This window comes from Tasmannia lanceolata, unplaced genomic scaffold, assembly GCF_043159265.1.
Source record: "Tasmannia lanceolata isolate RefF3 unplaced genomic scaffold, GAP_Taslan_0.1 ptg000016l, whole genome shotgun sequence".
Taxonomy (NCBI): Eukaryota; Viridiplantae; Streptophyta; class Magnoliopsida; order Canellales; family Winteraceae; genus Tasmannia; species Tasmannia lanceolata.
In genome coordinates, this window is record NW_027518693.1 from 13,957,122 (window position 1) to 14,089,603 (window position 132,482).

General features: G+C 39.2%; 12 protein-coding genes across 18 annotated transcripts; 8 read left to right on the top strand and 4 right to left on the bottom strand.

Annotated features, from left to right (window-relative positions):
• The first annotated feature begins 1,650 nt into the window (after positions 1–1,650).
• LOC143848374 (Pentatricopeptide repeat (PPR) superfamily protein) lies at positions 1,651–4,048 on the top strand. The gene has a single exon (XM_077357305.1). The coding sequence runs from the start codon at positions 1,689–1,691 to the stop codon at positions 3,756–3,758; it is 2,070 nt and encodes a 689-aa protein (XP_077213420.1). The 5' UTR covers positions 1,651–1,688; the 3' UTR covers positions 3,759–4,048.
• Positions 4,049–10,693: 6,645 nt separating this feature from the next.
• On the top strand, positions 10,694–21,352 carry LOC143847815 (uncharacterized). Its single transcript, XM_077356588.1, has 4 exons — positions 10,694–11,127; positions 11,537–11,606; positions 11,709–11,803; positions 21,161–21,352. Exons 1-3 carry the CDS (start codon positions 10,795–10,797, stop codon positions 11,759–11,761), a joined length of 456 nt encoding a protein of 151 aa, XP_077212703.1. The 5' UTR covers positions 10,694–10,794; the 3' UTR covers positions 11,762–11,803; positions 21,161–21,352.
• A 165-nt stretch (positions 21,353–21,517) lies between these two features.
• On the bottom strand, positions 21,518–24,347 carry LOC143847814 (putative 38.1 kDa protein). Its single transcript, XM_077356587.1, has 9 exons — positions 24,004–24,347; positions 23,473–23,528; positions 23,256–23,370; positions 23,058–23,165; positions 22,772–22,959; positions 22,500–22,559; positions 22,238–22,397; positions 22,093–22,161; positions 21,518–22,002 (listed from the first exon to the last, which is right to left on the bottom strand). Exons 1-9 carry the CDS (start codon positions 24,301–24,303, stop codon positions 21,904–21,906), a joined length of 1,155 nt encoding a protein of 384 aa, XP_077212702.1. The 5' UTR covers positions 24,304–24,347; the 3' UTR covers positions 21,518–21,903.
• A 7,417-nt stretch (positions 24,348–31,764) lies between these two features.
• Positions 31,765–52,793, top strand: LOC143848777 (solute carrier family 40 member 2-like). 4 transcript variants are annotated; one of them, XM_077357829.1, is made up of 9 exons: positions 31,765–32,052; positions 34,338–34,488; positions 35,198–35,394; positions 38,841–39,320; positions 48,092–48,263; positions 48,596–48,733; positions 50,560–50,670; positions 52,027–52,190; positions 52,550–52,793. In XM_077357829.1, the coding sequence occupies exons 1-8, from the start codon at positions 31,940–31,942 to the stop codon at positions 52,153–52,155; spliced, it is 1,491 nt and encodes a 496-aa protein (XP_077213944.1). In that variant the 5' UTR covers positions 31,765–31,939; the 3' UTR covers positions 52,156–52,190; positions 52,550–52,793. The 4 variants fall into 4 exon arrangements, 3 of the variants coding, with proteins under 3 accessions (XP_077213944.1, XP_077213945.1, XP_077213946.1); XR_013235471.1 differs by lacking the exon at positions 52,550–52,793 and having other exon boundaries at positions 50,560–50,786; positions 51,766–52,169; XM_077357830.1 differs by lacking the exons at positions 31,765–32,052; positions 34,338–34,488; positions 35,198–35,394 and adding an exon at positions 36,558–37,218.
• Positions 52,794–55,027: 2,234 nt separating this feature from the next.
• Positions 55,028–57,529, top strand: LOC143847911 (uncharacterized). The gene is made up of 3 exons (XM_077356697.1): positions 55,028–55,341; positions 55,440–55,544; positions 56,824–57,529. The coding sequence occupies exons 1-3, from the start codon at positions 55,028–55,030 to the stop codon at positions 57,527–57,529; spliced, it is 1,125 nt and encodes a 374-aa protein (XP_077212812.1).
• Positions 57,530–63,308: 5,779 nt separating this feature from the next.
• Positions 63,309–71,240, top strand: LOC143848561 (RNI-like superfamily protein). The gene is made up of 8 exons (XM_077357517.1): positions 63,309–64,190; positions 65,980–66,105; positions 66,857–66,961; positions 67,053–67,446; positions 67,520–67,649; positions 68,452–68,746; positions 68,843–69,094; positions 70,991–71,240. The coding sequence occupies exons 1-8, from the start codon at positions 63,552–63,554 to the stop codon at positions 71,039–71,041; spliced, it is 1,992 nt and encodes a 663-aa protein (XP_077213632.1). The 5' UTR covers positions 63,309–63,551; the 3' UTR covers positions 71,042–71,240.
• Positions 71,241–73,042: 1,802 nt separating this feature from the next.
• LOC143848562 (WRKY transcription factor WRKY24-like) lies at positions 73,043–76,761 on the top strand. 2 transcript variants are annotated; one of them, XM_077357518.1, is made up of 5 exons: positions 73,043–73,472; positions 73,871–74,044; positions 74,270–74,895; positions 75,012–75,173; positions 75,734–76,761. In XM_077357518.1, exons 1-5 carry the CDS (start codon positions 73,131–73,133, stop codon positions 76,197–76,199), a joined length of 1,770 nt encoding a protein of 589 aa, XP_077213633.1. In that variant the 5' UTR covers positions 73,043–73,130; the 3' UTR covers positions 76,200–76,761. The 2 variants fall into 2 exon arrangements, with proteins under 2 accessions (XP_077213633.1, XP_077213634.1); XM_077357519.1 differs by having other exon boundaries at positions 74,273–74,895.
• A 175-nt stretch (positions 76,762–76,936) lies between these two features.
• Positions 76,937–78,345, bottom strand: LOC143848563 (protein EARLY RESPONSIVE TO DEHYDRATION 15-like). Its single transcript, XM_077357520.1, has 2 exons — positions 78,024–78,345; positions 76,937–77,263 (listed from the first exon to the last, which is right to left on the bottom strand). The coding sequence occupies exons 1-2, from the start codon at positions 78,268–78,270 to the stop codon at positions 77,106–77,108; spliced, it is 405 nt and encodes a 134-aa protein (XP_077213635.1). The 5' UTR covers positions 78,271–78,345; the 3' UTR covers positions 76,937–77,105.
• Positions 78,346–82,584: 4,239 nt separating this feature from the next.
• Positions 82,585–83,765, bottom strand: LOC143849127 (protein EARLY RESPONSIVE TO DEHYDRATION 15-like). The gene is made up of 2 exons (XM_077358175.1): positions 83,447–83,765; positions 82,585–82,984 (listed from the first exon to the last, which is right to left on the bottom strand). The coding sequence occupies exons 1-2, from the start codon at positions 83,691–83,693 to the stop codon at positions 82,836–82,838; spliced, it is 396 nt and encodes a 131-aa protein (XP_077214290.1). The 5' UTR covers positions 83,694–83,765; the 3' UTR covers positions 82,585–82,835.
• Positions 83,766–89,748: 5,983 nt separating this feature from the next.
• Positions 89,749–91,563, bottom strand: LOC143848634 (CASP-like protein 4B1). Of its 2 annotated transcripts, none has more exons than XM_077357624.1 (3): positions 91,131–91,560; positions 90,837–90,972; positions 89,749–90,231 (listed from the first exon to the last, which is right to left on the bottom strand). In XM_077357624.1, the coding sequence occupies exons 1-3, from the start codon at positions 91,394–91,396 to the stop codon at positions 90,040–90,042; spliced, it is 594 nt and encodes a 197-aa protein (XP_077213739.1). In that variant the 5' UTR covers positions 91,397–91,560; the 3' UTR covers positions 89,749–90,039. The 2 variants fall into 2 exon arrangements, with proteins under 2 accessions (XP_077213739.1, XP_077213740.1); XM_077357625.1 differs by having other exon boundaries at positions 90,020–90,194; positions 91,131–91,563.
• Positions 91,564–99,267: 7,704 nt separating this feature from the next.
• Positions 99,268–105,305, top strand: LOC143848409 (uncharacterized). Its single transcript, XM_077357353.1, has 2 exons — positions 99,268–101,114; positions 104,899–105,305. Exon 1 carries the CDS (start codon positions 99,572–99,574, stop codon positions 101,087–101,089), a length of 1,518 nt encoding a protein of 505 aa, XP_077213468.1. The 5' UTR covers positions 99,268–99,571; the 3' UTR covers positions 101,090–101,114; positions 104,899–105,305.
• Positions 105,306–108,006: 2,701 nt separating this feature from the next.
• Positions 108,007–112,308, top strand: LOC143848408 (cation/H(+) antiporter 15-like). Of its 2 annotated transcripts, none has more exons than XM_077357351.1 (4): positions 108,007–108,313; positions 108,511–109,506; positions 110,416–110,814; positions 111,071–112,308. In XM_077357351.1, the coding sequence occupies exons 1-4, from the start codon at positions 108,077–108,079 to the stop codon at positions 111,815–111,817; spliced, it is 2,379 nt and encodes a 792-aa protein (XP_077213466.1). In that variant the 5' UTR covers positions 108,007–108,076; the 3' UTR covers positions 111,818–112,308. The 2 variants fall into 2 exon arrangements, with proteins under 2 accessions (XP_077213466.1, XP_077213467.1); XM_077357352.1 differs by having other exon boundaries at positions 108,007–108,229.
• Positions 112,309–132,482: the final 20,174 nt, after the last annotated feature.

Genomic DNA, 132,482 nt, shown 5'->3' on the forward strand with positions numbered 1-132,482 from the left:
ACAGAGTGGAGTGCCCACTACTACATAGTGGGTCCCACCTTTGATTGATTGAAATTGTTCGTTGATTGATTGGTGTGATTTTTGGGCCAAAAGAGATCCAAACCAATGCATATCAAAAACCCAGATTAAAATATGAGGAATGCTAGACTGAAGGGAGCCCTTGCAAAAATGAGACGAGAGGATTCTCCCATTGGCTGCACATCACAAAAGTGCATTCAATGGTAGCTGACTTTTTTAGAGTGACGTGCAGGCAATGGGGGAGCCCTTTCATCTAATTTTTGCAAGGGCTCCCTTCAGTCTAGCATTCCTCTTAAAATATTTACCTTTTAGCAGTGTATAAACCAATTTATTTCTATCGTTTCCCCTACTTATTTGATCGAAAGTTCCCAAGCCTATTTAAGTAATCTATGAAATGCCTTTGGTATCCTATACTTTTATAGCAAAGATCTCTCTTTGATCAACATGTTGATGTCAGCTTAGGATTATCGATCAAGATCGAACAAAAAGCAACGAACAAGATTAGCTACGGCCCTATCCTATTCAAGAAACATTATTTCTGAACATATTACTTGTTCATATACTAATGTAGGTATCTAACTACTGATGGAACACGTTAGGCTAGGCCCTTAAACCACATAGGATTATATTTCAAAGCTGGCCTAATATTTAGGCCATAGGAGATCCATCAGATGGAAGGTCTGTTTCAATCAAAGATGAAAGCACATTATGTAGTAATAGGCTTGCGTTGTAATTAGGGCTGCAACTCGAGCCGGGTTTTACCCAACCCGCATCGACCCGATCCGAAAATAGCCTGGGTTGGGTTCAGGTTTCATGGGTTTCGGGTCGAGCCGGGTTGAGCATTCAAAAGCCTGCATGAATCTCGGGTCGAGCCGGCTTTGAAGGGGCCCGACCCGACCCGACCCGAGTTACATAAGTTATAGTATGTACATTTTTTCTATTGTTAGTTAAAAGTTAAAAGTGAAAACCCACTCACCCACTGTTACTGTATGTGAGTGTAATTTCTGCTTCTATGAGTTGAGTTAATTCAAGTGTTTGATTCTTTGATTGTAACTACAACATTGTTTAATTACAGCATTGTTTGATTCAAGTGTGATGTGAGTGTAATTACATCATTGTTTGATTCAAGTGTAATGTGAGTGTAATTTCTGCTTCTATGAGTTGAGTTGCCTTGCTAAACAAGAATTTTCCTTAAAAAATTGCGTCAACGTGAAAAAACCCGACCAGACCCGAGATTTATCATGGGTAGGGCCGGGTTTGGGAATCGTGGGTTTTCTGAAAAAAAACCCGACCCGACCCGACCCGAGATATTTCTCGAGTAGGGTTGGGTTCTCCAAAACCCGACCCGCCCGACCCGAGTTGCAGCCCTAGTTGTAATAGATGTTATTCCAAGTTGGTGGGCCCCACCAAGGATTGGCAATTTTCGAAAATTCACCATAATTTGATGATCCTAAAATCTTAGCAAGAGCCTGTAAAGTGGATCAACGGCCCAGATTAAATGGCCAGGTTTTTTTTTATCAGAATGAGCAGTAAGCAATGAGTAATCCTAGGTGGGCCTACCCGGATGGACGACCGGATAGGTGAGTGGATGCTCCATTATGTCGGTGTTTTACTGTTTTCCCCTGAGTTTTCTCATGTCACAAATATGAAAGATTTGGTGGGAGATTTGAATGGCCTTCTTAGCTAACCTACCACATTCTACCTCATTTTGGACGGCCTTAGAGATAAAAAAACGCCTCTTGCAAGAATGCAGAACCTTCAAACAACTCAAGCACCTCCATGCTCGTGTCCTGATCTTGGGCCTCCACCAAGACAACTACCTCCTCAACTTGATCTTGCGATCCTCCTTAGAGTTTGGAGAAACAGACTACGCTCGTCTCGTGTTCGATCAAACGAGAGAACCCAACATTTTCTTGTGGAATACGATGATCAGAGGTCTCGTTTCCAACAATTGCTTCTCTGAAGTGGTAGAATTCTATCATGCCATGCGCAATATAGGGCTTTTCCCTAACAATTTCACGTTTCCTTTTGTTCTCAAGGCTTGTGGGAGGATTTTCAATCTTAAATTAGGGATGAAGATTCATACCCATATGGTAAAAACGGGTTTTGGATTGGATGTGTATGTTAAGACTAGTTTGGTTTCTTTGTATGCAAAATGTGGCTGTTTGGGAGATGCCCACAGACTGTTTGATGAAATTCCTGTGAGAAATGTTGTGTCTTGGACTGCAATCATTAGTGGGTATATTGAGGATGGGAGATTTTTGGAGGCTGTTGATATGTTTCGACGGATGATAGAGATGGATTTAAGCCCGGATAGTTTTACTCTAGTTCGGGTCTTATCTGCATGTTCTCAATTAGGGGATTTAAAGAATGGGGAGTGGGTATATGGATATATAGAAGAAAAGGGCATGGGAAGGAATGCATTTGTGGCTACTTCGTTGGTGGATATGTATGTTAAATGTGGAATCATGGAAAAGGCGCGTCGTGTTTTTGATGGGATGAGCGAGAAGGATGTGGTTTCTTGGAGCACAATTATTGGGGGCTATGCATCTAATGGGCTCCCTAGAGAGGCTGTGGATTTATTCTTCCAAATGCGGATGGAAAACATAAAACCTGATTGTTTTACCATGGTTGGTGTTCTATCTGCTTGCGCCAGATTAGGAGCTCTAGATTTAGGTAATTGGGCTAGTGGTTTGATTGATAGAAAAGAGTATGTGTTGAACCCAGTCTTGGGTACTGCATTGATTGATATGTATGCTAAATGTGGTAGTATGTCTCCAGCATGGGAAGTCTTTCAAGGAATGGAGGATAGAGATGTTGTCGTTTGGAATGCGATGATCTCTGGACTTTCCATGAATGGGCATAGTAAAGCTGCATTTGGGCTTTTTACTCAAATAGAGAAGTTTGGAATTCGACCAGACGGGAACACTTTCATTGGACTTCTTTGTGGCTGTACCCATGCCGGTCTAGTTGACGAAGGTCGTCAGTATTTCAGTAGCATGAGGCGTGTCTATTCTCTAACTCCTAAGATTGAGCATTATGGTTGTATGGTTGACCTTCTTGGTCGTGCGGGCTTATTAAATGAGGCTCATCAGTTGATCAAAAACATGCCCATGGAGGCTAATGCTGTCGTTTGGGGAGCACTCTTGGGCGGTTGTAGGATATACCGTGACACCCAGTTGGCAGAACACGTATTAAAGCAGCTAATTGAGTTAGAGCCTCAGAACTCTGGGAATTATGTCCTGCTATCAAATATATATTCCGTAAATGGTAGATGGGATGACGCAGCAAAGCTTAGGCTAATCATGAATGAGAAAGGGATCCAGAAGACACCAGGGTGCAGTTGGATTGAGGTGAATGGCGTTGTACACGAGTTTTGCGTGGGAGACCGTTCTCACCCCTTGTCTGAGATGATCTATTCGAAGCTTGATGAATTGGCTATGCAGTTAAAGGGTGTGGGATACATACCCACTACAGAGGTAGTCTTGTTTGATATAGAGGAGGAGGAGAAAGAGCATTCCCTTGGTTATCACAGTGAGAAGTTGGCTATTGCATTTGGTCTTATCAGTATAGCACCAAAGGATCCCATTCGAATAGTAAAAAACCTTCGTGTTTGTAGTGATTGCCATACTGCTCTAAAACACATTTCAAGACTTACAGGCCGACAAATAATTGTTAGGGATAATAATCGATTCCATTATTTTAAAGATGGATCATGTTCATGTAAAGATTACTGGTGAGTTGATAAATTATTTATCGGTTTCATACATCATTAATATTATGAGCCAAGAAAGATCATAGCTGGTTCATTTGAAGATGAATTTGTTCTTCGGCTACCTCAGATATTGGGTTCACTAGCTCAGTTTTGCATAACAACAGAACTTCTGAAGGAATATAAGTGATTTGACAATATGAGCAATTATTTCTTCCTTTTTTTTTTTTTTGCTGATGAAATAGAGTATCCCCAACCCATTTTAGGGTGGGACTAATCCTTATGGATGCACGCAATCAATATGAGCATTTATTTCTACTCTGCCTTGCATCTTTTTCTTTCCTTGAAAATCAGAACTGTTAAACTGGTATTTTAGGGGGTTTCACATTCTGTAATATATGGTCATGGTCATCTTTCTTTACGTCATCTCCATAGGGTCATGGTTGTAATTGAATATGCCTTTCTTTCTTATGGATATAATTAAATAGTTCTTCCCTAATTTGAGTAAATGTGGCCAAAATATGCTAGTGTTAGTTAGGAGTCTTGTGTCTCTTTGGCTTTGATGTAGACTGGAAAGCACGCATGACAATCAAAATACTTGTTAATATGATCCTTGAATTCGGCCAAGTTCTTGATAACAACAGCAACCGGTAAAGTAACCTTAAAGCTTACCACATACATTATATATTCCTTTCTTCTTGTCCCCATTGCAAAAAATTCCAAAATGGTTTGTTGTTCTGTCAGAGGAAGTTGCCTTTGACTGGCGTAGCTTGTCCCATGGCTGAACAAATAGTGTACTAGTTTTGATCAGCCTCAATTAGGGGCGCAACTTGGGATAGGTTAACCCAGCCCAATTCTGAGATTGCATTCCTTAACCCCAACCCCAGCCTTGAGTCGAGGATGGATAACCCTAACCCAACTCCCCTCTAAATCTCTCAACCCTGACCCAACCCGTCTAACCTTATTTTTCCAAATAGGATCGGATTGAGTGGGGTTGGGTTCAGGTTAACCTAAGGTAACGTTAGAATCAATTTTCCTAATTTAGTTTATTTCCCTTATGAATACGTTTCTAGATTTCAATAGGTTTCCTTTTCCTCTTTTTCCTGTTCTGCTGATTTATGTTTCCTATTTTGTTCCCCTTAATTTCTATATAATGTAGATGTCGTTTGGTTACTTAACAAGGAGTACTCACAATTAGTGAAGTTAGCTTGTTGGAGGTCGAGTTACCTCGAATTAACTCAGTGGAGGCCTGAGTTTCCTTGAATTAAATCACTCTTTCCCTCTTTCTCTATCATTTTCTTCTTCAATTTCTGTTTTGATAGCACAGTGTTTTATCAGGTAAAATAAAAAACAATACACACACACACAGAGAGAGAGAGAGAGAGAGATTGGTGCGCTTAAGTGGTTATAACGCCTCTCATTGGTTCCTGTATGTGGGACCTAAACATTTAAACGAACGGGACACTTTTTCTCATATATATATATATATATATGAGAAAACTGTTTGTGCGCTTAAGCGTTCGAGAAAATGGTGCGCTGAAGGTGCGTTTCAAAGTGCGTTCTGTTCGTCGTAAGAAAATCGAGGGTTTTGAAAAAACAACCATAACGCACTTACTCTCTCTCTCTCTCTGAAACCCTTTCTTCTCGAATTTTTTTTGAAGAAAACCCAACCTTCACCGCACTCTCTCTCTCTCTCTCTCTATCTCTTTCTTCTCTCTCATTTTTTTGAAGAAAACCCAACCTCTCTCTCTCTCTCTTTCTCTCTCTAAGTAACGAAATCGAGGGTTTTTCTGAGAAAACCAGAAAAACCCCCCTTCTTCCAAATCGAGGGTATTTCTTCTCTCGTTCTGTAAGTCTCTCTCTCTCTCTCTCTCTCTGTTTTTCCTGGTTTTGGGTTTTGAAAATAACCCAAAACCTTCACCGCACTCTCTGTATCTCTTTCTTGTCTCTGGGTTTTGAAAGAAACCCAAAACGCTCAGCGCAGACTCTCTCTTTCTCTGTATCTCTTCTGTGGGTTTTGAAAAAAACCCAAAAACGCGCAGACTCTCTCGCAAGAAGAAAGTTGGGTTTGAAGAGAAAGCGAAAGTTGGGTTTGAACAGAAAGCGAGGTTCGAGGTGAGTTTTCAATTTTCTTTCTTATTATCTACTAATCACAGCAAGAAGAAAAATCCGAGGAGATGTTTTGAAAAAAACCCAAAACGCAGACTCTCTATCTCCTCGGATTTTCCACAGAAATCTGTCGTTCGAGGTGGGTTTCTACTATTTTCGGTTTTTTTTTCAATCCTCTGATTTGGGTGTGTTGGTCCATTTTTAACTAAATAAAGAGTGGCATAAAAGGAGTTCTTCTAATCATAGTTTTTCCTCTGAAACATCTCCAACCGAGGGTTTCTCTACCCTTCTTGGTTAATTAATTTTTTTTACATTTTCGTTTTCTGATCTGTGAAGAAAATGGGATTTTCTGATTTATGAAAATAATCTCTGATTTTTCAATCCATTTCTCTGCAACTTACAATTTTTTTTTTGTTTCAGGAATAGTTTCTCTCTGAGTGATTTGTTTACTTTTTTTCTTGTCTTGGTGATTGATTGATCTAACCCCCCTATAAGAAGAAATTTTTTTACTTTGAAAGAAAAAAAATGGAGGGTTTCAGTTTGATTGTTTATGGTGTGTTAATGTCTGGAAAAATTGGGGTTTACTATCAGAAAGAACATAGCTTTAACTCTCTTTCAACATGAAAATATCACTGTCTTTATTTTTTCTTTCATGTCAGTACATTCTTATTTTTCTCTTCTTTCAATTACTAGGAAAATGGAACCAACCTCTTCGCAACCGTGTGGGTTACGTATCTAGGATAATGACCGTACACAGTCTGCTTTTGTTGATAATGCTTTCTCGCAAGCCTCCAGGTTAGGTATTGAAGAAGTTGACGCCCATGGTCTTATTGTGGTTGATGATGGGGTTAATCTGATTGAAGATAATATAGAATGGGGCAGATACTGATATGAATGACGAAGATGAGGGTGTTAGTACACCCAATAAGGCTATTAGTGAGAATAGTAGTGTGAAGAAGCCGTTTGTGAACCAAGTGTTTGATGATTGGATGTCTGCGTTTGAATTCTACAATTCTTATGCCCTGGCTACTGGTTTTGGATTACGGAAATCCAGTACAAATAGTTCTAAAAAAACAAATGATGTGAACTCAAGGAAATTTGTGTGTGATAGAGAGGGGGTGAAAAGTATAAGGGAAAGAAAGTGGATGATGGTAAGGAAAAGAGGGAACGACGAGCTGTCAGATTGAATTGCAAAGCTAAGATGATCATAAAAGTAAGAGATGAGAAGTGGGTAGTGACCACCTTTGACGACATTCATTCTCACATTCTGACCTCCCCACTTAAGAGGCAAATGCACCGTTCCCATAATAGATTCAATAAGAGTGAAAGTGTTAAGACATTGATTGATTGTCTCGATGAGACTAAGATGCCGGCTGCGAGGATTGTAAAGGCTATTAATTCAACAAACGATGGAATATCAGGTGTGGTAACACCTGATCAAGTTGCTTCCCATTTGAGAAAAAAGAGGGTGAACAATATAGGCCAAGAAGCTGTCTTAGTGGCCAATCATCTCCAAAACAAGAGATCAGAAGACCCGAATTTCTTTTTCTCAATGGAGTTGGATACGGATGGGACCTTCACATTGTCCCAAACAACATAAAACTAGGTAAAACTATTTTCTCTCGTACACAGAATAAGTAAACCTCTGATTTTTCCACAAAAAAACAGTAACCTCCTATTATTTTTTACACACAAAACTCATACTTTTCCCTACATAGAAATCAGTAAACCCCTATATTTTCCCTCTTCTTCTACGCATTTCATCAAACAGATTGTGGGCATTCCACAAATAAATTTCCTGAAACAAGAAAAAAACACAAGAAAACACAGTCAAGGAAGAAAATGAAACAAGACAGAAAACCGTGATTTTTTCCCTCTTCTTCTAGGCATTTCATCAAACAGACTGTGGGCATTTCAGAAATCATGATTGAGCTATTTTTTTCACACATGGAAAATCCCATTTTATTCACAAATCAGAAAACCCCAATTTCGTGACAAAGAAAAGCCCAATTTTTTCTCACATCATCCACCATAAACCACATAATAAACAGAAACTAGATTTAGAAGCCCTTATCTAGGGGTTTTCTGTGGGTAACGAACCCCAAATCAGTAAACCTCTGATTTTCCCACACAAAACAGAAACCTCCTATTTTTCAAACACACAAAACCCCTACTTTTTTCCCCTGCAAAGAAATGCTAGAGAATAAAAAAAAAAAAAAAAAAACTCACCTCGAATGAGAGATTTCTGTGGAAAACTCACCTCGATCGATGCTCCGTAGCCGTGGGGGAGAAGAGAGGCGATTTGGGTTTTTAACAAATCCGAGATTTCAAACCCGGAGATTACAAATCGGAGATGGTTCGTAGCCGCGTCGGAGATTTCTGTGGAAAACTCACCTCGATGGTTTTCAAACCCTAGAAAGCAGAGAAGAGACACTTAGAGAGAGAGAGAGAGTCTGCGATTTGAGTTTTTTACAGACGAGCACATGAACACGAGAGGCATCGCGATTTGGGTTTTTCTTCTTGCAGATTTGATCGTGTTTGGACTTCGGACATAAAAATTGATTTGGGTTTTCAAACCCTAGAAAGTAGAGAACATTTACTTAGAGAGAGAGAGTGCGATTTGGGTTTTCTACAGAAGGAGGAGAGGCATCGGTGAGAGAGAGAGAGCTTGAGAGAGTGCGATTTTAGAGTCTGCTACAGAACGACGAAAGGTTCGTGCGATTTGGGTTTTCCCTCTTAGGAGCATCGGTGAGAGAGAGAGCATCGGTGAGAGAGAGAGAGCATCGGTGAGAGAGAGAGAGAGGTTATTTGGGTTTTTCTTTTTTCGTCCAGAGAAGACGATGAAGACGAGAGTCTAATTTGGGTTTTTCTATTTTCGTTCGATAGTGGGACCCACTTCATTCATGCGTTTTGAAAAACCCCTTCAGCGCACCATTGTTTTGAAACGCTTAAGCGCACAAACAGTTTTCTCTCTCTCTCTCTCTCTCTCTCTATATATATATATATATATATATATATATATTAAAAAAAGCATAACCTTAAGATTTTGAAAATCATGATAAAATTAGAGGATGGAGGTCGGTTTGGGTTGAGTCAGATTGCTCAAGGCCTTAACCCTAATCCAAGCCTAAATTAAATCGGGCTAGCTTTTCCCAACCCTAACCCGACCCAATCCGGGGAAAATTCCAACCCAATCAGAACCTAACTTGGATTGAACGCAACCCAAGTTGCGCCCCTAGCTTCAACGGATTTCTACCAAAATGCCAAACAAAAGCAACATTGGAAGGCCTAAAATTTATAATCATTCAAAATCAGATGCTACAAGACTACATGTTAGTTGTGAGGTGGAAGAATGTTTTTCACCCTGTCTATCAAAACTAAGTAAATTAGCTCAATGGGTGCTTAATACAACCTTTGATGAGGTTTTAGATATCATGTTCTTTGTATAGGCCCTGTTCGTTTGGGATTATGACAACCGATTGCCACCCCCAATCCAATTATTGGACCCAAAATCAAATTACATTAATTTTGGGTCCAATAATCAGATTGGGGGTTGACAATTGATTGCCACAATCTCAAACGAACAGAGCTTATAGTGAGGTTTAATTACAGTGTCTCTAGGGATGATAATTGATTAGTCGTTGGCCAATGGATGAGATGGGTAAGGTCCTGTTTGTTTTGTAATTTGAGTCTAAAACTGATTATTGGACGCAAAATTCCATTTAATTCTGTTTCCAGTCATCGGTTGTGAACCCAAAACACATAGGGGCTTAGATAAATTATGGATCACACAACACATCGGTCCATAAATTTGAATTCAGAAGGATGCAATTCCCCTGGGAAACTCGAGCTTTATCAAGTTCAAGCATTTGATGCCCCCACCGAGCTCCGTAAATTTGAGTCCAATAATCAGTTCTGGCCTCAGAATGGATTCTCAAAATCCATGATAAACGGGTCTAATCAGTTTTGGACTCAAAATCAATTCTCAAGATCCAAACTGTATATTTTTGTCATTGATCTGGGATTCAAGCTCTCTTCATTGTATTCCTGCGCAACTGTCACAATGTCTTCCTGCACAGCCCTTTTCTAATTATATAGTTAGCACAAAAACCTCCACAAATCAAAAGGTTAAGATAGTTTGATGGGGGAGAATCTTAGTGCCTGACCTGACAGATGAACTCTCTGGATCATTGAACAAGTTGGCTATGCATGTACACTTTCATGCATATCCTAACAGATAATCACTTTGGAGGGATTGGGCCTCTAGCTCAATGGTCAAGGTTTTGTCCTTTTGACTTTGAGGTCGGAGGTTCAATCCTAGCTTACCAACCAAAAAACAAGGATAAAAAGTTTGGATCATTGAAAAAGTTGTCTATGCATGTACCCTATATAATAACTTTTTTTTAATAATGACACACCTCTCTTTATCTTTACAACTTTTCTAGTCAGCCAATCAGAGAAGTGTAAAAATAAAAAAAGAGTATCATTATCAAAACAGGGGACTGTGGATATCATCTTCTAAATCTAGATGGCTGGTTTTCACACTCTCAAAATTAGGCAAGTACACATGTTATTTTTGTCCTGTATGTAAAAATCTAAAATAAAATCAAATAAGACAATCTCACACGGTAGAAATACCTACATTTATAGGTATTAATCCCTAAAACATGATGGCGTAGAAGATTGTTTGCATCACTAGTTTTGGACATTAGCCATTATAAACTTATTTTCAACTTTGAGGATTTGGATAGCACCTTAGTTTAAAATATAGAGGAGTGCCAATACCAAAAAGAGGTCCGTTTTATTAGTCTTCTTCCGTAGAGAAAGGGTTTTAAGTTTCTGCAAGTATATATAACTTCTCTAACTCCTCCACATATTTAAAATCCATCATGAAAACCAGATAACTCCCAAAACCCTATTTTTTCCTCTAAAATTTCACAATCAGACCTCTGTTTATGGGAAAATCACTCCCCTATATAACCAAGCTCCAGGATTTCGCTAGGGTTACAGCAGAAAATCTAAACGGTCCCAAATTCCCCAAATCCAGATCGAAAATCAAGTTCTCTCCGGAATTCTCAAAGCCATCGGCCGATTCAGAGCAAAGGATTCGGAAGATGGAGGGCCCACAGAGGCAGAATCGAATTCCGCTTGCGGCCGTTGTCTCAGACTGTGTAAAACGGTGGTTTCAAGACACCATTAAGGAGGCTAGGGCTGGTGATAGTGGCATGCAGGTGTTAGTAGGGCAGATGTACTACAGCGGTTATGGAGTTCCTAGAGATGTTCATAAGGTGATGATTTAGGGTTTTTTGATTTATGGGTCTTTTTTTTTTTTTTCTTTTTTTTTTTTATGGTTTTAGTGTTATTGTTTTAATAGTCCTTTGTTTGTTGATGTTATGTGCCTGTTATGAACCCAAATCAGTTCGCAACGTGATTGATCTTCCTCCCTGAGATTTGTCTTTCTTGTTATTGTTGTTTTATTTTCTTGTAATTTTGGTTGAGGCCCACCTCGGTCCCCTTCCTTTTTAATGAATTCATCTTGCCATTTCAAAAAAAAATGATTTGGCTATGGGTTGTCAAAGCTAATGATGCTTTGTGGCTTTTATGTTTCTCCTTTCCTAATTTTTGGCTGTTAAAGTTTTATTTATTTGCGTAAGATTTAATTATTGAGTTTTTTTTATCTTTCTATTGGTATATCAGGGAAGGGCTTGGATTATGAAAGCATCAAAGAATCGGTCGTCGGTTTGGAATGTCAGCGATAAGCACCCTGGTGAGCTCTGCCTCTCTCTCTCTCTCTCTCTCTCTCTCTCTCTGAATTCCTTTCTGGGTTTTTTTGGTTCAGGGTGGATCTGAATTGATGTTTTTGTTTTAGGTTATAATGCAAGCGACTCTGACTCGGATGAATTGAAGGATGATTTAAAGTAAGACTGAATAAATATGATCCGTGTTCATGTGAAGGATGACAAAGTGAGTTGGATCCTTGGTCTTGGACTCTTGGTTGGGTAAACCTACTTTCAGTTGCATTTGGGTTTGATTAAATGTTCGGAGGAATTTGATGGGTTTGAGTTTTGTATCTGATGCAATTGCTTGATAATCCGATATTTTGGACATTGCATAATTAATTAAGTTTAGTCTCTCCGAAATTGAGAGTTCTTTCAACCAAATGCCTTTAAAATCCCAAACTTGATTTCTGCACAAAAAAAAGAAAAGAAAGAAGAAAACCACGCCAAATCTTTTACTGTTGAAATGGATCTGATTTGCTGCAATTCTTACATGTATATTGAGACATGGTATGGCAATTGATGGCTCAACATCGCTCAAATGGTCTTAGTCCTCAGCCTTAGAACAACTTTTTAAATTTCTTTCCTGGGAACCCTTCCCAATTTCTAGCCTCCTTATTCATATGCTCACAATCTTAAACCAGTAAACTCTTTCCGGTTTCTTTCACACAATCTCTCATTGAGAACTTCTAGCTTTCAATATCAAGATTCCACCTATGAAACCAGGATCCTTCAAAATGGGTGGACTACTCGACTCAACATAATAGGATAAGGGTATGGGATATGTGTTGGATATGCCCATTCTATATCCTTATTTTTGGAATTTTTTTTTCTGCTACTATTTGTTAGGTGTTTTGGCACATTTGGAGCTTCTATCATAATTTTAAAACCCCTCCGCGTCCGTATCGACTCTCTTTTATCTTGGCTGCGTTCCGTGTTGGGCCACATCCACGTTCTGCGTTTTGGCCAACAGAGTCAATAAAAACTCCTTTGACTACCGAATTATGACTACTCGACCGCGTCGTGCCGAGTCGACTAGGATTTTCTTCGGCCACATTTCACGCTGCATCCGCATTTTTAAACATTTTCTTAAATATTCTTTTCTCATTTATATTCTTCATCATAGAGGATATGTGAATCGTAAGCTAGAGAGACAGATAGGACGTGCTAATTTGTTATACGAGAGAGATGTGTATTTTTTTTAAAATTCAAACCATATTTAGTTTTCTTATTTTAACTTTTATCATATCCTTGAAGGATCATTATCCATATCTATCTCTCACATATTGGATCTTGTCATACTTGTATCATAAGATTTTGGTATGTTAAAGTATAAATGATTAAATAACACCATCTCTAACGGGTTAAGCTTTTGGAGTAAATTGGTTATTTGACATGTATAAGAGCCTTTTGCCTTGCTGCAGGTCCTGGGTTCAAAACCCAACAGCTCCTTGATATTGAAAATCCACATGTACGGCCAACCCAAAAAGAGGGGCCCGCACGTGGAGTGTTGACGTATAAATGATTAAATAACACCATCTCTAACAGCTTAAGCTTTTGGAGTAATTGGTTGTTTCACATGGAACTTTGAGGATCAATACACCATAACATTACAGTATCCAATACTCCCATTCGTATCCGGGGTAACATTCCACCCAATATTTTGAGGATCATAATCGAATCATAGATTATAATAGCGGTCTACTCGTATCATAAATCATATTATAAATCATATGCTCCATTCATATATATATATATATATATATATATATATATATGAGTAAACAGTTGCTGCGCTCGAGCTCAGATAGCTTATCTGCGCTCGAGTGCAGGAAACAAGGGTGGGCCCACATTTTTGGGTGATCCTAGGCATTCATTTGAAAGGCCCCATCATGGATGGGGTGTGTACCAAAACTCAGCTCCACTGGATCATCTTAGGGTATCCATTTGTGGGTGAGAAAATGGACAGATACTCTCTGTCCACAAATATGCCTATTTTTTCTCCCCACAAATGGAAGGCTTAGGTTATCCAATGGAGCTGATTTTTGGTACACACCCCATACATGATGGGGTGTTTCAAATGAATGCTTAGGATCACCCCAAAAGGTGGGCCCACCATATTTCCTGCACTCGAGCGCAGGAAGTGTTTCCTCTCTCTCTCTCTCTCTCTCTCTCTCTCTCTCTCTCTCTCTATATATATATATATATATATATATATATATATATATATATATATATATTGTGTGTGTTTATAATATTTTTATTTTGGTTGAGTGCAGTAGTGGCCTATTTTAGTGTGTAAATTCTTTTGTTAGCATACACAGATATTTGGCCTTTTGAAGGCAACGATCAAGGGAAAAATTTGGACAGAATTCTCATTTCTTTGAAGTGGACATATTAGCACTCCCCATATGCATTTGTTTGTTTGGAAAAAGGGAGTAGGCTTTAAATACAAGAAGACACCTATCTTGCTTTTCCTCATATTACAAGAATGGATTTGGTTCCTTGTCATCATCTTTTTACAATTTACTCCAAATTTTGATATATGGTTTGGTCTGAAATCACCTTCTCAATGAATTTCCCTGGTTTGAGATATTTTGGACCTGGCCATATAATGACCAGAAGGGAAGACATTAGTTATTGTAGCTCTTTAACCAATTGATGTTGGACAGCTACGAGAAATAGATATCTTTAGGTCTTGGGATCTGAGATAGGTTAACTAGGCGATGTGAATAGGTGAGGGTTAAAGGAGCAGGCTTAGGAAAGCTTAGGAGTAGGAAAATAGGAACTGTTGTGGCATATTTAATAGAGGCGACGAATCTGGACAGATCTGAGAAATTTTGTTGGAGAATGGCAGATCTGAAGTAAATTTCAAATTTTGGGATATGGGTAATGAATATAAAACTTAGGGAGTAAAGAAATAATTCAGATTATAGGCAGTTGTTAGGGAGACTTGTAACTGTTTCAGATTTTAGAGCGGACTGTTACAAGTTAAAGTGAACTGTAGCAAGTGTCAAGAAGCTTTTGACAAGTGTCAAGGTTGTTGACAAATGTCAAAATTGGACTTTAAGTTTCAAATATGGGAATTGGTTGGATAGCCATAAGGACCATGCTATAGGACTGATATTAGTGGACTGTTGCAGTGATACGGGCGGCAGTGACAGGCTTGGATAAAGGTTCTTGCAACAGTCAATATAGTTAAGTTGACGGGGTTTAAATTGCTAGGAACTGTCGTTGTAGACTAGGCTGTAGGACTGATAGATCTGGAAGGGTTTAACAGTCCTCTTGAGTCTGTAACAGACCAAGATATGGGACTAGGGAAATGATAAATGCACCCCTTTTCATCACTTGGGACACTCTGCTGCATTGTACGTGGCAATCAGGTTCGTTCATTCCTTCAGATGTGAAGTACATCAGCCCCTTTTCTGTCATAGATACACTGTAACTGGGTGTCCCAAGTAATTAAAACGGGCACATTTATATTTCCCTCTTTCTGTAGGTTTTATGATCTGCAGGTTGGTTAATGGCTTGAGTGGGTGTAGCAGGATATCAAGTGTAGGCTGTGACAAGTTCTTGAGCCTGTAACGAGTCAAGAAGGATGGAGGGGAAAGGGTTAGGGTTTGAACAGGATGTTGCAGGGTTTCAAATGGTAGGTTGTCGATGATGTTGCAGGTTAACTGGTTAAGGTTTTGGGTTTGATTCTTGGATCTGGTTAGGCGTGAGGCAGATCTGGATAGGTACAGTTTTATGATAGGTTTGGGATAGGATTTTGCATGGACACAAAGGGAAAAGGAATAGGTAACTTGATCAGCAAGGTGGGAGAGGGGATTGGCCGTTTCAGGCTTTCAGCAAAGGCTTCAGGTTTAGAGTTTCAAAGGACAAGATGATGATGTACTGTGGGTACCTGAAAGGTTGTCTTGGGCTGTTCGTTGGGTAGGTTATAGTGTAGGGTTGATCAACTAAGGGCCTAAGGGCTGGGATAGAAGGGAAGGTTTAGAAAGTTGGTCACTGGATCGGAAGTGGCGGAGATAAAGGTCCAAACTGGTTGATGTATTTTGGCAGCAGGCATGGAGAATTAGAATCAAGACAGTAATCAAGAAATCAGGTAATGTAAACTATAACTCACCCAAGCTCAAATGATCAAAATCATTCATCAAATTCAATATTCAGTCATAATCATCGCGATTGGCTTTATGAATTTATAGATTCTAGCCCCACAAAATTGTGAGGGGGACACCTACTTATACTTTACTTCTCCCCACATAAAGACCAATAACTTTATGCCACATGGCACAAGACTTAATCAACCCCTACTTCTAATAACTATTCCTACAACTCGGACCTCTCAAACCAGCTAGTATTAGGACTCCTAATCTAACTTGAATCCTATTTCAACTTGGAACGAAACACCTCCTACTCCCATGAAAATTAGGGCTATCCTCTTTGTTGTAAGGTGGGCCCCATTGCTCACTTAGGTGAATTAGTTGACCTTATATCAAATGATGTCATATAACTTAAGTGAACAAATAACACAATGCGTTTAAGTGCCTTACAACTTAAGAATTTCGTAATAAATATGGGGGCCCATTTAAGACGCACAACTTAAGAACTTAAGTGACTTAGGCGGGTAAAGACTATACCCTCTCTCTCTCTCTCTCTCTCTCTCTCTCTCTCTCAAATAACTTAAATGAAAGTTACAAAATAATTAAGGACCCAGGATGGTCCCCATCTCTCCCCTACTTAATGAACTTGACCACGTTGAGCATAGTAGTCGACACCAATTGTGGGAGCTCATCTATAGAATTCCACACACTAGTATAGAAGGGCTGTCCTTTCCACCAAACTAGGTAAATGTTTGACAGTTGCTTCTTCTAGTCGACGTAATGCAATCGTGAGGTACACTTTTGGCGTATTCTTTGAGCTTTGACAATTGTAGTAGATAAAAGTTTTACTCATCTCTCTCTATCGCTATAAGTCTGCATGCCCCGTGGGAAGGTTTAGAGATTGTGGGAGTTCCATCTATAGAATTCCACACAAGAATATAGAGGTGCTGTCCTTTCTACCAAACTAGGTACTTCCATTGGACAATAAGTTTTTGACGGTCTGGTCGACGTAATGCAATCATGAGGTACACTTTTGGCATATTTTTTAAGCTTGATAATTGTGGTTGATAGAACTTTTACTCATATGTCTCTCTGTCGCTAGACGTATGCATGCTCTGTGGGAAGATAGAGAAATTGTGACCCTGACACTTGGTCGATTGCGTGCTGGATGTCTCACTTAAGAGTTGATTCATCTAGGAGTTTCTCTGGGGCAACGCCCAAGAAGTCAAACAATAGCCGTTGGACTTCATGGAGTACTTAAGGCGCAGGAGCTTTCGGTTTCTCTTTGCTATGGCTCTTAAGAACCTCTATTCACATTGACCTCAAGACCATTTGTTTTCTATTGTGTAAAAAAGAGAAAGTATTTGCCTTCCCAGAATGGTACACATCTTGGTTATACAACCAAGGACGTCCCAAGAGGATGTGTAAGAATCATAGGAATTGCGTCACACCAAATGGAATCATTGTAACATTTTTTAATGTTATCATTATAACTACCATAGGAAATACTGATGAGAGTACGTTTGGTTATTAACATTCTTGTCTTGTCCACCCATGCGAGCTTGTTTGGTCACGCATGTAGTTTAGAAGTCAACTGTAGTCAATCAATTGTATTATGTGAGATTACGTTCATGCTACTACCTCTGTCAATAATAAGCTTGCAAAATTTATCTGCATTCTTGACTAGATTATGGAAAATAAGTGCAAAGGCAATCCTCCTTGGCCTCCTCCTTCGGTGCGGTTATTATGTGCCTCATTACACAAGCGAACAATGTATCTGCATGGTCATCGGTGAATTCTACCTTAAAGATCCCGCTACATTGAGAGTGACCATCCAAACTTAGGCTCTGATACCAAATTGATGCAGGACCAAAAGGGAAGACAATAGGCATTGTAGCTCTTTGAACAATTGATGTAGGCCATCATGTGTTTTTATGCAAACAGGAGGAAACGTTGGATCATGTAATGATCCAGTGTCCTTTCTCCTACAGGTTATAGGTTGTGGCAGCCTATCATCAAGCGCTTTGTATTCTCTATGGTTCTTCAAAATTCCCCAGGCTCTGATGAATTGGACAGTTGGACCTTTCGGTGAAGCATGTCAAACATTGTGGAAGTTAGTACCTTATGCTCTCATTTGGCATATATGGGGAGGGAGGGAGGGAGCACTCTTTAACGATGGAGAAAGAAGTTGGAGAAGAATATTTTTAGAAGTGAAATTGGATCTTATGTTTTGGGGAAGATAAGTTGGCTGCGAGCTACACTTCAAGTGACATTCTTAGGAAATGGAAAACAATAGTTACCGAAAGAAGAGAGAAGAAAAGATGCAACAAGATGGAATCCGCCACCTGCAGGTTGGTCAAAATTGAATTTTGATGGCTGTGCTCAAGGGAATCCAGGACAAGTAGGAATTGGCAGTATCTTACGAGACTCAAATGGAAGCCGTTTGATGACTTCTCCAGGGCCTTTAGGCATATGCGAAACAAAAGAAGCTGAGGCTAAAGCTTTACTTTGGGGTCTAAAATGGTGCATGAAGGAGAGATGAGGGCCGCTGATCATTGAAGGTCACTCGTGAAATGGTGCATGAAGGAGGGATGAGGGCCCCTGATCATTGAAGGTCACTCGTCAAATGTTTTGGCATGGGCATCAGATAAAGCAAATGGCCCTTGGAAACTAGCAAGGGTTATAGCTGAAATTAGAGATATAACACGGATAATTAATCCCAAATTTCAGCATTTGATGCGATCGGCCAATGATAAGGCAGATACATCAGCAAAGGATGGAGTGGAGAAGGAAGAAGTGGAGATTGATGAGTTTAGTTCAAAGCTAGAGGGAAGCAATGCAGAGTGTAGGACTGCGATTTTGTGACTGATGTACTTTTGGGTTTCAATAAATCATTATCTTTGGGGAAAAAAATTTATGTAGGAAAGCCAAGAGAAAGGGATATCTTTAGGTCTTGGGTTCAAACTTATGTTAACTAGGCTATGGGACTAGGTAAGTTTAAAGTAGCAGGCTTAGGTAAGCTGAGGAATAGGAAAATAGGAACTGTAGTGACAGATTTAATAGGGTTAACGGATCTGGACAGATCTAAAGAATTTTTCGGTAAAGGATGGCCGGTTACAGGCAGTCGGTACTTGGTAGGGAGACTAGTAACTGACTAAGAAGTTTAGAAAGATTTGGGTAAAAATAGGAACTGTTTAGAAATTTTTTGGTAAAGGATGGCAGATCTAAGGTAAAATTCTGGGATATGGCTAATGACTAAGTAAGTTTAGGGAATAGGGAAATAATTCAGATTACAGGCAGTTGGTAGGGAGACTAGTAACTGTTGCTGGTTTTAAAGTGGACTGTGACAAGTGTCAAGAAACTTTCGGCAGGTGTCAAGGTTGTTGACAGGTGTCGAGGGACAACTGACTGCTGTCAAGAAAGGTTGGGGTGATTTCTGGGATTTATGACAAGCCTAGTGTATACCAAGTATTGGTCGAGGGTTGGGGAGTTGCACTGTAAGTTTCAGATTTAGGAATTAGTTGGATAGCCGCAAGGAACAGGTCGTGGTACTGATGTTAGTGGACTGTTGGAGTGATAGGGGCTGCAGTGACAGGCTTGGATTAAGTTTCTTGCGACAGTCAATATAGGTATTTCGATGGGGTTTAAATAGTTACGAACTGCCTTGGAGAAGGTTTTAAAAATCCTTTGAGTCTAACAGAACAAGACGGGACTATTCTGTGTGTTTTATAATCTGCAGGTGAGTTGATGGCTCAGGTGGGTGTAGTAGGGTATTAGGTGAGAATTTTGACAGGTTCTTTAACCTGAAACAAGTCAAGAAGGATAGGAAGGGGTTAGGGTTCAAAGAAGAATGTTGCAGGGTTTAAAAGGGTAGGTTGTTGATGATGCTGTAGGTTGCAGGTTAAGGTTTTGATTTGATTTTTGGATCTGGGTAGGCTTGAGGCAGATATGGATAGGTACAGTTGTTCGGTAGGTTTTGGATGGATGTAAGGAAAAAGTGATTAGGTAACTTGATCGGCAAGGTGGGAGAGGGGACTGATAGTTTCATCAAAGGTTACAGGAGGGTTGATGGACTATGAGTTGCTGAAAGGTTGTCTTGGACAGTTTGTAGGGGTAGGCATTTAGTCTAGTGTTGATTGGTTAAGAGGAAAAGGTAATCGGCTGCTAGGTTGTCTAAGGGCTGGGTTAGAAGGGAAGGCTTAGAAAGTTGCTCGATGGATTGAAAGGAAGTGGTGGAGATGAAGGTGCAAACTAGTTGATGGGGTTTTGGTAGCAGGCATGGATAATTTGAAGCAAGAAAATTTGCAAGAAAGTAATCCAAAATCTGAGAAAGTAAACTAGAACTCACCCAGGCATAGGCATCTCACCCAAGCTGAAGTTGTCAAGATCATTCTTCAAATTCAATATCCTGTCATCATCATCAAGAGTCATAGGCCTTACAATTTATAAATTCTAGCCCCAAGAAATTGTGAGGGGGACTCCTACTACTTTGCTTCCACTTCAAGAATTAAATGGCACTTGAAAAAATTAATGAGTCGTCAAGGACGATTCATATCACTCGCCCTATTTCTCAAATGGAACCTACAAGATGGTGTATGCTTCTTTAAAGGAAATTCAAATTCCCCATGCTGTCACATAGGTATATCATTTGGCTGGTCTTGATTGGAAGTGGCAAGTGCATTATAATTGAGATTGAGGCCTTCCCGAGCCTAATGTTGGAGGTGGTTTGTGGCAGGTAGATATATCCACTATCTATTCTATATTTTGGTAATGAGTTTCATTACTGTGTCATTTTCCACATCAGCTTAGCAAGGGTTAGATTTGAACACTTGTTACTAAAGCTGATTTTTCCACTTTCTGGATTTTTTTCCCCAATTTTGAATTGATTAATTCCATGGTTTCATAAACACCATGGCTATGAATAGGCACTTGCACTCCCCATCTAAAACAATTTGATAACTGTCGTCCCTTCATTGTCTTATTTGAATCCGCTACTATCAGTATGTGCAACTAAGTCTGATTTGGAAGGAGAACAAAATGCCCTTCATTGGGGGCTTAGCCTTAACTTCGGATCGGAACCAAATAATGTTTTGCTCTTTTTTCCCCTATTGACACATGTTTTGTGTATTTGACATGCTATCTTCACTCACCATATCCGGACTTTGCCGGTGCCAAGAAAATAACACACCCAAGCTAAAGCGACGTATCATTTTTGGATACTATTTTCTTTCTTTAGAGGTATATATTACAAAAGAAGAGGTGAATGGTTTTTATGAAATCCGAATGCCAATCCTCTCTTGGGTGCAGGTTCTGCTTGGAGCTTCTTTCATGCATTGTCTGCAGTCATATTTTAGTTTGCTTTTCTTTATTGTCATTAGTTTGTTACGATAAAATTTTTTTCACTGTGGCTTACCTTGAGCTTCTTTTTTTTCATATTTCAGTGTCTGCTTGGAGCTGCATCGGTTACCCATGTCTGTCTGCTGAGCTCCTGTTCTTCAATTACATCAGTCTGTTTTTGTGATTATCATCATACAAAGCCCTTACTGTTTATCCTTGTTCATACTGGAAAACAAATTTTTTTTCTGTTGAAAATTGTGTGGAATGAATAAAAATAGGATTTTTCAGGTGAGGCACAGATGGGCATTTGACATTATACAACTATCTAACAAGAATGCAAGTCTCATTTTTTTGGTTTTTCCATGTGAAGAGATGCCAGCACCAAATGTAAACCGTGTCAGTTTCTGGATGAAATTAGATAAATTTGTTGCAGGTATTCAATTCGAAGTTTAAAATTGAAATAGAAGTAAAAGAGGAACAATAATTTATAGATACAGGCCTATGATTCGAGTTACATGGGCATTCCTTCATATATCAAAGGCGACTAATTGGGTAGTCTCAATCCCATAAAATTTACTCAAACAATAAATAGATAACCAACAAAGTTAATATTTTGGTGGCATGACCCGGCCTTGGATTTTCAGTCTTCTTTGACAAGGAGACATCAAGGTTTTAGTTCTCCTTTCTCATTCTTAAATACATCAAAGCACTCTTTAGTTCTGCCGAAGGGTATAGTCAGTGTTCTGGTCTTTAGACCCATTTGAGTATGGTACTTGGATTAGCCTACAGCGATGGTTTATGTGGCTTTTTGCCTCTTTTCGCTAGTTCCATGGTTTTCAGGGTCAGTTTATGCGGCGTTTCGCCTATCTTTTCTCCAGTCCCATGGTTTTTCAGGGTTTGATGAAGCCCACAATCCTACACGTGCAGCACGAGCTTCTTTCTCCCACTAATGTGATCCAAGAGAAGACCATGTAGCAAATTAGATAAGGGTTTAAGTTAAAAATTGGAAAAATAAACTTGATTACATGCGACTCACCATAGAGAATTCTGGGCGTTGGTCATATGCTATGTAATGCCAGGCAAACCCTTTCTTCAACATAAATTCCTGAAAAAAGAAGCGGGCGATTGAAATTATTAACCAGTCAATTAGAGGATTCAACAGAGGTTCTTGCTAATCCCACCTGCACAAATATACTGTTGCAATAAACATCCCCAACGGATCGGCCATAGCGATCTTCGCCATAAACATGCACTTTCAGACACTTCCCTTGAACCAGCTTAGCCAGAGCTTCCTTGGCCTCCTTCCCAAATGGCATTGAATTCTCAGGTGCATCAATTCCCCTATTGTCATAGTAAGAAAATCATAACAAAACGGAGACTAGGTACAAACAACCATTCTAGCATTTCCCTCACCGCATCGAAGACATCTAACAAGAAGCTTACCTTAGTCTAATTCGATATTTTCGTGCGAGAATATCCTCATTGTTCGGACCACTGATAACTCTGAAAGAGAGAAGAAAATGAAAGATTCAGAGGATAATTTAAGTCAGTTTGGTGTTCATCCTAATTGCATTTTGATGCAAATAGTGTGTAAAGAGCAATTAGATTGCAGTTTACACACAAATTGCATCCAAAATGCAAGTTGGTTACACACCCAAATGCACCCTTAACTGCTTCAAGGTCTTAAAAACAGATTTTCAGGTAATAGAGGCGACCTATATCCAGCATCGGCAATGTTCTTCTGAAGCTCATCCGCTGTTACGTAGTCTCTCACAGCACGCGCTTTGGATCTTTCAATGGCTGCTTCATGTATGCCTCTAGGGACATAGGCTGACTCTCTTGGATCAGCAGTATTCACATACACTGTTATTGTATCTCCATCTGCAACACTTTTTGCATCCACCTAATACTAGCACTATCTTATATCAACTGATTGTAAAAAAGAAGTTTCTTATAACTTGATTCTGTGTTTATTGACTGAAAGAGAAAAGAACATCTCACAGGTAGTGTCTGAAATTCAAACTTCACGCCTTCCGGCCATGACAAAGGGACACCTGATGTCTCAACAAGAGTATGGGGAAGAGGGAGGCCATAGAAAACCAAGAGACCCTGATAAACATGCCCTTAATGAGTAAGACTGAATAGGAGAATCCTAAAATGCAGAGGTGGTGTGGACTGTTAATCTGTGATTATATTTACCTCAACATCTTTCTTTTGATGTCTCTTTAAGGTTTGAATGATGAGCCTAGCTGCTTCTTCAGGAGTTTTTGGTGGGGGTTTGGCTTCTTTCCATGCTTGTAAAAGTTTTTGATACCTTCATTCATTAACAAACATACATTAACTGAATCAACGAAGGGGTAAAAAAGTTTAAGACAATATTTCTTAATTATACGAAATGGAATGGGAAATGTAATACCAGTTGGCCTGTGCCTTCTTGGAGGAGACGACATGGGGACTCAGCCCTTCTGGGACCTTCAATCATGAAATTATGAAGGTTAATACAAAGACCCAAATCCTCAAAGAATCTGAAAATTAGATAAGGCGACCGAAAAATGACTGATGAAACTGAAGACAGATAAAGTGATGATATGATGGATTGTAGGGTCAGCAGAATTACCCAGTTTCTCAAAAGAAAATAGACCCAATTAAAATAATGATGATGATTAAGTAAAATTACCCAATTTTTTAAAAGAAACTGGACCCAGTTAAGATATTGTTGATGATTAAGTACCCATATCTTAAAATGACTCAGCAGAATTACACAATTTCTAAAAAGAAACTAAACCCAATTAAGATAATGATGATGATTAAGCAGCCATAATCTTAAAATGACTTAAAATGAAGGGTCAACAGACATACCCAATTTCTTAAAATGAAGGGTCAACAGCTAGAACCAATTAAGATCCAATTTAGACAAATATGATGATCAAGTAACCATATCTTATACCTGAGATGTGATTTCAAAGTGAAAGAGATCACGGGCGAGAGCTGAAACGCCAACGTTGGCAGCAGTGACTCCATGGGGGCCTAAAGAGTCTGATTCTTGAGACTGGGGCTTACAACAATTGCCAAGAAGATATCTAAGGGCGTTTCCCATTGAGAAAGAAGGCCAAAGAGATGATGAAAGAAGGAGAGAACAAAGAAGAAAGATGATTGATTTATATGGGAGGAGATGAAAGAGAGAAGATAGAGAAGATAGAGAAGAAGGTTGCTTTAGAAAAAAGAGAGAGGAGGTTTTGATAGGCATAGATAGGTGTCTTCAATGTGGTAAAGAATCTCCACACCATGAAGAAGGTAGAAATCAGCCAATAGCAGAAGGGAATGCCAAGTGGCACCTTTTTATTGGAGCTTGGAAGTCTATAACCGGAGTAATTATGTTGGCGAATATCTAAAAGATGTGGTAAAATATTTCCAAAGCTATCTTTGGTCAACGTTTGTTAGCGTCTGGCTTTAATAAGACAAAGAGGAAGGTGGTATTGGCAGTTTGGCACCCTTCGGTTTGTCTTACTTGCTTTATACATATGCAGGTTATAAAATGATAAGGGTGGCATGTCTAATTTAGGGGGGATGAAAATTTATCTTGGAAAATTAGTTTTCCAACGTTTGGCTAATTCATTTGGCATGGAAAACCCTTTCCTAAATAAAAAAAATTCCCCTCTCTTCTAAGAAAATAGCATTCCTGTTAGATCTTGGATTTTTTCCCCTATGGAATACTTTTTCCACGAATTACTTTTATTTCCTATGAATTCTTTTTCAATAGATCAATTAGGGTGTTGATATCAGCTTGTAGACCTTTTTGTGGTTTTGGAAGAGAAGAGAGTCCAGCTAAGAAGTTGGTAGTGTGTCCCTCTCCCACCTTAACCTGAGTGCAACTCCAGTTGAATTTTGGGAATTCGGGTTTAGCTTTTACCATAAAATGGGGTCCGGTTTAGGTTGATTCCAATTCATTTTTGGGTTTTGCTAAAGACACTCGCTACTTAAGGTGCATATATTTACAACCATTTTACACGTGCTTTTATAAAAAAACACTTATTATTCTGATAATTATCAAAACATGTGTGAAATTCCATTTTCCAATGCAACCCTTCATTTGTTAGCCAAAAGCTCAACCCGACCTGACCCACCCGACCCAACCCGAGTTGCTCCCCTATCTAAGCTAGACCCCACCCAAGTTGTGCCCCTACCTAAGCTCCACCCGACCCGACCCAGGTTGCACCCTACCTTAGAAATAATAGAAATCATCCACACAATGGAATCTCACAATGTATGGCCCAAATCCAAAATTTTAAAAATAATAATAATAATAATAATAATAAATCGAATGATCTCAGCCATCGATCCAATCAAAGGCCGACAATCAAATGATGAGATGTGAATGGACGCAAACACTGCATGTTATGGAAAATCTCATATAATTGCCTCCCATATTATCATTCCTAAAAGAGAATTAGAAGGTGTTCTAAAAGGAGTGTTCAGATTTAAACTTCCTTTGATATTAAGAAAAAACCCCAATTAAAATAGTGATAAGGCCCATTGAGGTTCATCACGACCCATACTTATATGGGAAAAGGGAATCTAAGAGTTTGCACAGGGAGCTTACCTATGCAAACTCCCCAAAAATACAGTGGGACCAACACCATAGGATGATCCAAACTGTCCATTTGGATCGCCACAATGTAAGTAGGTGGTTTCCCCAAAATCATTTTCATAGGATGATCCTAACCCTCTGATCTATCTATTTTTTATAACTACTCTTCTTGAGATTTTATATGATGTGTGGCCATGTAAATCCATATTTTTCGAAAAGGAAGGTACTGACCACACCATAGGATGATCCAAACCGTCCATTTGATGGGCCACAATGTAATTAGGTTGTGCCCCAAAAATCATTTCCATAGGATGATCCCAACCCTTTGATCTATAAAAGTTTCCATAATGTGCAGTCCCTCTATAGATCAGAGGGTTAGGATCATCCTATGGAAATGATTTTTGGGGAACCACATATTTACACTGTGGTGATCCAAATGGACAGCTTGGATCGTCTTATGGTGTTGGCTGTACCATATTTTTGGAGAGTTTGCAGGGCATAGGATGATCCAAACTGTCCATTTTGATGGGCCACAATGTAATTAGGTTGTTCCCCAAAAAACATTTCCCTAGCATGATCCCAGCCCTCTGATCTATAGAAGTTTCCAAAATGTGCAGTCCCTCTATAGTTCTCTATAGACCAGAGGGTTAGGAATGATTTTTGGGGAACCATCTACTTACACTGTGGCGATCCAAATGGACAGTTTGGATCGTCCTATGATGTTGGCCGTACCATATTTTTGGGGAGTTTGCATAGGTAAGCTACTTTTGCAAACTCTTAGATTCCCTTCCCCCCCCTCCCCCCCACACACACACACACACATATATATATATATATATATATAAGCTTACATGAGGGGCCGCTCACAATCACTTTCCCATATATATATATATATATATATATATATATATATAAAGAGCTACACGAATCAGCGGTTTAATTTTGTTGGTGGAACCCTAAAGGAGGTTTGATGGACCAAGGACCTAGGGTCATCCTCAAGGGCATTCGGCCTGATTTGTCATCCCGCTGGGCCCTTACAACTTATAATCATATGTTCTCAAACTCTATGTAAATTCTTTATGACAAACTGACTCCTAAGATGTTAGCCAATCACTGCTAAAAATCAAGACAGTCAATTCTCAGTGATGACAACGGATCTATGCAATTAATCAAGTGTACCATCCTTAAGTGAAGTCTATAGATATATAAGATTAAGAGAAACACAACTTAGTGATAATCATCTCTCTCTCTCTCTCACTCATTCGTGCGCGCAAAATGGTTTGATACTGCTTTAGTTAAAATGGGCCTACCACTTTAGTGGTTACCATTCTCTAGACCTGGCAAAAAGTGACCCGGACCAGCGGGTCCACCCGGCCCGCCCGTAAATTACGGGTTGAAATTGACCTGCGGGTCGTGCCCATATAGAAGTGCAAAAGGTTATTTTGGACTTGTTTTCCCCGTAATTGTCATAATTTTTAAATTCTCTCTGCAGTTTTTTCGGTAATTGTCATATTTTACTACATTCTGTCGGTATTTTTTTTTGGTAATTTATCTACTTTGCTTCCATTTTCTGTAATTTTTCATTTAAAACTTAGCACTAGGCATGATTATTATTTATTGCTATTATTTATGCTAGTCACCTTTTCACAAATCGTACTTCTGCAATCTTTTCAGTTTGCACCATGTCAGAATAAGACAAATGTCTCAAAAAGTCAACATAAATGGCTAATATCATATGATCATTGCAAAGGATGGTTGGGGAAGGTGGCTAGCAAATCCCTATACAAACAAAAAAAATCTAAAAAAATATATCAAAAATCCGGGTGGTCCGCAGGTCGACCCGGCCCGTACGGGCCAGGCGCGGGTCCAAGCTTAGTAACCCGTAAAAATTTCCGGGTCATTTTGACCCAGTCCGGCCTGCCCGTTTGCCAGGTCTACCCTTCTCTTAGTTAGCTCTACCTTTAGTGATTAGCCATCTCCTAGTTGTTGTGCAAAATCCCCCTTGAATAGGTCTTATATAGGCATCTAAAATGTCGAAGTTTTTCTCACTTTCTAATATGGATCACACTTGGGCCGTGTCTGGCTGCCATGAAATTTTTTCATGGAATTTTAGTTTATCATGTGGTATGAGAGGGCTTGGGAGAAGGAGAGACTTAGAGTGGGCATGAGTGAGGAGAGGATCAAAAAGCTAAAAAATAAGGAAAAGAAAAACTCTAATAAAAATACAATTTATTTTTTCCCTGCTTTTTAGCCACTTCTTACCATCTACTCGGGCATGCAATCTCAAGTTTCTTCATAACCCACCCTCCCTAGTCCTCTCTCGCCATTTTATATACTAGGGGCGTGTTCAACAACTATTCTTTTACGTGACCCTTTTTTAGGGGTGGAGAATGACGAAAGCCAAAAAAATCTCAAAAATCTGGTTTGGCTACGTGACCCGCTAAGGTCCGTTTCGAAAATTTCTGCTACTTTTTTGACTAAAAAATAGGATTCATTGAAGCGATAAATAACCGTTTCTAAAGTTTCTCATCACTCCGTTTCCGCCCAATTCTTTAGGCGAGAATGAGAAGTGTTGCCGATCATGCTCAAATTTTCCACTTGAATATACTAATTTTTCACTTGATACACTTGTTTTCCATATGGAAAAACAATTCAGGTTGCCAAACTTGGCCTTTAAAGAAGTGAAAACAAAAGTTTTTCAAAGTAAAGTGGTATACCAAAAGTAGAGATTTTATTTAGTCTCAGCGTGAAGTCTAGTTTAAGACTTACTGCGCTTGGTATTTGATCCAACAACAGCCCACTTTTAAGTAGACAGCTGTTGGATCAAATATCAAAGGTAGTACAGCAGTACCGCTGGCTGCTGTACCGCCTACACTCCTTCCATCTGAGATTTCAATTTATTTGCAAAGGAGGGCGAAATACCAGGAAATTCTGTCTGTCCACTTTTTAAGAATTTTTTAAGAGAGTGATGTTGCATCAAATATCAAAGGCAGTACTTCTGCTCTACCGGCTACACTGATACCGTATGGTTTCTCACCAAGAGTATTCTTAATGAAACACCTAAAATTACATATGTGCACATGGGAAGCCGGTTTTGGTCCAATTATTGTGGGAGAGGAAGCCTTTGAAGAAAGCATAATAGCTCACTCGTCTAACCCAATGACACGCCGAAAATGTTCCTAAAATGAACGGCCTGCTTTGGGCTTTGTTTGTTGCTGTCTTCCGGCCTCCATATAAGAGATCTTCCAATTGAGAAGATCTATCTAGTTGAGAGATAACTAATCCTAAGGCAAAGGGTTGAGACCCAGATAGACATGAAATCAAATAAAATGCCATATGCCTGTCATTTTAGAAATAAAACACAATTTGTTCATAAATTACTCGTACATGAATTTATCATATTCTTTTAGGCCACATTTGGACACCTCATATTTTTGTATTTGAATATGGATTTGAGTTTTAGATACAAAATACATCAATCATCCTCATGCCCTTCTTGTACGAGAGGGAGAGAGGGAGGGACATCTGGCTGCTGCAGCAGCATGGTTGAGGAGCACCGAGGGTGAAGTTAATTGCTACAAATATTGATTTCCAAATAATGTCTTGCAGAACACATTTGCAAATCGGATTTTTTTCACCGTTGTAGCTGATTTGGAAATCTAAGGATCTGATCCAGTTCCTAATCTCAACTGCAAAAGTGAGAAATCCAAATCTAAATCTTGTGGTTATCCAAACGCGGCCTTAGTTCATGAGGTGACACTTCTCACTTGGAAAAGAGGGGCTGCAAAATTGCTTTTTGGGAGATTGGCACGACATATCCATATGTGATAAAATATGAGTGAAAAACTAAAAAGAGGATTTCTAGACTGAAGGGAGGAGCCGATATTAATGCATGATGGTGATGTGTAGCCAATAGGAGAGCCCTTTCACCTCTTTTTTGCAAGGGCTCCCTTCAGTTTAGACTTCTTCAACTAAAAAATATTAAAATATTACAATCCTAAGATCTAATAATTTGTACTTTTAGTCATTAATGTGAACATCTGGCTATGTATTCAACAACAACAAAAAAAAAATACACATTATTTATTTTTACCGTTAACATTATTTTTCAAGCCAAAGCAAGGCCTATCATTTATCAGTTCTGACCAACCAAAGGTGAGACCTACTACGCCATACTGTGCGTGTCTCTTCGTAGTATAATAAGGTCACAATGTATTGAAGCATCCCTCCCGCAGAAAAAATCACAAGAAGAGCGATAAATTTAATAAGCAAAACCCTTCCAAAACGGGATTTCGTTAGGAAAATAAAGATAAAAGTGAAATTGACCAACGATTTGGTCATTTCCACATTGTGTTTTTTTGCATTTCGTGGGGATTCAAGCTCACTTCCTGGTCTTCTTGTTCATGAGTCGCAACATAGGGTTTTGTCTTTATTTTCCAAGCAAAATCCCGTTTTGCTAGCACTGAGCTATAGGCAATACAATAAATAAGGTGAAAAAATGCCATTTATCATATCAAAAACCATATCATGATATGATACATCGCCAACCTTGTTACATGGAATATAATATTTGTACATTGTTTGTCCAAGGGGATTAGAACCTAATCTATTAATTAAAAAACCTTTGGGAGTTGGATTTTTTATGGACTATCATTGTTTTCATTAAAGAATACTATTATATTGATTATCTATTTATAAAATACACATGTTATCCCAGTAGAACCTTGCACGCAATCTTTTAATTTAAAAGCTTTGGAAGTTGACCTTTTTTCGACTGTCATATTTTTCATTAAGAAGAGATTATTATATTGATTGGCTATTTATTAAGTATGCATGGCATCTTATTAGCCACTTAGTTAATGGAAAATTGTGTTTTAAATTTGAAGCACTTCACTTGATTCACCTCACATGAGAGTTGAATGTACATGCAATATCTATTTTTGTGGCTTGGGATGGAAATATATGTTAAAATGAGGATAAGATTTCACTAATTCTTGGATGATTTACATTGAGCATAAGGATTGTTTTTATAGAACGCTCAAATGATAAACACAACAAGAGAATAAGATAATTATGGAAATACATTATCCTAATCTAATTCACTTGCCTAATCTAACCCAACCAACCAATATAGCCTAATCAAATCAAATCTTTTAAGCTCAGAATATTTGATCTTGATTTCATTTCATTGTATAATAATATCTAATATCACTCTTGAGATATACCATTTTTTAAAATATAATGTCTTTTAAGTTTCTTAAACCCAGGAAATATGATAAGTAAATTAGGAAAAGTGATTTTTGCCAATGAATTCCTAATTTACAAATTCTATCATGATGAATAGGGGTGGCAATGGTTCAGTTTCGGTTCGGTTCGACCCCCAAACCGAACCGAACCAAAATTTGAATCGGTTTGGTTTTACCGAACCAAACTGAATTTTCAGTTCGGTTTCGGTTCGGTTCCGCCAATTTTGCCACCCCTTACTCATAATAATTGAAAATATTCGGTTTCGGTTCGGTTTGATCCCCAAACCGAACCAAACCGAAACCGAATTTTCGGTTCGGTTCCGGTTCGGTTCGGCCAATTTTGCCACCCCTAATGATGAATGTTTACAAGGTTAATTTTTTGGAAAAATATTCCAAAAGTCCCTAAATACCAGAAGAAACCTTTTTTTTTTTTTTTTTTTTTTTACAGAAAGACCGCTCACAATTATGAAGTAATGATTTTTGCTTGAAGATTTTGTTTGTTTGTTTGTTTTTGGCCTGTTGGTTTTGGATTTTATGTTCAAAACTATCATAGTTCTCAATGACTGGATGTAATATATTTTACAAATTAGAGATTTATAGGTAAAAGGTCCATTTTAAGACATAATCTTTTTTATGAAAAATAGGTAGAAGGCCCATTTTAAACTGGCGTTGGGCTGGGCAAGTGGGCAGGACCCCTACGGTTTATGGCTTCCCCAAAAGGCTCTACCCAAAAAGATTTTACTTTTATATGGTTAAAAAACAATTTGAACCTTTTAGAGGATTCTATTAAAAAACCCTTTTCCAAAACGCATTTTTTTTTCTTTCTATAAAGGACCATTCATTATCGATGGGCCCTAAACAACCATGATTTTCAGTAGAAAGTTTTGAACACTTCTGCCATTGAAAATAAGAAAAAGAGGGTTTTGAACACTTCAAATTCCCATGCAACAATGACCATCTTTATTTCAATCATTCCCATCTTACCCACCTTTACAATTCCATCATGACCCATTATCACCATTGCTCAAGTTCTTAACCCCAGCTCTGAAATGGAAGAAGAAATGAGACAATCTCTTATTTCTGATGATTCTTCTCAACAGTCTCCTCCTTCTCTTATCGTCTACTTGTATGTTGGGCACTTCCTAGCAAGATGGGGAGCAAGGCATGTCTTTCCCCTTTGTCATGCAATCTGGGAATATTTTGTTTTGATTATAGAGTGCATGCAGCATCATTAAAATGATTTAGATATCAATATGATTGTGATTCTAGATAGCCAAAGAATCAATCATTTTTTGAGCCATGGATCTTGATTGATTTGAATGTCATAGTTGTGGTCGTTTCACCTTTATTCTTTGAATCCTCTGATATGTTCTGTTGTGGATTCTTATACCTATGATGGGTTTGTGTTGGTTCTAAGTCTGAACCAAGTTTGAGAACTTGCTGTTTAACTCAGAAGAAGGACAAGTCAACTTTGTCTGGCCTTGCCAGGAACTCCAATTCTATAAAAATTTGACTGAGATGATTACCCATTGGATTGATTCTTTATAAAGTTGGAAGTTTTTCCTTGCCTTTGCTGAATCAAAAACTTGAAATCAAGATTTCAGATTCTAAGTCGATCCGGAATTTCTAAACACTGGTCTGATATGTTTGTACTTGTAAGACAAATGCTACAGGAAAAAAATTGTTTAGGCAAGCGTTGTTTTTTTTTTTTATGGGTAAGCTGGGGTTTAGCGGGGAACCCTACCAATTTATTAGATAAAGAGATAGATGATACAATAAAAGCACAAAACTAACCCTAACTCGGAACATGCGAGAGAGGGAGAACCAAGGCTCAGCACAGATGAGCGATGAAACACTAAGCCTAAGAGATCAAAATGCTCAGTACTTGTGAATTACATAATCAACTAATTTGGAAGGGGTATGTTGGGCTCTTTGTGAGCGTTTTGGCCAAATTTTCTTGTGAACTTCTTGCCATGATTCATTTGATTCCTCAAGTTTTGGAGTTTCTTCTTCACCACTATCCTCATGCTCGACTAGAATCAGGTGGACTTGATTACATTCATCCGCCCAGGATACATTCTTTTTGGGGCCTTTTGTGTTTGTTTGATCGTCCTCCTTTTCTGATGAGGATTCTAACGAGGAAACCTCTTCAGGGTCGGAGTAGTCCTCTGATCCAGAGTCTTCTTCACTCTCTTCATCATCCGTCATTGCATCTGAGTCCTGATTGACATTGTCTTGTATGGCTTCTGAGTCTAGGTCTTGAAGAATGTTGAATTCTTTTGTCGAATTCCGATTGTCTTGCTCAATGTTGGACAATGCTTCAGGGTCTAGATTGTCTAGAATACTGAAATTGTTTCCAATTTTGGGTTGGGCATTCTGATATTATATCTTTCTCCCTTAGGAGGTTTGGAAGGCTTTGAACACATTCAGGGTCTTTTTCTTTTGGTGGGGCAGCAGGGGTGCTTTTTTTTACCCATTCCTGTCTAACTTTAGGGGTGAAAGATGGGAGGCTCGTTGGGCTGTGGGCACATCTTCCAGTTGTGTGGCTGAAGTCCTTGCAAAGAGAGCATGCTTTAGGTTTCCACTCATATTCTACTGCTTGGGTTTCGTCTCCTGATGGGGTTTGCATATGAATGATGTGAGGGAGGGAATTTTCTGCTGAAACTTCCACACAGACTCGTGCATAACTGAGCCTTGAAGCTTCAGCAGTTGTTGAATCCATATAAAGAGGCTGACCAATTAAACTAGCGAGCTTACGCAATCCTATGTTATAGCATATCTTTAAGGCTTTTAGCTCTAGAGGATGTTCTTGTATGACTTTTCTCGTGTACAATTAAAACTATCCTAATGTAGTGTACAGTTATAGTATAGCTCCTTGCTTGAGCTAGTCAATCGATGTTGATTTCTTCCAACGTAATTTTTTTTCTCCACTCAAGTTTTAAGAACGTTGAAGTTTAAATCGGACTTGATAAAGGCCATTAGTCTGTTGATTCGAACTCAGTTGAATATTGGTTTAAGTGTTAACAATTCAAGTTTCGGTTCGATCTCTGGCATTTTTTGAGTACTTGATTTTCTTGAGGTAACAAGATTCTCAAGTCAGTCAAGCGAACTTGATAAGTTTTTTTAGTATTTGATGGAGTTTATAAATCTTGTTTCCACTTGTCAGATTGCCAACAAACTGAGAATGTTTACTTATGTTGTTCTATAACGCAGCTACCATTACCAAATGCATGACGTATTCCTTGATGATTATTCATGGCAACAGGAATGTGAATAGAATTTTGAATTTTCTTAGAATGTCCTGTATATCTCTGCTCCTCACATATATGTTATTTATTTCTACTTATGCCATTAATGATCACAGAATCTATGTGAAATAGGGATTTCCTGATTATTCACATTGGCTGTTGTTTGACATTCTATCTCCTTTTCGTTTCTTCCTTGCAGAATGTGGGAATTCTGTGTTGGTTTATACATGATCAGTCTTTGGCCAGATTCTTTACTCTTTGCTGCTATTTACGGTGTTGTTGAATCTGCCTCGACTGCATTATTTGGATCCATTGTTGGAAAATTGGTCGAAAGATTGACATATGTACAGGTGATTACTAGATCTGGAGTTCATAAATGCACATTTATTTGGTTTTGCAACAGTATATATGGTCATGTTTTCAAGCTCAATCAATCCACTGTTTGAAAACTCTGAGTCAATCGCCGACTCACCTAAGTCGACTCCCTTTTACCTTGCCCGAGTCTTCGTCTGAGTCAGAGTTGTCTTCCCAAGTCAATCAAAACCCTTTGACGCACCCGAGTTAATGAAAAATTGACTATGCCAATCGTTAACTCTCCCAAGTTGAATCCGTTTTACCTTTACCGAGTTCTCGTCAGAGTCTGAGTTTTGAAACATTGATTATATCATTAGTGAAAGCATTCATTTTCCTTTGACATATATACAGGTGATTACTAAATCTGGAGTTGCATAAATGCACATGTATTTGGTTTTGCAACTTTATATATGGTCATGTTTTCAAGCTCAATCTATCCACTGTTAGAAAACTCTGTCAATCGCTGACTCGCCTAAGTTGACTTCCTTTTACCTTGTTCGAGTCTCCGTCTGAGTCAGAGTTGTCTTAACAAGTCAATCAAAACCCCTTTGACTCACCCGAGTTAATGAAAAATTGACCATGTAAATTGTAGAGTCACCCGAGTAGACTCTGTTTAAACTTTACCGAGTTCTCGTCAGAGTCTGAGTTTTGAAACATTGATTCTATCATTAGTGAAAGCATTCATTTTGCCCTTTTTAATTGCAGGTTCTTCGAGCATGGTTGCTGACCCAAAATCTGTCCTTCATAGTGGCTGGAGGCACAGTGACTGCATTACTGATCTACAGTGATCTAAAGTTAACGAATTTTTCAGCATTTATTTGGCTTGTCATCTTAACAAATATTTCTGGAGCAATTGGGGTACTTTCAACTCTTGCTGGTACCATCTTGATCGAGAGAGAATGGTAATCCAGAATCTACTTGATGCTGCAATGGGTTTATATCTCCTTGATGCTACAATGGATTTTGAGTTGAAACAAAGTTGTGTTATCAGCTGCTAGGGATTCTTACATATGGGCATTTTAATTGTTGTTTGCTTTGTAGTATTGCATGTTGGCTCATGAAGACTTCTCATTTTGATGTATATTTCCATGCTTATCATTACTGTTTTTAAGTATTTTAAAGTACTGAGCGTGTACTATTGCAAGAAGGAAAATAACTATGCTTGCTAATACTGCAAAAAGGTACTATTGAACAGCTTATAGAGCTGTATCATTTGGACTTAGAATATCAGTGAAACATACAAATCAAGCTTGATCAGTAATGTGATCTTTGCTGGTTTTAATCCTTTAACAAATTGGGCGCTTAAGAATTAAACTTGTATGGCAGAAGAGATGGAAAACAATTCATAAGAATATAAATGAGCTAACAAAATGACAATAGAGCATTTCTATGGTTCCTTTTTAGGGAATTGTAGTTTGTTGACTAAGAAAGCTGTTGAAATATTTAATTGATTAATTTATTTTATGTGCATGGGCATTTGGTCTTTTGTCATGAGGGTGCTTTTTTTTTTTATAATGCAGACGAATTTTGTAGGAGGCAAAAGTTCCATTTGATCGAAGACTAGAGAATGTGTAGAAATCCATGTATGCATGTGGTGTTCTAGAAAACTCCATTGTAATGTAAATGATCTAGAATGAGCCTAGAAACCTCTAGGGTCTATATATATATATATATATGAGAGAACATTTCCTACACACTTGTGTAGGTAAGTTACCTACACACTAGCTTAAAATACAGTGGGGGCCCACATTGTTTGGGTGATCCAAACAATTCATTTGAATGGTCCTCACATAGATAGGGTGTCCACAAAAAATCGTAGGGTTGGGATGATCCTATGGATCTGATTTTTTGTGGACACCCTATCTATGTGAGGACCATTCAAATGAATTGTTTGAATCACCCAAACAATGTGGGCCCCCACTGTATTTTAAGCTAGTGTGCAGGTAACTTACCTACACAAGTGTGTAGGAAATGTTCTCTCTCTCTCTCTCTCTCTCTCTCTATATATATATATATATATATATATATATATATATATAATATAAGCAACCACACGTATGGAGTCTTTCTCCACAATTGTAAGAGAGAAATTGAGCCTTAAGATTATATTTTGGTTGAGTTGAATAAATGTTGTTCTTGTTGGATTTCTCCACTGTTTGTGATCTTCTTTTTATTTTGGGTGTGGGCCTTTGTCTTCTACAATCTTGGGCATGTTGCCCTACATGGTATCCAAACTATTTTGGGGGCATCAGAGGAGGTTAGCTTAGTGAAGAAGCAACCCGGTTTTTTAAGGAGCAATGACCCAAGGAGGAGAAGGTTGCATCGATTGGAGTCGCCCACGATGGATATCAATGGTGGGTGGAGTCCTTTCATCAAGGAGAAACTCAACAACTCTAAGTAGCGATGTCGGAAGCCATGCAAGAAGACCTAAGGGGCAAGATCTATGGGAAATCATTGATGAAGATGACATGGAGATGCTGACCTATACACCTGAGAACGCTGAAGCAAGGAAGAAATGGAGAATACTTTGTGGTAAAGCCCTCTATGCTACCATTCAAAAAAATGGCCTCTATGCTTTAAGAAGATCAACCCAAATAACTTTAATCAATCATATTCGAGATATCAAGTCACCAGAGAAGGGGTCGGAGATGCTTGAGACACTCTTCAATTGGAAGAGCACGAGATGGTTTCAAATACTTGAAAATGAGATTCTTTGCATTTCTAAGGCAAGATGACTATAGATGAGTAATTCCTTTAAGCTAAGAATATCTGTTCCAAGATTCCAAGTTTGCATCTAGGTGAACTAACTAGGGATGAAAGATTAAAAGAATGTTCAATTCGGGGGCTCTTTTATATGACCATATATGCATCTTCCTTTGGCTCTTTTACATGACCATATGTTATGTGAATGCATTTATTGCATTCATTCTTATAATTGCAGGACCACGTCACCCTATGTAGAGAATGCCTTAACATATTCCACTATCCTATCAAATCTATAGCTATTGCATTTAATGCAATTGGAGAAAAAACATGACTTGGGTGATAGGCCTGAGTAATGTTTCCTTTTTTTTCTCTGATACTCCGATTCTCAATTAATGACAATTGGACTTTGCTCCTTGATCTCGCTTATAACTGAAAGCAGTTGCAGAGCGTTTTGGTAAGAGATATCCCCAGTTCAGAGAGTTTGAAAGAAATATGTATATACCCAATTTTGTGTAAATCATCCGTGAGGATAATTGGGCGTATTTGGACTTTGGGTTTGAGTGTTTGAGCTGCTACCACTTGTATTCCTATTTTTCATAGTGAATACTTTTGATCCGTCTTCGCCCGTGGACTAGGCTTTACGCCGAACAACATTAAATCTTGTCTCCGTTTATTTGTGCAATTTACATTCATTTACTTTTACCATAAATTATCTCGTGATCATTAACTCCAATACTCGATCCTGGCAGTACAATTAACGCTCCAATTCACAACACCATACATACGCTCTAGTTTGGACCTTCTCCCAATATACATTTTGACAGAATGTGACCATTAAAGATGTTTGACCCATTCAATCTTTCCATTGTGATCAGTACTCTAGATTGGCACATCTGACTACTTGCCTAGATCTGATATGTACTTGGATTTGTCAATAAACTGTTCGGTGAATTAATTTTTGACACGATCCAACTTCAACACTCCAATCAACAGCTATCAATGGCTTTCGGGCATATTTTGTCATAAAAAAGAGGGTGGTGGGGGGTGGGCAGGACCTTTTGGTCTGATACCATGTGAAACAACCAGTTACTCCAAACGCTTAAGCTGTTGGAGAAGGCGTTGTTTAATCTTTTACACTCTTAACAATTCCAAATATGCTCCTTTGAATTTCAAAACCAAGAATTTTAAAACACCATAAAAGCTTCTTTTCAATCAGTCCAAAAAATTTAAAGCCCATTTTAAAAAAATAAAGAAAATCAGTCCGAAAAAATTGAAGTAAAAATTTTAAAGAATACATTTGAGGACGATCTTGATCTCAGTGTTTCAAAATGCAGTCGAAGAAAATCTAGTCAAAGTTGCGCTTTTTTGTTTGGTCCTGTTACATTTTTCAGTTCATGTTGTTCTTAATATTGCATTTTTCTAGCTTATAGTTAGAGAAACACATTATCAGATTCAATTTTAAACATCTCTTGATTTATTTAATTTGAATGGTTGAAGTGGCACTTGAAATATGTGATTTCATGATGAAACTTGTGCTAGATGTTATAGCAGATTTCTGACTGTTGAGTTGGTTTGCAGAAGTTAATATTAATTTTAGTTTTCCAAATGTCTCTCAATTATTGATGTTATGCCTAAATTGCAGGGTTGTGGTGATTTCAAATGGACAAGCTCCAGAAGTATTGACGAATATGAACTCCGTTGTTCGACGGATTGATTTAATCTGCAAGCTTTTGGCACCTGTTTTTGGTGGGTTCATTATCAGCTTTGTATCGCTGAAAGCATCAGCAATAAGTTTAGCACTCTGGAATACTATATCTGTTTGGTTTCAATATTGGCTTCTAATTTCTGTGTACAATGGATTTCCGGCATTAAAAGAAAGCAGTGAACGGAGGAATACAAAACTTGAATCAAGTGATTCATTAGAAAGTTCATCTAACACAAATGATACCGATAATTCTCCTCTTCTAGAGGGATCCTCAACATCCCTCAAAAATTCATGGAAAAGTAAAGCAATTAGAAAGCTCTCGAAAATTCCTTTCTTCGATGCGTGGATTGTATATGCAAAGCAGGAAACGGTGCTTCCAGGAGTTGCTTTAGCTTTGCTTTACTTTACCGTTCTCAGGTGATTATACCTTCACATTGCTTCTTCATCTTATGAAAAATTAAACCGTTCAATAATTATTATCTTGTGATCAGTAATTTATTTGTAAGTTCATGTTACCATCCTTGATGCGATCTTTAAAGGTTTCTCATCCATCTGTTATAACTCCAGTGATCATAATATTGTGAAAATTTATCCATACAATACATGTTCTTAGAAAGATATGACGAATATGAATCCTTGTGCTAATTAAAAGAGCATTGTGTTAAATAATCTTTTATTGATAAAAAAATATGCGATGTACAATTTACTGTAGTTCATTTATCCAAAAGCTTCACTTATAACAGTGAAAGAAGCCATGTTCCCAACATTGAAAGAAACTCTTATCATCAAGATGAAATAGCTATGCTATTGACGATGTACTATAAACATGTAGGTGAAGTCATCAGTTAGATGTTTTTTCTTTCCTTCTTTTTTTAACTTTTAAGATCCGTCGTTGTGTTTTTTTATTAGTTTTTTAGTTCAATTAGGATAGTTTATCTATTCCTTTTCTCAACTTATGAGTGCTCTTTTTGTCTTTGCGTAAATAATGAGAACTTCTCTTGTTTTTTAAGCATCTAGTTATTTCACGAGGCAATCAGATCATCATGGCCCTGCACATTCTAAAATGAGCATTCCAATATCTTGATATCAAAGAGAATTAATAACTGAGTAGTGAAGGAGAAATATGGAAAAAACTAAAAGAGAAGAAGAAGAAGGAATTATGTGTAACCGTTGTGTTCAGCACAATATTTTGTTGTTAAGAGAAGGGATAGTTTTATATTGGTTTCTAAGTTATTCACCAGGCCCATTATATTGATGGCATACTTGTAATTTTTGTTTTAAGTACATATGAAGATTCATGGGAGTCACATCATTAGAATTTCACATCCCATGAACTCCCTATTCCTCTATCCTCCTTTACTTCTTCACTCTTCGTCTGTACCTTAATTTCCATGACTTGTTCACTTGAGTGGACTCCTCCAAGTGAAATCATAAGGCTTTCTTTTCATTTTAGCATGGCAGTAGAACCAAGACTCTGAAGTTCCTTGTCTGATTTTTGTGTCCTTTTCCTTGGAAACTTAGATTGGATCTCCCTATCTCTCTTTTCATTCATGGGATTTCTTCTGTTGAGCAAACCTTTTAGTGCACAGAAAATCCATGGGTTTCTCATTTTTGGAGCTAAATCAAGGATGAACTACGACAAGTATATGTAGATTCTCTGCACAGAAGGATTGTGTTGATACGTACATGTTTTGGTGTATATGATATAGTTACAAAGTAGTTTTTGTAGGGTTATGTATTTTAGATTTGTGGGTGTTAGTTACTTGTTATGTGTCATGTAAGTGGGTGTTGGTTACTTGTTGTGTGTTGTGTAAGTGGGTTAATGGGGTAGTGATGTGGCAATACCTTTATGCATGTATTTTAGTTTAGGTTAATGAAAATTGGAAAAGAAAGAGAATTTTACAGCAAATGAGACTTTGTTCTTAGGGGAGTCATGGTTCCTCTCGAATTGAACCGTTAGGAGTTCCGGCTGCCTCAAATCTACCATTCCCTCCTCTTTTTCTATCTTTGCTTTTTTATTTGTGTTATGGCCAATTTAGGCTCGCAACATATGTTGTATTATGTGAACTGCTATGCTTCTTTCATGTGGATTGGGAGATTACTTCCCTAATTTGTCCCTAATAAAATTTTGTCAGGATTGGGCTAATTGTGCTTCCTTCATGTGGACTGCCTTGGACTGCTGTGCAGTATTTATGTGGGGTAGCTAGTGTGCTTCCCTAATTTATGATTGTGCTGCCTTAATTTTTTTTATTGTACTGTCTTCATGGGGTTTGACTAGTGTGTTGTATTATTGCCCTATTTTGTGGTTGTCCTGCCTTCCTATGGACTGTGTTCCTTTACGTCCCGTTTTCTAAATGGATGAAACTATCTCATGTGTGTATGTCTTGTTTGAGAAGTATTCTTGTTTCAACAAGGAAACTTGGGTTTGAGTTTGTATTACAGTGCGCTTCGTAGTGCATGGGGGAAGAGTTCAATGTGTATCAATCTCTCATATCTTATATAAAACTATTGGAAAGGCAGCAGAGTACAAGTTTTCACAGTTTCTTTCTAGATTGGTTCCAGAATATCATGAAGTTCATGAGAAGATCCTGGCTTTCAAAGAGATTCCCTCATTGAATAGCCTTTATTCATGACTTCAGTGCGTTGGAATTTCTAAAGTCTCTTTACATATATCAGTATCGGAGTAGGAGTTTGCCTTGAAATCATTGGCAGACAGAGGTGATGTGGAATTTGACATGGCAATTTTGGCAAATGACATGATGGTTTTGGCAGAGGACATGGCCGGGAGTCAGGATGAGGCTGTGGCGATTGTGGAGGACGTGATAATAGAAAGTGCACGCATTGTGGGAGAATTGGTGGGTCTTCAACCACTCTAAACTATTTCGTTACTCTAGTCGATGGTTCATTAGCTCCTATGACTAGTCATGGAACATGGTATTCTACTAAGTATCTTTCTGCACGTACCAGAGTTTTCCCCTTAATCTATATTTGTTGACAAACTAACCAAGTTTCTTCAGTCTTCAGTAACCTCTTTCCCTTCATGTTGTGTTTCAAGATCTAAATACAAAGAGAATGATTGGTAGAGGGCTTGAGTCAGGTGGAATCTACTATCCGGATCGTAAATGACTGGTGTTGCTCTTCATTTGGCCATTTCTCCTCAACTTTGGCATTTTGACTTCATCAACCATCCCTGTGTAGTTTAAAGTTATCATGGTCCTGGGTTTGTTTCTACTTTAGACTGAAGCTTGATGTCACGGGGTGATAATTATTCTCACTTGGATCCCCTTTTATAAGCCCAAATGAGGTTCAAACCTAGTGTGGAAGAGTAGAGAATATTCAGAAGTCTAGAATTATAGTAGACACTTGAAAGAGTTGGTAGTGTGTAGATATTTGCAAAGACTTGTAAGGGTTCTAGAGTGTTTAGTGTACAGAACTCTAGTAAGTATAAAAGTTTTCAGACAGTCGGAGACCATTAGATGATTGCCATGTGAGATGACCATGACCATTACTATAAGAGGTGGGAGCCTATAAATAGGTAAGAGCTCCTTATTTACAAATCACTTCAGAACTCCAAGCCTTGTAAGCTTTCTATTCAAACAAAAAACAAAAAACCCTCCAATCCTTGTAGGCTTCCAACAGTGTACAACAGTGTAATACAAGCCTTATTCCCTTTCCACTCAATTGCTTTATTGTGTAAGAGTCTGTGTGGTGTGTTCTTTTGCCTTAAACACAAGGCTATGTCACTTTGGTTAGGTTGACTTGCAATAACTTTGGGGCATTGCATTAGTGCTGCCTGGATGTGAGGCAAATGATTAGAAGGCTTGTGACATTGAGTTAGGCAAGGATCACAAAGTTCTTTTTTTATTCTAGGGGCGATAAATGGATGTTAGTTCCTTTTTTAGTTGTTCATTATGATATTTGGGTTTCATCTAGAGTTCAAAGGTTGTCAGAGTATATTTTTGTGGATGATTACTCTTGTATGACTTCATCATATTTGATAAAAGAGAGATCTAAAGCTTTGTACAATTTGGCAAAAATGTGTGTTTTACATCCAGATGATGTTTAGGAGTATACGTCACAAGGATTTCAAAAATACCTTGCTCAATTCTGGTATCTTGCGTCAAACATTTTGTGCACACACCGCACAACAAAATGAAATTGATTGTAAAAATTGTCATATCCTTAAAGTCGCTCAGATTTTATTACTTAATATGTTTATTTCTAAGATCTAATAAGAAGATGCATTGTTAAATGTATGTTGATTAATCAAATGCCATCCTCAATCTCGCATGAGAAGTTTCCTACTTTGTTCTCTTTCCTACTAATCCTTTCTTTTATGTTCCTCTTTAAGCGTTTGGTTGCATTTGTTTTTGTTAAATGTACTAAGGGTATTATGGTCATAATATGACTATTGTTATGTTTAATTTATCGTATGGGGTGAGAGAATGCTTTAACGCATTCCAGACTCACACCCTTTCTCCTCTAACTCTCGCATTCTCTGTCTCCCTCTTTCACTTCATCTCCTTCTCTCTATTTCTCTCTCATCATCATGTAGAACATCAACATGGTATCAGAGCAGATGGTGTGAGAGATCCACATCAACAAAAAGATTCATTATTCCCTTCTTTGTCTTTGTTTTTCAATTTTTTGGGTTGTTGATTTCAACCCTAACCATTTAGCTTTTCTAACCCAAACCCTCTTTTTTTTTGTCTTATTTGAAAAACCTAATATTTTTGTTTTGCCTCTTTTTTTTGGGTTTTCCCTTCCCATCTCCGTCGGTCGTCTTAACCTAACCCTAACCCTAGCCGCACTCTTCCCCTACCCCACCGTTTATTTTCGCCCACCCCTCCCTTCCCCATCTTGTGTTGTTCCCTCATTCCATACCGTACACAATTTGACTAAAACCCTAACCCTAGTTTCTTTATGTATTCATTATCTGAGTCCTGACACCGATAAATTAGAGTTTCATGTCATTAAATGTGCCTTTTTGGAGCTTTCAGACTCGAAAAGTGTATCTTTTCTAGAATTCTGCATCAAAGAAAAAGTTGTTTTGAAGAAGAATTTTGCCAATCAATGCAGAGCTAGCTTCCATGGGTATGGGTGCAAGTGTCAAAGTTCGACCTTTGTATCTATTGTCAAATTCGATAAACCTCAAGAAAAAAGATGTGTTGATTCATCAATAATTATTTTCTCCTATTGGAATACTTAATTCAATCAGAGTGATTTTTGTTGTTGTTGCCAATAAAGATAGGCCATTGTGCTAAATGTTAAAAATTCCTTTCTTCATGCTAACCTATGAGAAGAAGTCTATATGAAGCAACCTCCAAGGTATGTTTCTTAGGGGGCATTAGATAAGGTTTGTGATTTGAGGAAAGCTATCTATGGTTTCCAACATTCTCCTCATGGTTAGTTTTATAAATTTAGTTCTATCATCTATAATTACCAAGTACGGTTTTCATCATAGTCGTGTGGATCATTCATTTTTTGTGTGGAAAAAAAATTCTAACACTGTGATATAGTTGCCTCTGTTGATGATATTATCTTTACTAGTAATGATCATAGAGGGAGAATAACACTGATATAGTTGCCTTTGTTGATGACATTATTGTTACAAGTAGTTGCCTATACTTTGAAGAGTTATTGCAAGAACATGTGTGTACCAAGAAGTTGAGGCAGTTTAGATATTTTCTTGGAATTTAAGTACCAAGGTTAAAGATCAACATGAACTTATCGCCAGGGGATTATTGCTTATTGTCAGAAACAGTTATGTTAGGACTTAGGAGTGAAGCTTATTGATACACCCATACATCCTAACATCAACAGTTAAAGGTTCAAGGAGATATGTTGAGGACCCAAATCGGTATCGTCATCTTGTTTGAAAGCTTGTTTACTTGACTATTATGTGTATTTATATTTCATTTTCTGTAAGTGTAGTGAGCTAGTTCATGCATGCTCCTACTGTGGATCATTGGGAATCTGAGACACCTTAGGCATACACTTGACTAAGGAATTATCCATAAGAAGAATGTCCACTTGAGAGTGGAAAGACTTTCTAATCTAGAACTAGTAGGATCACCTTCTTATAGGCAGTCGACTACTGGCTATTGTATATTGTTAGAGGAAATCTAGTTAAATCGAGGAGCAAGAAGTAGAGTATAGTTGCAACTCTGGTGCGAGGCAGAGTATCGTGCTATGGCTCACACTAGATGTGAATTGATGTGTTATAAGACTCTCATGTAAAAGATGAGGTTTGTGGTTGAAAGGCCAATTACGTTGTTTGATAACCATGCAAGTACTTATATTACTAGTAAATTAGTAATCCAGTATTCCATGAGGGAAGTAAGCATATTGAAGTAGATTATCACTTCTTCTTTTTTGTGAAAAGGTCACTATGGAGATGATATTTACTCCATGTTTGAGGTGTAAAGATCAACTTGCAAATGTATTTACGAAGGCACTTGGTTGCAGTCAATTTTGTATTATTTCTTCCAAGCTTTGCACGGGTGATATATATGTTCTAGATTGAGGGGAAGTGTTAAGAGACAGGGCAATTTTATATTTGTTTTCTACATTATTCATGCCTAGTTAGGATAAGGCCCATCATATTGATGTCATACTTGTAATTTTGCTTTTAAGCACATATGTCAAGAAGGTTCATAGGATTCGCGGGTTTAGACTTTCAATCCCACAAACTCCCTCTTCCCTCTATTTTCTACTATTCTCCTCCATTCTTTCTCTCTTCTCTACCTCAATTTACATGACTTGGGTGGTCTCCTTCAATTGATTTCTTCTCCTTTCACTTCAACTGAATACAAACAAGCAAACTGCCCTTTAATATTAGGCAATACCCATTCAGTCCTATATATGAAGAAAAAAAATGATACTAATATATTTTACTTCAAGTGACCCCCTCTAGAGGCAGAATAGATTTCAATCATTTCCTGCTTGCAAAGGATACTATAAAGTCTATTCCTACCTACAACCTTGGTAAGGACGTTAACACTTCTTTTTTTTTAATGGTAATGATGTTAACAAGTGTATCTTCAAATTTGACATCTAGCACAATAATAATTTTGGTTCTGCTGTCTCTGTAACAAAATGGAGATACGCTTGGTTAGAATTTTTTTTACTCTTTGGACTTGTGTGTGTGTGTGTGTGTGTGTGTGTGTGTGTGAGAGAGAGAGAGAGAGAGAGAGAGAGAGAGAGAGAGAGAAAGAGAGAGAGAGAAAGAGACAGCTGATCCCTTTGCTCTTCGTCCTCCCTCAAGCTTGATACAAGGTGATCCTTGCTCTAGGCTGATCCTAGAGAGAGAGAGAGAGAGAGACAGAGAGAGAGAGAGAGAGACAGAGAGACAGAGACAGAGAGACAGAGAGAGAGAGAGAAATAGAGGTGATCCCTTTGCTCTTCGTCCTCCCTCAAGCTTGATACAAGGCTGATCCTTGCTCTTTCTTAGATATTTGTGGGTTGATCCCTTTGGTTATCTCCAATGTGGATCTGTTGTAGATTCAAACCTTGTTTTTTATTTCGAAGCCACCAGTCACCACTAAGGGTAGCATGTTTTTTATATCAGATCTGTATTTTTGTCTCAGATCGGTAAATGATTCAAACCTTGATGTGATATTCAGATCTGTATTTTGTCTCATTGACAGTTTAATAGCACTGTATTTAAGCCATCTGTACATCATTTACAAGCTCGTTTGTTCGTCCTTGGGTTTTGAAATACATTTGTGGGGAATGGTCCACCATTTCTTGTTGAATGTTGCTATTTCAGTTTGGTTTTCTGCATTTTTTATTTGGGTTATGACATGAAGCTCCTCTACATTCCTTAAAGAACACTTCTATCACCCTGTTGCAAAGACAATGTTCATTGATAAAATTGGCAAATACATGAATTTTCTTATTAGATGAATAAGTTTTACGCAGTAATTCTTATATCTCTTTAACAATATCGGCGCCCATTGGTATGATGGACTCCACCAAGGCGGAAGTCCTCGTGCTCAAGAAGAGCATCCTCCTGAAGCCCTTATCTCCCTAATTATTGTATGTGAATCACTCAGTGTTACTCGGTGGGTGCAATGGGGAAAGACTTCCCTTGGAGATTTGCGGATGCGATGGAGGATTTGGGTTCATATTGAAGGCAAATCAATTTTCTTCCAGCACATCCATTATTTGGCTAATGGGGATGCACATGCTTTAGCTCGTTTTGGTGTGATCAGTACAATCCTTCCTGTTCATGACCATTTCTCATCTGCTGATTTTGGTTGAGATTGTGCTTTCATTTTTCATTTTTTTTTTTGATTTGCTTGACCAGCACGATCAAAACCTCTTTACTCTTCTAGTAAAGCTCTTGATTACCATTAACAAATAACAACAGCCCAATCATATCGTTAGTTTGAAAGATCCATTTGCATTGCGCTTGTCTGTTCAAGTAGGCAGCTTAATCAAGTCCCAAGTTCCACTCTCCAAATTGCACATATTCTTCTCTTAAAGAATCTACCTAACACTTTGAGTGAAAGCATTATCATAGAGGAAGGTTTTTCGGAACATGCATGGACAACAAAAAGTAATGATGATCTACAGAAAATGATATATGGAAATAATGTCCTTAATAAGACTTTCAACATTTGACTATACATCTCCTATGAATCAGAAGGCAAAATGCAAGGTGCTGTGTTCCAGATATCCAGATTTTCAAGTCATTCTCAAAGAAGGTTTAAAAAAACTTACGAGGTCACAAATTAGCTAAAGGAATGCTCACCACAGGTTGACTTTCTGGAGTTGGACAAGCATGTGGTCTAATTCTTGTTTGATATAACTGAAAATTTCATATATTTTGTAGAAAAAAACTACTGGTAATTGTTGAAAATTACAGAAATGACAAGAAAATTATGGGAAAATACATAAACAACACCTATTAACACATCACAATTATTTTCTAACACAGTAATGCTGACTATACTTGTTGAGTTGGTCACACTGCAATTTCAGCTTTAATATTGATTCTTTGACTATAACTATGTGCTTAGTGCTATCCTTTATAGATCACCTTCTGTGATTACGTGTAATATACAAATGATTTATTCATAGAAACTGTAGCCATTTCCTGTCCTCTAATTCATAAATTTGTTACAAATGCTTTACTTTTGTTGGAGGATTGTAATATGCATCTGTTTTTTTTTCCCGTACAGCTTTGGAACATTGATGACAGCTATGTTGGAATGGAAAGGGATACCTGCCTATGTTATTGGCATTGCACGTGGAATAAGTGCTATTATAGGAATCGCTGCAACAGTTGTGTACCCAATTGTACATTCACATATTTCAACTCTACGGACTGGATTATGGTCTATTTGGACCCAGGTATCATCTTTCACTACAAATTGTAGTGACATCTTTTCATTGGGGAAGCTTTATTCAACACTTTCTTTGATGATGCATTTATTTACTTTTTAACAAAGAATTTATTCCTTTCTTTCTTCAAAAATTTCAAGAGGCTCTTTTAACCTTCAAAGCAATTACATTTGTAACTATCAAGCATAAGTTGTCTTTAATTTGTGAGTAGTGATTATTATAAAAAAAAAATTCTTTACTTTTGGGGCCTCTTTGTTCAACACCTGGTGGTTCTTGGAGGTACACCTTACAATGCTATCATACATGTGCAAAGTGTTTGATAGTGATCTCCTTCTGTGCAGTGGTTACTTTTGCTAGTATGTGTTGCTTCCATTTGGGTTCAAAATGGCATCATTTCATCATGGATGTTAATGGGTGGAGTTGCAGCATCTCGTCTTGGGTTATGGATGTTTGATTTATCTGTCATTCAACAAATGCAGGTGAAATCTCGTCTCTAACTCTGATAAGATAGTTTCTACTCTAAGGTATTCATGAATTTGTCAACAACAGTATTCCTGTTGGTCACAGTTAAATGATTTTTAGTGACAAATCATTTATTGGTTCCTCAATCATTATTTTATATTTATTTCACTTTGGTGCAACAATTTTATACAAATCATTTTTAGTGACAACAAGTGGCCATGTTGATTACTTGCATAGAGATTATGTGGATTCAAAGGTCCTTACTAACCAGGGAATTCATCCATCTTCTCATACACATCTTCATTGCAATAACTCCCAACACAATTAAGATCACATTCTATCCAGTGTGCCATCAGCACACAAAGCATACAGGGATAAGCCATTTTATTTGAGAGAAGTTTTTATCTTGGATATTTCCCCCTTATATCTCTACTATGATACAGATTTTCGATGTGTTTACCAAGGCGTTAAAAAGTATCGGGGTTCTTTTCATAGGTGGGTGAGAGTTGTTCGAGGATATTGTATTGTAGGGGTATTTTTGCTCCTTTAATATTTTCGTCCATGACCAATGTATCTATACAATAAACAGGTGCAATTTATTGATATCTTTCAAATAGTTTTGTGGAATAGTACAGATTTAATTGTTACCAATTATGTTCCGAATTTTACACTAGTATTTGAACGTGCATACATATGCATTGTTGAAAGCTTAAGTCTTCTGTGCATATCAGCAGCTGTGATTACCCAAGCTTGGTTTTATGAATATTCTCTCTACTTCTCCACATGTAGGGCATCCATTGAGTTACTTCAGAAGATGACTAGGTTAATTAATCAAGATGTGCTGGAAATGCGTAGGGTTTGGTGCATGAACTTAAAATACTATAGTAATTTTAATAATAATAGCTACGACAATAAAGTGATAATAAGAAGGTTAGCCTATTTAGGGGTGTGTTGATTTTGCCATTTAAAAAAATAAAATAAAGGAAGGTTCTTGATAAAATCTATGCAACAAAAGAAATTGAAGGAAACATGTGTAATTATAAAAGCGTTTTATAAACGAAAAATAGATTTGTCAAATACTACAAAAAAATAAGATACACATCTACTATGTCATGTATTTCTTCTTGTCAGGTGCTATTTATGGATATCACCACTTCAAGTTGGGGTGAATGTAATGTTCCATGTTATGGCTACATAATGGAAGTATCAGCATTTGTTGAGAGTGCTTCCTACAACCAAGTCATAGGGAATACTAATAACACTCATCCCTTTTTATGTGTCGGTATACAGTATACACACATTCATACATATATAGGGCACTGATATTCTCAATCCCCATCTTTTGATAATTGGGTGAGCTCACCTTCTCTTCTATTATTTAACCAGCTGTCTAAGGCTATTACAATTCCTAAAGAGTTCTCAGCAGCCAATTTAAAAATAAAAGACAAGGTGAGCTCTCCTCATTATCAAACCATGGGAGTGCGAATATCAGTGCCCTGTATATGTACATGGAGAGAGAGAGAGAGAGAGAGAGAGAGAGAGAGAGAGAGAGAGAGAGAGAGATTATAGACACACACATACAGACATGCATTGGTACAGAAATACAAATACAAACACACGCCCACACATATACTGCTTTTGAGAAATTTTATCTAACTAGATAGGAAATATTTGGACTAAATTGTATTTTGAAACTAAAACTTACAATCACACGCACACACACACATATACTGCTTTTGAGAAATTTTTTCTAACTAGATAGAATATTTGAACTAAATTGTATTTTGGAACTAAAACTTAGTAAGTACTGATTTCATTTGTAACGGTTGTGCACTTTGACCAGGATCAAGTACCTGAATCTGATCGTTGTGCGGTGGGAGGCGTCCAAAACTCACTCCAGTCTATATTGGATTTGTTGACTTATATCATGGGCATCATCATTTCAAAGCCACAGGTAAGTACTTCCTTTGCTAATTTCATGCTAGTAGATTTTTTTTTCCTTTTTTCTGCATGATAACAAGAGAGATTTCTTTAAAAAAAAAAAAAAGCTACGACAACAATAGCACATGGTACTTTAATGAGGGGGGGGGGGGGGGGGGGGGTGATTTTTATTGCAGTGGAAGTGCTGGATCTTCTTACTGAGCTTCAAATCCATAATGTGGAGTTATCAAGTACATCATGGGTCAAAGGTGATTCATTGAATATGATCACTTGGGCAAAGAGAGCTAGTCCCGGAATGTGGAGATTAAGGAATGTTAAACTAGATAATTGATTTGAATGTGGATTTTTTCCAACATTTAATCGAGTACAAATGGTGTAGTAGCTATCTTGACAAGGAAGTGAGTCGGTCGGTTAGAGCTTGTACTGAGAGAGCATTGCCTCCTTTTAGCTTTTTTGTACACCTCTTTTATTTTCAATCTGAGTAGATTGTTGTAACTGAGAAACTGAGCAATTGTTTGATCTCGCTGTAGGACTGTAATATGCTTTCTCCAATGCCACACATACGTAAATGCATGCATGAATACCTACCTCTGTCTCCCTACCCACCCCTAGTCTCTCCAAACTGTAAGTTAATAGACTCTTGATTAGTAAAGCACCCCACTCCTTTTGACCTAATTTCCAACCAAGTCAGTTGACTTGAGCGAGCTTTGAGCCTTAGGATGTAAGTATGCCTTGTCCCATCCAGATATTCTGTATAATCGAAAATGCAATTCACATTTCATGGAATCCACTACTCTGATAGGACAAAGTTTCAATGGTTTTTTTCACTGCATGATCGAGGTTGAAATGATTGAAAATCTTCTCATACAAAATGAGGCCAGATAATAACTGAATTGACCAAAGAAACTAACAAACTTGATTTGGTAAAAAAATTTGATTGTTATCTTTAAAAAAAGAAAAGGAAACCAACAAACAACATTTCATGATTTACTGGGAATGTTGAAGCTATTGAACCTTAACAGTTTATGTTTCTTTGTAATGGAATAATAGTCATTTATCTTTTCCTTTTCATGTTTTGTCTGGTTTTAAGTAACTTAAGAGCTTCTAATCCTTGTCATTTATGTGGCAATGATATTATAGCGATTCAAATTCATATTTTGCATCATTGAATGCCACATCTTTCCCATGCTTCCAAGCTTCTAAATCGCACCATAATATCACATTTAATTAGTGAAGTACATGATAATTCAAATTAGGAAACGGAAATCATTATTGCTTTTAATTACATATTCTCATAGAACTTGGCTCTTGTTACAAAAATCATGTATGGAAATTGTTACTCTCTCTCCTTTGCTGGTTCTGCTTTCAGGAGTTCGGTAAGTTGGAGATGCTGTCATTTTTGTCAGTAACATTGGCGGCAATACTTTATAGCGTCCATATATATCGTGTCCGGAAGCACCTTTTTCACTTCGACAAGTGGTTTTCAAAAAGCTGTTAGATGTTTAATCTAATGTAACTTACCAAACAGGCAAGGTAAATTCTTCCTATATGTCATGCTCAAGGTTTAAAATTTCGGTTTCGGTACCGGTTTCGGACCCATCTGGTACAAAATCGAAACTAATATTTTATTCAATATTAAATTTCGGTAATTTCGGCCGAAATTTTGGTGAAATATTAAATTAATTTTAAAAAACTGATTTTTTGGGTCAAATTGGTTTCGAATAAATGACCGTTTCGGTTTTTGGTGGTTTCGGTGTCGGTCTCCACCGAAATCCGGTCATGCTTATGCTTGGAAATTTCTTTAGTTTATAAGCATTCATAGTAACATTACAACAAACATAGAAAGTCATGAATCCTTATTTTAAAGTGTATATGAATGATCATGAATGCAGACCAGTTCTTGAATAGCTTGACGAAAGGTGTTGAGTGAATTGTAGGAGCAGTGAACCAAGAGATCTTTCTGCTCTAGTATATCAGTTCAAGCAGAAAGTTTCACGGAATCCAGGGAACAAATTTTGTAAATATTTTTGTAACAAAACTTGTAAATGTTTTTACATGGAAAAGATGGGATGTTAGCAAAATGTTTGGATATTGGTATCTTAGGAGAAATTTTCTTGAACTTGAGTGCTTCTATAATAGGCTGATTTCTTTCAACCAGCTCATGAAATTCATGGAACATTGGAATTTGTATGGGGAGAAAGTTTATGGTGCCTGTGTAGTTCTAACCATGGTTTCAAATTTCGAGATTTCAGACCGAAATTTCAGGTTTCGGTCGGGGCTGACACCGAAATTTCGGGCACTTACCCGAAATAGTATTTTATTTCGTCCGAAATTTTGGTTCTAAATTCCGAAAAATTTCACCCTAAAACCTGTTTTTTTTTTAATTAATTTAATATTTTACTTAAATTTCGTATCGAATAAAATATTGTTTTTATTATTTCGCCGGATTTCGGCCGAATTTTCGATTTCGGTGGGTTCAAAACCGGTACCGAAACCGAAATTTAAAACCATGGTTCTAACAATCAAACTATGGATACGCCATGTGGGCATGTATTTGTAATCAAAATCGTTGATCTTGCAAACTTATCATATGGATGATCCTAGATCCTTGATCCATCAAGCCTCGTGGTCCGCCAAGATGTCTGTTTGTAATGGGACCAAGGCTATTGTGGGTCGCTTCGTAACTATCTACAAGATAAATGATCTTGTTAGTGCATATTTTGTTTCTATTTTTTTCTGTGTATTGGTGAAATTACAAAATATTCCCAGCTTGCATGGATCCATGTGTCTTTACATGACCCCACTGACCCTACCTATGGAAACCCATGAACTTAAGCCTGTGTGGCCCAATGGTTTTTGGCTGAATGCAAAATTTTAGAAAGGAGAGGATGTTTCATATCCAAGCAAAAACAAAACCACCTTTTTCTTGCCCGAAGTAGAGACGATACACCATTTTCTGGTGTGATTAACAGAGTGGGAAAAAAGAACTTTCCCTACTCTTAGTCAAGCTTGAAAGTGACATAAATATGGGAAGGATTTGCTAGCCTCAATCGCAAAAGGCATTTCGTGGATGGCCTGTTGCATGTGAGAGCAGCCACCTCGTGAATGAAGACAAAATCTGCTGAAAAGTGAGCCTGTGGGGCTGCTCTCACATGCAACAGGCCATCCGCAAAATGCCTTTTGCAATGGACACTAGCAAATCCCAAAATGGGAGAAATATAAAGGTGGGGAGAAATATACTAGAGCAGATTATAGATTTTTCTTCTTGATACAAGATTACACAAGGGGTTATTATCTGGTAACTTCCTAGAGCAAATTCTTTTCATTTAATCCTTGAGTTTAAACAAGGGAAATAAATAGTGAGATGGACCCCTTGAATTTCAAACTTGTGGTTCCATTTTGCTTTTCCTAACAAGGTTTTTGACCGAAATACCATTCCATCCTCAAAATACACGTTAAGCCATAAAAAAAAAGGGATAAAAAAGTGTTCCCTTCTTTTTCTACCAACCTTTTATCTTCCGCAATCCCCATTAACGCCTAGAACAAAAAAAAAGGAGAAACAGGTGAGTTTTATTTTTGTCCTCTTAGGGTTTGTGCTTGTAACCTCTAATATCTCATTTAATGTGTTTGATAACTCTGTCTTTTTATGATGGTGTATAAGGGTGTCTTAAGGGTGTATTAAGGGTTTATAAGGGTTCATAAGTGTTATTAATGTTTGATGGCGCTACCATTGAGTTGAACCCTTGCTATGTATTTCATAACTGTCGTGATTAGGGTTGTCTAAGCATTTATAAGGGTTCATAAGGGTTATTAATGTTTGATGGCCCTACCATTGAGTTGAATCCTTGCTAGGTATTTCATAACTGTCGTGATTAGTGTTGTCTAAGAGATTATCCAAAAAATAATCCCTTATTTTTTGGCTTTGATAATCCCATAGAAAACCCTCATTTAGGTATTGGAAACCACCTTTTAGTCAATGACCTTATTTTATTCCAATCTGTACAATTGAAAACACCCTAGATAAGCTCCATTAAGCCACAACTTTATAGCCCATTTTAGAGTCTTGAAGTTTATGTTAGAGAGTTTAGAACCCTTGTGTAAAATTATAGAAAAATGCCTGAATCAATGGTTTCTCTTCTTTTACATTATGATGGACATTTGAAGGATGAGGTTTCTTGGGACTATGTCGGGGGGAGGAAGACATTGTTATCGGTTTCCCGTCGAATTAATTTTGATGAATTTCAAAGTGCAATCCAAAGAAGAATTGGTATAATAAAAAAGAAAGTTTTACTATCGATCAAATGTCGATACGTTGTTGATCTATATATAATCACTTTAATCGACGTTGATGATGTGATGTCCTTCAAACAATGTTGAGGATGTTTGACAGAGGCATGTTCAATTCTGTGATGATATACATAACGAAAACCATAAGTGAGAACGGTATTAATTTATTGAATTCGTCAATGATTCCCCCAAACAATGTTTGTATTAGTAGAACCTCTATTAATCCTAATATTTCATCTACTTTGATTCCGCTCCAAAAACGTGCACGCGAACGGAAAAATGTCAAACTTCGCTCGCGTTTTGAAGTGGACTTGCAAAAAGACTACGAAAGTGAATTTGTAAGTGAAGAGATCCTTGATACCAGTATAGGAGGTAGTCCAGGAGAACGCAGCATAAGGTATTTTTGTTCTTTGGTAATCTTTCAAGGCTTCCATAGTTCAAATTATGAATTAATTATATGGATTGAGGCTGATTATATATTTTTGAACTATACAGGTCTCGATTTGACTTGAATGAAACACTGACAAGTGGTTTGCATGCTAACCATGTTGCCGGAGGTATAGATGAGTTACAAAATATTGGAGATCAACGCAGCATAAGGTATTTTTGTTCTTTGGTAATCTTTCAAGACTTCCATAGTTCAAATTATGAATTAATCCTATGGATTGAGGCTAATTATATATTTCCGAACTATACATGTCTCGATTTGACTTAAATGAAACATTGGCAAGTGGTTTGCATGCTAACCATGTTACCGGAGGTATAGATGAGTTACAAAATGTTGGAGATCATGAAGTGGACGTCGATAATGTTTTTTAAAATGATTTCTGTGTAAGGGGTTTAGATTATGAAAAAGAAAAAAATGATGATGATGATGAGGAGGAGGAGGAGGGGGATGATGAGGAAGTGGAGGACGAGGATGATCATCATGAAAACATCATTGTTAGTCCAACCGCTTAGCCTATCCACGGAGGCTACAACAGAGGCTTTCCTATCAGAGGGGGTACTCCTATCAGAGGTGGTACTCAATCGGTTCTGAGTGACGGTAGTGGGCCAATGGAAGTAGATGGCGTGTTTGTTGGAGCTTAAGAGATAGAAGGTGATACATTAAAATTTGACCAGTTAATAGTTGGGGTAATGTTTTATGACATGAGACATTTCAAGAAGGTTGTTCGAGAATATGTTATTCGACAGAGATTCATCTTTAAGAAGGCAAAGTCATCACACAAAAAATACTTCGTTCGATGCAAGGAAGATGGTTGCAAATGACGTATAACGGGTGTGAATCATATGACTTTTGTGCTAGTGAAGTCGTTTGTTGCGGACCATATGTGTACAGCTAAAATAAGGGGCAATGAGCATCCTTTCATTATAGTAGCTTGGGTAGCTGAGACATGTTTACGTTTATTCGCTCGCCCATCGTACAAGGATCATAAGAGAAAATATCAAGATGCATTGGGTTATAGCTATTAGCTATTGGAAAGCGTACAATGCGATGAACATCATATTTGGGATTAAGTGTGGGAATGTTGAGGATTCTTACAGTATATTGCCCGCATTTGCAGTTGAGATAATGAGCAGAAATCCTGGAAGCTACATGCGTGTTTTTCGACATAGAGATTTACGTCTAAGGAGAGATGATAAATTTGCTCGCTTATTCTGAACATTTGGTCCATGCGTACGTTCTTTTCAAACTTCTACTTGAGAGATTGTTCTGAAGAACCGCAAGGACATTGATGGAGAGTGTTTTCAAAGAAACAATGGAGGAGATTAAGTCAAAGAATGAACGCGCACATAAGTAGATAAGTAACATTCCGAAGAAAAACTGGGCTAGTTTTTATTTTAAGGGGGATAGGTATGATGTATTGACTACGAATAGATCGGAGTGTTTCAACGCTGTCTTGAAGGATGCCAGAAAATTACTGATTGCATCATTGGTAGAGCACACTCAAGGTCAGACTACCCAGTTCATTCAGAAGCATCAGAAATTAGATAGTAGTTGGCACACAAAGTTGACTCATTACGCAGAAGAACGTATGGAGTCATCACTGAGGGAGAGCTGCCAATATACAACTTATCAAGTATGGACTCATGAATTCAAAGTAAAGTCCCTTGAAACTACAGATTTTGTCGATTTGATAACTCGAACGTGTAGTTGTTGTGCCTTCCAAACATATGGACTTCCGTGCGGACATGCAATTGCAGCCATTAACATCACAGAATTCGATCTGTACGATTACTGCGACGAATGTTTTGATGCAGAGAGGTATCAGGATACATACGCTGAGGTTGTACACGCAACACTAGATCGGACACAATGGCATGAAAGTCCCAAACCGTTGGTGACAATATTACCACCGCTTGAGAAGCGACAGCCTGGAAGGCCATCTACGAGAGGAACAGATATCGAGTTGAAAGGTGGATTACATTACAAGTGCACCCGATGCCGACAACTTGGTCACAATAGAAGAAGTTGCAAAGAACCTCTCATCGTCAAACTGGACCTCGACGAAACTACTATTGGACCTTCTGCACCAATACTCACGAGGTCGGTCGTAACTTGTCAAGCTCCCTTCTTTGCGTAAGGGTGTGGGTTTTTTAAGGAGAAGTTGTATATGCTTTTTTTGATGTACTCATATACTCTTACGAATTTTTTTGTTATTTTGTAAACAGTGGCTGTATTCAGATACACTTATAAATTTTTTGGAGTAAAAGTCACCTTATTTTTGAAACGGTAACGGATCAATCGCTAAGTTACTACAGTGGGTCCCACAATTTGGCATAACTCGGCCTGATATGATCAAGTAGTAATAGAGGTCCCCTTCATCCCTGATAATTTCTAAATTTTCATATGTGATATTCCCATTTCATCTCTTGGTCACTCCATTTTCATATGTGATACTCCTCTCATTTTCCTTGACCTGGTAACCCCTTCCAGGCCCAACAGACATGATAACCCCATTTCATCTCTTCGTCACCCCATTTTCATATGTGATACCCCCATTTTCCTTGACCTGGTAACCCCTTCCAAGTCCAACAGACATGAATCAAAAATTTTCCAGGTGTGATAACCCCATTTCATCTCTCGGTCATCCCATTTTCATATGTGATACCTCCATTTTCCTTGACCTGGTAACCCCTTCCAGGTCCAACAGACATGTATTTTTAAAATAAACAAAACCGCCTGAGGGGTATTTAGGTAAAAAAACATGTCAAGAAAAGTAAAATAGACCTATTTCACAAATTTGAAATGTTGGGGGTACCGTTTCACTATTTCCGCTATTTTTTGGACCCTTCTGACCAAATTTCCTTAAACAAGAGTACCTAGTCCTTTCTTTCAATTAGACATTGCCTAGTTGCTCTCTATACATAATATTATAAAGGTGAATAAAATACACAGCAACCCATATGAAAACAATACAATTTTATTTTAGAAGAAGAATGTACGAAACAAAATTAGAATACTAATTATTTTAAGACATACAGGAATGTCAATATCAAAACAAGTGGGTTCATATATAATCACCAAAAGTAATATATCTATAAGAAGGGATTTGCTAGGAAATTTCGTGGAAAGCCTGGCTCACTTTTTCTAAACACAATATCATAAAGGTGAATAAATAGACGGCATCCCATGTGAAAACAACACAATTTTATTTTAGAAGAAGAGTGGATGAAAGAAAAGAAGAATACTAACTTATTCAAGACATATTGGAATGTCAACATCAAAACAACGACGGGGTGCAAATATAAGTCACCAAAAGTAATGTACCAATAACATGGGATTTGCTAGGAAATTTCGTGGAAAGCCATTTGGTGCCTCACTTTTGCAAAAGAGAACAGCCACACAGACACTTTTCCAAAATTAAAAATCCTTATTTTTAAGGAAAATTGCATATCTACTAGACCATGGAATTTTTCCCCATAGAAATTTTTTTTCTTTTCATGAAAACTTTTTTACACGTAATGCATAGCTTGGATGAGGCCCACCATTTTACACTTCATGTTTTGATGTGGTGGGGCCCACCCTCTTCACCCAAACTACACATATGGTGGGATCAATCAATTTACAACTCATTTTTTATGGGATGGGGCCCATCATTTTATACCCATGTATAGCATGAGTCATTCGCAGTTTCACAGTCTGAATTAGTTCATACTTACACATGCATGGCTTAATCGTTGAGACAAGCATATGACTAATGGCAGGATCAATCAGGTAGCATTCCTCCACCGAAACTGACCCCTTCGCACCGTTTCTCAAAGGAACGGCGGCAAAGAGACGGTCGTGATTCATCGCAGGCAACAAAAGGCAAAAATGCCAAAGGATTTGCGGCCTAAGCCGCCCCATTTCCAACAGCATCGTCCACATCCATAAGCATAACTAGAGCTAGGAACATAACAGAGAACATGACCTCGTAGGGCTACAACATGGTCGGGTTGGGTCGGGTTTTTCAAAATCCTAGCCCAACCCTGGATCCCATTATCTCGGCCCTGACCTGCCCTAACCCTGAGTCAGGGCAAAAAAAACCTCAACTCATGGCCCGCCCTACAGGGCTCAGTGCTGGCCTTGGCCCGCCTTAATTGGGCAGAGCCGGCCCTAATTGACCCTAGTGCAAATACCTGTTAAGAGTGCCAAAAATAAAGCAATCACTCATCATATAGAACGAAATGCTCAATAAACAGAGAAAGGGAACAAAATAAGACAATATGAATTCAACAACATGACGGGCAACAGACACAATTAATAATAATAATCTAAAGAAACACCAATCCAAGATAATAGAAAACATTAGCAAAAGAAACATGCATAGATGATTTAATTCTATAATAGAAAACTTAGGGTCGGGCCGGGTTAGGGTACCCGAGGCATTAACCCAGAACCCGACCTGGCCTGAGTTAGGGTCTAAAAAAATGAACCCTGACCTGCCCTCAGGGATGGAAAATCCAGCCCTGACCCTGTTCGGGCTCAGGGCGGGTCAGGGCTGACAGGCCAAACTTGCACCCCTATGACCTCGGATAGGATAGAATGGAAGAAAATAATCCACGTAGACGAACCCAAGTAGAGCTAGGATTAGAGTCGGGTAGATTCCTTTCACTTTCTTCATGAAATTTTTCTAAAGGACTCATTTAGCCGACCCCAACTAGTTTGGGAAAAAGGCTTTGTTGAGTTAAGTTTAGCATGGGCCAAGAATGCCAGTGTGTGTATATAGGCCAGTGATATTTGCACTCCCATTGTTTAATAACTGCACAAAATCAGCTTGTCTTTTCATTTTTAACCGGCTAATGAGAACTTTTTGGGAATTTTAATGAGGTGGGGCCCACTCCTCGGCCGTACGGCTAAGGGAAATGATATATTCACACCCCCCTTTTTACTTGGGAATGTCCCCTCTAGTGTAAATTACTAGTCAAAAATGCACTAGAGGGACTAATCCCAAGTAAAAGAAAAGGGCGAATATATCACCTCCCTTGATTTAACTATCACCTTGTCAATTTATGGAAATGGCATTATTACTTGTTTGAGAAAAAAATTTCTTTGTTTGAGAGATTCGTTGGTGAAGTTAAAAAAAAAATTAAAGTTTGCATTCTTGCACGACTCACTCAATCTTATGCGGAGACCTTCAATGGATCTTTCATATCGGGATTACTACTAATGACTCCACCAGCAAAAGAATCAATTTTTCTTTTAAAATCAAAATTTTTTCCCGGACCGGGACTACTTGTAATGCCTACACTAGCAAAAGAATCAAAATTTCTTTTAGAATTGTTACTACTTAACGGGTCCACCTGCTAAAGAATCAATTAATTTTATTTTTAAAATCAAAATTTTCTTCCCGACCAGGAGTACTTGTAAAGACTACACCAGCAAAAGAATCAAATTTCCTTTTAGAATTGTTACTAGTTGATGGGGTCGAGCAATCCAATTCCATCCGAATCTCCTGATTTTCATTTTTTATTATTCTGATGGTACCTATATCATATAAAACCAATATTTATACGGAAATGATATCAGCACAACCATGTTTTTACACATTCACTAAAAGTCATCTTGTCTTTTTAGTATTTAAAGAGCTGCCGAAAGGTTATTACAGTTCCCAAAAAGCTAACACAATATAATTAAATCGTAAAAAGACAAGTTGGGTCTGTGCAATTATGAAAACATGGTTGTGCTGATATCATCTCTTCTAGTATTTCTGACAATCACGTCTCTCCCGGTGCAACCCCTTGTAGTGTAAAAAGAGACTCATAAATAGACCAGAGGGGGTTGTCCGGAGTAAAGAAAAAGGGCGAATTTATTCCTTCCTAAGATATTATTAATTCATCAGTAGCCTCCTCCCTTAGATCCCACCTCCCTCCCTCTCGCCCTTCCCTTATTTGTACCCTTCTAATGCTTTTTATAAGTACGGCAAACCCAACTTGTTTCCCCATTTTTTAAACGAATGCTAACACCACTCGCTCCAATGTCCTTCCCTTTCTTCCTGTCTCACCAGACACGGACAAATGAAAAACATTCCAACTAAGGAGTCTTGTTGACGAAGAGGAGGCCGAGAAGTTGAGTCGCGCGAGTGATGGAAACATTCCTCTGTTTCTTATGGTAATTGAAAATGTCGAAACTGTTCGTACCTGTTGTCCACATGATTCTGTCCTTCCTCACATTATACTTCTCCACTTGACCCTGTCCTTCCTTCCTTCCTCGCATATTAACTACACCAGATATGGACAGTCTGACGACGAAAGCCACAAAAGAAAAAACGTACCACCACAGGACGATCTTCTCATGACTCAAATACCCTCGTACGGAGACGCGTGCTTTTCTAGTCAGATTACCAAAATGTTATACTAATATGTGAGAATACCCTTCAAGTCCCTTCTTAGACGAGAAACTATACATTCGCCCCCTTTTGTTTACCCGAGCGCACATAAGAGTAATTATAAATACACTAGAGGGGGCTGTCCCGAGTGGAAAAAGGGTGAGCAATTATAAATACACTAGAGGGGGCTGTCCCGAGTGGAAAAAGGGTGAGCATCTACGGGACACAAAAATACTAGTGGGGATCCACTTATTTGATGATGGAATAATCCTAACCCTTCAATTTGTGGATCAGTCTGGCTCTAAGTTAACCATGATCATATCATGTCATTAAAAGTATTTCTTAGAAAAAATTTGAAAAGCAACTTTTCGGAAAATTTTCTACTTTACACACAAAAATAGATGACTTGAATCAAACCCTATTCAAATTTTAACTAAGAGGGACCTTTAATTTGAGATAAAATCCTTCTAAATTAACCATAATCATATCATATCATGTCATTTCCCTTTAAATCATGAAAAGAAAGAATTTCCCTCAAAAATTAACTTCCGTCGGAAATATTTTGCTTGGGATCGGCTGCCTTGATTGTATAGTAACACCTAACTATTGGGAATGTTCTCGACATGAAAAAAGGATAGTAGGCCTGTTCAAGAACAAAATAAAACCTGGCTTAAAATGGCCCCTATGAAAAATTAAATGCTTACTTCATGAAATCCTAAAAAAAATCAAGATAAATAAATTAAAAATTCTTGACTCAACTAAAACTAATACCAAGGTCCCCGGTTGTTTTCGATTTTGATAAGTTGATCGTGGGCACAAAATTGATTATTGGAATCAGATTTAAGTTTAATTTTGAGTCCAATAATCAGTTTTGGACTCAATCGGATGTGAAAATCCAAAACAAACAAGGCTTTTTACTGTATGCACAAAGTAAGCATGTCGATGAGTAGAAGCCATTATAAGTGTTTTTTAGGGAAATGTTATCAACACTACTGTATTTTGATGATCGCACTCCTCACTTTATTAAAAGTATGGTATGGCCCGTACCGTAGGATGATCCAAACCGTCCATTAGATGGGCCACAACCTGTGCCCTAAAAATTATTTCCATAGGTTGAATCTAACCCTCTGATCTGTTGAACCCTCTTACATTCAATCCCTCTATAGATCGGAGGATTAGGATTAACCTATGAAAATGATCTTTTTGGGCAAAACCTATTTAGGTTGTGGCCCATCTAATGGATGGTTTGGATCATGCGGGCGGGCCATCGTATCGTGCGGGCCATCTCGTACTTTTAATAGAGTGAGGAGTGCGGTCATCAAAATACAGTAGTGCTGGTAACATTTCTCTTTTTTCATAGTAGAAGTATTAACATCATGCGTACTACTCTCTAGTACTTGTAGTTGTGTTCCAGCATAGAAGTATTAACGTCATTTGGAAAACAGGAAGGGGTACTTTCGTCATCTCAACCAGAAAACGAGTCATCTGGTAAAAGAACCACTAAGGCTATTACCGTATTTTCACATCACGCCTATTTCTTCTTCTTCCTTCGTCTTGTCCAACTACCACTGCACTCCATTAAAAAAACTAAAGAGAGAAGAATTGAAGATCCAAAAAAACAGATCTCATCTCTTCTTCTTTCTTCCTTCTTTACTTCAAAAACCCAAATCCCAAACCCTAAAATCCCCAAACCATCTTCCTCATCATTCTTCTTCTTCTTCCATTAAGAAGCAGTACTAAAAGATCTGAAAACCCTAACCCCCAAACCCTATCTACATCCCAAAACCCTAATTTCATGAAGAAGCAATTTTCCATGGCAGCCTCAGGCATCTTCGACCTACTCAGCGAAGAAATCCTCTTCACAATCCTCGATTCCTTGGAATCGAACCCTGTCGACAAAAAATCCTTCTCTCTCGTCTGCAAATCCTTCTACTTAGTCGAATCTCGCCACAGAAAAACCCTAAAACCCCTCCGATCAGAGCTCCTCCCTGCAATCCTCAACCGATATCCATCAATCAAGCGGCTCGTTCTCTCATCTTGCCCTATGATCACAGACAATTCCCTCACCTCAATCTCGCTCGTCTGCCGTTCAAACTTGCTCTCGATCGATCTCTCCAGATCTAGTTTTTTCTCGCACGTTGGGATTTCGAATCTGGTCTCGAATTGCTCGTCTTTGGTTGAGATTGATCTGTCGAATAGGACGGAGTTGACTGATTATGCGGCCGCGGCGATATCACGGGCGAGAAATTTGGAGAGGTTGTGGCTGGTGAGGTGTAAAATGATTACAGATTTAGGGATTGGGTGTATTGCAGTTGGGTGTAGGAAGTTAAAGTTGATCAATTTGAAGTGGTGTTTAGGTGTGAGTGATTTGGGGGTTACTTTGATTGCTGTCAAATGCAAGGAGGTCAGGAATTTAGATCTATCAAACACACAGGTACTTTTAATTTTATTTATTTGTAATTTTGTTTTGGTTTGGAGAAATGCTGTTTTCGCTGAGTCATGAAATTACATAGCTAGAACTGCTGAATTTCTTTATTTTCAAAACCATGTCTTTCACTATGAACACGCAATTGGACTCAATTCACTCATTGAAGCTCGTTAATTTAACAGGATGCAATTCATAGAATAGGTTTGATTGCATGTTAGGCTGGTTCTTAATATGTGATGGGTTTTTTCATGTTTGATGAAGGCCTCTTGTTTTCCTTCTCGTGTTGACGGATTTCATTGCATTCTGTATGTTATCTGTTGTTTTCTCTTCTAAAAGCTGTGTTAGATTGGAAGTTTTGAAATGATCGAGTTATATGGGAAAAAAGTTGTTGGAACTTGTAACAAATATATAGACCATACACATGGAAGATGTCTATGGTGGTTAGAGCCATTGATCTGCTAATCCACCAGCAACCCATATAGTGGATATTGGTCCCATGCAAACAGGGATCCCTATTCAACTTGTCAAGACATGCAAAGTTACATCTTTTTTCAAGTCGGTGCAGTGATGCAGATACAACTGCGATTAAAATTATGGCGGTGTGGAGTAGTGTTAAACTCATATTTAACACCATTCATTGGCTTAAGGGGAATTCCTCCCTCCTTGTTTCACCTTGGAGGTTAGGCTCTACCTTAAGGAAATGAAGGATATTCTATCCAAGTTTCAGTGTTGTGTTTATGACATTCATCGTGATGAAAACAATTGAGTAGAGTCTGTAGTTAATTTTGGAGTATCTTGCTCAAATTTTGTTTCATGGCATAAGATCCCCATTTTGTGATCTTTTTTCTTTTTAGTTCTTTTTTGGTCTCTTGTTCTTTGTTTGGGTGTTTTCTTAGCCCCGTTCTGCTGTATTTCTCTTTTGTTAATAAATTACTTATTTGAAGAAAGGGTCAAAACAATCTTGTCTTAAAACTGTTCACCATGTCAACTGTTTTCTTGAGAAATGTAATCTATTATTCTCTAATAGGATCTTACTCGTGTACTCAACTCAACTAAGCCTTTGTCCCAACCTAGTTGGGGTCGGTTGATCTTGCTCGTGTACCATTTCAAAAAAAAAAAAAAAGGGATCTTGCTTATGTCATGAAACGGTTTGTGAATACCAAGTTCAAGACCACACAATCATCACAATTCTGTCTTGATGTCATAATTGAAGCGGATAGTGACAGTTTTAGGAACAGAGTATCAAAACGGGGGCTTTGTCCCACCTTACCAAAGCAGCGATTATCATCTTCACAAAATCCAAAGAAGTATAATTGAATTTTTAACTGCCTAGGTAATATTAATTAACATCCATTTTCCAGCTCGATGGGGTGTTATTGGAAGGTTCATATGCATTATAATAACTTTATGTTATGCGAGTAGGATTCAAATATTAAAATGGACGTGGTGCTCATTTTTTTGTTTGGCTACTTTATGTTATTTGAAATCTCTTAAATATGTTATTTTGCTATTGTCTATATGATTTTGAGATATACTTTCATTTATTTTTACCGAAATGATAGGTAACTACTTGTTACGACGTGTATGTCTTATGTAGCATCTACCATTTTTTTGTACTGAGTCCACCAAGTGTTTCTCGAACTAAGTCGCTTTGCATTCTTATGTAATTCCGTTTTTTTGGTGGATTCTTTATGTACTTCTTATACATCCTTCCAGTTCACTTTATTGGCTGTATGTGGTTCATTTTGATATGTAACTGATTCATTTGAGCCGTTTACTTTTTCATATTCTGCAGATCACAAAGAAATGCCTTCCACCAATCTTACAGCTAAAATATCTAGAAGAGTTAGTTTTAGCTGGATGCCTTGGTATTGATGATGAAGGACTTACAACTCTCAAACAAGGGTCCAAGTCCCTGCAGGTACTTCTTGTTAGACAAATAATTTTAGTATGGGATCATTCGTTAACATATCATTCTTTCTTAAGAAGGAAACATTATTGTATTAGTTGACTCCCCAGTTATGCATCATTTTCATACATTTATGCCGGCAGTAGAGGGTTTTGGGTTCCTTTTTCATATAACAGTGTAAATGAGTCATTCTTTAACTCTTACTCCATGCATGGAATCTTAATAGCTAGAGTAAATGGCTTCAAAAGTTGGAACTTTTATTTGTGAGCGATGTTACTTGTTCAGAGACAAATATTTGCCTATGCCACACATGTTCTGGGTATTTAATGATGATGTTATAAAATGGAGAATATGTGGATATATGAGAGGTGGAATAAAACCGTTTAATTCTTTAAACAATTAAACTATTTGAAAAAAAAATAATGGATAATATATGCATTCTTGCGATGTCACCCCCAAACATAAATAATTGGTGTATAATATAGAACATAGTACTGGAATGTATAGTCTATTAGTATCATACATTTTATATATTGCATAACATGCCGCATACGAGATTGATATAACATATAATATGTAGTCTACATAATTGTACAAGGAAAATTTTCAGTCTACTGATTCTTCCAATAGAACTATGCCTTTTGATTGTAATGCAATAAATGTCATTAACGATCACAAGCTATTAGACATTAAGTTATATAATGTTTCTGTTTCTTGAACTTTTATGGTATTAATAGCACTCGTCACTTTGTGTTTGAAGCAGACACTTGATATGTCATATTGTCCAAATGTGAGTCAAGATGGTTTATCCTCTATATCAAATGGAGCTGCATGTTTGCGTCGGCTTATTTTAGCTCAGTTCACCCCAGTAAGTTTGTACTTCCTGTATGATTTCCTCAATAAAGGGACTTTGAAGAATTCTCTATGAAATTATTGTTCATCACTTTTTGGCGATCCAGGTTACGCATGCCCTAGCTGATAGCCTACAAAAGCTTCCTAAGTTGCAGTCCATCATATTAGAGGGTTGCCATGTTACAAGTTCCGGATTGAAAGCCATTGGGAGTTGCTGTGTATCACTGAAGGAGCTGAGCCTAAGCAAGTGCTCAGGAGTCACAGATGAAGGTCTCTCTTTCCTTGTTGCTAAACACAAGGGCTTAAAAAAACTCGATATCACATGCTGTCGGAAGATAACTCATGTGTCTATTGCAAGCATCACATCGTCATGTATATACCTCTCTTCTCTCAGGATGGAATCATGTGACATGGTTCCAGAGGAATCCTTCATATTGATTGGACAAAGTTGCCATTTCTTGGAGGAACTGGACGTTACAGACAATGAAATTAATGATGAAGGTTCAACCATTGACCCACCTGCTCAATATTGAAATTATGTTATTATGGTGGCTTATATTATTTGTTTATGCAGGTCTGAAGTCCATCTCAAAATGTTCTAGTCTTTCCAGTTTGAAAATTGGAATTTGCTTCAACATAACTGACAAGGGGCTTATCCATGTTGGCATGTGTTGTCCAAAACTTCAAGAGCTTGATTTGTACAGGTTTGTGAACTATCATTACTAGAATTGAATCTCCTTATTGCAATCTTACTAATACGTTGATTGAGGCCTGAGTGTAGCATATTTTCCTGCTAGGCATGAAGGACCACATCAAGCTGAAATGATGCATTTAAAATTGTGGCTTCATAGAACTAGCTGTAGAGAAAGAACAAAAAAAGGCGAATGGTCTTTACCATTAAAAAAAAAATTGGTGAATGGTGTTAAACTTTTATCCTAGGAAAACTGAAAAAGGCTTAAATTACTACCATACTTTTGAAAGAAAAAATGGTGAATGGTCTTGCACTTTTGACCTAGAAGAACAGAAGAAGGCATAAAATACTGCCCTACTTTGCATCAAAATAATGACTCCCAAGCGGCATAAAGCAAGAGCATTTCTCATAGCTAGTAGCTATGCGTAAACACTTGGAGATTTGGAGAGTAATGGAAGAATGCAATGTCAAGCGTGATTCCTTTTTTTTTTAATATATAAATTATCTCTCTGACATATTATTATTATCATCATCATCTCTTCTAGAAAAACTCCTGTTGTCTAATGAACAGATATATTAACACGCTCGGATGTCCTTTATATCAAGAGCTAATAACTAAAACAGTTTTTTATATTTAAAAAGAAATACTTGATATATCTGATTGGAGGTCTCAACAGTTACATTTATATTATTAAGTCTTGCTTTTGGAATTTGAAGTTGGACATTGCTAGGATGCATTTTCAGCATGCCATTAGATTCCAACATTTCTTAAAATGCTCTTTCTGTAGAAGCCTGATTGACTTTTTGCTTTTCAGGTCCATAGGAATAACTGATTCCGCCGTTGCAGCAATTGCCCGTGGTTGCCCAAATTTGCAGATGATTAATCTGGCGTATTGTACAGAAATTTCTGACAATTCCTTAAGATCATTATCAAAATGCTCAAGGTTAACTGCACTTGAAATTCGTGGATGTCCTCGTGTTTCTTCAGTTGGTCTCTCAGCCATTGCTTTGGGATGTAAGCAAATTACTAAACTAGACATTAAGAAATGTTACAATGTCAATGATGCCGGAATGCTTCCACTTGCTCGTTTGTCCCAAAATCTACAGCAGGTAGCTGTTGTTTCTCCTTTCCCTTTCTCACCCATCTTCTAAAAAAACATCCTCAATTATGAACTTTAACAGTGCTTTTCTTTTCTTCCATTGCAGATAAACTTGTCATATTGCTCGGTAACTGATGTGGGGCTTTTGGCACTTGCTAGCATCAGCTGCCTACAAAACATGACAATCTTACATTTGAGGGGTTTGACTGCAAATGGTTTGGCAGCTGCTCTGTTGGCTTGTGAAGGTCTAACCAAAGTAAAGCTCCTTGCATCATTTAAGTCCTTCCTCTCTCAACCTCTTATTGAACACATAGAAGCTCGTGGCTGTACGTTTCAATGGAGGGATAAGCCTTTCCAGGTATGGCACTTTTATTTTCCACAACAAATTCTGGAAGCTCACCTTTTATTGGTTTTATTGCTTTACTTAATTTTCTGCTCTGCTATTTCTTAGTACTTGACTACAAGCACTAGCTCAAGCTTGCAGGTTTGAAAGATGTGCTAATAACTAAAGACGAAACATATTTATTTAAAGTAAATGTTGCTTTTGTTAATGGTTAGAAAAATTTATCAAGAAGAAAAAGGACAGAAGCAAACCCAGACTGAGATGGCCACTGCAAGCCGGAACAAATAACAAGAAACAACGCAAAAAACTCAAACAACATCCTGAAAGGAAAAGAGATCTCACATGAAAGGAGATCTTCTAGAAACACAACTACGGGCCAAGGAATTCGCATCTGAATTTGGTGATTGGTAAATGTGATGAAAAGAAACCTCATGACTCTGGATATAATATAATCAGGCATTTCTTCAATGGCATCAGGAGATCCCCAATGATAGTCATTCAAATTTGGCACACCATTGGCCTGGAGAGCATCATCTCCAAATCCACTTATCTCTTCCATTCTTTTTTTTTTTTGGTAGGTAAGCTGGGATTGAACCTGCGACCTCAAGGTTGAGAAACTAAGCCTCAACCGTTGAGCTACAGGCACAATCCCTTCTGCCTAATATACAAGGATCCTTCCATTCTGCCTAATATACAAGGATTCTAGCCCCCCGGATCATGACGCCGAACTTTATACGGAAAACATCAAAGAAGAAAAGGAGGAGGAGATTAAGACCACGAGGACTCTCTTCAGAAAAAGGATCTGGGGACGGAAGAAGATCCACGTGCCCCCCCACCCACCATTAGCGTGGCCACCGATCTCTCTCTCTCTCTCTCTCTCCCTCCGCGGGAAAAAATTCTTGGGGAATCTAAAGAGACCTGAAAACGACTCCTTCCTTCAATCATCACACTACAAATCTTGCCAGAAACAGATAGTCTCCAATACAACATTTAAATCTTATCCCATTGTAGAAGAGGAAGAAATACAGCTGATATCTCTTTAAACACTCAACCCAAGAAAGGTAGATGTCTCATTTGTCAACATACGTCTAAGCCCCTACATTTTAGCAACCTCATTTGTCGACTTCTTATCGGTCTTGCAAATCTCTGTTAGTAAGTTGACTTGTATCACTTCTAAGCATCACCTCTCTCTTTTATCGTGAATTTGGATCAGGTAGAGTAGGCATTCAGTTTTTCAATTTGAAATCTTTAGTAAAAATGTTTGGTACTATAGATCTTCTCAAATGCTTGTCAGAACTGGCCCTCATTCTCAAATCCTAACTCTGCCTCTGGACTCTTGGGAACCATCATGTGGACCCTTGTTCAGGGCTACCCCTTCTCAGAAGTCAGAACTAATTTGTAGTTTGTTGCCTATCATATGAGTGAACTAACAACTTTCCATTGCCGATTTTCATGAGATCCCAACCTCGTAACCACTAGTTGTCCCAAAACCATAATTACTTTGCAGTTTAGGTCACTTTGCGCACACTACCTTTCCCATTTTTCTCTGTGAAAACTAAAAGAGAAACCAAGTTTGCTTATAAGTTTGTAGTTTGGGGAGGTGGGTTGGATGTGGCACCATGTTCCAAACCAATTTGCTTGGTCTCTGTCTATTCAGAAAATCTGAGGTAGAGCAACCATGAGTTGGTAATGACAGAACAGACCCATCTCTCTAAGGGAACTATATTCTCTTGGTTAATTATCAGATAAATGGTTTCATGGATTGTGGATCTTTTGTTTTACCACTTTTAAGAATTATATTTGAGTACTCTTTGCCATACTAAACTAGAATTTTGAATGGTATGGGACTTGGTGCAGATCCGAATTGAATATTTCGTTATGATCCTAAACCTACATGTTTACCTTTCGCAGGTTGATGTAGACTCGATGAATTGGAAACAACATTCAGAAGATATTATATAGAAATGGCTTAAGCTGTGTAACAATATATAGAGCTCTGGAGCGAAGCAAAGTTTTACTTCAAGAATTGCTACAAAGTATATAGTATGCACTCTTTTTTATTTGTATTGGCTGCTATATTATCAATGTCTGAATCATAATTATTCACAAACATTTGTTTAGAACACTCAAAATTATGCAATGAGATTTTGTTGTTTTCTCACGGTGGCCATGTGGGCCCACCCACGAACAATCTAACAGTTGATGCCATGTCAGTGGGACCTGTGGATGAAGATGAAAGATCATAAACACCTGATTGGTGGGCCCGCAAATGAATTATTAGAACAATTTGGATTATGGACTGATTTTGATCATCTGTGTGCATGTCACTGTTGGGGCGATTGAAGTCTTTGCACCATTTGCTTGTTCCATGGGTCATGGTGTGATGGATTTTGATTGCCAAACAGAGTTAGCTTTGGAGAGTGGAGATTGGGGTGGAAATATTTGACTTAAATCTCTCTCCGGGTCTAACGTGGTAATTTCCGATCATAGGGCTTTCTATCTATTCCCAAATTTGAATTGGTCAAAGAAACCATAAATTATAAAACATTGAAGAAGTCTCAAATCTACAAGTTTATGAGATCACAAGAACCTTCATCTCAATGTGAGCATCCCTTGGTATTACAAGAAAATATTTTTTCAAGGCTGTACGGCATTGACCAACTGCATATGTACGTCCATGACTATCGTTGCAAGTAGCGGTGGCAACGGTTCGGTTTGACCCCCAAAACGAACCAAACCGAAATTTGAATCCGTTTGGTTCTACCGAAACCGAACGGAAAATTGGTTTCGGCCAATTTCGCCTCCCCTTACTCATAATCATTGGAAATCGGGGGCAACGGTTCGGTTTGAAATTTGAGTCGGTTTGGTTCTACCAAAATGAAACCAAACCGAAACCGAAGCCGAATTTTCGGTTCGGTTTCGGTTCAGTATCGGTTCGGTTTGGGTTGGATTGCCACCCCTAGTTGCAAGTCTATTGCCTTTCAACTCGCCATCATCGGATGAATGGATTTAGACCGTTGATCAAGCAAGATGAAAGAAAAAAGTGAAAGGAAAACAGGAAATTAGTATCTTTCAGAAAAATATGAAACGAGTTTTTGAAAGAAATAGAAAAAGAAAATGGGTTCTCTTTAACATTTTCTTTAAATAGTTTGTTCTTAGACAGTTTCTTGAAAAAAAAGTCACATTTTAGGACCCTGGAAATAGGTTTTCTACGATTTTAGGCTTTGTTGGTTTAAGATTATGACAACTGATTGTGAGTCCAAAACTGATTATTTTATGACCACCGATTGTGAGAGTCCAATTGAACTGAATAATTGGTTTTGGACTCGCAATTGGTCGTCATAATCTTAAACGAAACAGGGCCTTAGGAAATGAGTGTGATTAACCAAAGAGTTTCAGGGTGGTTTATACCACACTTGAAGAGCTGGACCCATAATCTTTTCTCAATCCGAGAAGATGCAACTCCCATCGTATTTTCAATCAGAAAAGACGATCCAATTCCAGCCGGCAATCTTTGAACCTCATAGCCATCTGATCAAGATTAGTCATTGGCACAATATTAGCCCGATTCGATCCTGCGGCCCACATCATATCATCATTTAATCCTGATCGCCTATACCAAATTTTCACTGTCCATATCTTTGGATGTACATTTTCCCCCTTGAAAATGGGTGTAAAATTTGTTTTATACACATTTTCCAGTTCAAGTGGGTGTAAAATTTGTTTTACAGCCATTTTAGTGGCAAGAGCCAAATAAAACTGAGCCAAGTAAAAACATGAGGGAGATATGATTAATGAAGGCCAAAGTCAAAACTCAGAGGGGCATGTGTTTGTAAAAGTAAATTGTGAGTAAAAGAGGGCTCCCTGGCCGCCTCAGTCAAACTAAAAAATCTTTGACCAAGTTTTTCCACGGTCAAAGCTCTCTCTCTCTCTCTGTCTCACACCCCCACACCTTCTCAGAATATGCTCACGACTTGAGTATTTTCACCTCTTCTTTTCCTTCTTGTATCCACCATGTTGCTCTCTTATTTTTCATTGAATCCCCATTTTCATGGCCTCATCCTCAGGGAGCTTAGACACCTCTGCAAATTCCAACCCAGCCTTTTCTTTCATGAACTACACTTCTGATGCAAATTCCAACCCAAATTTTTCTTTCATGAACTACACTTCTGATGCTGTCGATGATAATCAATCAAGAATTCTATCCACCCGTGGGTTCTCAGACCATATCTCTAATCAAATTCGAGTTGAAATTCCCATGTTTAAGTCCATCCCTCCTCCCTCACTTCCCATCTCTCCACCTTTTGCTTCTCCTTCTTCTTACTTCTCTATCCCTCCTGGCCTCAGCCCTGCAGAGCTTTTAGACTCTCCTGTCCTTCTCTCCACTTCTAATGTAAGTAGACACCATTATCTTGTTTACAATGAATCCATATGTTACAAATTTTAAATACATCCAAGTTTTTTCTTTCTGTGCATCATATCTTTTTTGGGTCTTTCTGTTAATGGGTTCTCCCCTTTCTTCTTTTTATATATATCAAAAGCAAACATTTGATATACACCTTTCAAATTTCTTTCTATATTTATCAAATGTTTGCTTTTCCCCTTTTGTCAATGTTACTATAAACTAAACCCTAGTCTGTCTTGTTTATCCTTTTTCTGTTCATAAGGGTCATACAAGATCCATGTTTTACTATATATGTAAAAAATCTGGCTAATTTCTTTTATTGGAGCAATTGTAATTCTTGTTCTATTTCCAATATATTCATTTTTTGTTTTGCTTTTTGTGTCCAGATTCTGCCTTCACCAACCACTGGGACTTTTCCTGCACAATCATTCAATTGGAGGGGAAATTATGGTAATTATCATCAAGGTTTCAAGGAGGAAGAGAGGAACTATGATTTTTCCTTCGAACCCCATACAAGGCCCACCACAGCACCATCATCAATCTATCAATCTTCTTCAATGGTATATTTCAAGTTTTAGATACTGAGTTTCTCTGTGTTTGATGATATTGATATGACAAAACCTTTGGTTTTTCTCTTGTTTCTTTTTTCCTGTTGTCCCTTCTCTCTTTTTTTTCCTAGCCCTTTTGTGTTCAAAGCATTAAATGTTTTTTTTTTTTTTTTTTTTGAATTTCCGTTTCAGGGTCTTCATTGTTAATTTCCTGAAAAATGAGTTGGTTTCAATTAGCAGGAAGAAGACTTAAAAAGAGAGCAACAGCCATGGAACTATCAAGAACCCAACAAGGCGGCTGAAGTCTCTGTAGGAAAGGCTAGCATCAAATCCGAATACATAACCCCAATTCAAAATTTTTCTCCCGAGGTTCCTAGCATACAAACTAACATCCAAAGCAATGGTGGATTCCATTCTGATTTTAATCAGGCCGCTGTAGTTCCTCATTCGTTCAGAGATCAGAGAAAATCAGATGATGGATACAACTGGAGAAAATATGGACAGAAACAGATGAAAGGAAGTGAAAATCCACGCAGTTATTACAAGTGCACATACCCTAATTGCCCTACAAAGAAGAAGGTAGAGAGGTCTTTAGATGGACAGATCACTGAGATTGTGTATAAGGGAACACACAATCATCCCAAACCTCAATCCACTAGAAGAACATCTGCTTATTCTCAAGCAACTGTTAATACTGATTACTCAAATCCTTCATTTGTGGGGCACTCGGCTTCACAGATGGAATGCATTGGAACACCAGACAATTCTTCGGTTTCGATTGGCAATGATGATTTTGATCAGAACTCTCAGAGTAAATCAGGAGGTGATGAGCTTGATGAAGATGAACCCGACGCCAAACGCTGGTAAGCATTTCAATTCAATGACAAGTACAGCTTAGGGAATTGGTTTGTCTTCTATGTGTTTTACCAAATGAGTTTACTATGTTCTAAGGAAATTTAAAATGGGTTTTGTTTTTCAGGAAGAATGAAAGTGAGAATGAGGGTATATCTGCTTCTGGTAATAGGACTGTGAGGGAGCCTAGAGTAGTAGTTCAAACAACCAGTGATATTGATATTCTTGATGATGGTTATAGATGGAGAAAATATGGACAGAAAGTAGTAAAAGGGAATCCCAATCCAAGGTAAACATGCTTCATCTCTATCCATTTTATTCTCTGTATTTGATTCAATTTCATATTGTTTATCTATGTAATCTGTAGTCCAGTGTACTCAACAGTTGCTTCTCCATTCTATAACTTTTAGAGGTTTATCAGTTGTCACGGCTGTTTTGGGTTTTTGTAGAGCTCCCTGAAATTTCAGTGCATTGTGCAATACAAAAATCTCTCTGCATGCTAAGCAATTTCTTGTTTCTTCAGTTTGTGGGAGAGACTCCCCTATGAGTCTTTTGCACATACTTTCTACAAATAGACATAGTTCCCATGGATGATTGTTAGGATTAAATTGTTTGAAGGACACATGATTTGTTAATACTGAGTTTGAATATTCTCAGAAAGAGAGCTCACATTTTTTTGGCCTGACCAGTCTTCTTTGATGATATGAAAGATTTAAGCCATGGATTTGTCTTCCCACTTCCTACAGCACTATGAATTACTCCATTTCTATACCTCTCAAACTTCTCTACTCAATCAAAATTGTCTTTGAACTTGATTTCTAACATGATTCTTACTACAAAACAAAACAGGAGCTACTACAAATGTACTTATGTTGGGTGTCCAGTGAGGAAACACGTGGAGAGAGCTTCAACCGATTTACGAGCGGTGATCACAACATACGAAGGGAAACACAACCATGATGTTCCCGCAGCTCGTGGTTCAGGCAGCCATGCAGTTAACAGGCCCTTGCCTGATAACAATATGGCAATGGCTATAAGGCCCTCGGTCGCAACCAATCACATGGCTAGTAACTCTCATTTCAGATCAAACCTACAAATATCTGAGACCCAAACACCTTTTACACTAGAGATGTTGCAAAGCCCTGGGAATTACAATTTTTCAGGATACAAAGGATCCCCAGGATCCTACATGAGCCAACCACAACACACAGAGAGCATTTTAAATGAAGCGAAGGAAGAACCAAGCGATGATCTGTTCCTTGAGTCGTTTGGATACGCGGATTTATTGAGATCTCTGGATTCCGAGATCTCTTGATGCGATCAGAACATTTAGGAGCCATTTGGATACGTGGATTTTAAAATCTTGGATTTCCTCAAAATCGTAGATGGGAGATGAGAGAAGAAAGAGACCAGCAAGAGAGTAGGAGATTATCCCTTGTTTCCAGGCTTTAGAAATCTGAGGATGGGGGAGAGATTTCCAAAACCTGGATTTCTTACTTAAGATTCAAGATTCTAAAGAAAAGATGGTCTCCTTCCCACGTCTCCGATCCATGATTTTGAGAAAATCTAAGATTCTAAAATCTGCGTTTCCAATGGGCAGATTTTAACACTTTTTGACGTCAAAATCACGTTAAAGGAGGTGTATTCATCCTACAGGGGTGAAAAAATATCTCCCAATTCATAATTTGTTATGTTTGTTGTATATTTGGTAGGATTTTTTTTATTGTAAATTGGACATGACATAAAGGAGTTACGGTCCCATTTGTTCATTTCTTTGAGGCCCATTTCAGCTAGAGAACAGGCCTTTTATTTACATTGTATCACAAGCTTTGAAGAAATAAGAAAGAAAATAGATGTTGGTTGTGTTTGTTTAATAATGTGAAACAACCAATTACTCCAAAAGCTTAAGCTCTTAGAGTTGGTATTATGTAATCATTTATACTTCCAACAAAACAGAGTGCGTAGTGCCATTATCCAAATATGGGGGTGCGGGTATCAGCCCTCTTAATTTTTTTTACTTTTTTAAAATTCTCTCTTCTTTGTAGTCCCTGGTAAAAGAAAGCTGTTTTAACCACAAAAGACCACACAAATTTAAGACAAAGAAAGGCTATAGAATGAATATACATGTAGATACAGAAAAAGACAAACGAGAAGGGGTGAACATCAGACAAGGTCCCCATCTCGAACATCTTAAAACCTGACTCGGACGAGCTCAAACTCTCTACCTCGGTTGCTGAATCGTCCGTGGACTCACTTTCACGTTCACAATCTTGGGTGCCTTCTCCCACTGCTTCATACTGGGCCCCACTAGAAACCGAGTCTTTGGCCATTTTAGGGACCCCAAAGAAACCAAATCTTTAATCCCTTTCTCTTCCTTCTCTGCACAATCAAAATCAGTATGAGTAGATACATTTTTACTAACCATATCAAGAATAATACCCAGATTTTATTTTAAATTATTTTCCTAAAAAAAGTTAGCAACCTATAGTATAGAGAACACAAAGAAAAAGGGAAACCCAATGTTCAGTTTTCTCTGAAATAACCAATTACTCCAAAAGCTTAAAGCTGTTAGAGTTGGTGTTTTCTGACACTCCGAGTTAACGAGTCGACTCGGACGATTCTGAAATGCTTTCCAAGTTGAAGAGATAGAGAAAAGGCAAAGGGGAAAAGAAAAAGGGAAACCCAATGTTCAGTTATCTGTGCTACTCCAAAAGCTTAAAGCTTCAAGCTGTTAGAGTTGGTGTTATCTGACATTCCGAGTTAACGAGTCTACTCGGACGAGTCTGAAATGCTTTCCGAGCTGAAGAGATAGAGAAAAAGCAAAGGGGAAAAGAAAAAGGGAAACCCAATGTTCAGTTTTCTGTGTTACTCGAAAAGCTTAAAGCTGTTAGAGTTGGTTAACGAGTCGACTCGGACGAGTCTGAAACGCTTTCCGAGTTGAAGAGATAGAGAAAAAGCGAAGGGGAAAAGAAAAAGGGAAACCCAATGTTCAGTTCTCTGTGTTACTCCAAAAGCTTAAAGCTGTTAGAGATGGTGTTACATGACATTCCGAGTTATTGAGTGGACTCGGACGAGTCTTAGATGGTTTCCGAGTTGAAGAGATGGAGACAAGCGAAGTGAAGAAAAGTGAGATCATAACCTTGCTTGTATCCATCGATGGCGACCTCTATCTCAGGCATGGCAGGTTCGTAATTTCCTCCAACGTTGAGGTCAATTTCGGGCTCCTCAAAACATTCCTGAAGCCAGTAATCACGAAACCAAGCGGAGGACTGAACCAGATCCCACCATTGATCTGAAAAGTCCTCCACCGTCCGATACGCCCACGGTACGAATAGAGGAGCGTTAGGATTCAAACTAGACGAAAATCGCCGGGATATTACATCCATTGCCACTCAATACAACGCAAAACTCTCCTACTGAGTCTGAAATGGATCCAGTGTGTTTTTGGGTGTTGATGGTGAGGGTGTCAATATATATAGGTGGAAAGAAAACATAGAGGCCTTGGATCTGGATTAAATTACGAAGAGGGCACAGGTTGTTTAATGCGTGGATCAGATTCCTAGGTGGATGGATAACGAAGGGTGTTTTTGTCATTTAAAATTCTAAACAAAGACAGAATTTAAATGGAAGACTGATTTCGGCACTCCCACATTTTTATAGGTGCACTCCTAACTTTGTCGCTTTTAAGTTTTAACAGCTGTTATATTAAAGAAGTGGTATTATCAATGAAGGGGAGGAAATTAGACACCCCACTTTTAATTATGTAATAATATTATGACAAAAAGTAAAAGACTAGAAGGGTTTCATGTCAGCACTTATGTTTGTCGGACATCACGAGTTTTCTGTATTGAAAACTGGCACGTGTAGGTGGCGGAGAAGGGCACGTCACCGTTCTCATCCATTAGATGATGTGGTAGGGTTAATATTCAATAAAGGGAAATGATATCTTCGCTAAAGTGTTTTGTTTTGATAAACATGCGCTCCACTTGGTAGGGCTGCAACTTGAGCCGGGTTTTACCCGACCCGCATCGACCCGACCCGAAAATATCCTGGGTTGGGTTCAGGTTTCATGGGTTTCGGGTCGAGCTGGGTTGAGCATTCAAAAGCCCGCATGAATCTCGGGTCGAGCCGGGTTTGAAGGGGCCCGGCCCGACCCGACCCGAGTTACATAAGTTATAGTATGTACATTTTTTTCTATTGTTAGTTAAAAGTTAAAAGTGAAAACTCACGCACCCACTGTTATTGTATGTGAGTGTAATTTCTGCTTCTATGAGTTGAGTTGATTCAAGTGTTTGATTCAGCATTGTTTGATTGTAATTACAACATTGTTTGATTACAGCCTTGTTTGATTCAAGTGTAATGTGGGTGTAATTACATCATTGTTTGATTCAAGTGTAATGTGAGTGTAATTTCTGCTTCTATGAGTTGAGTTGCCTTGCCAAACAAGAATTTTCCGTAAAAAATTACGTCAACATGAAAAAACCCGACCCGACCCGAACCAACCCGAGATTTATCATGGGTACGGCCGGGTTTGGGAATCGTGGGTTTTCCGAAAAAAAAACCCGACCCGACCCGAGTTGCAGCCCTACCACTTGGTCTGTCGCGTAGTATTGAAAAAAGAAGAGAAGATTCATTGCCTCTTCCCATATCTTTAAAAAAGTATATGAATATGTTAATTGATGCGACCGGTTAAATTTCTTTACATTAATCTCTCCTCTCCACCCCAAGAAATCAAAATACGTGTATTTTAGGGTTAAATTTTCTAAAGGGAAATGTTATCAGCACTACTGTATTTTGACGAGGGCACTCCTCACTTTATTAAAAGTACGGTATGGCCGGCACCATAGGATGATCCAAACCGTCCATTAGATGGGCCACAGCCTAAATCGGTTGTGCCCCAAAAATCATTTCCATAGGTTGATCCTAACCCTCCGATCTATAGAGGGTTAGGTCAACACTCTGACATTCAGATCGGAGGGTTATAATCAACCTATGGAAATGATTTTTGGGGCACAACCTATTTAGGCTGTGGCCTATCTAATGGACGGTTTGGATCATCCTATGGTGCGGGCCATACCGTACTTTGAATCAAGTGAGGAGTGCCCTCATCAAAATACAGTAGTGCTGATAACATTTATAAATTATAAGTTTATAAGTAGCTGACACAAGTGGAACATAAAAAGTGAGGGGTAAATGGGTTGTGATAAATTCACCTCCATTTGGATTGTTAGATCAAGTACCAGATCACTTTAAGCTTGTTAATTATTATGATAAAAACTGTGAAACCAAACCCATTTGTTACATTCTCTTTCAAAGATCCACATGAGGAAACTGAACTCCCTCCCCCTAGCCAGGGGCGAAGCCAGGAAATTGCACGGGGGGGGGGACTAATTTACACTTGCTAAGCATTTTGTCATTGGGGGGCCATGCCCACTAAACTAGCCATTCATGCATGTACAGCCATATGCACATATAAGGGATTTTGCAAGTCATTTGGGGGGCCATGGCCCCCTCATGCTATATGTGCCTCCGCCCCTGCCCGTAGCATATTTATAATTCATTTCCTCCTTGTGTCTGTCTCCATATTCTATCATTTTCAGTATTTATCTAACTCTTTTTTTTGGCTATCTGTACTGTGGGTTTTAGTTGTTTTCCATGCATATTTAATAATATGGGAAAAGTGTTTCGAAGCACGTGCTTAGGGAGCTCCCTATGCACAAGTAGCTTAAAAAGCCACTGATTGGTTCCTATAGCGGGTCCACTTGTGCTAAGGGAGCTTAAAAAGCCTCCCCAAGCACGTGCTTAGAAACACTATTCTCATATCCAATCTGTATATAATAATACTAGCAAAAAACCCCGTGCGGTGCACGGGCTGATAAAGAATTGTATAGACCACATCATAGGTTGATCTAAACTGTCCATGTGATGGAACACAACATAAATAGGTTGTGCCCCAAAATTCATTTCCACAGGCTGATCCTATCCCTCCAATCTATAGAGGTTTCCATAATTCTTCTTCAATCGGATGGTTAAGATCACCCTATAAGTTTTTTATTAAAAAAGCATAAAGGAGAGGGGTAAGTTTGAAATTATGTGGCTTTAATGGTGCCTTTGTTAAAAAGCATAAAGGAATGGGTAGGATTGAAAATATGTGGGTTGAATGGGTGCATTTGTTAAAAGTGATGTGTAATTCTTATAGAATTTTAAAAAAATTCTCTTCTTTTCTCTTCTACTATATAGTATACTAGTAAAAAACCCGTGCGATGCACGGGCCGACAAAGAACTGTACGGACCACGTCATAGGTTGATCCAAACCGTCCATGTGATGGAACACAACATAAATAGGTTGTGCCCCAAAAATCATTTCCATAGGCCGATCCTAGCCCTCCAATCGATAGATGTTTCCATAATTCCTCTTATCTTAAATTGGATGGTCAAGATCACCCTATAGTTTTTTAATTAAAAAACCATAAAGGAGGGGGCTAAGATCGAAATTATACGGCTTTAATGGGTGCATTTGTTAAAAGCATAAAGGAAGGGGTAGGATTGAAATTATAAGATCTAATGGGTGCCTTTGTTAAAAGCATAAAGCGGGGGAGGGGTGGGGGGTAGGATTGAAATTATATGAGTTGAATGGGTGCATTTGTTCAAAAAAGTAAAACAATGTGACGTAATTCTCACGTAATTTTCAAAAAAATCGAAAAAAACTCTTCTCTTTTCATCCCAGCTTATTGTATTAGATTAGATTAGATTCTCTTTTCATCCCAGCTTATTGTATTAGATAGATATAAGTAAAAAAGAATCATGCGCTCTATGAGTGCACCACGTGCCAAGTGAAATCTCAATTGTTTCGTTTGCAAACAGTTTTGAATAACATGTGAAAGCGCCTACCCTTTTTACTTTCCACAAAACCATTATTATCCTCCTAGATCGGAGGGTTAGGATCAAGAGAGGGCTCCCTAGATCGGAGGGCTAGGATCAACCTATGGAAATGATTTTGGGGGCACAATGTATTTAGGCTGTGGCCCATCTAATGGACGGTTTGGATCATCCTATGGTGTGCGCCATACCATACTTTTTTAATACAGTGAGGAGTGCCATCATCAAAATATGGTAATGGTGATATCATTTCCCTAATTTTAATATCACAGTGTAGTTCATCTTATCAGCTTGAGTTTTTAATAACATAGTGGGGCCCAAATATTTGGGTGATCTAAACAAGTCATCGGTTGGACCTGGTTCAAAAATCTTCTCTATAGAATCATCCTAACCATCAAATTTGTAGAGGTTTAGAATGGGCTCACAGAATAGAAACCTCTACATACTGGAGGGTTAGTATCATTCTATGGAGAAGATGTTCGGGACACAGCCTATCTAGACCATAGGGGCCCAACAAATGAATAGTTTAGATCACCAAAATACGCGGGCACCGCTATATTTTTCCTATAGTAATTTTATAGAGAGGAACGATAGATACAAGGGCGGCGCCCTTGCATCTCTTGATTGCAAGCAAATTTAGTTTCTCCACCAATTTTAAAAAGGTTAGCAACAATGACGTGCATCCAATCAAGGGCCCTTTTCAGGCTCATTATTCAAGGGCGCCCTTGCATCTCTCATTTCTCTTTTATATAATAGATATACAAGGGCGACTGTGAATCTAGCATTCTTCTTAAATAACGAAAGTGAAATACAAGTACTTCTAAATAATCTCTTTAAAGCAAGACATGTTTAAAAAATCAATTAACGATTTACAAATTACAAAAAGAAAGCTGGTAAAAGGGTCGCAAAGGAAGCTGCTTTTAACCATAAAAGACCACAAAAGAAAGGCCTAAAGTCATTAGCAATGAATATACATGTAGATACAGAAAGAGACAAACGAGAGGGGGGTGAACATCAGACAAGGACATCATCTCGAACATCTTAAAACCTGACTCGGACGAGCTCAAACTCTCTACCTCGGTTGCTGAATCGTCCGTGGACTCACTTTCACGTTCACAATCTTGGGTGCCTTCTCCCACTGCTTCATACTGGGCCTCACTAGAAACCGAGTCTTTGGCCATTTTAGGGACCCCAAAGAAACCAAATCTTTAATCCCTTTCTCTGCACAATCAAAATCAGTATGAGTGGATACATTTTTACTAACCATAATAACCAGATTTTATTTTTAATTATTTTCCTAAAAAAAATTAGCAACATTTAGTATAGAGAAAACAGAGAAAAAGGGAAACCCAATGTTCAGTTTTCAGAAGTTTTCTCTGAAATAACCAAGTACTCCAAAAGCTTAAAGCTGTTAGAGTTGGTGTTATCTGACATTCCGAGTTAACGAGTCGACTCGGACGAGTCTGAAATGCTTTCCGAGTTGAAGAGATAGAGAAAAAGCATAGGGGAAAAGAAAAAGGGAAACCCAATGTTCAGTTTTCTGTGCTACTCCAAAAGCTTAAAGCTGTTAGAGATGGTGTTATATGACATTCCGAGTTATTGAGTCGACTCCGACGAGTCTTAGATGGGTTCCGAGTTGAAGAGATGGAGAAAAGCGAAGTGAAGAAGAAGCGAAATCATAACCTTGCTTGTATCCATCGAGGGCGGCTTTTATCTCAGACATGGCAGGTTCGTAATTTACTCCAACATTGAGGTCAATTTCGGGCTCCTCAAAACATTCCTTAAGCCAGTAATCACGGAACCAAGCGGAGGACTGGACCAGCTCCCACCATTGATCTGAAAAGTCCTCCACCGTCCGATAAGCCCACGGTACGAATAGAGGGGCTTTAGGATTCAAACTAGACGAAAATCGTCGGGATATTACATCCATTGCCACTCAAATACAACTCAAAACTCTTCTACTGAAATGGATCCAGTGTTTTGAGTGTTGAAGGTGAGGGTGAGGGTGAGGGTGAGGGTGAGGGTGTCAATATATAGGTGGAAAGAAAACGAAAGAGGGCTTGGATCTGGAAGAAATTACGAATAGGGCACCGGTTGTTTAATGTGTGGATCAGATACCTAGGTGGATAGATAACGAAGGGTGTTTTTGTCATTTAAAATTCTAAACAAAGACAGAATTTAAAAGGAAGACTGATTTCGGCACTCCCACATTTTTATAGATGCACTCCTAAGTCCTAACTCTGTCCCAATTAGCTTTTAAGTTTTAACAGTTGTTATATTAAAGAAGTGCTATTATCAAAATAGCGAGGGGAGGAAATTATGACAAAAGTAAAAGACTGAAGGTGTTTCATACTTTCATGTCTAGCATTTTGGTTTGTCCGCAACACGAGCTTTCGGTATTGAAAACTGGCACGTGTAGGTGGCAGAGAAGGGCACGTCACCGTTCTCATCCATTAGATGATGCGGTAGGGTTAATATTTAATTAAATATTGAAAAAGAAGAGAAGATTCATTGTCTCTTCCCATATCTTTAAAAAAGTATATCTATACATTAATTGATGCGACGGGTTAAATTTTTATACATTAATCTCTCCCCTGCACCCAAGAAATCAAAATATAATATATACCTCTTTACAGTGTATGTGTTGTATTGTAGTTGCAAACAAGTTACTAGGTAGTTACTTATGTGAGGTTGTGGGTGTTGGTTTCATCATGTGTGTGGGTAAAGTTTGTGGGTTATAGGAGTGGGCAAATGGATTAGTGATATGGCAAACCTTTGTGTTTGTACTTAAGTTCTTTGATTCAATGAAATGAGAGGAGAAGAGAAATTTACATCAAAGGAAACTTATGTTTATTGGAGAGTCATGGTTCCTCTCGATTTGAGGCACTAAGAGGTCCGGTTGCCTCGAATCAACCATTCCATCACTTCTTTCTATCATTTTTCTTTGTTTAATTCTGTTACGGCCAATTAGGCACGTAACAAAATACCTGTATTTTAGGGGTTAAATTTTCAAATTTATAACGTTATAACTAGCTGACACAATTGGAACATAAAAACAGAGGGGTTAAATGGGTGTGATAAATTCACCTCCCTTTGGCTTGTTAGATCAAACTGTGAAACCAAATCCATTTGCTAGATTCACTTTCAAAGATCACATGAGGAGCTATGACTGACCTCGCTCTCCCTAGCTTCTTTATATCGAGATCAGTTCCTCCTTATGTATTGCGGGTTTTAGTTGCTTTCCATGCATATCTAATAGTGTCTAATCTATATATCTACTACTAGATTGCGGGAGAAAAAAAAGAATTTCTTTTCTTTTTCTGTGAGATTTACACATTAGTATTACTCTTTTACCGTTAATCCTTTTGCTGATATCTAACATCTATCTCTATGAGAAATTATTTGAGGGTAAAATCGTAATCTGCATACGAAAAGTACCGATCCAGGTACCTGTCTATGATAATTACGAAAAAAACTATCAAGAAGAGGTAAAGATGACAATGATGAAAGAACTACTTTATATTACTCATGTAAGACACTTGTAAAATATTGACGAATTCCAGGCACCTGAAGAGGAACAACAATTATGGAAACCTCTATCAATTGGAGGGCTAGAATCAACCTATGGAAATGATTTTACGGGCACAACCGATTGATGTTGTGTTCTATCACATGAACGGTTTGGATCAACCTATAACCCGCTATAGATCGGAGGGTTCGGATAAACCCATGAAAATTATTTTTAGGGCACAACCTATGTAGGCATTGGCTCATCTAATTGACGGTTTGGATCATCCTATGGTACGGGCCATACCGTACATTTTAATAAAGTGAGGAGTGCGATCATCAAAATATGGTGAGTAGTGCCATTATAAAATATGGTAGTGAGGACATTAGCACTATATATAATTTGAAACCATCAGTGTTACTTGGATGTTCTCACGTAGGTCGGGTTCAACCCGAATTTGGGTTGGGTCGGATTAAGCTTTTTTGCAAATCGGGTTGGGCTGGGTTGGGAAAAAATCAACCCGAATTGGAAATCGGATTGAGCTGTCAGGTGACCCGACCCAACCCGAAACCCGAATTTGGGTTCCATCTGAAGAAGTTTTGTATATGTGTTTTTCTTTTTCAACATTGAAATAGTCTCCACAGTCCACAATGGACGGTTTGGATAATCCTATGGTGCGGGCCATACCGTACTTTAATAAAGTGAGGAGTGTGATCATCAAAATATAGTAGTGCGGATAACATTTCCCTTTGTTAATTGCTAGTCCCTGTTTGGTTTGGATTTTGGGAACCGAATGTGAGTTAAAAACTAATTATTGGTAACTCACTATTGGTTCTCAAAATCGAAAACAACCCGACTTGAGTTGAGGTGGTCAACAATTGGTACCATATCAAATCAGGTCAACCCGACCCAACCCAACCCAACCTGAATTGGAAATCAGGTTGGGTCGGGTTGAGAAAATTGCAAATCGGGTTGGGTCGGGTTGAACCCAGTTAGGTTGGAAATCGGGAATTACTTTTCCTTATTCATTATGTGCAGGTCAAATTACGAAAAGTTTGATATTACGAATGCAGGACACCTGTAAAAATATTGACGAATTCTGAGCACCTTAAGAGGAACAATAATTATCAAAACCTCTATAGATTGGAGGGCTAGGATCAGCCTAAATTATTTTACTGGCACAACCTATTTATGTTGTGTTCCATTACATGGACGGTTTAGATCAACCTATGATGTGGTATGTACAATTCTTTCTCGGCCCGTGGGGTTTTTTGCTAGTAATAATATATAAGTAATAAAAAAAGAATCATCCACTCTAGGAGTGCCCACGTGACAAGTGAAATCTCAATTGTTTCGTTTGCAAACCAGCTTTAAATAACATGTTAAAGCGCCTAAAACGCCTACCCTCTTTACTGTCCACAAAACCATTATTATCCTCCTACACCATCCAAGTGAATTCTCAAGAAAAATTTCTTTCAGAAATGTGTTTTCTTGCAATCTAAACAAGGCCTCTCTCTCTCTCTTCTCTAACTACTTCCTCTTCGCTTTTTCCAAACCCCTCAAAAAAATTATTGGCGATGCTTTCCATGGGAAAACCTAGGAATAACTCTTTGAAACTGATAAAAAAGGCTGGGAAGGAGAGCAAACCAGAATTCTAAGATGAATCTTCCCAGTGTCGAACCTCAAGAACTCAAATTTCCCTAAGGGCCCGTTTGGATGCCAAGAAGATTTTGATTTGGATTTCTCAAATTTGCAGCCCATTTTGCATTGTGATTTGTATCCAGATCAAATCCTTGGATTTCCAAATCGGCGACTGATAGTGAAAAAAATCAGATTTCCAAATATGCTGTGGAAATAAGTAATTGGAAATCCACAGGCAGTTTCCTTCACCATCTTTTCTCCTCAGCCTCTCCCCTCCAATAGGAACTAGGAAGTACCCCCTTCCCTCTCTGTCTCCCTCAACATGAGCTGGGTCATCTATTCATTTTGTGAGAAATTATATGATTATATGATGACCAACCGTGAAGTCACGTGAAGGTGGTACTTCAAAAGTATCACCCTTGATATTTGATCCAACAGCAGCATCTTAAAAAGTGGGCTGCTGTTGGATCAAATATCAAGGGCAGTACCGTTTTGACGGTACTTGACGGTCGGGCACCATATAAAAACTCTCATTTTGTATTCAAAACTCAATTCCAAACAGGCCCTAAGTGTTTTGTTTGGTGTTGTAGTTACGTGTTTTTTTTTTTTTTTTCCAATTACGTGGTTAATGATCTTTAACAACATTTATTTACATAGTTGATTTCCTATGCCTTCCATTTTAAATCACCCCTTATTCTAAGGCGTTCAATATGTTTCTCAGTTTCAATATATGCAGATACAAGTTAGAAACTTAGAACCATAGGACGGTGACCTGTTTGGGTGAAGCTTCAGTGCCATGCATCTTTGTAAAATCCGTCCACGCCTTCCATATTGGTTGGATTCCCTCTTTTCCCTTTGCCATTCTTTTTTCTCCTGTTACTAATATGTTGTTGGGCTTTCACTCAAAAGCCAAATACTCCCACATTGGATAAATGAAATGGATGGGGATGGGTTATAAGGGAATGGACACCCTCCCTCTAATGACTAGCTTTTAGGGGTGAGTTCTACCCGGTTAGTTTCCCTACAAATTGTATTAGAGCTCAGGGCGTGGTAACCCTGGTTTGTAGTTTCCCTACAAATTGTATTAGAGCTCAAGGCGTGGTAACCCCGGTTTGCCTTTGATGTAGTATCTCGTGGTTTCCACATTGCTGCTGCGTGGAGAGGCGAGATTGTCCATGTTGCTTCTGCGTGGAGGAGAGATTGTTAAGGTTCCATGCAAAAGCAAATAGTCCCACATCGAATAAATGAAATGGATGGGGACGGGTTATAAGGGAATGGACACCTTCCCTCTAATGGCAAGCTTTTAGGGGTGAGTTTTACCCGGGTAGATTCCCTATATCAAAATCATCAGTGTATTTTCTTCTGCTTCCCATTTTAGTGTCTTTTTTCTAATACTGTATTGTTTTTCTCCATGATTTGTACCTTAGGATGTTTCATAACAGAATATTTCAAGTGAGAGACAGGGCTTCAAACAAGGCCTCCATGTGTCCTGTAAATTTTTGTTCATCTGACTTGGATTCTACAATTTTCTTTCTTCTTTCTTTCAGAGATTTGGTTAAGTGCTTGCTGGCATTGATTAGGTTGGGTGGGAAAGTTTTCCCTTCTTCATGAGGGTTTGGGATATTCCCTTCACCCCTTCCATATATAGTGATGCAGGGGTTGAGATGCCATTACTTCTATTTTTCTTTCTAGTCCTACAGTGGCTAAGTTTGGAGCTCACAACATGTGAGCTTAGGAGGATTTTGCATTTATGAAATCTTGTGAGGTAACCCTAAACTACTCTTTCTTGAATCCATGTAGATCATGTGGATGATCTTAGCGTTTATATAAAAAAAAATTCAATATTTTACCCTTATTTTAGATTTGGGTAAAACCTTTCATATTCGATATCCTGAATTTGGAGGTAAAAAATCTTGGAACCTGACTGGCATTTTCATGTCCATAATATCGGAGAGCTATATGAGTTTAAACATGAGTGAGAGCATGAAAGCGTGAGGTAACTGGTTTTGTCTCACTCCAGCAGACAGGGATTGATACATACCCCTTCCAGAACATACACTTTCACTCTTCAGAGTAGCTTAACAGATGATTTAATCTTCAACCCACTTGTAATTACACAAAATTGTTTATAAATCATTGAATTTTTCAACACTTCATATGCTCTTTAAATCATTGGCCTTCACATTCTGGTGGAACTGATATTTGCAGCCCCTGTTGTTTTCACAATCAAACTTGTCCCTATTTTTAGACCAAACTGTCGAACAGCCAACAGCCTAACACAGAAATTTATGATAAAGATTCTTTGAAGATTAAACAGACATCAGAAAATGGTTTAATTAAAGAGGGGCATAAATATCATTATATTGGGTGTATAATACTTTCTACCTTAACCTAATCCCCCTTAATGTAATCTAGACTATTGACTGCCAAGAGCTTGTAAGCTGTGGTTAGTTCTTTAGCCTTAGTTAATCTGCATATCTATTTTTCTGAGAATCTACCAAGGGAACTGAATTTCTTAAAGGGAAACATGATGGTGATATATCAAATTAGCTCTCTATTTTCTGTTTTCCACAAATGAAAGCCCCAGACCAACTGATTCACTGCATCTCCATTGTACAAAATAGCCATGGATTGTCCAAACTGTGGGCTCCACCACCATATTTTGCATTGATTTGACCATGCCAATACTACAAAATTGTATGTGCCATACGTGATCATAATCTTTCATCGACTTTTGCTACCAATTTCAGTCACTGAGTCACTGCCCTCTCCACAAATGGTCTCCTTTATAATGATTTTGTTAAGAACTATTGAAAATCCCTCAAAATGGATGGTGGGTCACCAATAATCACTTCAAATAAAACTCCAGAAACATAAATCTGTTCTCTTTGTTCTACACATACAAACTCCACATCATTGTGTAGAAGGAAATTTTTTAAAAAAATGAATCCACATCAACACTAATTACACGGGATAATTAATGAGGCTATACATAAATATACCGACATGATTACATATGAATGCCATTCTTAACAAACAGCAACGAACAAAATAGAAGCAGTGAAAGGAAATATGTGGATGGAGAGAGCTACACATGAAAGAAAACAGGAACAAACAATTAAAATCCTCATATGTAGGTTTGATTTGAGAGCTTAAATCCCGATATTAAGGCCGACAAAGCGAGAGTTACAAATGCGAAGAAAGCCATACTAATGGCTGCTGCAGATGCATCTGTAAACGCGTTATCGTTCCCTTCTCGCATCCTATTTGTGATTGGAATGGCTGCCGATGATGCAGAGATTAGCAGGTAAGCCATAATCTGTGAAATTACAGTCCCCCTTTCAAGTCATTTCAAATTACAAGTAGAAAATGTCCTCCTTAGGATAATTCATCTTGAAAATAGGGCAATATCCTATACACACATATATTTAAGGAAATGTTATCAGCAGAACCATGTTTTGATAATTGCACTAACTCATATTGTCTTTTAGTATTTAAAGAGCTGTCAAAGGTCTTCAAAGGTTCCTTGGAAGCTCTCACAAGCCAATTATAAAAAAAAGACAAGCTGGGTCTGTGCAATTATTAAAACCTGGTTGTGCTAATATCATTCCCCTTTATTTATATGCTGGATTTTTTGGGAAATGATATCAGCACATCAGTTTTGATAATTGCACAAACTCAGATTGTCTTTTATTTTTAATTGGCTTGTGAGAGCTTTTTGGGAGCTCTTTAAAAACTAAAAGACAAGATGAGTTAGTGCAATTATGAAAACATGGTTGTGCTGATATCATTATTAAGGAAACTCAATGGTCAGAGTCATTTTCCGTTGAAATGTAAGGAAATTTGGGTAATTTTCTTTCATTCAAAGTCTAGGGAGATTAAACTAGCTCTGTTGTTAAACAAAAAAACAAAAAAAAAACTGACCTGATCGCCGAAAAAATCAATGTAAGCAGACGTCCTCTGTGGAATTACATCTTTTCCGGTTGAAAAGCGATAAATTTGGAGTAAAATTTGTGCCCCGGTGTAAAGAAAAGCAAGGATTGATATGGCTAGGCAATACCTGTAAAATTCAATCCAAATTCAACACACCCATTTGATTAAAAACCATTTAAATCCAAATTCAAGCATCAGGGGCATAAAATTTCAATAACCCACGTCCAATTTCCACAATATCAATCAAAATTCACCTCAACAGATACAAAATTATGAATCAATCACCTGTATTCTTCATATTTATCAAAGTTCTTCCAATCCCCATATTTGTTAGAGGCCATAAGAATGAAAGCAAGCAAAGAGAATACAAAAACAACTCCTCGTAGGACGAAACTGCCCTTCTTTAATAAATCTTCCCTTCTCCACCTCCTCAAGATGGGTGAAATCCCAATCGCAGGTAAAGGTTTGTCGGTGGCCGGAGCGGCGGTCTCTCCCGGCGGTGGTACCGGTTCTGTTTTGTTCTTTCCGGATTCAGCATCGGGAGTTTCCATGGAAAATTGTGGAATTTTGTGGGGGAGAGAAGATGTTTGGAGAAGCCTATGGGGAAGGGAGAAGAAGGTTTCTTAACAGGTAAGAAGGTTTCTTCATTAAGTTTGTTTTGTTTTGTTTTGTTTTATACAAGGCAATCTATTAGGACAGTTTTGTAACAGCTAAGGTCTACATTTTATTTATTTATAGAGTGTTGAATCAGAAGCTGGGTTAGATTGTTCCTAGGCGAACAACAATCTGTCTTGGATCAATTTTAGCCGTTAATTTTGAGGCCTAGAAGCTTAAGAAGGCAAATTTAGATCCACTAAAATTCGAAATGTACGATATCAGAGAGACCCAGTGTTAGATTTCAATTGATTAATCTTAATAAATTTGATTTGGGTATTGTTATGCTGATTTAAGAAAGAGCTAGAGACAAAATAATCAAGCCATATGGCACTGCCACATGTACAGCCTATTGGCCTTGGTTTCATCAGAAGGACCCACTATCAGATTTCAATTGATTCATCCTTTTAAATATGATTTGGGTATTTTTGTGCTGATTTAAGAAAGATTGTTTTTAGTCGGTCGTTGATTCTTTAAAACAAGCCAGTTGGCACATTTATGGTGATGAGGTCTATCACATGAACATTGTTGGCAATCACAAGTCTGGCATCCTATTGCCCCTGGTTTCATCAGATGAATATCGACCTTTGATAAAACTTGATGAAAAAGACGCAACTATGATACTTCTTGAGGTCTTTGATACTTTTCACGTCTTAATCTCACAAATGGGACCTCCGTTGGTCATAACAGCAAGGCTGCCCATTGCTATCGGAGCCAATGGTGCCTTGTGATGGTCCATTAGATCAATGGTCTCAATCACCAAGTGCATGCACTACATGGATGCATGGTCATGACTGTTTTCGTTCATTGAGATGAAATACACTTGCTGGTTAATCTCTTTAGGCCACGTTTGGATAACCACAAGATTTAGATTTGGATTTCTCACATTTTGCAGTTGAGATTTGGAAATAGATCAAATCCTTAAATTTCCAAATCAGCTATAACAGCAAAAAAAAGAGATGATTCTCAAATCTGTTCTCAAGACATTATTAAGAAATCCATATTTGTGAATTTCCGTTTTTATTGGGAAATCCATATTTGTACCTTCACCCTTGCTGCTCCTCGGCCTTGCTGCAGCAGTAGGGCGTCCTTGCCTCCCTCCCCCACTCTCTCATACAACATAAGCATGAAGATGATTGATGTATTTTGTATCCAAAACTCAAATCCAAATCCAAATACAAAAACATGAGGTATCCAAATGTGGCCTTAAGAAATATGAGGTTGTTTCACCTCCTTTTTGATTAAGTGGGTTGCCCAGAAATCAGCCTTCAGCTTTTATGTATGAAGGGCTAAGATTAAAAAACATGTTTTTTTTAGTAATCTCCTCCCGTCACAAAATAGTGAAAAGCTGATTTGGAACAACACACTTAGTCTTGATGAAGGTGAAACAACCTCAAGAAATGTGCAGAGTACCACAACAATGGAAAGAATCTCTCTTTCCGATGGATGGTTGGATGGTTGAATAGACAGTCCACATGATCAACGGTCCTGATCACCATATTCATGTCATGGGGCCACAAAACCCTGCGGATAGTCATAGCAATCCTCATTACAAGTTAATAACGTGTTATTTGTATGCTATACTCTTGGTTTTTGGTTATCTCTCTATTTTTTTTTTATAGGTATAAGCTGGGATTGAACCCACATCCTCGAGGTTAAGATACGAAGCCTCAACCAACTGAGCTATAGGCACAACCCATTTGTTGATCTCTCCTGGATATGTGCTGCACAATTTATGATGTGTAGGAGTCCCTTGGAAGGAAGGGGTGGCCCATGTTGCCTAGCAAGACAAATGTAACCTGATCTTACCTGCCTTCTGGTACATTAGTCCATAGTAAACAGCACACATATTTATGGTGTATGTTGATCGGAGTCATTGATTTTAGAATCCACCGTCAAGCTATATGGTGGGCCCTTGTCCTATATTCCTATGTAACCTTTCTCGGCAGCGGTTCTATGTTTTTTTAATCGCGGAGAGCGAAAAAAAATTGAAAACAAAATGGGGAATGGCATTCTCCAACCGCAGCTCACTGTGTGTGATTCTAATGTATTAATATAAAAAAGAAGATGTGTTTTGATAGGTAAGCTGGGGTTAGCAGGACCATTAGCAATGCATTAATATAAAAAGGAAAGATACTACAATCATAGCACAAAGCATCATCCCTATCCCTTGGAGATGAGTCGAGCCTTAAGAACCATGCTTTTTCTGTCAAAACTTAATTGTCTTCATCAAGTGGTTGGCATTAGCAGATCCTTGGTCTCAATAACAATACATGTGTCATGTATAGTTTAAAATTTATGGAGCAGGTGGTCCTATATCATTTCTGAAATTCTTATATTCCTTCTATTATGTCTCTTGTATGCTTGGTTGTTTTCTACTATTTTTTTTTTCTATTGGTAGATTAGATAACTCTCTTCAGCTACAATTCATGTCTCTAGTAAGTGGCACTTGCTATGAAGACAAATAAGGTGAATGATACTTTGAGAAGTGCCTACCGTCAGAAGCATATGAGAAGTTTAAGTTAGACGACCTCTTGTAGCAACGTGGTGAGACTTTGAGAGCAAAGCAAAAGAGGAACTATTCCTTGGGTTCTTTGGTAGCACGGCGTAGAATCATAGGGTAGTGGAATAAGTAGTTAATAAGGAGGAGACAAGCATTGGGTTTGCCTTGCACTTACCTCAGAATAATGGTAGTAGTGTTTGGTTGTCAACCTCGTAGAATAGTGGTAGGGTGTGTCATTACCGATATAGAGAGAGAAGATAGAGAAAGAGTGAAGAGAGAGAAAGTGAGAATAAGAGAAAATTATCATTCCTTCTTAGAAATCCAATAAAAATTCCACCTTTTTTGTTGTTTTGTGCTTGGATATTATAGAGGGAACAAGGGTGTGACACATGAGCAGACATGCAATGATTAACTAGGAGACATTCCCGGGAGTCTCCAGGGTTTTGATGCTATATTGGAAACCAAACAAAAGTTTTGCTGATGTGGCACCCAAATGCCAAGCAAAACGACCAAGCAATCCTTGCTTTTGTGTAGGTCCGATTGAACTGAGTGAAGCAAAGTGTCTCATACGCTTTGGTCTCACTAGAATTGGATGATTGTAGAATCTTGATCAAATAAGATGCCTTTGGGAGCATGGCATAACAAGCCAAACTATTAACTTTGTCGATGATAATTTTGTGTACCTATGGTATGGGACCAAACCTACATGGGGATCCACATAACTAGACCTGGCAAAAAGTGACCCGGACCCGCGGGTCCACCCGGCCCGCACGTAAATTTACGGGTCCGGGTCACCTGTTGGTAACCCGTTAGAAATTGACCCGCGGGTCCACCCGGCCCGTCAAAAGTGGGCCGGGTCGGGTGGACCCGCGGGTGCCCGTAAAAAAGTGCAAAAGACGGTTTTTTTACTTTTTTCCGTAGTTTTCTCGGTAATTGTCATATTTTATATGTAATTTTTTTACTTTTGACCTTTTTACGGTAATTTTTCATTTCAAACTTAGAAATTCTGAGAATATTTCAAAAATCCGTAATGATTACTTCTCTTTATTCTTTTGTTGCTAGCAACCTTTGCCCCATACTGTACTTCACCCAATCTTTGCAGCAAAGGAGGGGCTACAAGCCGAAAAATAGCCCAGGAGAAGGTGGCTAGCAAATCCCTAAATAAAAAAAAAACTCTTAAAAAATACGTCAAAAATCCGGGTGACCCGCGGGTCGACCCGGCCCGTACGGGCCGGGTGCGGGTCCAATGTCAATGACCCGTAGAATTTTCCGGGTCACTTTGACCCGGCCCGTTTGACCCGGACCCGTACGGGCCGGGTCAAATCCGGCCCGGCCCGGCCGTTTGCCAGGTCTACACATAACCAATGCTCCTACTCACACATGTATGAAATGTGGGACCCAAGGTTTGTCATTAAGATCCTGGCATTATAAATTTAAGCTCTCGATTCTTAGCATCTTTATCGTTATCTCCTAAGAACTTAGTCATAAAATTCAGCACACATTTTTACACAAATAATGTTCATGCATTGTGCATGGTTTTTGTTGTTAATATTAATATTAATTGAGGGCCTGTTTGGATACCTCAGATTCTGTATTTGGATTTGGAATTGAGTTTTCAGTACAAAATGAATAGATCTGCCAGCTCATGTTGTGGGAGGCAGAGAGGGGAGGGGGTAATTCTTGCTGCAGGGGAGAGGTTGAGGAGACAAGAGAGTGAAGGAAACTGTCAGATCTGTGGATTTCCAATTTCTGATTTCCACAGCTTATTTGGAAATCTGATTTTTTTCACTGTCAGCCGCTAAATTGGGAATTCAAGGATTTGATCGGGATCCAAATGTCTACGCAAAAAGGCTGCAAATGTGAGAATTCCAAATCAAAATCTTCTCAGCATCCAAACGGCCCCTTAGGGATTTGCTATGCAATTTTATGGCTCACTTTTGCAAGAGAGAAAAGCCATTTTTTGAATAAATATTGTCGTATTCATTAATTCATCTTAGGTAGCTGTTCTCTCCTGCAAAAGTGAGCTACGAAAACCCTTTCGTGAAATTGCCCAGCAAATCATATAATTTATATATCCACTTCACATCACTAATATACAAGTAGTGAAATGTGCCTTCGTACGAATACAGGCCTCATTGGATACCACCAAAATTAGGCCTGCTAATAATATTGTTTTAAGTTAATTGTATTTGCAAATGGGACACAAATGAAGCTTTGGAAGTCATTAACTAAGAAAGATGCAAGATTATTATAATCACATTACGGATTTGCTAGGCAATTGCGCCGCTTATTTTTGCCTGAGAGAACCACCACCTATGAATTAAATGAATAAGATAAAATCTGCTAGAAAGTGAGCCTGTGTGGCTGTTCTCTCCTGCAAAAGTGAGCCACGAAATTGCTTGGCAATTCCCGGGCAATTCCCATAAAATTATTTGTAAATAATTTTTTTAGGGGTGTCAAAGTGGCCCTATGCCTCTTTATTGACCATCTCGGGAGACTCAGTTTGGCCTTTGTCTCGTACACGGACACGGCCGTGACAACTAGGTATCTTATCATTTTCATCCTCAGTTTTGTCACCCGAATAAAAGATTGTTTTGATATCATTTTTGTTCTTGTTTTTAACCATCTTACCCATTCAAAGGGCGGCTAGGGTCATTCATCTGATGGGCCCATTATATATAACCTAATCCAGCTTGGCATGGCCCACTATATCCATAATTTTGATCATACAAACATACAACCATGCTAGTTCTGTATAAGTTGAGAATATTAATAGAGAAAAGGGTTCCTGCGCTCGTCTGCAGGAAATAAGGGTGGGGCCACATTGTTGGGATGATCCTAAGCATTTATTTGAAAGGCTCCATCATGGATGGGGTGTGTACCAAAAAACAGCTTCAATGGATCATCATAGGGTGTCCATTTGTGGGGGTGAAAATGGACATATATTGTTGTCCACTAATCTGCCCATTTTTCACCTCAAAATTGGACACCCTAAGATGATCTAATGGGGCTGATATTTGGTGGACACCCTATCCATAAGAGGGCCTTCCAAATGAATGGTTTGGATCCACCCAACAATATGGGCTCAACCCCTGTTTTTGCGCTCGAGCGCATATACGCTTATCTAAACCCATTACTCATATAAATATATCAACTGAGACAATTTAACCCACTGTTTTTTGTAGTTCTTTTATCTGACACATGGGATGTCCCTTCTAGGTGAGACTACGACCATGTGGGTCAACTCTTGATGTTCTCCAAGATCAACGTTCTTGATTTCAGCTGCATATGCCCTTCATGTAGGACCCACAAATTGCCCTTCATCGTTGATAGCATAAAAGTGACTTTCCTCGTCAGGCAAGCCCACCTATGCACTCATGTTGTATTTGGAAGTGATATATTCGCCCCATTTTCTTCCTTGGGCCAGGCCCCTCTAGTGTATTTTTGACTACCAGATCAACGGTCCAGACAAACAAGCACATATGCTACTTAACCTGATCAGATGTTGCATTTCATGATCATTCATCTGTCTGGGCCCACCATAAGCGGTCATGCTGCAAAATTATTCTAACCATCTGCTCAGTGGACAATTTGATCATTCTATGTGAGGGATAAATCTTACAGGCTTAAAGGTGGGGCCCAGAAGATGAACGGTTCAGATTACGGAGGAATTCCTACCCTATTGTTAGCGCCTCAATTTCTGCGCGTATATCGGAAAAGAGGAGGGCCCTCTTATGCGCACTTCCTGCAAGAGGAAGGGGACAACCACTTTAAAGATGTTGGTCCCACAATTACCTGTCCACGTGGTACAGCATGTAACACGTCAGCCAAAAGATTGGTTCCAACGGGAAAAATATACAGAAAGATGTCGTTTTTGTAAGCTCCAGCTTTGCCAACCTAGCTATCACGGAATTATACATTGTTGCATGGCCCCACCTGTTAGTACGTAAAGGGCTTAATTCTTCGTGAAAATGACGACTCTGCCATTGTTGACAATGAAGTGTTCCCCAAAATGACGTCCACACTCCCATTGTATTGCAAATGGCCCAAATTTGAAATTGTGTAAGGTAAAATTACATCCCGACCCCCACTATTTTAGTAAACTGAATCTATGTTTGATTGATGAATGTGTGATATTCCAAATCCTCGTTACTAACGGAATTTGAAATGATCTCTGGGTTGATTAGAGGATCATTTCAACTGGCTAGAATATGTAAATTGAAAGAAAATAGATCTTGTGGAATATTGAATATTTGACGATACATTATGCACCCGGGAATGAAATTTGAATTGGGCACCCTTGACGATATGAATCACTTGAAGTATACACGTGTTCGTTCTGTAATAGATATGTTATAGTATCAATTCGTATTGGCTCTGGCTATGTGAAGCAATCGGGTAGTCTTTATTTTATGATTTTATAACTTAAAACTGCTACACAGACAGCCTTTTGGATCCATTAATCTGATCGGAGACCACAAGTCCGAACAAATGTGGTCGAGAATGCGTCCTACACTTTGGATCCGTCAAACCTCATTCATCAAGAAAAATCTATCCATTGATTTTGTATCACTTTTATCGTGCACCCGAGTTGTTTCAAAATCTTAGGGCTATTGTTTTCAGCTCTGTTATTGCCCCAGGCTATTGTTAACGAAGAGGGTGGGGACACCCTTCGTTACCAAAAAAAATATAAATAAATACACTAGAGGGGGCTGGCCCTTTGAAGAAAAGGTGGCGATTATATAATTTATATTACTTCCCATTTTCACGTGTGGAGTTCTGGGACCCACTTGTTAAATGATGGCCATGGATGCATCGTAATGGTACGAAAAGAAAATACAGTTGTGCAGTGGGTCCCATTAATACATAAACGGCCACGATAATTTGGGAGTTGATAAATTCTCACCCTCTGTTGGATGATTCGCGCCACTTGTAACGTGAATGGTGGCAGACTTTTACTCTTTTTTACGTGTAACAGACTAAAAGGGGTACGAATTATCCTAGGGGGTGCGAATTTATCATCCACCTCAATTGAATGCCGATAATTGATAATTCTGCGGGAAATGGTGCTTCAGTAAATTTTCAGGTTCCAGAGGGTTAATTTAATAAGAAGCGAACCTTCCGAATGCGACATGTCCAAATAATTTCAGGAAGTTGGAAACCACAAGAAACGAACCCCAACGGTCATTTGCACGGACGAATGGCATTCTCGTAATATCTCAAAAGAATCGTGTTAAATCCCAAAAAACAAACCGTCTTATAACCGCCTCTGTTTTCTTTTCCCAAAACACAGAGATGGAGCAGAAGAAGATCCAAGAAAGGAGAGGACTAAGCAGCAAGAAACCCTAAAATAGTCCTAAAATTGCCATGTATTTTCACCATACTACCCCTCACGTTTCCTCCTATTTTCATACTCTCACCTCCTCTCATCCGCAATCTTCTCTCATCGGCGCAAACCACACCTCCGCCCGTTTCTGCTCCCGCTAATAATTTCTTTTCTAGTTTTTTCTTACCCCATCTCAAAAAAAATCCCAACCGTCCGATTTAGGGTTTCATTCTCTCTCTTCCGATGGATCCACAAACAAAACCAAGCTCTTTAAGAAATCTTCTCATCCGAACTCTTCTCTTTGGGGTTTTGATTCTCCTCCTTAGATTCATATACATCGCCGGAGATTTCTGTTTCTTTTCCGGCCCGGAAAAGTTCAATCTAGGCGGTGGTGGTGCCGTTATCGATTCGAATGCCGCCTTTGTTAGGTTAGATGGATCAACCTCATCATCACCGTCCGATTCTGCGATTCGAGATCTCTGGACTAGTCGGGAGTGGAGGAGGACCGTTGATTTCTACTCTTCGGTTTTCCAGGATCTAATTCTTGAAGGGTTTTTACCACCATCTTCAAAAGCCCTATGCGTTGGAACCCTAATTGGGCAAGAAGTATTTGCCCTAAAAGAGATAGGAATTGTTGATGCTATTGGAATTTCTAAGAAACCCTATCCGCCTCTGGTTATCTCCGATGGGCCCCGCCGCCTGAAATTCAATGATGATACCTTTGATTTCGTGTTTGCCAGCAGCGGCATTGACAGAATCGTGGCTCGTTTGGAAGAATTTGCTTCGGAAATTACGCGAACCCTAAAACCCAAAGGGTTTTTGGTTGTTCATACTACATTTGCTAATGATGTGTATAGTATGAATTCTTTACTTGATTTGTTCAATTGTTGTAGATTGGTTCGATCTCGCGAGATCAATGGCGGGCCTGATTCGTTGATGATTCGCGAGATTGTGCTTAAGAAAGAGATTCAGATTCTTGGTCATGGGGAAGAAAACCCTAATGGTAGTTTTGTAAATAAGTGCTCTGTGCCGGAGTATAAGAGGGAATTGGTTCAGAAGGCGGAACCTTTTATTACAGAGGAGCCTTTGAAGCCATGGATCACATTGAAGAGGAATATTAAGAATATCAAATATCTACCGTCAATGGTGAATATAAGTTTCAAGCCTAGATATGTATATGTGGATGTTGGAGCTAGGAGCTATGGATCAAGCATTGGTAGCTGGTTCAAGAAGCAATATCCGAAACAGAACCGCACATTTGAAGTGTATGCCATTGAAGCGGATAGAGTATTCCACGATGAGTATCGAAAGAAGAAAGGCGTTAATCTCTTGCCTTATGCAGCTTGGGTGAGGAATGAGACGCTTTTCTTTGAAATTAATCGCGACCCGGGTAAGCGGATGGGAGACAAAGGCAGGGGAATGGGTAGGATTCGACCGTTTGAATCATCAATTTTGACGGGTAATGTGGATAGGATACGGGGTTTTGATTTTGCGAATTGGTTGAAGAGTGCAGTTTCTAAGAGGGATTTTGTGGTTATGAAGATGGACATTGAAGGGACGGAGTTCGATTTGATTCCGAGGTTATTTGAGACGGGTGCCATTTGTTTGATAGATGAGCTTTTCCTTGAATGCCATTACAATAGATGGCAGAAATGCTGTCCTGGTGAGAGGAGTTCGAAGTATCAGAAGACTTATGATCAGTGCTTGGAGCTCTTTTCTTCTCTAAGAGAGAGTGGTATTCTTGTTCATCAATGGTGGTGACTGATAGCAACAAAACACTTCTTTTGTAAGATTTTTTTTTTCCTGTTTCCTTATAGGTTTTCCTTTCTACAATTGCAAATTTGTAGCTCTTTTTACTCACTTGCTTTTTTACTGTTCAATCCATGAATGCAAAAAGTCATGAATTTTTTTTTCTCTTGTAATGGGTCTTTGAGATTTAGTTTATTTATTTATCCTCTTTTTTTCTTTTTTTTGGCAAATTCATTTATCCTCTTCATCCAATCTAATGTTTTCTGCCACTATCCTACTTACTTTTTCACTGAACAATAAATAAAAAATGAAGAAAAGAGATTCATGGTGTCTTCCTTGAGCTGAAAACTTTTTTTTTCTTCTTGGTTATGAATGATGACAAATTTTATTAGGAGGAACAACAGCAGAAACAAAATTCATAGAGATCGGAGCCCCACCAGTACTTACAGTAGGGCCCGCAACATACAAGAATCCCACAACAAACAATCCACCCTCCTAGCCCTTGATCCACCTACCTCATATACACTCTAGGATTAACAATCTCCACTCTCTCCTTTTCCGCTCCTTCTGCCAACTGATCAACCTTTTCATTTGTTCATCTCTCATATGATGGAAGTCTGGTCCAATTTTCCGAAAAGATCCCTAGTTTTGGAGATGATGTCTGCTAACTTCCAGGGTCTGCTTGCTTTGTTGTTGGACCGACCATGTTATAATATTTGTTGAGTCGCCTTACATTATTAATGGGCCAGTCATAAACTTTGCATACCATCTCAAACACCATAAAAGCGCTCTTGCTTCCGCCTCGTTAGCATCGTACACTCGGACTGGGACTGAAAAGGAAAGAAACACCTGTCCACTAGAATTGATAAAGATACCGCCAATGCCTTCACATCCCAGGTTGCCTTTTGAACTTCCATCAAAATTATGTTCCACCTATCCGGTTGGGGGAGGACACCACTTTGGCATACCTTAATCTTCATAACTTTTTCAACCATTATTGTTCACCAATTTCTAAGGATTTCCCATACTGTAAACCACTTTGGCATACCTTAATCTTCATAACTTTTTCAACCATTATTGTTCACCAATTTCTAAGGATTTCCCATACTGTAATTAGCGCTAAAGTTGCCTCTTCTTCCCCAAGAAATGATATCGATTTTGACACCTAGCAATACTATTTCCTGTTACCTCTTGTTCTTTTTAAAACATATATAACAACCATTTTATTGATGATATGCTAATATACATTATTAACACCGATTCGACCTGCCCCTTACCAATAGAAGGATACAGATAAGACCATGTGATAACCCTGCAAAAAGAACACCAATACACCACTCTTGACGAAATAGAAATCAACCCTGCGGATCGCAACGAAGCATACAACTGCTTAAAGGGACACGCAGGCTTTGATGCAACTTGATGAATTGAGCCAAGAAGAAGGCTTCTCATCCTCAAACAGGAATCCTGCTGCAGAAGAAGGCAAATAAGAAAAAGGAAAACGTAAGCCTGGTACGCGAAGTAGCTTTCCAATCAATAAAGCCGGGGCAGGAAGAAGTAGGACTGGACTTTTTGGAGTTGGGGAGAAGAAAAAGTAGGGCCAAGCTGAGCTAAACATCTGCATGGTCAAAGAAGTGTACCCACCGCTTCATTTGAATCACAGACACCAGCCGGACCTGAAAAGGATAAGAGAATGTGGCCATTGGAGTCTTTGAAAATACCTCCAATATCCGTTGGGCCCGTGTTTCATTTTGAACTTCCGTCGAAATAGAATTTGATCCAACCACTAGATGGCGGACTCCACCTTGACTCCACCTTGGATTCTCCTTTTGTTTTCTTTCGCTCAAAGATTATTGACTTCCAATTCCTTAGTATCTCCCCCACACTGTAGATAGGTGTCCCCTTGCTAATTTTCATCCACTCAATAAGATCCGCCACTAATTTCCCCAAGCTGGCCGATTTTCTTTAAAGATTCAGTTGTTTCTTTCTTTCCCGTCGCCTCTTTTGATCTTAAAATGTGGTTGTTCATCTCTTTCCATATGTACTAATCTCCAAAGAGTCTGACCAGCTTTACCAAACGGCCCACCACTCCAGTGTAGCAAGATATTCCTGATCGATCATTGGAGTACCCATGAAAGGCTGTAGCATTTGAAATGGCCCTCCATAGACAATGAGAGAAGGGGCAGTGCTAATAAATGATCCAAAGATTTTCCTTCTTCTTGGATAGGGCACATCAACTAGCAAGATGAAACGTCCTTTTGAGTCGTTCGCACGTGTTGATCTTTTTCTTTGCCTTTGTTCATGCAAAGGACACAACCCTAGGAGGGACTGCAAATTTTCACATCCTTGCACTTCAAGATTCATCTTTATTCATCGAAGCCCATATGTGGAAGAAAGATTGAATTGAGAAGTAGCCCAACTGCCCAAGTGTCCGGAATCCATACCCTACGATCAGACAAGTTAAGTGAACAATAACATGAATTATGAAGACCATGTAAAGAGGATAGAGTGGCAATTTCACTGTCCTTAAGATTACGCCTATGCACGAGGACCCAAAACTACACCCCCACCCTGAAATTAGTCATAAACTGTATCCTCTCTATCGGGCGCTAACATGTATAGTATTGGGAATGCATGGCATAACAAAGACTCACCAAACCAAAGATCTACCCAAAAGCTTGTTTCTTCTCCCTTCCCAACTATAAAACTAACTAAGGACTTGTACTGGGGTCGAGAAATACAAATAGACTTCCTTGCACCCCAAACCTTTACCTAACGAGGGGTTCCTACTCTCCCAATCCTCCTATCTCCGCCCCTACTTTTCCCCAATTATTTTGTCCCATAAAGCATTTTTCTCTTCACAATATCTCTTTTTTTTAATGGTATAATTGATATTAAAGGAAAGGGGCGAGCCCCAAGACAGAGAAGGTCCGGAATACAAGCAAAGAAAAAGGAAAGGAGCAAAGAAAAAAGCCTATCACAAAGGGAGAAAAATCAAAGATCTCCAATGATGACCAATTGACCCCATCCCTAGCTAAACAGCGCCTCACTATTTGCCAAACGACGACATGTTGAAATCGAGCTAGGCGGCGGCGACCTTCCACGCGACCACAAATCTCATTGATCGAATCTGCAAAACGGCATGGATACGACTTGCTACCATCCATCCATGCATCTAATGGCATTAAGGGAATCACCCTCAACAATTAATTTGTCAAGTGTTCTATCATTGGTAATCCTGATATCGTGAAGAGCCGTTCTTATCTCTGCCTCATTGGCATCCTTGACTCCAATGGGATTCGAGAATGCCCATCTAGTCTCTCCATCCTCATCTCTAAGCAAGCCGGCCACCCCAGCTAGCCCTGGATTTCCAAAACTAAAAGACCCGTCAAGATTTAGCTTATGCCACCCGGGGTCGGGCAACGCCCAATTAAGAGTTAAACCGACCTCTCCCTCTCCGGTGCATAACAAATCTCCCTCCAGCATTTGTTGAGATTCGAGCAGAGTAGAATTTGAATGAAGATAGAGCTTTCCCTGAAGTGCCTTGTTTCTCAAACATATTTTTCCGATTCCAATTCCACCTTATTTCTTCAAGCTACAAGTTTTTCTAGCTCATAAGATGTTTAATGTTTTTTTTATCGGGTGTTTTAAGCTGAATCCCATTGGAGTGTTTTTCTAGCTCAAACACCCCGCACCACCAGCGGGGTGTTTTAAGCTGAACTTTGATGGGAGTGTCGTAGACAATCCGGGGCTAACTGGCATTGGTGGGATCGTTCGGGATTCTAATGGAAAACCTATCATGTCATTTTCGGGGCCTGCAGGGAGTTGTGACGCCAACGAAGCCGAGGTTGGAGCTCTATTATATGGTTTGAGATGGTTCTATCAAAACCAGACGAGGGAGGGCTGCTGATGGTGGAGGGTGACTCGGTGAATGCTATTTCCTAGGCAAAAGAGCGGAGTGGTGGGCCGTGGAAACTTCATCATCTAATCTCTGAGATCAGAGACTTAGTGCGAGTCATCCAGCCACTGATCACCCATAGGAGAAAATCCGCGAATGAAATGGCAGATGGGCTCGCAAAAGCAGGGGTATGGTCGGAATCTATGTCTGGTTCTTGAGCCAGACATAACGACGCTTTAACACTGTAGTTTATGTGTAATCTTTTCTGTCCTTAATAGTGGGGATGTAATAGTTGTATGTAGGGGACATCTTGTCCCCACTTTTGCTTTTGGAGTAATAAAAGTCAATTTTCAAAAATATATAAATAATAATAATAAATTTATTGTTTTTTTTAGTGGCAAACAATTTTTTTTATTTGTCTCTCCTCCTTTTCGTAAGGGAAATGATATATCCGCCCCTTTTGATTATTTGGGACACCCAGCAACAGTGTATGTGGCAATCAGCCCCATTGAATCCTTCTGACGTGAAGTACATCAGCCCCTCTGTGGTAATTAATAATTTGATACACTGCTTCTGGGAGTCCCAAGTAATCAAAAGGGGCGGCGGATTTATCACTTCCCTTCCGTAAAAAAAAAATCCCTTTGTAACTTGTCTATTCTCTTTTCCACATTCGCTGGGATTTTATGTGACATGAAGCATACTGGTAGATCTGATAGCGCCACCTTTATGGTGGTGATCCTGCCACTGAAGGATAGATACTTATTTTTTTCCCAGTAGGCTAGCTTCCTTAAATCTTCTCCACTACTAGGGTCCCAAAGAGTTGCCTGGGTGATTATGGGTTTGTAATTACATCACTGGTGCACACTATACCCCAACAGAAGCCCGAGATATGTCATCGGTAGCTCTTTTCTACATGCACCCTCATCTCTTCCGATTGCATTTCGATGCCAGTTATCAAGCTCTTAGAAGAATTTGTCTTCAGCCTAGACACATCTCAAACTATCTAAATATTCTTCTTAGATACAGTGTGGACCACATCGAATTACAGTGCGTGCGTGGTGTGTCAACTGCTGTATGAGCCCATCTTGATTGGACAGTTTATGTGTTGCCCACTGCTGTATGAGCCCATCTTGATTGGACAGTTTCTGTGTTTTTATGAGCCCATCTTGATTGGACAGTTTCTATGTTTGGGGGAACAGCCTACTGATCAAAGAATGTGGGCTTCCGTGAAGGATTTTTATTGAGTAAAAATTGCCAATGGGGGACATCAAAAGAATTGCAAAAGGGGGGACACACATTTGAAAAATTGTTAGAGAGGGACGAAATGGGGGTTATCAAGTCTCTAAAAGGGGGTTAATAACCCTCTAAATGGGATTATCAGACTCTCAAAAGGGGGTTATCAACCCTCTTTTTACATTTTTCAAAAGTGTGTCCCCTGCTGGCAATTCTCATGTTTTGATGTCACCCATTGGCAATTTTCCTTCAATTTTTCCTTTTATTTATGGCATTGGATATTATTCTATGCCAATTGCACTTGTGTTCAGAAAAAAAAATCCATTAGTGTTAACAAATTGGAATTTGAGTCTCTTCTCTGGTTCCCGATCCAAATAAAGACCTTTCTGAAGCTGTCAAATAGCTAAGCATGTTGAGCTCTTGTACAAAAGACATAACTGAACTGCTCCTTTGGTTCTGGTACATTTGGACGGTCTTGCTCTTATCAGGACATGCTTCTGATTTGATATTTGTGGATAACTTGTGTAGGCTTTCATGTGTTGGTTCATCAGAAACCAGAGATGTTTGATTCTTTGTTTCTACAAAACTGAAGCATTGTTTAATGCATTGTCCACCATTCCTCCGATCCAATAATATTGCCTATAAATGGGAGACTTTGCTTCCTATTACTTTGTTTTCTCTCTTTGGATTAGAGCTTTGTTTTCTCTCTTTGGATTACAGCCCTTCAATTGTTGCATTGATACCTTTCAGGGGAAAAAAAAAAAAATTTGTTGCATTGACGATACAACATATTGATACAAATACCATTATGAAATCAAGCGCTGAAGTTGAGATCTCGGATTTTGTTAAAGGACGAATCTCAGTGAATTGCACATAATGTATTGAACTGGAGATGGGTTTTGTTCTAGTATTAATGTAAGTGAATTGCACAGAATGTATTGAACTGGGAATGGATTCTAATGGATTCTCTGATAATACTTTCTTGGAATCACTTACATTCTGATAATTTCAAATTGGGTTTGTAAAGATCGGACATGTACAAATTTTTTTTATAACATTCCAAAGAGCTTGTAGGTGTCCTGACTATATATAGTCGGATACTGTAGTTGGGGGTCTTGCCAACTAAAGCTCATTTAATTTCTATCCTTAAACCGAAGAGCTTGTACAATTAAATGTGTTTTAATGGTTTCACCCGAACCTCCAGCGGGTAAAACGGGTGGAACCAAATAGTTTAACCCAGCTATGCTTTGCTTCAAGAAATTACCAAATGATTTTGGTTTGGATGAAAGCCCAGATGCAAAACAACCTAATCAAAACTTTCTAGAACTGAAGAACTACGCCCAAGACATGAGGAAAAAAATAAAAAAAGACAATGAAAACAGCAAAAGATCTTGGTATGGATGAAACCCCATATGTGAAACCACACCTATTGAAATCTTTTCTAGAATTTAAAGACTATACCCAGGATTGAACAGAGAGGGAGGGAGCATCCCTAATAGCTCTGAAATAACTATTAGGGATATTAATCCCTAATAGAGGGTTAATAGAGGTTGGGATAGATATTAATCCCCATATAAAATAGAGGGTTGGATTAGAAAATCTCAACTTCTTTTATTGTATGCTACCCTTCTCCACATGACTTCATTCGGTTTTACTAGCGATCCCCTCCACAAAGAGAGAAAAAAAACAAAAAGAAGTTGAAGAGTTGCCTGGTCAACGGTCAACAAGAATAATGCATGGATGAGGCGTACCATTTATCTACCTGAGTTCTCGTCCCTCCATCCAACTCTCATGCATGATGCCGTCTGAGGGCTTTTCCCTTAGGTTCCCTTTCATGTTTAGGCTCTTGAAGGCTCCTCCTGCTTGTGATGCAGGCTAAGGCAGCAATGCCCGGCGGCGGGTTGTCGATTCATAAGCTTAATGCTTCAGTCATCTGTTATGTACCCTCAAAGATCACTTCAAATGGCATCTGGGTCAATGAGAATCCCCTCCATTATTCATTTCCTCTCTTAGCTTTGCAGGTAACTCTCGCCGTCATGTCTACTAGGATCACACACTTCCTTCTCAAGCATCTCAACCAACCAAAGATCGTTTCATATATAATAGTAAGCCAAAGTTTTCATGATACTTTCTCTCGATCTATTTTAGACTTGTAATACCTTTTATTAGATTGTCAATAGAATGCTCTTATTGAAACTTGTGGTGATCAGATATAATCATGCATTCTTCTTAAGATTCAGCCAGTAAACCTTAAAAAATGGAGCACTTATTGCTGTTTATGTGTTGATTCATATCTGAACAGGGTGGTGTAATACTTGGCCCCTCAGTTTTAGGGCGAAGTGAGGCCTTTGCATCGGCGGTTTTCCCCGAAAGAAGCAGAATTATACTTGATCCACTATCATGGTTCTCCCTTATGCTCTACCTCTTTCTTATAGGAGTAAAGATGGATCCAAGCATGATAACAAGTTCGGGAAAAAGAGCGGTGATCATAGGTTTCTCAGGAATGCTCTTCCCTGCCGTGATAATAGCAATTGCCGTGATACTCCTATACGAATATATTCCAACGCGCCTCATGAAAGAATCCTTGATTCCCTCAGCAGCAACCTTGTCATTAACCTCTTTTCCCGTAGTCATTTGCCTCCTTGAAGACCTCAAGATCCTCAATTCGGAGGTCGGACGCCTCGCTGTTTCAGCAGCCATGATTACCGACCTATGCAGTATTATCGCAATGGGAATTGGCTTAGCGTTGGTCGTAGGCAAAACTTGGCTAATATCATTGGAGGGCATTTTTTGGACTGTTTTCATGGCTGCATTTATGTTGTTTGTTGCTCACCCAAGTGCTCTGTGGGTTAATAGGCAGATTCAAAATGGACAAAAGGTGAAGCAGAGCTACATCTTTATCATCTTCGTTGTGATTCTAGTGTCGGCCTATGTTAGCGAAGTCATAGGCCAACATGCCATTTTTGGGCCATTCATTCTTGGTTTAGCTATACCAGACGGGCCGCCCCTTGGAGCAATCATTGTAGAACGACTTGATCCGATTGTCACACAAGTGTTTTTTCCACTCTACTTTGCAGTCACTGGCATGAACTTGAATTTGCAAGCCATAAAAGACTGGTCGATCTTGGGCATAATGGTGATGATGGTCTTGTTGGGTTTCATGGGAAAGATTATAGGGACCATGGTGCCTTGCATCTATTACAGAACACCTCTTCGAGATGCTATCTCGCTTGGTCTAGTCATGAATGCCAAAGGCATAATGGAACTCATCGCGTATAACATGTTTAAGGGCCGGAAGGTATGAATGATCATCTTCTTTCCCCTCTTCTTCTGCTGCTTCTAATTCCAGTTAAAGAAAACTTGAAACTAAAAATGGAATGATTCAGTGCCAACAAATCATTCACAGAACAGTCATCACACAAATGATCCACGCTAGACATGCAGATGGTTCCAACTTGAATCTGGATTATCCATCACATGTGGTTTGTGTCGTTTGCCCCAAAATACAGCATATGAGAAGGTCGGCCAATGAAATGGCTGACCGACTTGCATAGGATGGGGTCGATCTGCCTTCCACGGCAGTGGTGCTTAGTACCCATCTTGATGGTGTCGGATAGCCTCTTGATTTTGTATGTTTACACCTTGGGATTTTAGGCTCTATGTATCCTAGGCTTTTGGTTTTACTTAATTGTACTGCGATCATGTTCTATTCTCTTTTGGGGGCTGCTTGTCCCCTACGAGTTGTAACTCCATTTTTCTGGTGAATGGAATGTTTACTGTTGCCTTTCAAAAAAAAATATTGCGGATTATTATTTGAAGTTTGTGGAGTGTCCCGCTCCGGGATTTGGGTTAACATCCGGGTCTATGACAACTTAGACCTTTTTATGGAACCAAAATTTGTTTTAACATGACAATCCTCCCTATCCGTTTATGGGCACCAATGCTAGGGTTAGGATCATTTAATCTATTGTCAACACGATGAACACTTGTACAGAATCCAAATTTGGGTTTGCACCATATAATGTGTACACTACAAGTCATTTCTTTTCGTGAAAATATCTATAATATCTATCTTGGGGTCGATAGAAATGCAAGTAAACAGAGAAATTAGACATGAGATACAAATCAATATGAGATTTATATGATTCATCATGTTCTGTGACTATGTTCATCAACTAAGATGGGTTTTTCCTGGGGTGATGTGCAGATCGTGGACAACGAAACCTATGCCGTCCTGGTAGCCGCCATTGTGGTTGTGGCCGGCGCCACCATGCCCCTCCTCCAAGTCATCTACAAGCCTTCTGTGCGATATGTTACCCACAAGAAACGAACGATCCAACATGCCAAGAGCGATGCTGAACTCCGAATACTATCGTGCATCTACAAGGATGAGGACGTCCCTGCCATCCTTAGCCTTCTCGACACATCTAACCCAACCATGCAATGCCCCATCATTGTGTTCCTCGTCCACCTCGTCCAGCTTGTCGGCCGTGCTGCCCCGTTGCTCATTGCCAATACAGCGGACACTACTAATAATCCTACACACTCAGACCGCATTGCCAATGCCTTCAGACACTACGAACAACAACACCAAGGCCACATCTCGGTATTGTGAAACAACCAATTGCTCTAAATACTTAAGCTGTTAAGAGTGGGTGCTAGTTAATCATTTATACTCCAACACTCCCCTTCAGTGTGGCCCCTCTTTTGGGATGTCCCTACATGTGGATTTATAATATGAAGGAGTTGCTGGGTTTTGAATAACTCTAATACAATAGCTCTCATACCATGTGAAACAACCAATTATTCTAAAGCTTAAGCTGTTAAAAGTTGGTGTTATTGGATCATTTATACTTCAACAGGTATACCCCTTTACGGCAGTTGCACCATACGCCACAATGCACGACGATATCTGCTCGTTAGCACTCAGCAAGAATGCATCTCTCATCATTGTCCCCTTCCACAAGAAACAAATGATCGACGGAACAATGGATGCATCAAGTCGAAATATACGAAGTGTTAATCGTAATGTCCTCAACGCAGCCCCTTGCTCTGTTGGGATCCTCATAGACCGTGGGCTTTCGAGGGGACACATAAATGGGTCGACAAACCAGATGTTGCATCGTGTGGCCATGATCTTCTTGGGTGGGCGTGATGATAGGGAGGCACTAGCTTATGCCGTTCGTATGGCCGGGAGTCCAAGAGTAAGCCTTACCTTGGTGCGGATTCTCTCGTCATCATCGGTAATTGGGGTGCATAATAGAAGGGAGAGGATGTTGGATGACGAGATGGTGAACATTCTAAGAGTGAAGAGCATAGGCAACGATCGGGTTGATTTTCGAGTGGAGGTGGTTAGTGATGGGGAGGAGACTATTAGCTTAATTCAGGCCATGGGTGATCATGACCATGATCTTTTTATTGTGGGAAGGGGGAAGGGAAGGGCATCGGCGGTCACAGTTGGGTTGACGGAATGGAGTGAGTGCCCTGAGCTTGGTCTCATCGGTGACTTTCTTGCGTCGTCTGATTTTGCCAACACAGTCTCAGTGTTGGTAGTGCAACAACAACTCAATGTGGATAGATCTCTAGAATCAATTCAGCAGTCTACATAACTTGGGAAGTTATATATGAAAATTTCCCACAAAGTCCACCATGGGCGAAATTGATCTTAACTCTACAAGAAGGACTACCTGTTTTATCACCTTCGTTTTTGTAACCTTTACACTTCTGGGAGAAGATTGTTGATTCACTTATTCTTCAGTGAAATCCTATTAGGATTGATGGAATGGAGCAAGTGCCTTACAACCCTTGGGATGGCCAGGCCCTTTCTCGTTATAGTTGGATTTCAGGGTGAGGTCTCAATGTATGGGGTTGAAAGAAGCTGCCACAAGCACTACAGAGAGCATGTAAACTTCTGGCCAAATTTAAAGGGTATCTCGTACATATAGAAGGCAATTAGAGCAAGATATCCTTGTGCCTGTGGGTTCCTGGCCTTTTCCTCCTCCTTTATAACCCTAACATTTGTGAAGGATCTTTTTCTTCTCTTCTTCAATGTAAAGCTTCTTTAGATGAAATATACGTCACAATGTTTTCTTTTTCAATATTTTATTGTATTTCTTCTTCTTGTTTTTCTTGATTGTTGTTATAATAGTATGGAAATCATGTCACCATATGAAAGGGCGGATGTGTTGGCAAAACAGGGCGTGTTTCACGGATCTATGCAAATTTGCTTACCGGGTAATGTAGGGGGAATCGGTGATGGGCAGTCTTAAGTCGATACTAATACTCATTTACAGTAAGTGTATTGGGCTGGAGTGATCCGAGCTTGATGGCTTAACATCTTTAACTTTGGGGTTAATTCATCTAACTCCTAAAGCACTCCATAATTACACGCGAACCTTCAGGTTTGCATTATCCAAGCTAAGCTCTTGCTCCCTGTGTTAGCTTTACCTCTATATCTTTAACTGAAAAGAAACCTGGTGCAATGCATGTGTTTTTTAATTTGCCGTGAAAAAGATCGATCTAGGGTTCGATGGAAACACAATTAAACAAAGAAACTAGATAGAAAATGATGAATAAAGAATATATTGTTACAGCAATTTCACCCAAATACAAAGACTATGTGATTTTCACATGATGGAAATACCCCTAGGAGTCCCAACCCTTGGCAGAGTTTTGGGTAATGTTGTAAGAATAGGGGATGGTCATTGAAATATACATGGTATAGAATTCGAGACAAAAACATAACAAATCTTCATCTTGGCTTCAATTTTATCAAAGGATTTGCTAGGGACCATCGCGGAAGGCATTTCGTGGTCTGGCTGTTGCATGAGAGAGCAGCCACCTCAAGTTAATCAAATGAATAAGACTAACAAATCCCTTCTGTCAAAGTTACAAAAGAAATGCTCCTTGTTTGTCTTAATGTCGTCACTGTTTTAATAGTAGGGCTTCCAAATCAACTACTCATACCAGATTCTCAACACTACTTATCTTCTCCAAAGAAATGACACCAGTCGCCGCTGAAATCTGAACTAGGCTCTCGGTCCACGAACGGTGCTACCAGGCTTCCAGAAGTGGTGACATGTGACCTGCAATCGTAGATAAGCATCAGAAAACTGCCGGAGTTTAGACTCTGGGGGACACTCTGGCCAATGCCTAAGTCAGAATGGGCAACAATACAAGTTGAGCTCGTACGGGCTCGGTGAATTGAAAATGAATGGATGAGAATGCGTGCCTTAAGTACAAATATCAGTATAGGTTATTTGTACGGGCAAGCGCAACCATCACTAAACTATATTTTAAATTTCATTTTTAAATAAAATTTTAATGTAAACTTTTACTTGCAGTGTGTCTTAAAATTTTAAAACAAGTTATTTAAAAAAAAAAAAATTTAGTCGCAATTTCAACCACCGGTAAATATTTTTTTTAAAAATAGTGTTTTAAATCAGAAAACCCAAAAAATGGGAATGGTAATCCTATAAACTTGTATTAATTAACAATTGCATTCATATGTGCACTAGATAATACTCGCACTTGTGTGTGTGCATGCATTTTAAGTTTTTAACAAAGATCAATAGTCAAACTAGGGTTGTGACATGGTAAATGCCAAACAGAGTTGACAAATTTGGATGAATAAACCAAAGTTAAATGACAGAAAAACAATATTACAAAAAGGAAACCATCATATTTTAAAAACATATGGGTTCATGGAAGTCAATCACAATGTACATCATCAATGATCAATCCAAGTTGCCATAATCAACATGGTTCCCTTTAATCTAGGGAACTTTTCACCTGAATCAAAGCATTATAATTGTGAATTGATGATGTGCATTATAATACTGAATTAAAATTAAGCTTAAAATTTGAGTCCAATAATTAGGTTTAACCTTTGTGGTTTAACATAATGGGCTTTGTTAGGCCTAAAATTGGTAACAGATACGGCAGTGACGAAAGAGCTGATCTGGCGGGCCAAAGGGGCTGAGCTGAAGGAACTAGACCCTACACAAGAGCGCACGAGGTCAGAAGACCAACCCGGAGTCGTTGCTCCGGACGGGCCCTTCGACACTCAAGTCAGTATGAGCAGAAGTGCAGAGCCTAAACTTTAAGAGTGGTGGTTCAGAAGTTATTACCCTCTTCTTTGAGCCTAAGGAGGCTTTTTATAGAGAGAGCCTTGGGGTGGTTGAATTACCTACCCCAGGACAGGTGTCGGCCCATTTGTGCGTTTAGGTTTACCTGCTCTTAGCAGATTACCAGACTACCCCTGGGCAAGTGCCGAATTCGTGGTGGGCCCTTTAAGGGCCACGTGTCGGCAGCTAATTAGTCGTTGCTTTTCATACCCTATCAGTTGCCCCCCCAGTTCTCCAAGTCATTGTGGTGATTTGGGGAAGTATGAGGCTGTGCTTCGGAGCGGCTGGAAAAATGAAGTGAAATGATCTGTCCGGCCAAGCCATCTGGGCGGCCTGGGACGGCCAGAGGTTGAAGCGTAAAATATGTCCGGCCAAGCCGTCTATCCGGCCTAGGACGGCCAGAAGTTGAAGCGTAAAATCTGTCCGGCCAAGCAGTCTATCCGGCCTGAGACGGCCAGAAGTTGAAGTGTAAAATCTGTCCGGCCTGGGACGACCAGAAGTTGAAGTGTAAAATCTGTCCGGCCAAGCCATCTATCCTGCTTTTGCCGGTCAGGTTTTTGTCTTTTAGCGGACGCATCATATTCTGTCCGGCTTGGTTTTGTCGTTGGACGCGTCATATTCTGTCCGGCTTTGGCTGGGCATATTCTTGTCTTTTAGCGGACGCGTCATATTCTGTCCGGCTTGGGCCAGGCAGATTTTTGTCGTTTTGCGGATGCGTCATATTCTATCCGGCTTGGGCGAGGCAGATTCTTGTCTTTTAGCGGATGTGTCATATTCTGTCCAGCTTGGGCCGGGCAGATTATTGTCGTTTTGTGGACGCGTCATATTCTGTCTGGCTTGGGCCGGGCAGATTCTTGTCTTTTAGTGGACGAGTCATATTCTGTCCGGCTTGGGCCGGGCAGATTTTTGTCGTTTTGCAGATGCGTCATATTCTGTCCGGCTTGGGTCGGGCAGATTCTTGTCTTTTAGCGGACGCGTCATATTCTGTCCGGCATAGGCCGGGCATAATTTTGTCTTTTAGCGGACACGTCATATTCTGTCCGACTTCCCGTACTCAAGCACTTCATGTATAACCCTCAATCACTTAGAAGAATTTTCTGCATCCACATTGTACGTGCGTAGTCTATACACCAGCGGATTTACTCGCGCCCTTGCCTTGAAGTGTGTGCCCTCCATTAATGAGGGACACGTGGCGTCACCTGGTTCATGAATGCGAACCGCCTTAGGTCTCAAGGCTATAAATAAAGGTTTTCACCTTCCATTCACTTTTCACTTTCTAGTACTCCCCTCCTCCTTTTTCTTTTGCTCTGCTTGTTCGGCGCGTCAATCGTTATGGTCGTCTGCGGGTTAGGAGCATCCCTCTTCAGACCGGTAATTTTCTTGAGCGCGTCTTTTACTCGTTATAGACACCCCATTTTGACCGAACCCAAGTTCGCTGCGTTTGTGCGAAACCCCATCCGATCACCAGGCAAGGATCCCAAATTGCATTACAAGATAGGCTAGGGTCTCCCTGAGATCTCCATAAAATTTCGTTGAAATCCGACTCGATTTGTCAAATAAGACGAGCCAAGAGAGTGAGTGTGGTGCGAACCCAAAGGGGGGTGAATTATCTGCACTAGGGGTGTATTTACCAAGCTATTGAATAAAGGGTGTAGAAGGAGGGTGAATTATCTCGTCTGGGCCGCGGCTGATTCGCGCGCCCATCAAATTGTGTGCGCTAATCAGGTGGGAGTGCCGATATCGTTTTTTTAAAATTTCCTTATAAAAAGCGAAAAAATCAAGGAGGGGGAGGACTGTTCATCTTCGTTTTCTAACAGAGAAAAGAGAGAGGGAAAGAGGGAAATTTGGGCTTTTCTTTTTCCACCGGTAGTCTTCTCTGATCCAGCTCCGGCAGACCTCCGGCCAAGCTCCGATTTCTTTCTTCTTCTTCTTCTTCTTCTTCCAACTTCCTTCACCCCCACCATTATCTCTCCCGCCTTCGAATCTGTCTGTGAAAAAAAGAGATCTCAGATCTGAGAAGAGGGGAGAATTTTTCCATTTTAGTCTGAGCAAAGAGAGAGAGAGAGAGAGAGAGAGAGAGAGAGAGAGAGAGAGAGAGGCAGGCAACGAAAGAGATTCGGTTTTTTCTTTTCCTCCGATCGTCTTCTCCGATTTAATTCCGGCAATCTTCTCCGGCCAGACACTATCTCCGGCGAGCCTTTGTTGATTATGATGATCTTTATAGGTTAGATTTTTTTCTTCTCTCATCATCATCCTTTCTTTATTACTCAAGAAAATCCAGATCTGATCCTTTCTCCTATCTTTCCGGCAAGATCTGCCATCTCTGGTCATTTTTTCCGACTACTTTCACTTGATCCCCTAGCTAGTTACTCTCTACAAGCTTAAACTGTAATCTGAACTTGCTTCATTTGTTTTATATCTTAGAAAATCTTTTCAAATCCCAGCTCTTCTCCTTATTTCTTCTCAGATCCCGGCAAATTCGTTGGAGATCTGGCAAGCTTTGTCTGATTCCGATCAAGATCCAACTGATAATAGTCCATAAGCTTCTTCGTTTCTCTTTTCACCTATCTTTCTAGAACTCTAAATCTACCTTAGAAGACCTCAGATCTGAGGAATTCTCGAGAGAAAAGTAGAGAAGGTTAAAAGAAAAGGAGATCAAGAGAAGGTTGCAGAGAGAAGGAATAGATCAAGATCTTGTGATCTCTATTTGAGCTTGAGCACTCTCATTCGGTAATTGTTTGAAATTTCATTCTATTTTTACTGTCCTGTCATAGGATCTTCATCTTAATTACTGTTGTATAGTCATGATTTTGCTTGAAATTATTATAGTTCTGTCTAGATTTGTAGCAATTTCACCCTTTATATTTAGTTGATTGCTTGTGCACATTATTCATTAAGAATCTGTGGCAATTCTTTTTTAAACCCTGTAGAAATTCCTCTTGGGTGTTTATCTGACAGTGGGGCTATAAATCTGTCAAAAATTTTGCATGAGTCTTGTTATGTTGTAATTTTATCAGGGGTTTATGACAATCATCTCATAATTTGTATTAATCTTTATTTGATGAACCTGTAATAATATGGAAGGGATGTCCTGTTGATGGCTAGCTTTATTCCAATTTTGACATGATAAAATTTCTTTGATTGTCAAAGCTATTCTCTGTTTTTCATCTCACGTATTTAAAATTCAGTGGTCATTCTTTTCTGCACTCAAAATTCATAATCATGTAATCTCATATGGATGAAGCTTTCAATGTTATAGTTGTGTTTCTGTGTTTCCATGCTAAGGCTTATAAGTTCAAAACTGTGTATACCAGTCCTTTGGTTCTATGAGCTCAAAGATGGGTTGATGAATTATTGAAGCATGGCTGTATTGATATTTAATTTCTAAAGAGGATTATAAGATGTTCTTTTCTTTTGTTTTATTTTTTATTATTATTTTTAAAGCATCAGTTAAGTTACTCTTTAGAAATTCATTTTCCTCTTTATGAGATTTCATTGTGCACAACAGATTTTGGCCTGTGTATGTTTATATGGTCAGTTGCAATCACCTAGCATGTTGCTTGAAGCAGTATATGGAGACTATAATTAAGTCATGAAATTCAAGACGAATTGACATTGATTTTTTTTTTTTTAATTTCGGTGGAAGCATTGAATTTATAAGTCATGTTTTGTCTTCATATTTGAACTACTCATATCACTTGATTTTAGGAGTCGTACCAAATCAGTGTACATTAGATTGAGATGATCATTTGAAATAGTGGTAATACAGGAGCAAGGGGAATGGAAACAATTATTAAAGCATAATAGTGTCAATGCCATCAGCCCAATAGTCATTTTAAATCTGTGGCCGGATCTTGTATGTTTATGTCCAAGTTGTGCATTTGTGATTGGGCTTTGTCACATATATGTCTTGAATTTTCATAACAGAGAAGAAATGGAATTCAGTCACAAACTCCTGCATATTTCTTATTCATGAAATTCAGATTCTCATGAGAAATCCAATCTCTTTTGAAGATGCTCATGATTTATTAAAGGAAATAGGGGAGAGGGGAGGCTGAATATGATTAATCAAAAATATTAGTGCTGCTGTGAGTCTCTTGACATGCATATCACCATGTTTCTGCCTGTATTTCTACCATATTTTGGCACAGATTTCACTCAGTTTCTGCACAAAGTTTCTGCCCATAAATCTGCCCAATTTTGGCATAAGTTCAGTTTTTTTTCTGCACCATGATTCTGCCCATGGTTAGCTCCCTGTTTTGGCACAATGTGAGCCCATAGTTCAGTCATTGGCAGCACAATTCTGTCTATGATTTAACCCCAGTTTGGTGTACATTTGTGAGCCCATGGTTCAGTCATTGCTAGCGCAAATCTGCCCTCTGTTTTGAACAGTTTCAATCCGCAAATCAGCCCCTGTTTGGTACACTTCAGCCCCTATTGTACACATGTTCATGCATTGAGTCAACTCATGATTCAACCTTTGTTGACACAAATTCAACCCCTGTTGTAACCCCCCCTAAGTCAGCCATGTTATCCCATAATTCATCATTCTAGTATATGGCTATTCTCTCATGTAACAGGGCAGCAGCATGGTGCATGTGTGTCTATGTTTGTTTAGGTGAGCTTGATGTTGTTTAAATTGGATCGTTAGATTGAGCATGCTGTAATTGTACATAGGGATGTCTTCATATCTCTCGTCAGTCTCATGTGAATGTATGTAAATATGTTAGCATAAGCAATATATGCTATTCGTGGTTTAAATGAATTCTTGGTAAGAGCCTAGTGTTCCATTGGAGCTGATAAACCTAAGGTGAAGGTATTGATATCTCGAGATAAGGGCAATGATGGCGATAGTCGGAGCCTCCCCTTTAGAGAGACAATTTGGGTCTCTATAGAGCTAGCCCAGCCTCATAGGACTTGCTTAGTCCAAATAGTGTTCCCCTCGCTATTTAATAAACTTTCCAAGTCTTTTAGACACCTTTAAATAGATCTTTTCCCTCATTTAGAAGACCCTAGTGGTCTCATTAGTGATTTCCTTTTTAGAGACATGGTTGTCTTGCTAGGCAGCTCCCCTCTGGTAGCGAGCCTCGTTGTCTAGAGCCTCCTCTTTAGGGAGTTACCTTGGTTGTAATAAAGAGGTACCCATAGGAGGCTGTAGACACCCCATTTTGACCGTACCTTGAGCCTCCCATGTTTGAACAAAAACCCAACCAAATCAATCAACTAGGGTCCCAAATTTCACCCCGAGCTAGCTTAGGGTTCCGCTAAGGCCCCTGCAAAATTTCATTGAATTCCGAGTGCGTTTGCCCAGCGAACGAGCCGAGAAAGGACCGTTGTGTAAATCAGAAAAGGGGGCGAAATTATCCGAGATGGGGGCGAATTTATTTTGGAAAATACAGCTTAGGCCGAAAAAGACGCGCAATTTCGCGCGCTTATCAAAAATCTGCGCGCTTCATCAAGTGGGTGTGCCAATATCGTTTCCCTCTTTTGCCTATATATACAAATCCAAGCTAATTTTCTAAAAAAAAAAAAAAAGAAAAAAAGAGAGAAATCGGCAGAAGAAAAGAGAGAGAGAGAGAGAGAGATTCCAAACCCACCTTTTCTCCGTTGTCTTCTCCGGCAGATCTCCGGTCAGATCCCGGCAAATCTCCGGTCTAATCTCCGGTCTTCTTCTTCTCCATTATTTTCTTTGTATTTCAACCTTAGATCCCTCTCTTGAAACCCTAGCTCATCCAAAACTTCGGATCTATATAAAAAAAAAATATTATTCGTTTAGAGAGAGAGAGAGAAAGCGAGAATCGTAGAGAGAGGGAATAGATCTGGTTTTTCTTTTTTCTCTTATTTTCCGATCAAATTTCTTCTTCTCCGATCATATTCCCCCCGGATTCCGGTTAAATTTTGGCCGAAATTTATCTCCTCTACTTTGTTCTTTCTCCTTTTGTCTTGAATTCGTTTGTTTGAAACCCTAGCTATATTTCTTCTTCTCTGATAGAAATTTGCCGGAACATTTTCCAGAATTCTTACCGGATCTCTTTGATTAAAGCTATTTCTACTTGATTCTCTTAGATCCATGGTCTAATTTCAGTTTTTCTTTTTTTTGATTTAGTGTTTTTCTACAAGAAACATTAAATCTGCTTCTAAAACACTAGATCTGTCACTTTCTTCTTTTTTTTGTAGATCTTAGGAACCTTAACTTTGTTCGTTATCTTCTCCGGCGAATCTAGCCTAATTCCGGCCAAGATCCGCTTGCTGCTCTCATTTCTTTGAACAGTAGAAAAAGAAGATCATCGTTTTCTTCCACAATTTACGCATTTCACGATCCGATTGGTCAATCTCTTGCATATTTTTTTTTTGGGCGAAATTCTGTGAGCTTTGAACATTGATTCTATAAAAAAAGAGAAGGTGCTTCATCGTTAATTCAAGTAAGTAATTCTTCTTAAATGTTCATTTATGATCTTGATTTGCTTATTTTTGAAGGTTGAATGACTCTAAATAATAGTTTGATTTTATACTCAAATAGTGCAAAGGTTTATCTCTCATAGATTTCATAGATGTTGCTGTGATTTTTTATAAATATATTCTTTAGGTATATGCCCTGATGTGATGCTATATTCATAGTAGATTTTTACAGATTTTATGAGGATTTTAGTGTTCCTGTAAAAATTTCCCTAGATATTTAGTGTAATCTCATTATCTTGCTTTGATCTGGTGGAATATATCATTTTTTTTTTAGAAGAGAAAGTATGTTAACGAATATATATATATATATATATATATATATTATTTTATTTCAATGATTCTCTTGTTGATTTTGTTATGTTGCTAGAAGTGATTATCTGTAGAAACATTATTTGATACGAGGTATTTTCATGCCTTTGCTGAGTGAGATCCACCTTGTATTGGATAACATATGCAATTTAGGATTATTCAGGCATGCACAAAATAATAAAAGATATTATCTTTCATGTGTGAGTTTAAGTCAATTGATCATTTGTAAAAAATCATTTGAAGCATTTCCCCCATGTATTCTGATAATGCTCCAAAGATCATTTTGTTAAGATATATGTATAAGTGCAAGTTTTGACCCTCTATTATTGATGTTGATAGTCTGAAATTAGTAGTTAGATTTTCCGTGAGTTATTTCTAATGGAAACAAGATAATTTCGGTGGTTAGTACAGCAGCAACGATGAAAACTAGTCTTATATTATTGTGAAATTTTTTTAAGAGTTTTGGACTTGCACTTTGTTATTTTATCTCAATTTTTTTTAGAAAAGTTTCTTGGTTTACCTTTTGTATACCTGTTCAATTTCTCTTAATTGAGGGCCATAAGAATTTTGTCTAGTCAGTTTTGTTTATGATGGCTGAATTGATATATTCCCATGTTAAGCGCACTGCTATGCTTATCTATTAGTTTGAATATATGTACGCCATAAGAGTTTTTAAGAAATATTCAAATCATCTGAAGAATTAGATCTATTTATTATGTGATGCTTTTGCCATTGGTAAATTTCATACACGCATACAAATTCTAGTTGTTTAAGGACAAATATATTAACTGTTTCCAAAAAAGATAGATTGAATATGACAACCATTGACTGTTGTATTTATTTGTTTAAGCTATCATTTTTTTTTATTTCAGACATTTTTGATCAAAAATATCTTATTTTGTTATAGAATGAAAATGTATGTAGAAAGTAAGTAGAATATGTTAATATGACAGTACAGCTTTGAAGATATGTCTGGACCATCATTGTGTTATACAGTGTCTTGGGTCCCAAAAGCTGATGATGTTTGGACAGAAATAGTAGACAATACTGACAGGATTTTAATGTGGTAGTCATTTTAGAAATGCATATAGAATAAATATTATTTTGATTAGGAGATTTCCTTTTGGGAGTTTAGCTAATACTTGAGGATCGTACAGAGCTTTATTACTTTATCTCAGTCAAGTGTACATAGTTTTTAAGAAATAATTTGGGATAAAAATTTATACATTATAGATTAGTTATAGTTTAAGGTTTCTTTAGACTAAATTAGTCTCTCCATTACTGACTTGTAGCGTGTACCCTTAGATATTAGAGTTTATCATTGCAAAGGGCGATGAAGGCGATAGCCCAAGCCCATTATTAGAGGACTTATATAGTCTGAATAGCGCTCCCCTTTTTATTTTTAGGCTTATCCAGCCTTTATTAAGTCTTAGAATTTTCCCTCTCACACCTTAATAGTGGTAGCCATTTCCTGTTTGGTACTAACAACCTTATTTCACCTTAACAATAGCAAATATCATATTTTTAAGATTTAGTTATACTTCGTTGCTTACATATATCAAATAAATGCCTCTTTTAATTTATACTTTGTATAGATTAGAAATATCATTGGAAAATTTGTATAAAATATTGAGAATTTATTACTTTTCTTTTATTTTAAGTTTTGAGTTAGATTATGAAGATAAATGGATTGTTCAGGTGAGATTATCTCAAAGCTTATTATACTCATTCCTATTTATTTAAATAAATTGTTAATAGGAAGAAGGAGATCAGATGACTACTCTGTTCGATATTATCGACATGAGTACTGTCTGATCTCAAGGCGGGATTAGAAATATTATCATATGTATTTGATATCAGATGATTACTTTGGCATCATCTGATTTCATTGGAGTCCCCGTATTGGGGTTTGTGGTTGGTTTTGAAGTGTTTTGATATTGTTTTTACTTTATTAGGCTATCCAGCGGCTGGTCTGGACTAATTAATGTTATTTATCATTTTATGATTGCTATTAGATTGTATATTCTTTTTTGCTTAGCACTTGATTTATTCTTAGAATAAAATTTGTGATTATCTGGTAGCCTTTTCTTCTCTTTTTGATAGACTAACACAGTCTTATAGATTTCTGTTAAAATTCTTTAGATATTAGAATTCCCTCTCGTTGCAAGAGCGATGAAGGCGCTAGCCTAAGCCTATCCTTAGGGGACTCGCTTAGTCCAAGTAGCACTCCTCTCATTTATTTAAAGACTTGTCCAAGTCTTTATGGTGTGTATCCCCTAGAAATTAGAAATCCATTCATTGCAAGGGCAATGAAAGAGTTCTCTAGAGCCCTCTCAAGGAGACAGGCTATGTCTCAGACAGAGAAAATTGTATCCTTTAGAGACAAGCTTTGTCTCATTAGTGAGTCTATCCTTAGGAGACATGCCATGTCTCGTCAGCACCTCTCTTGGAGCTCATCTTTGTGTTTAGGAGTCTCACCCAATCTCATTCTCTTGCTAAACCTCCTCTTCGTGCGTCTTTTGGTTTTGGGAGAACATCCTACTCGGCTTGGCATCATACCCCGACCCTTATGGGTATTGGGTTGCACATTTGTTGCACCTTAGGGCTAGGTAGCTGTCCGGCCCGGCTGGGTGTTTTACCTTTGCCAAGGTCTCTTTTTCCTTATTACTTGTTGAGCTTTATCTTAGTTTGATAGTCCACTAGCATAGGAATCCGTCCTTAGTTTAGAGAGTCAGTCCTCTTGTTCAGGAATCAAATTCTATCATCATAGGGGTTAAGATTCTTTCCAACCTCTCATCAAATCATGTGTTTTTCTATCCACTCTTGCAAGGTATAGGATGCTGTCCAACCCTTGCAGAGCTGTGTTTCTGTTCTTTTCCCCCGCAAAGCATAGGATGCTGTCCAACCTTTGCGGGATATCCGGAGTCTGTCCTCCCCTTATGATGATAGGATTCAATCATCTTGTGTCAAAAAAAAAACTCAAAAAAAAAAACACTATAAAACAACCAAAATATCAAAAATATCTTAAAATCCAAAAATCTCAAAAATTTTGAGTCTTTCAGAGTAGTTAGGGAATTCTGTTCCGAACTACGTTGGCTTGATCCTCTTCCACGAGGTACGTAGTGCAGCTTGGGATTCACATCCCAAGTCCAGCCAAACCTTTAAAAATAAGCATTTTAAATCTTTCAAAATTACAAAAATCTTTCAAAATATTGTTTTTTCGAAAGGATCTTCCTCTAGAGTTAGGAGGTTGTCCTAGTTAGAGAGTTTTTGAGTCGGGAGTTGCTCCCTCGTTCGTTGTTTTTTTGTTGTGTGTTTTATTTGTTTGTGTTAGAGTTAGGAGTGAGTCCTAGCTAGGAGTTTTACGCCTCCGTCCGGTCAGTTGGCGATCCACATCGCCAATTGATGACTAGGTCTAAGATGCGATAGATCCTACTGTTTTTCTTAGGATATACAGCCTAGCTACACATAGATTATAGGAACCACCTGCATTAGCTTAGAGCTAACCTGCATTTAGTTAGGGCATATAGGGTGTCCTAAAATCTACAATCCATTGGAATTTAAATAATCACACAAGAAGCTTTAAGAACTAGTCTGGTCTTTTAGATCGAGTCTAGGATAGATGTCTAGATGTCTTAGGCATCATAGCTTAGAATAGGTGGAAGAACTACATTGCCTTGATTCTCGTGGAGGCGGGGATACGTAGGCTTCTTTGGATGAACATCAGATCATCTAAAGACTCGGGCCTAGGTATAGATTAGAGTCTTAGGGTTGTATGGTATCGAGTCATTTTCTATGTTTTACAGTGTTTTCTTACTTTATTGCGCAGACCTTATGCTTTTAGCTGTAGCATGCATGTGTTTGCACATCAGAACTTAGATACCAATTTAGGTTTGACATTCATAACCTAGTTATTCTCAGGTGACATTTTTATTTCTTTTATGTGTGTTTATTATTCCTCCGAGACATGCATGATTAGATAGACGTCTTCTCGGAGATTTGTGTTCCCATTTCATATGATTTTCGCCCAAAACTCTTCAAAATTATTAAGTAAATGGCATAAGAGACCAGGTGTTTGCACTTGGGCGGATGAGGTGCTCTTTAGACCTTCCGAATTCGTAACCAGGCACGAACCCTATTTTATATCTTTGGTTATCCGTTGCAACAGAGCATAGTATGGTATCCAGGGCCCATTTGCTTTTTTCCTTGGATGGCGACTCTTCTTTGTTTAAGGTACGCCTCGAATCTGGGCTAGTCCCCGAATCGAGAGGTATCTCACCTTTTTATCGCCACTCATGCTGTGAGAGGCATTTTTCTTTCGAGAGTTCCTTGGTAGAGCTCTTCATTCACGTGGATGATCTGTAGAGACCTTAGCGCGTGGGGCTCGTCCCTCACCGCCGCTCTCTCTCGGATCGGGGTCCACAGAGGCATACAGTGCCTCATTTATAGAACCTCTCCTGTTTGTCTCCCCTTTGATCTGAAAGACATGCTATGTCTTATTGATTTTCCTTTATAGAGTGTTAGAGAGTCTTTGACTCTTTTGTCCTTTTGTCCTTTTAAGTATTTCATTAAGGAGTCTTTGACTCATTTATCCTTATTAGAGTCTTTGACTCGCTTGTCCTTTGACAGCGGTATTAGAGAGTCTTTGACTCATTTCCCCCATCCCTTTAATTGTTGTTAAGAGATTCTCCTTAGTGTTGTCATCGCTTTTTATTTGTTAGAGACCTGCCCGGTCTCATTAGAGCTTTGCTTTTTGGGTCTTAGATCTTTTCGTTCATCCTTCGTAGTTAGTTTGCCGGGTTTAGGGGTTACCCTTATTCGCCCTAGGGTGTTGATTTGTATGTTCCTTCCGGTCTTTGAGCAAAAGGGTAAAATCAGAAATTAAAAATCCAAAAGCATTAGAATATTTTAAAATCCAAAAACATCAGAAATTCGAAACTAAAAAAAAAAAATTGAAAACTTTAAAAATGTCAAAAACATTGAAAACTTTAAAAATGTCAAAAACATTTGAAAAATATTAAAAACCTTAAATCTTTTGGATTGTTAGGTTTTAATTAGGAGAGTTCGTTTCGAACTACGTTGGCTTGATCCTCTTCCGAGGTACGTAGTGCAGCTTGGGATTCATATCCCAAGTCCAGCCAAACTTTTGTAGATAGCATTTTAAATCTTTTCGAATAAGCAACCTTTAAAACCTTCATTTTCAAAAGATCTTCCTCTAGAGTTAGGAGTTTCTCCTAGATAGAGAGTTTCAGAGTTAGGTTGTGTCTTTTGATAGGTTGTTTGCTTGTTTGCTTGTTGTGTGCTTGTTTTAGAGTTAGGGGTCTGTCCTAGAGTTATAGGAGCGCCTCCGTCCGATCAGTCGGCGATCTACATCGTCGAGTGATGACTAGAGTAGGATACGCTAGTCCACCCTTTGTTTTCCTTAGGAAACACAGCCTAGTTACACATAGGTTATAGGAACCACCCGCATTAGCTTAGGGCTAATCTGCATTTAGTTAGGGCATATAGGGTGTCCTAAAATCCACAATTCACTGAAATTTAAATAATCGTACAAGAAATTTTAATAACTGGTCCGGTCTTTTAGATCGAGTCTAGGATAGGGGTCTAGGTGTCTTAGGAATCCTAGCTTAGAACAGGCGCGAAGAACTACGTTGCCTTGATTCTCGTGGAGGCGAGGATACGTAGGCTTCTTTGGATGAATACCAGACCATCCGAGGACTCGGGCTAATAATTTAGACTCTTAGGATCTGTTGTGTAGTTATTGTATTTGTTTTGATGTGTTTTTCTTACTTTATCGTACTGATCCTATACCTTTAGCTATAGCTTGCATGTGTTTGCACATCAGAATTTAGACACCCATTAGGCATGTCACTCATAACCTAGCTATGCTTAGGTGACACATCTTTTATTTTATTTTATGTGTGCTTATTATTTTATCCTCAGGAAATGCATGCTTAAGTAGACGACTCCTGAGGATTGTTCCCATTTCACATGATTTTTACCCAAACTTTTTTGGAGTTAATAATAAATGGCATAAGAGACCAAGTGCTTGCACTCGGACGAATTGAAGGTGCTCTCAGACCTTCTCCATTCGTAACCAGGCACGAACCCATATATATTTCTGGTTATCCATTGCACAGAGGATTTGATTTTAGGGTTCCATGGCATATCCATGGATGGTGACTCTGAGTTTATTTTAGGTATGTCTCGGTGTCGAACCTTGGTTCCGGATCAAGACATATCCCTTTCTTTTTATATCGTCACTCGTGCTATGCTATGAGGGTGGCATCCGTTTCGAGAGTTCCTTGGTAGAGCTCTCCTTCACACGTGGATGATCCATAGGGTGTCAGGGACTCGTTCCCTCACCGCCTTTCTCGGATCGGGGTCCACACTCGTCTCTTCTGCGTCCTTCATGTCCCGTAGTGAATCTAGTTCTGAGTCCAGTTCTGGGTCATCCTCAGGGGAGTCCGCATTCTCTAGCAGTTCGGGATCTAGTTCGTCGGAGAGGGCCCAAATGAATCCGCCCAGGGTTCCCGACCCGTATATGGCGAGTCCTAGTGTTAGTGTAGAGATCATAGATAGTAGGAACGAGGTGATTTTGGATTTAAATACCACCCCAGCCCCAACAGACAGCTACTTCCGAGCAGAGGCGAGTGGGGGTAGTGATGTTGCGGAGGCGTCCACCACTTTCGTTCCGGGCCGGGCTGTTGAGGTTATAGCTGCGGCTCGGATGGACGCCAATCCCCAGTATAACATTCAGGCTCTGTACGAGGAGAATATCCTTAACGAGTCCAGGCTAGGGGAAGTTAGGGATAGATATTGCATTCCTGACGATTCAAACTGAGGGCGGCAATAGAGGGGGATAGGGCCAGCAATGAGAGTGCCGACGTCTGTATTTATGATGAGTCCTTAAGAGCCGGGCTTAGGTTTCCTTTGCATCCCTTCTTCGCCGAGGTTCTCCGATATTATGGCCTGGCGCCGGCCCAGGTCGTACCGAACTCATGGAGGACGCTGGTCGGGTTCATGTACCTAGTCCAAGGTCGTCTCGAAAGGAACCTGTCCATATCTCTGTTCCGCATGTGTGCACATCTGAAGAGGCACACAAGGACGGGGATTGGATCTATATCAGTCAGCGTCCCGATGTGAAGATGATCACAGGCATCCCATCCTCCATTCATAAGTGGAAAAACCGGTTCTTCTATGTCGAGGACAGCGAGCTCTCCGAGCCATGGCCGGTTCCATTAAAATGGGATACGCCGGACATGCTTGCGCTGAGTCGCAAGCCGAGCTTAGAAGGCAAAGATAGGCTCACGTTTGCTCGAGTCTGTGACGAGCTACAACGAACGGGCATGATTCATTGTGATGAGTTCTCTAGGGAAGAGATTCTGGTCGGGCTCGGCATTAGTACTGCGACCCCGGCACGTATGTGGCTAGTCTTGCTTTTGAGTTCCTCTTTTCTTTCCTTCATTTCTGACTGGTTTTTTGTTTGTCCTGTTGAATTTCAGAAATGAAGAAGCAATCCCAGCTGGAGAAGGTGAGGCAAGGGGCCTTCGGCAGGGGCCAGGGCCAACAGGGCCAGAAAAGGAAAGCTCCTGAGGTCTCAAGTCCCGCACCAACTCAGGACGCACCGCCCTCCAGGGGCAAGCCAACGGTAAAGCTGGTCGGCGCGTACGGCAGGGGAGCAGGGTCCTCCAAGCAAGGGGATGTAGCTATCGGAGTCCGATCCACCCTCGCGAGGCCCAGGAACAATGTTTTTCGGCCCAACTGGGCCGTTCAAAAGAGCGATACCGGCTTGGGTGAGAGCCGGGTGGCCATGGAGATCATCACCAAAGGCCTACTGAACCAGGACAAGCTCCAGGTTCTAAATGAGCCTCCAGATGCGGCCGATGAGGCCATCTTCTCTTCACTTTACCAAATCGGGCTGTATTATCATGACTTCCGCGAGAAGAGCCGAAAGTTTTATGTCGTAATCACTCGGTTTGAGGAGGAGAACGACAAGCTGGTGCAGGAGGCTGCCGAGCTCAATAGGTCCATTAAGGACAGGGACCAGGAGATAGACAGGCTCAAGACCGAGATGGCTGCTCAGAAGCAAAAGGCCTCTGAAGCCCTCACTGCGCAAAGGGAGAGAGCCCGGGAGAGGCAAACAGTGGCCGTAGAGGAGCCGTGCAGAAGGAGGACGAACTCATTAGTTTGTCCACTGAATCTTACAAGCTGGGATTCATGGATTGCCTGGAGCAGGTCAAGGGATCCAACCCGAATGTCGTTCTGATGGGCCTTGTCCTTCCTGATCCGCCGGTGGCCGGGGACGACGACGAGCAGGATGCCCTCACAGCAGCTGAGGCCCCGGTAAGAGATCCCCCACGGGACGGTGGTCATGGGGTATCTTGAACACTCCATTTCTCCCTTTTTGGCACCGTTTCTTGATTCTCTTTGTAATGGCCCTCAGAGGCCCCACTTTTTGTAATGGCCCTTGGAGGCCCAACTTTCCATGAGTAGAAGTTACATTTTGCTAGTCTATTGTTTCTGCTTCTGTGCCTCCGACTAGTATTGATTAATTCAACACTGCCAATAACACTTGTAAAACAGTTTGTTTCTGAACAGAACAGTGCTTCCGTCAGGTATTCAAGGATAATTTTTTCTGCCCGGGCCTGTTCCTGACCAGAAGTGTTCTTTCGGTCTTTGTGGAGACGAACTGGGCTGAACCAAGCAGCGAGTACCCGAGTTTTGGTGAACTAGGCTTCTGAGCGGATTTGGTTTTCTACCCGGGCCCGTCCCTGACCAGAAGTGTGCTTCCAGTCTTTGTGGAGACGGATCGGGGTGAACCAAGCAGCAAGTACCCGAGTTTTGGTGAACTGGGCTTCTGAACGGATTTGGTTTTCTGCCCGGGCCCGTTCCTGACTAGAAGTGTGCTTCCGGTCTTTGTGAAGACGAACCGGGTTGAACCAAGCAGCAAGTACCCGAGTTTTGGTGAACTGGGTTTCTGGGCGGATTTGGTTTTCTGCTCGGGCCCGTTCCTGACCAGAAGTGTGCTTTCGGTCTTTGTGGAGACGAACCAGGGTGAACCAAGCAACGAGTACCTGAGTTTTGGTAAACTGGGTTTCTGGGAGGATTTGGTTTTTCGCCCGGGCCATTCCTGACCAGAAGTGTGCTTCCGGTCTTTGTGGAGACGAACAGTGGTGAACCAAGCAGCGAGTACCCGAGTTTTGGTGAACTGGGTTTCTGAGACGGAGTGCTCGGAGATTTAGTGCCCTTTCTCATTCACATTCAAGCGTACTTACAACGGCATTCGCTTTTGAGACAAGTGGCCGGCTATTGATAGTATTTTTGGAGGTTCTTCGAATTTCAGGCGTGGCGTAGTAGGTGCTCCCCAAGTGTTTCCAGCTTGTAACTCCCTGGGCGAATTACCTCTTTCACCCGGTACGGCCCCTCCCAGGTCGGGGAGAGTTTGCCTACCTTCTTCAGTTAGGAGATAGCAGCCTTCCTCAGGACTAGGTCCCCGGCTCGGACCTCTCTTGAGTGTATCTTCAGGTCGTGATAGTTGGACACTTTCTGTTTGTAGGCCGCTACCTTGATTCGGGATTCTTCCTGGGCTTCTTCCAGCAAGTCGAGGTTTGCACGGAGCCCATCTCCATTGAGCTGCTCATTGAAGTTGGTGACTCTGGGAGAAAACGACGCCGACATCGACGGGTATTACGGCCTCAGTTCCGAAGGACAAGTTGAATGGTGATTCCCTCGTTGCGGTGCGCGGGGTGGTACGATACGCCCACAGGACGTGATAAAGTTCGTCTGCCCATCGGCCTGCTTTTTCGCCCAGCCTCTTTTTGATCCCCTGGAGTAGGATTCAGTTCGTTACTTCAGTCTGCCCATTCGTCTGAGGGTGCGCCACAGAAGTGAATCTTTGTTCAATCTTCAAATCAAAGCAGAATTTTTAAAAATTTCGGCAGTCGAATTGTCTGCTATTGTCCGTTATCAAGACGCGGGGTATCCCGAATCTGCAAACGACTGACTTCCGAAAGAAGGTCTACACGTTTTGCTCCGTGATCGTCTTGCCTCAAGGTTGGCCAGTATAGGCCTCTCAGCAGTACTTTGATGGCCAGGGCCTTGCCCCCAGGTATTCTCCGCAAATTTCTTCGTGCGTCTCTTGTAGAGTGTATGCGGCGTTGCTTGGCCGGAGGCATTTTAGGTACAGAAGGGTGTACAACCTTTTCTACAGGCTGTCGCCATCCAGGGAGAACCGGGCTGCTCTCTGTAACCGGATTTCTTCAGAAATTCCATACATATACTCTCAAGAGTGGTGTAACCGGATGCTGCCAGCTTAGATATCACATTCGCTTTTGCATTTTCCATTTTGGGGATTCTGATGACCTCGAAGTTCTTGAACTTGCCGGCCAACCGGCGGACCTTGGAGAGATATTTAATCATGCGCTCGTCGCAGGCCTCATAGACTCCTTGGATCTGGTTTGCGACCAGCTGGGAGTCGCAATACGCCTTCAGCCATTGGGCGCTGGTCTGGACTGCCAGGTTCATTCCGGTGATGAGAGCCTCATATTCTGCCTCATTGTTGGACGCAGAGACAGCGCGTAATCCAGAACAAAGTTATCAGGCCCGGTGAGAATCAGACCGGCTCCACAACTAACCTTGTTTGAAGATCCGTCCACATATACTTCTCAGATCGGTTCGTTGGACGGATTCTGCTCTGCCTCTATAGGGATGTTTTCTGTTCGTACTGGTTCAATCTCAGCTTCCGTTCGTTCCCCAGTTGTAGTTACCTTCTCTACAACCGGGGTTTGGACAGTTCAGATTCGATGTTTTGCTGGTGGATGGTGCACTCGGCCACGAAATCTGCCAGCACTTGGGCTTTTATCGCCGGCCTAGACAGGTACTGGATATCAAATTCGTTCAGTTCCACGTCCCATTTCACAAGTCGTCCTGAGGTGTCTGGTCTGTGGAGAACCTGTCTGAGCGGCTGATGGGTCAGGACCTTTATTGTGTGGGCTTGAAAATACGGTCTTAGTTTTCTGGCCGCCATGATCAGAGCGTATGCCAATTTTTCAACCCACTAGTACCTGATCTCAGCGTCGTGTAGGACCTTGCTGACATAGTAGACCGGTTTCTGCTGGTTGTGCTCCTCCCGGATTAGCACAGCTGCCAGTGCCATGGGGCTTACGGATAAGTATAAAAGCAGCTCCTCCCTCGGCTCTGGCTTTGTCAACAGCGGTGGAGAGGACAAGTACTGCTTCAACTCCTCGAATGGGACTTAACACTCCTATGTCCAGGGTGTTGTTTTGATTCTTCTGACAGCGTTGAAGAAAGGCAGGCATCTCTCTGCAGATTTTGAGATGAAGCGCCCCAGTGCGGCCACTATCCCGGTTAGCCGTTG

What these genes read in the sequence shown, in the direction of transcription:
- LOC143849127 (XM_077358175.1), bottom strand. Translation starts at nt 83,693, where the DNA reads ATGGATGTAATATCCCGACGATTTTCGTCTAGTTTGAATCCTAAAGCC. An exon ending in CCTCGATGGATACAAGCAAG is followed by an intron (nt 82,985 to 83,446) that starts GTTATGATTTCG and finishes TTGATTGTGCAG; the next exon opens with AGAAAGGGATTAAAGATTTG.
- LOC143848562 (XM_077357518.1), top strand. Translation starts at nt 73,131, where the DNA reads ATGGCCTCATCCTCAGGGAGCTTAGACACCTCTGCAAATTCCAACCCA. An exon ending in TCTATCAATCTTCTTCAATG is followed by an intron (nt 74,045 to 74,269) that starts GTATATTTCAAG and finishes GGTTTCAATTAG; the next exon opens with CAGGAAGAAGACTTAAAAAG. An exon ending in AAAGGGAATCCCAATCCAAG is followed by an intron (nt 75,174 to 75,733) that starts GTAAACATGCTT and finishes AAAACAAAACAG; the next exon opens with GAGCTACTACAAATGTACTT.
- LOC143847815 (XM_077356588.1), top strand. Translation starts at nt 10,795, where the DNA reads ATGGGAAAATCACTCCCCTATATAACCAAGCTCCAGGATTTCGCTAGG. An exon ending in TTCCTAGAGATGTTCATAAG is followed by an intron (nt 11,128 to 11,536) that starts GTGATGATTTAG and finishes TTGGTATATCAG; the next exon opens with GGAAGGGCTTGGATTATGAA. An exon ending in TGTCAGCGATAAGCACCCTG is followed by an intron (nt 11,607 to 11,708) that starts GTGAGCTCTGCC and finishes TTTTTGTTTTAG; the next exon opens with GTTATAATGCAAGCGACTCT.
- LOC143847911 (XM_077356697.1), top strand. Translation starts at nt 55,028, where the DNA reads ATGTTGAGGATGTTTGACAGAGGCATGTTCAATTCTGTGATGATATAC. An exon ending in CCAGGAGAACGCAGCATAAG is followed by an intron (nt 55,342 to 55,439) that starts GTATTTTTGTTC and finishes TGAACTATACAG; the next exon opens with GTCTCGATTTGACTTGAATG. An exon ending in GGAGATCAACGCAGCATAAG is followed by an intron (nt 55,545 to 56,823) that starts GTATTTTTGTTC and finishes GACTACGAATAG; the next exon opens with ATCGGAGTGTTTCAACGCTG.
- LOC143848408 (XM_077357351.1), top strand. Translation starts at nt 108,077, where the DNA reads ATGCAGGCTAAGGCAGCAATGCCCGGCGGCGGGTTGTCGATTCATAAG. An exon ending in ACATGTTTAAGGGCCGGAAG is followed by an intron (nt 109,507 to 110,415) that starts GTATGAATGATC and finishes GGTGATGTGCAG; the next exon opens with ATCGTGGACAACGAAACCTA. An exon ending in AACACCAAGGCCACATCTCG is followed by an intron (nt 110,815 to 111,070) that starts GTATTGTGAAAC and finishes ATACTTCAACAG; the next exon opens with GTATACCCCTTTACGGCAGT.
- LOC143848374 (XM_077357305.1), top strand. Translation starts at nt 1,689, where the DNA reads ATGGCCTTCTTAGCTAACCTACCACATTCTACCTCATTTTGGACGGCC.
- LOC143848409 (XM_077357353.1), top strand. Translation starts at nt 99,572, where the DNA reads ATGGATCCACAAACAAAACCAAGCTCTTTAAGAAATCTTCTCATCCGA.
- LOC143847814 (XM_077356587.1), bottom strand. Translation starts at nt 24,303, where the DNA reads ATGCCTATCAAAACCTCCTCTCTCTTTTTTCTAAAGCAACCTTCTTCT. An exon ending in AAATATCGAATTAGACTAAG is followed by an intron (nt 22,398 to 22,499) that starts GTAAGCTTCTTG and finishes CTATGACAATAG; the next exon opens with GGGAATTGATGCACCTGAGA. An exon ending in GCAACAGTATATTTGTGCAG is followed by an intron (nt 22,162 to 22,237) that starts GTGGGATTAGCA and finishes TTCTTTTTTCAG; the next exon opens with GAATTTATGTTGAAGAAAGG.
- LOC143848634 (XM_077357624.1), bottom strand. Translation starts at nt 91,396, where the DNA reads ATGGAAACTCCCGATGCTGAATCCGGAAAGAACAAAACAGAACCGGTA. An exon ending in GATAAATATGAAGAATACAG is followed by an intron (nt 90,973 to 91,130) that starts GTGATTGATTCA and finishes TGAATTTTACAG; the next exon opens with GTATTGCCTAGCCATATCAA. An exon ending in TTGATTTTTTCGGCGATCAG is followed by an intron (nt 90,232 to 90,836) that starts GTCAGTTTTTTT and finishes GTAATTTCACAG; the next exon opens with ATTATGGCTTACCTGCTAAT.
- LOC143848777 (XM_077357829.1), top strand. Translation starts at nt 31,940, where the DNA reads ATGGAAGAAGAAATGAGACAATCTCTTATTTCTGATGATTCTTCTCAA. An exon ending in AAAGATTGACATATGTACAG is followed by an intron (nt 34,489 to 35,197) that starts GTGATTACTAGA and finishes TTTTAATTGCAG; the next exon opens with GTTCTTCGAGCATGGTTGCT. An exon ending in TATGGTCTATTTGGACCCAG is followed by an intron (nt 48,264 to 48,595) that starts GTATCATCTTTC and finishes CCTTCTGTGCAG; the next exon opens with TGGTTACTTTTGCTAGTATG.
- LOC143848561 (XM_077357517.1), top strand. Translation starts at nt 63,552, where the DNA reads ATGAAGAAGCAATTTTCCATGGCAGCCTCAGGCATCTTCGACCTACTC. An exon ending in AAGGGTCCAAGTCCCTGCAG is followed by an intron (nt 66,106 to 66,856) that starts GTACTTCTTGTT and finishes TGTTTGAAGCAG; the next exon opens with ACACTTGATATGTCATATTG. An exon ending in CAAGAGCTTGATTTGTACAG is followed by an intron (nt 67,650 to 68,451) that starts GTTTGTGAACTA and finishes TTTGCTTTTCAG; the next exon opens with GTCCATAGGAATAACTGATT.
- LOC143848563 (XM_077357520.1), bottom strand. Translation starts at nt 78,270, where the DNA reads ATGGATGTAATATCCCGGCGATTTTCGTCTAGTTTGAATCCTAACGCT. An exon ending in CATCGATGGATACAAGCAAG is followed by an intron (nt 77,264 to 78,023) that starts GTTATGATCTCA and finishes TTGATTGTGCAG; the next exon opens with AGAAGGAAGAGAAAGGGATT.